The sequence below is a fragment of the Orbicella franksi genome, chromosome 8 (assembly GCF_964199315.1).
Source record: "Orbicella franksi chromosome 8, jaOrbFran1.1, whole genome shotgun sequence".
NCBI lineage: Eukaryota > Metazoa > Cnidaria > Anthozoa > Scleractinia > Merulinidae > Orbicella > Orbicella franksi.
This window is the reverse complement of record NC_138152.1, coordinates 6,922,146-7,052,145: the sequence shown is the minus strand read 5'-3', so window position 1 is coordinate 7,052,145 and position 130,000 is coordinate 6,922,146. Positions and strand designations below refer to the sequence as shown.

Here is a 130,000-nt window from a genome sequence, read left to right as displayed (position 1 = left end):
CGAAAAAGTGTTAATCTCTCTCCAAAATCCTTTTTTTTGGACGTGGAAACAACTTTTCGCCGTACATTCCCTTCTACCGACTCGCAATGTTTGCCCCGTGGCGATCCCAGAGTTCTTTCCGCATAACATGGGTATCTGATTACTGGCAACTCATTCATTGCTTTGTTCTCTCTCATTCTTTCAAGCCAATGATTTCAAGGGGGCGGTAGAGCATAAACAATGTTGTGACTACAGGCGGATTTTTCTCGCCTCGCGCTTCGCGCGCGCTCGTGTATCGCGCTAAAGCCCGCTAATCCGCCTGTACTGCAGGCTAATTTAACTTTGTCTCATCATGATTCAACTTTGTAGTTTGAAGTATTCAACATTCAAGCCCACGCAATTCAACATTCAACTTCATTGAACTTGAAAATGTGCATGTTTTCAATATTCAACAGCAAGCCAGTCTGGAGGTTACAGATCTATGGAGCGGAACTGAAATTCGTGGGAGGCAGTGAATGAGAGTAAACCAAAAGCGGGCCAACACTTATCACTCGGGCTCCGTCCACACTACGCCAGAGAAATTTAGAAACGACGTTTTCACTCCCAAAACGCAACAAATGTCTTCAATCCGTACTAAGCCAGAAAAAATTCAAAACGCACCAATCACCGGCGGCAGAAACGCTTGGGTGCACCCCTCCATTGAGGGTTAATCACATGATTATCTTAACGTCATCGTTTTCGAAAAGCCACGTTTTGAAAATGTTTTCCGTTCGCTCTAAAACGCAAAACTAGCATTGTCAAATTTCTCCGCTTTCAAACAGCGTTTTGGTAAAGCTCCGTTTTAGTGACAGATCGGTGTGGACGGAAGGGCTTACCATACTCACTCAATTTTAAAGTTAATTGTGTCTGTTTATAGACATAAGTCATAATAAACCATTTTAGAAAACAGTCCGCTGATTGGTTAAAAATCGTGTTTTCTATTTCTTAACCAATGGTCAAAAAGAAGTTAGACTTCAATTTGAATTGCAAAATCAGACACCACTTGACGACGGTTCATAACTATTCGTAAAAGCGAAAAAAGGAATTTTTTTCATGCATATGAGAGTGTCCATCTTTCTAGCAGACGCGAGAAGTTCCATACGGCCCTATCATAAATAAAGACAAGGCTGCAATGAAACACAGACATTTCTCGGCCTCGAATCGCTTTGCGTGGAAGCGAAGGTGTCAATTCGTCGTCCCATTGATTACCTTCAGTGGCATTCTTTTATGGACCTGTATCTACATGATTAACGAGAGCGAAGAAACTGCCCCGTCATTAAACATCGCTGACAAAGCAAAGAAAAATCGTGATAACGCTTCCATGGCAAATTCTAGTCCATCGATCACGCTGTTCGTGAGGATGGCGGGCAAACTAAAACTACACAGGACTCGTTTTTACTGTGATTTTTTCAGGACTGCTGTTCTCTTCTGGCCCGCATCGTTTGGGAAGACAGTCGTAGTTCTTGATGAAGAATCAGTTGCGGATCATGTTTACGCAAATAACCTAACAATTCAAATCAAACAACACTTTCCAGATCGCAAACTTGAGGTGGCCTTTGAGTCTTTACCCATAGACGCAAGTGTTTTAAAGTTCAAGGATTCTCGAAAATCTCCGGGTTACAACCGCCAACTCTGGAGCAGTTTCTTCATTGATCTATACACAAACGACCGCATTGTAGCATGGATGGATACCGATGTTGCATTTCTGGCACCCGTAACAAAAGCAACCATATTTAACGGCTCAAGGATACGCATCCTGGGTTCTGAGTGCACTATGAATATCGGCTGGGTGCAAAAGTGGGCGAAAACTACCGAAATCGCGCTTGGGTTACCGATGGTCGCAGATTTTATGACGTATTTTCCTGTCTACATTTACCGCGACACTTTTGCACACTGCAGAGAGTACATTCTACAGAGATTTAATACAAGTAACTTTGAAGAAGCCTTTCAGAAGATATATCATGGCGACAATTTGATATCACCTGTCAGTGTAGTGATTAGTTTCGCTTGGTTCTTCGAGAGAGATCGATACGACTGGAATCTAAAGATATGCAGTGAGCTGAAATTATACAATAGACGGCTCCCAATCGGCCACAAAATTACACCACAAGACACAGAAGATATTCTCTCCCAGCCCCAAACGGCTTTCCACGTGCCTTACGCAAAAGAGCCCCTTTTCCCAAACATCTTTAGCAGTTACTGTCTGTCACACGAGGCAGCGGGAAACCCACGGGCCATGTGCCCCAATCATTCCGTTTCACTAGCCGATAGCTTTGTTCTTTTTTACCACGATCTTCAAAGGATCACTCCAGGTAAAACACCGTGCACTGGTAACAAGAAAACTGACCACTGTCTAAAAGTTCTAGATCGTCATTACAACCAAGTTGGGTTGGACATCAGAAAAGGACGCAAAATACAATGGGAGGATTTTGAAACGGTCGAAACCCTTGCAAAAGAACTTGACATTATATGCACAATGAAGGCAAAGGAAAAAAGACAGACTGATTAGAATTGATAACTTAGAGTCACAAGTGTGATTATGAAAATATCAAGGGACCCCAGCCAGTATAAATCACATATAGTAAAATTTTAAGACGTTCTCGGCTAAAAATAATATATAGATTTAGGCCAGCCTGAAAGCGGAGCTCCTCAGTTATTTTTCGGAATGTTGTTACTAATGAAAATAATCCAACATGTATGTGAGGTAAATTGCGAATGTTTTAATAGTTTCAGCCGGAACTAGGATTACATCAGCAGATCGAGGTGAAATATGGTGTGATTATGATATAAAGAACCATGATTTCAAGGATTTCTGGAAAGCCACCAATAACAGAACTGTCTTCTGTGCTTTTTGGTGGCATTTCTTGTTCTTTCCTACTTTATGAAGAAAGACAAGGCATTGTTATTAATCATTATATTCTTCCTTAGTTAACATGGGGACTCTTACACAAAAGAAGTTTACACATTTTTTTGTTGTGGGGGCTGATTGAAATGCAGTGGTTACAATATACTTAGTCCCTAAATCTCTACCAAATGAAATCTTGCAAAAATACCAAAACAGTACACATATGTGAAAAGTTGGAAAGTTTTGTTTTCTAACTTGTTCCCAAAGATACATTTAACCATATTCACTATTGCATGGAGTCTCCTCCTGCTGGAAGGGTTTGCAATAAGCAAAATCACTCTGGCATGAACGGTAATTATGATATTTTTCTGCTGATCATGAATAATTGCATAAGCTTCTAATAATAGTTTTATTATTCAATTTCAATGTGATTTGTTCTTTTTCTTGACTGAGATTGTGGACTACAGGAGCTGTTATTGGGTTCCATTAATTAATTTTGTTATGATTAAATTATACCAAGAATTATAAGTAAGCTAAGAGTATGTACACGTATTTTGTCTGTACTACACAACCAAATGCACTCAAAGGTTATCAGGCATAGGTATATTTGTCAGAAGAGCTCAGCATATCCAAGGTATGTTTTGATTGACACATAAGATAATTTACAGCAAAATGGATAAACAATACATCAATATCCTACATGCACCAAAGCCAGACATGGGGTTATAAGGCAATCATTTAAACAACAGATTGAAATAATTTATAAATTAGAGAACACTATTTGTACAACAGTATGGAACAAATTAACCTTATTGGACATTGCGAATGGTGAGCCTGTCTGTAGAATGTCACAAATTTCTCAACCCTTTCTTTCTACAAAAGTGCTAATCCTGCAACTTTGCTTAAGAGTGCCTGCCTGTAAAAATCAGACAAATTCTTAATTTCGCGGCAAGGGTCGAAAATTCGATTTCGCTAATATTCTTATGGTAGATAGGCTAGGGCATGACAAAAACTACTGGATAGTTTTTTTGGCAAAATATCCTTTTATTTCAAAGAAATATGCAAATTACCAAATTCCGTTAAAATCGTCATGTGACGCACCATTTTATTAAGCAAGTTTGAGAGCCTCGCATGCAAAACCACATCATTCTTCCGTCTTTAAAACACTCAAATATTTTTGTGCAATGTTTAAATGTGTACTGGGTTGATTTTAGGGAATGCTGCGTTGTCTTTTTGGGTGCAAAATAATTAAATTTCGAAGACATGTATTTCATTCACTTAAAAGTACTTCGTGAATATAATTAATTTTCACTATGTGCGAAACCTTCAAATGGATCAAGCTTCTGGTGGTTGAATCGCAGAAGGATGGTCTACAGATTCCTGTAAAAATTTCTTTGGGCAAATGATTGTGAGCGACGCGAGAGCTTTTCAAAGTACGTCAAAAATGCAAATATTTGACCATCCGTCGTCAAATTTCAATTTATGGGTTAGACGTATATTTTAGCATGTGCCACACGACTTGACCTATAAAAAGTTGAAATAGACACAGAGCTGATAATTTCGAAATGTTCTAACCTTATTTGTTGTAAAAGGCAGGTCCAAAGCCGATTTGACGTGTTTCTAGTCGATCTCTCACCATTCGTCGCACATAAAGCAGAAGTTCGCTTTTGTTTACACAAGGTTAACGTCCGATGTACATCGCCTACTGTCAACCTATTTTTGGTCGAATACTATGAATCTGTGACCATCTTTCTGCGCTTATGAACATCACTGCATCTAAGTCTAAAACGGCTGAGTCATTTGTAGATAGTTGCTTGCTTTACGCTTCGCCAAAATATTGCGTTTGATCGATTGCTGACCATTGCTGATAAGCGTGTCGGCGCAGCACAATCTTACAGCCGTTATTTGTTCGTCACGCAATGCTGTCACGGCATATGCTGCACATTTTGATCTATTTTGTATAGAGTACTCTCGGGATAACTGAAACAATTTAATCATTGTTCATCTGTTCGTTCATATATATAATAATATGTGTATATTTATATAATCGCGTTCTATAGTGTACGTGGCGTCGGTCCACATCACGTTTGTTATACGTTCTGACGTTTCAGACAACAGCTGATAAAGCTAGTGCCTGTACTCACTAGAATTTTAAGAAAATCGCCATAAGCAAATTATAGATCAATGAAGCAAGAACTAGCTGAAATAAAAATAGGAAATCACAACGTGTCTAATTCGTGAGAAAAACAGACTAAATTTAATTAGTAATTACGTGAGTAAATAGCCCTGGCCATGCCATTTTATTTGGCGTATTTTGTTTGCTTAGTGGCGAGGCATTGGTATGTTGTTGTCAATACAGTCCAAAATTATCGTCAGTAAAATATTATAAATAAAACACCTATTGACCGGTTACCTCCGCGGCCACCATTTGGTCATTCCGATAAGGGTTTCATTATTGTCTTTACCCCTATTAAGCGGCCACCCAAAATTTAAGAACTTTGTTTTGGAAAGGGCGATGGCAGATAAGAGTCTGAAATTGAAGGTGCATGACGAGTGATAATTCAAACACATGTCTATCATGATTGTCTTGAATGTTCACCAAGACATTTATAGCCTGACAGTGAAAAATTAAATATTCAAGGTACACCAATCTCTATTTAAGCGGCTAGCCCCATTAAGCGGTCATCACCCATTTCCCCGAGGGTAGCCCACTGTATTACATGTAAACCAAAAATAATTGCGTAGCGCGAAAAGACCTAGGTATGAGTTTAGCCGGCGTTACAGTATTACGCAGGGCATGTAGGTAGCGGTGGTCGAGTAAAAGATAACAACAGGGGCAATGGTAAGCTATTCATTCTTTTCATTTCTTAATTCAATCTGTTCCCTACTCATCACGATTGTGTGCTCCCAGTGATTCCAAACCTTACAGAGCCTTACGTATTAGGATAGAAATTGTCCTACCCCTACCCCCTAAAATGGGATGACAGGCAAGGATTCAAGCCATCAAACCATGATGATCAAACGTAATATTTTGGTGTAGTGCAAAGCAAGCAAGTATCTACAAATGACTCAGCCGTTTTAGACTTAGATGCAGTGGTGATCATATGTGTCGAAAGAGGGTCACAGATTCATGGTATTCGACCGTTAAATAAGTTGACAGTTGGCGATGTACATCGGACGTTATGTAAACAAAAGCAAACTTCTGCTTTAAGGACCGTTCATTTTTATAAGGTAGGGGGGGCTGGTGGGATTTGGGGGGGGGCCATGCGAAAAAAAATGGCTTTCGAGGGGGGGCCATCCCAAAAAAATAAGGGAAAAAGGGGGGGTCACGTGAAATATTTTAGTATGACTTTAAAATGGGATAATGTTTGAATATCAAAAAATTGCTACAGAATAAACATAGAAGGCAGGATACAAATTTATTACAAACTTTCCTTCTGCTTTAAAAAAACGTTTGGCGACAAAAAGCATTTGTAGCTACTGAAAAGAAGTATTTAACACTGTTATTTTCGAATGCAACTTTCACTCGCACTCATCTTCATCTTCGCTGTCGTCGAGTTCTTCGTCGCCGCTTGTGCTGCTATGGGAGTCTCTTTCACCAATGCTACAAGAAGCAGCAATGCTTTCCGTCAGAGTGTGCTCTTCAGGGTACATGAAGGTGTAAACATAATCTCTGACTTCCTGCTCAAGGTTGGTGGTGATTCTGCTTCTTGCAGCATTGGTGAAATAATTCCCTTCCATTGGACTGAAAGAGTGTGGAATCGTGTTCCTTTACATCTTTCAATATGACATTCAACTTTTCCACCATTGCTCTGTGCTCTTTGATGGAGAAGTTCAGTTTTCTTCCATCACTGGGCTTCAACCGGTACCCTGGCATGGAAAACTCACTCGCCCTTTCTGAACAGCCATCCGCACTTAGAAAGATTGCTTCTTTTGCTTGTAAGATGTCAAACTGCCTGGATCGTTCAGCTGTAAACCTTTCTTAAACGACTCGTCGCTTTCGCCATTATTGCGCATTTTGGAATGAGCCTCTTTCATGATGCTCATGTAGTAATGCGCTCTTTTCCCGATTGGATTAACAATATAGCCAAGGCTTGTTTTCTGGAGACCCTGAGGTATGGTTGTATCATCAGCAGAGGAGGAACTAGTGACCTACCAGAAAAGGAAAGACGATTTTTTTATTTATTATATTGAACTGATATTATTGAATGATCATGGTTCGTGTAACCATTTAATGTTGTATTCGTGTAGTGAAATGTAGACCTAAGTCAAACGATATATTAAAAGACACATACTATTTTTAAAATGTTCAAACAGTTTTAGGTGCTATCTTTACAATAGGAAAATACAGAAGTTTCTCATTATAAAAGTGAAGCATACATGCGTTTTTAATGTCCAGATAAAAATAGGAACACTGACAAGAAATTAACACTTACCGGCTCATCTTCTTGTACTTCAACAGCTTTCTGTTTTACCTGCACAGGGCAACATTTATACATGCCTATCACTAGAGTAGAGGAAAAAACCTTCCAAATAAAGACATCTGTAAATTAAATGTAAGAATGTGTTTCACACAACACATCAACAGATTTCCAGTTTTTTCACAACACTTCTTACTTGGTTCAGTATCACAATGCAGGAGCAAGGAAAGACTCTGTTCCAGGCCACTGTTACTTCCGTAAGATTGAGAAGTTTATGAATGAGCACTATGAGGAGGGGGAGAACTACAGGGAGTTTCTAAAGTTGTCCTGTCAAGAAAAGGTAGGAGAAATTTGTTCTTTATGTTGTGAATGGACTGGACCACCCATAGAAAGATACCCTAAACCAGTTCCTGACCATTCCTGCCTACCGGAATACCACTACCTCTCCTACCAGAAGACCCCAAAAGAAGGGCGTGATCCAGATGACTGGCAGCCAAGGGTCCAAGCGAAGAAAGAGCACGGAAGTGGCAGTCTGGTTTTATCTGACCCAGACAGCGTTGCTCTATTTGCAGATAAGTTTATTGTCAAATCAAAGTTTGTGGTGGATTATCTTCAGCATCTTGAAGTGCTGGAATTTAAAAGGACAAAGAGAGCAGAAGAAAAGGCAAAGTTAAGTAGGGACGCAAAAGATAAATCATATGAGGATTATCCCTGGATTGAGTTGTTCGAAGATCTAACCAAGCTTAAAAAGCTACGTGTTCCAGAACTAAACAAGTACTTGAACCACCACGGGCTGAAGCAGCATTTGAAAAGCAGCAAGAGTGAGAAAGTAAAGGCAATTGTAAGACATTCATGCTTGCAGCAGAAGAGTCCTCTCAGAGCTGGCCAACCAACACTGAGAAATGCAAGGACATTGACACAAAATGACAACAGGGCAAGTGCTGACAGCAGTGAAACGGATGAAACTGACAATGATGAGTATGACAGTGATGCCATTGACTCTGGGGGAGAAGATGACTCAAGTGATGTCATTCTTGCATTCATCAATTCAGATGAGAAAGATGCCAATGAGAGGCCAAATGCCACACGCTCAGGGCAAGCCATAACTAGGAGATCCGAAATTGACTTCTCGATCTTTCTTTTGATTTGTTTTTTAAACAACAGCTCTCTGTAGTAGAGGGATTGTAAATATTGTCGTCATAGTGAGCACAATAACGTGAAGTAGGGGGATAATGGAGAAATATTAAAAAAGTTGAAATCTAAATATTGTTTGTTCAATTTTTTTTTGTGGGGGGGGGGTCATCCCAAAAAATGACCGCTGTAAGGGGGGGCCATGTGAAAAAATTGGTAAGCTGAGGGGGGGTCATGCGATTTTTAAATGGTGCTTCCCAAATCCCACCAGCCCCCCCTCCCTCATAAAAAATGAACGGTCCCTTATGTGCGACGAATGGCGAGAGAAACACGTCAAATCGGTTTTGCACCTGCCTTTTACAGCAAATGAGGTTAGAACATTTCGAAATTATCAGCTCTGTGTCTATTTCAATTTAACATAGGTCAAATCATGTGACGCATGCTAAAATATACGTCTAACCCGTAAATTGAAATTTGACGACGGATGGTCAAATATTTGCAATTTTGACGTACTTTGAAAAGCTCTCGCGTCGCTCACAATCATTTGCCCAAAGAAATTTTTACAGGAATCTGTAGACCATCCTTCTGCGATTCAACCACCAGAAGCTTGATCCATTTGAAGGTTTCGCACATAGTGAAAATTAATTATATTCACGAAGTACTTTTAAGTGAATGAAATACATGTCTTCGAAATTTAATTATTTTGCACCCAAAAAGACAACGCAGCATTCCCTAAAATCAACCCAGTACACATTTAAACATTGCACAAAAATATTTGAGTGTTTTAAAGACGGAAGAATGATGTGGTTTTGCATGCAAGGCTCTCAAACTTGTGTAATAAAATGGTGCGTTAAATGACGATTTTAACGGAATTTGGTAATTTGCATATTTCTTTGAAATAAAAGGATATTTTGCCAAAAAAACTATCCAGTAGTTTTTGTCATGCCCTAGCCTATCTAACATGAAAATATGAGCGAAATCGAATTTTTGACCCTTGCCGAGTTATTTTCCATTTTTATGGACAGGGACTCTTAAGACCCAGTTCTCCATTTCGTGTTGGCAAAATATCAATTTATGCCATGTCCAATGCGGATTATCACAAAATTGATTTAAAAGCTCAATAAATATCATTTTAAAGCCAAAAAGCCAATTATTTAAATAAAACATGAGTAAATTATCTCTAAGAAAAACGGATTAATTTAACAGGCACTTAAAATAATTAGTTAATGTATGTGTTTCTTAATAATGTAATGCAGTGTATCTGTCACAATGTTGCAGCTATGATATTACTACACACAGAATGGGTTGCAGACCTGAACCTCCAAGTCAGTTTATTCAATGAAATTGGTGCAGAATTTATAATCCCATCAAGTTTTCTGTAAATACAGAGAAACCAAACAAAGCATTAACGTCAACCGATAAGGTGTCTTCGTTCAAATAATGATCACCTGCGACTGCACATACCGGTGTTTAGGACAAAGACCTACGGGGGACGCGCTTTTTCATCTTGTGCGCCAGCACTGTGGAATAGCCTCCCACTTGATGTGAGAAGTGCCCCATCAGTGGATACGTTTAAAACTAAGCTTAAAACGTTTTTGTTTAATAATTATCTTTAGTATTTCTATAAAGAATTTTAGTATCTTATAATGAATTTTAGTATTTAATGAATTTTAGTATTTTATCATCCATTGTAAGTTAATATATTTTCCTTATATTGGTTTCGTTATCGTTTTTCTCATTTTTATTCTGTGAGAGCATTGAGATTTTTTAATGTAATGCGCTAGAAATAAATTATTATTATTATTATTATTATTATTAATCTTAAGTAATGAATTATTGGACTCTTTTACATGTATGTGCAGTGTATGTTCCATTAATATTGGGGATCTGTTAGAAGCTGCATCCATGATAAATTTATTTGTTACCGGGTGCATTTGTTTATAGAACTTTTCACAAATTTTAATTTGTGAAAAGTTCTATAAACAAATGCACCCGGTAACAAATAAATTTATCATGGATGCAGCTTCTAAAGAGATATTAAAATATCTTAAGAGATATTAAAATATCTCTGTCGTAACAGTGATCTCTGTGTTCCACAACAATTAGTACACAACAAAAATACACTCAGTAAGATATTGTTTACAATAAAAATCAATGCCTATAAGCAATCATAAGGACCTTAAATACCTAAAATGCCTAAAAGCTCTTTTTAGCGTAAGGAGATGCCGATGGTAAGAAGGAAAGTTCTTGCCTTCCATTCGTGGCTCAATCTGGCTATGTAAGATATATTTTTAGGCCGTTTATTCTTGTTTGTATCTGTTATTCCGCTGAGTAAACTGTGAAGCCTTGAACGAGTTCACGAACCCACGGGAGGGTGGGCTGAACAAAATGGCAGAGGGGAAAGAACACAAATTTCGAGGCTTCTTGTAGGCTTCCCTGTACGCTTCTTTCGTATACTTTATGGCCACAGCAAAAGAAATGGCAATGTGTAATTATATAAATTGCATCCGAGCCTGAATCCAGGTCTGCCCATTTGCGCAATGTTACGTTCGAAATTTCGCCGTCACGAGTAAACTATTAGACAACCCGTCAGTAACTGAAATATTTATTTCTTATTTCTATTATATTTTGGGGGGGGTGGTCCGTAGAGGGGGTCCGTAGGGGGAGTCCGTGGACCGGTTCATAGGTATGGTCGTCCATTTGTCTCAATATTCGCTAAATGTAATTCGCTGTCGCTAAACTTAATTCGCTGTCGCTAAACTTCAATTCGCTATCGCTAAAAATTAATTTGCATTCGCTAAATTTCACTCGCTGTCGCTTAACTTAATTCGCTGTCGCTAAATTTTATTCGCTGTCCCTAAACTTAATTCGCATTCGCTAAATTTCATTCGCTGTCGCTTAACTCAATTCGCTGTCGCTAAATTTTATTCCCTGTCGCTAAACTTAATTCGCTGTCGCTACACTTATCTCGCTGTCGCTAAAATTTTATTCGCCGTCGCTTAAGTTAACTCGCATTCGCTAAATTGTACTCTCTCTCGCTTGGAAACTGATTGGTATTCGCTAAATTTCACTCGCGGTTGCTAAAAACTAATTCGCATTCGAGTGATAAAAGTGTTGACAAGCCCGCACGACTCCTGCCGTTCGCAGATGAATAAGTTATGAAGCCTTCATAGCTGAGCTTTAACTAGGATGTCTTTTAGGGATTTTCCCTTGCGATACGAGATGATAGGGGGCTCCTTAAAGATTTCTCTCAGTTGCGGTTGATTATCTATAAGGTGCCCGATTTCTCCAAAAGTACGTCTTTTAGGTTAATCAACGCCGGGTGGTATTGCGTTACAAAGCGCAGTATTTTCTTTTGTGCGGTTTTGTTTTTCTGTGCTAGCGACATTTTTCTATCAGAGAATTTAATCTCTGAAAGGTGTTTTGCTACAATTCTAACTGGGTAACCTCTATTCTGCAGGCGTGTTTTAAAATTACTCATGTTTTCCTCAAAAGTAAGTTGAGAGGAATTTGTTCTGAGAAGCCTTAACGCTTCTCCTTTGATAAAGCCTTTCCTGACGCCTGGTGGGTGACACGAATAGAAATTCGTGTATTGAAAGGTCTCTGTAGGTTTGAAATGCGTTCGCACGTCAAGAATAGATTCCTTATTGAATCTGTCACCTTTGTACACTTTCGTATCCAAGAATGTAGTTTCTGTTTCTGAGATTTCAGCCGTGAATTTGATCGTTGGGTGAAAGCTGTTTGCCTTTAGAAGGAAGTCTTCTATTTTGTCCCTACCTGTGTTCTACATAGATATGACATCGATGAATCTTTTCCAAAAAATGGGTTTTGCGTTAGTTTGCCTGAATGTTTCTTTTTCTATTTTGGCCATAAATATGCTAGCAAAAGCTACGGCCATTTTCGTTCCCATAGCTGTTCCATGAGTTTGGAGGTAATCTTCTCCACTAAATTGGAACGAGTTTTCTTGTAGAATCAGACTTAGCATTTCTCTTACAAATTCTTCGTATGCTTCGCATACAGTGGTAATACCCTCCTGGGCACTACGGAAAAACCGCTGCTCATGCGCAGTAGATTCGGTTCGTCTTCCCGCCTTTCCATTTTCAAAATGGCGGACGACGAATCAAAAACGAACACGTCATTGTCATGGCTTTTGACAACATCTTGCTCGCTCAAGGCAGTTGCAAACAACTTGGCTACTTTGGGCAATGATCCGTGCTGATGTTTTGACTGTGATCGAGAGAATCGAAACGGTGTTGTCAGTTTTCTCTGGCGATAAAGACAGCTCTTCCGAAAGGAAACTTTCAGCTTTTCCAAATTCACCCGAGGTACCGTGTTTCCTTTTCTTAAGGTCGCGTCAAGTTCTTTAAGGTTTTGAACCGCAATATCTTGTAGCTTGTTTAATTTTACGGAACATATAAAATTACTTTTTTTTCGTGCTGATGAAAATTTTTAAATGCTATTTGTTCATGGACTTTTGTATCGTTGCCTGAAGAAAGAAAAGTGGAGGACGAATTCGTAAGTAGCACACACTAATGCCTAAATTTGTTTTGTGTTTCGCTTGTGTGCTATTCATTCGTGCCTTGTTTTGCCGCTTCAGTGGATGCCATGTACTGATTTGAGCTGAAAACTTGTGGTAAGCTTATAGAGGTTTAATACGGCATTGTAGAAAGTTGTATTGTATATGTAATACAGCTTGAAGGATAAAATAACTTGCTCTTTGTTTATGTCAGCCTGTGTTTGATATTATGGCTTATGCTACTTCTTACTACGATTCTTGTTCCTGGGCTACGCAGCTTTCCCCGCAGCCAGCTGCGGGCTTCGTTATTGCAAACATTTCTCCATTGTGTTAACGAAAAAAGCAATCCGCCAAAAGGGGTTCTTGTTCCACTTTATACTGGCGGAACATTCGTTTATGTGAAGGCTTGTAGTTACATCGAAATTCAGTCAGTGTAAAGCGCAGACTGTGCACTGCAAACTGCAGAGTAAGGAGGAAATACATACTGCAGACATTATTATAACTGAATCGTGTTTTATCGAGAGCTAACCTTAAACAGGCTAACTGGAGAAAATATTCAGGCTAACCCTGGGGCGGATACAGAGCAGGGGTTTTGAGATACGAACTGCCAAAAGGTGGTCCCTTGTGGGGGGGACCGGTGGCTTTCACGCCGGAAATTTTTGAAATTGTGGTCCTTGAATTGGAAATGGGATTTCTGTCATTCTGGAGCCAAGTTAGCATGTTATGTTTCATTTCTTTTTTTTAATCTAGGGGGTTCAACCGAACCAGCCAAAGCCCCCTAGATCCTTCCCAGCTGACCCAAGTGATATTTAGTCTAACCCTAGAACTAGTTAGACTAAACTCTCACTTCTTTTAGCTTGAATAAGGTTGGTCTGTTTACTATTAACAGACAGTAACACTTAAAAAGTCTACAGTCTGCATTTTAACACCTGACCTGCAGTCCAAAGTCTGTGTCTTATACTGACCACATTGGAAAGCATGCCTTTTTGCAAAAAGCACCATTTTGAGAAAATACATGAAAACTGTACCATCCCTCCTTCCCCAATAGTAAGTTTAAGTCTTGTTCCAAGCAAATACTGTATGCCATCTCTCCTAGATACTTTTAAGGAGAAGGTTCAGTAGCCTACACTGCAACAAAATTCTACTGATTCATATTGTGTTCCAGATAAATTCCATACCCTTGCAGACCATGCCACCAAATTTTGTTTACTCCCTCCCCCAACTTCCAACCATCTTAAGGGGTCACCACCTTACTGTGGAGGGATGGTTTTTGTATCCATGACCCAATGAGCTATGTCAGCTGGAGTCTTGTACTTCTGGTAGGTTGAAGGATAGGGACCAGACAAATTGTGATCACCCAGCTTTCTAGGTTTGGTGTTGGGCTGAGGGCTGATAACCCACTACTGCAGAAATTAAGACTGTAGCAGATACAGAAGATATTCAAATCTCTATCAACATCAGTGAAGCAACAAGGGCTTCCTTCCTCTGAACACCCCACTGAAAATGCCAGTTCATCTTCATACTTTCCTTTTCAAAATTTTAAGTTTCGAATTCTCTCCCCCCCCCCCGCCCCCCCCACCCCCCAACTCTTCAGAATTTCCATTGACCTCCCTTGAGGTGGATATGGTTATCTTCTGGCAACACAATTCACTTTTTGGTAAATTAATCAGATCAGGCAATGATGTCTCAGCAAAATGTTTATCTGATTAAAATGCAACTTAGAGATTTGCAATTCCAAAATAACTACATGTAAAAACTATTGTTATGTTAACCTCTCCCATTCTCAAACAAAGAGACCAAACAAGCATGACTTGAATTGTTTCATTAAAGACACCCCCCAAATATAGAAAACTAAACTGAAATAAAAATAAAATCCAACACAAACACACAAGCAATGAGCATCATTAAAAAACTGGATCATTGGATAATGCAATTTGAGAGTTTTCATTGTTTTAGCCATCAGGGGTTATGAGCCATTATACCATGCTCTAAAAAATAACATGGGAAGCGTATGCATGATTTTTTGAGCATTTTCATTGTTATTTAAGTCTAGTTTTCTATATTTTGGGGGCCTTTTTAATAAAACAATTATTCCACTCGTGCCTGTTGGATATGAGAAGATTAAAGCCAACTCAGCGCTACGCACCTTGTTGGCTATCTATTATCTCATATCCAACATGTTCTCAAGGAATAATTGATAATTATTCACTCCCTAACAAGTGAATGATGCGTGATCCAAACAATAACAAAATGGCCGGCGAAAACTTATGTTCCACCAGTGTTTCTGAAACTGAAATCCTGAGAATACAAGAAGATACTGTACCAGAAAATACAAAAAAGTCTTCAAAGTTTTGAATTTTCAATTTTCATTTCAAGTGAAAATGAAAACTTTGATAGAACAATGAAATTGTTTTGCAAACATACTTTTCATTTAGATTGCTGATTTGAACAGTGTTAAAAGACCATTTGGCTAGATTGTGATCAACAAGGACTTTATCGCAGGTTAACTAGACTTGCCATGTTAGAAGATTCTGTAAAGAATTGTGCACATCTTCATGCCACTTGCATGTTTTCCACGCATGAATTGAGAGGTCAATTAAACTATCTTTTAATGGTTTCCTTTTCATCTGTTGTTGAGATCACTTTGTACATATACTAAAGACTTGTCAATCTCAGTAAATAACAGCCACTATTCACCTCCATTGCAAAGAATAATTGTTAAATATCGCATAGACTTCCACACCAAAATATTATGATCTACAAATTTTTAAGAAGTCAAATCCCAACCAAGTTGTTTACCAAACTATAATTTTTCTGTCTTTAAACATTTTTCTTTATTCATTACTGGGGAATTCTGAAATACTTGTTCCATGCATTTGGTTCCTTAATTATCCTTTTTATTATTCCTTAACCTTTTTATGAAAGGGGACATATCATTTAGTATCCTCTCCAAGGAAGATGGCATTCATTTCATCCATGAAAAAAACTTCAATCTTCAAGTTGATGTACATGGCCACGTCACACTGTCTCCAGCCAGAGAATCAAGTCATTGAAAGAGAGGAGGAGAGCTGTGAAAATCTGAGGTCTAACTGTCTAAAAAAAGAGGAAAAAATGTAAAATTAAATTAAGCTATACTTTGGCTTCATCCTTTGAATACTTATTACATTGCAAGAAGAAATGTCATTAATTTAGTATCTGCACTATTCATACATTATACAATACTGCGTAGAGCATTGAAGACTACACAACTTCTTTCAACCTATAATTATTGTGAATACCTCAGTCATTTTGCTAGCTTTGTAACTGGGAAATTTAAATCATGAAGTACAACAAAAGGATTGTTACTTCTTGAGGTTTCACTCAATAAAAAATAAATAAATAAAAATATTTCATTAACCTCATCATCATCAGACTAATTAAACCCAAAAAAGTCTGCCTTCAGGTCAAAAAATAATTTTACAAGATAACTTTTAAAAACTCTTCCAAAACCACGCAATTAGTCCATTCAATAACAACAAAACAAAAAACTTAGTGTGCGTCTGTCATATTAGATTCTTGCACCGCTGCAAGAACTTTGAAATTGTAGACAACACAAGCCAGAGGATATATCCAAACGTAGAAAGAAATGTGTCACCTTGAATAGTATGCTGATATCCGGACTGAACATCAGTTGGCTACGCTTTTAAAACATTCATTGCATGTAAGATTTATATCCTTAAATCTAAAAAATTAAGCTCATTTACGGTACAGTGTCAACGGTTTTCGTCACTTATTTATATGAACATGGCAGACAAAAAGCCTAACGGGTCTCTTCCCAGAGGCAAGTCGAGGTATGACGGGTAATTCAAATGATAGCGAACAAAATATTCAACTTTTAAAATGCAGATTCATCGAGCCAAAAAGTTTCCGAAACCACACACGAACTAGAAAATGTTGCCACTTGCAAAAATCAACCATTTACAGAAGGAAAGGAAGGAAAACTTGGCTTACCTTTCAACATAGCTTTCCATTATGCTGCGTTCATTGTGTTAAGTCATCTGTACACCGATATCTGCAGCAGAAAAGTATTGTAAATAAACTAAGCAGGTGCTTCGATCTATTAGGCACAAAATGAACACGACACCAACGGAAAAAAGAAATCACAACACAAAGAAAGCGAAAAAACCAGGCTAACATTTGCAACATACTTACTTTTGCTTGAACCGCATTCTCTGCGACAAGTAGAAGTTCTAACTGGGTAAAAATCCACAATATTTCTTGCTGTTCGATGCTCCCGCTTGTAAAATGTTCAGGTTCAGACATTTTCGAAACTCGTTTGCAGCCGCAAATTGTCAGCGGCAAGCGCTTGAGGATGCTCCAAGACAACGGATTTTTCAGCCAATCAGCGGTTTTTCCGTCGTGCCACCTTCCTGTGGTATATGTTCGTCACGACACGAGCGTTTCATTCTTGGGCGGCCAGATCCACTTGAAGCCCGCGTTATAACTTTGCAGCGGTAGATTTTGAGATGAGTCCGCTGGTCGTAATTGCGTTTTGCGTTCCATCACGTGTAGACTAGTGAGAGCAAAGTTTTTCGATCTGTGGTTACGTGTCCGCTGTTTTTTTTCCATTTGTGATAAATTTCGACGGTATGTGTGGCGAATATGCTATAAAGGTCATCGTTGGAAACAGGTCGATATACTGGTAAGTTCTGTTTTTTTTGTTATTTTAGTGGAAACTTTAATAGTTAGCAGTTTCTTCTCGTCGTTTTACCAGAAGCTTGATTTCGCGCCTGACAGTCTTTGTCTACGTGTTGTTTGCGATCGCTCAAAAATGATAGGGTTGCCTCAGTCCAATTTTACATTGAAAAGTCTTATTGGTTTCAACAGAATGCGTTTGTCGGGTGCAAATGTTTATATTGGACCTTATTCACCAGTGAAATGACTCAGAAGTGGATGTACTGGAAGGTGACAAAGGATCCGTCAGAACGACACCCGTTTCTCATTCTCCTAGATTGGCTCATCGAGGATTGCTGTCCATTAAACCCTTACACTCAAAAGAAGATTACATACCGGGTTTTAGTTTGCACCAATCTCGATTGTATGAGAGTGGAATTTTTTTTCAGTATCTGCAAGACGATTTCGAGGTTTTACCGCGTTACGGTTTTGTATAACACCCTAGATACGGCGGTACTGATTGTTGGCGCTTTCCACCAACCTAGCGGAGAACTTTGACAGTTGCCTCAGGTTAGTTTTTATTTTTTTGTGTAGTTTATTTGTTTCATTGATGAAATATTATGATGATTATTTAACCACGGACCTATGAGTATTAAACGGTTAACTCAAAGGTCATGGTACTCTATTTACGGTATTAAACTTTTGACAGGACAACGTCAAGGGGTAGATTGTTCACTGTATACTGTCATATTTAAATGTGTCGAACTTCACTGTAAATTAAGTTGATCAGCAGATTCTCGAGCTGTCAATTGCGAATATTTCGATCAAGTGTTCTCTTTTGTCAGACATTTTCTTGACCACAAATTTCCCACTCTTTGCTTGATGCTGAGTCGGCCGGTCGCGTCCTCAAAAAGCGCGGGAATTTTGCCGCGCGTGTTGCAATTTTCCGGCTCAATGGTTACGACTTGTTTGGTTTCTTGCGGAATGCCAAAACAAAGGTAGTGCATTGAATTGTCGGGTTTTGCTTTGTTTTGCTTTTAATAAATGTTATTTTCAAGGCAATTGGCTTCAGCTGCTAGCTAAATATATTCGTTTTTCTATGTTTGAAGAAGCACAGTGGTTCGTCGGTCAAAACCGAGAGGTGTTGTATGGCCAGAAGTAGATGAGGAGGAAAAAAGTAGCTTGCTTTCGCCAATTCAGTTTTTCCTGATTTGGTTTCATCATTAAAAAAAGGAGACACTTAAGGAACTTTTGGTCTTAAAAAATTAATACATTTCAGAAGCCCAGAACAAAAAAGACACCAAGAGGAAGAAGAATTGAGAAGAAGGGAAGAGTTAAAGGAAAGAGTGGAAAGAGAAAGGCTAAAGAAATTAACCAAAAAAAGAAAATAAATTTGTGAAATTAAATTTGTCAAATGACAATAAATTTGTAAACAACTGATCCATACAGCTGTAACTGTGGCTTATTGTGTTGTGCAAGCCTCTCCCAAAATAATCGGCCCCTTACAAGCCATTTGACCATTCATAACTCAAAGCAATTACACTTAGCCAGTACAAAACTCTGGTTTTGGTTTTATCTCTGATTTGTTGAGAAAGTGGTGCAAGTTTTTTATGCCAATCTTTATAGTTTGACGCACTTAGTGTAGCTACCCAACAAACTTTTTTAACAAGTTAGTTAGCTCTGTATCGTGCGGCAAACACCGCAGCTTTGTTTACAAATGAGATCAACAGTTTTGTGGTGATGTTTTTAACATTGAAAGGAGGCTGTGTTACCGGTCAAAGAAATTCTCGCTCTCTGGTTGGCTATTAAACTTGTGAAAAAAGTTTGTTGGGTGGCTACACAAAGGCGCATCGCGCTGTAAGCAAATGAATGAAAAACTTAAGTAAATGCAAATTACTTTCCCCACTCAAGGGAACGTTACTTCACCGGGAATTGTGCAACTTGTTAAGATTATTTGTGCAATATTGATTAAAATGAAAAGTGCAATTTTATTCCCAGACAAAGATGTGCTATAAAGTCTCCAATGAAATCGCTTTAATACACATTTGCATGTCTGTAAATTTTTCCATATTTAGCAGTGTTTTGCACCATGATACAACCGTCCCTCAGGTTTTAATAAGACGACAACATGGAACTATTTATATGCTTATTTCAACTAACACTTTCATTTAATTGTCTATTTGTTGAGATCTCTTATTTAATGCCTTATATTAAGTATAATTTTGAAATAGCAGTAGCAACTGCAGTAAACAAGGAAACTAGCTTCGTAGATGTACATTTAATGTAAAAATCCTACAATTAGGTTAAATAATACTGTGGTATTCTGTGGTAATTGCAGTAGTTAAAGTGCTTATGTGCATTTATCATTTAAAATATTAACGTAATACCAATGATGAAGCACTGCATAACATTATTATACACCAGGGTGCTACTATGGTCCTGCGTAGACAACTACATTTTCTTATTTCTGTACATTGCGTACTGGCCATCAAAATAATCATGCCTTACATGTAAATGCCAATTCTCTAAAGAATAGTTAAATGCCCAACCAGTTAGTGGCAATTTCCCTAAATGAGAGAAATGTTTTGATTGTGTGATACTATACCCCTAGGCCCTAAGTGGTGTAAGGGAAATTGGTTTTCTATACTACTGCAGTTTTCTGTTGTTACAAGATGTGTTAACATTTATGACATACAAAAATTAAGCAAATTCATAATGGCACATATTGATGTGAATTATGTGAAAGCACTGAATGATGTGGATGGAACTTTTTGTGGAGCAGGCTAAACTAGGCTTCTTGGATATGATTCGTGATGTACTAATTTGAAGATAAATCCTCGGTAAAAGGTTTTCAGAAAAGTATATTATAGAACCAATGTAATATTGGTAAATAGTATTGGCAAATAGTATTGTATTGTATTCTTGTGTTTTCATGTTATTGTATTGTGTGACTTACATTGCACTTGTTGATTTACATGTATGATAAAGTTCTCCTCATGATCAGCTATAAATTGAGACTTAAAGTATATTGCTACTGCCTGCATCACTATAGCTACAGGAACAATTATTACCGTTTGAAAAAAAAAAAACCAGCATTTCTCCACATGTCAGCTGGTTACAGTTTATCTGAATCGTAGAATATTTTAGTGCAATATGCCTTAAGTCCCCATTTATTATGGAAGCTTGGCAACTTTTCGATTTTCAATATAGAAACTATTCTTCTGTTGTAATTACAATTGCATCTGATCTGTTTCTGTGTTTAGGTTTCCTGAAGTTTGTCAGAGTGGAGTTGCCTTTAAGCCACTGGCTCTTGACTACCAGTGCCAAGCGATCACATGTATTAATATTTTTCTGTAGTTGCATAAGTCCTTTCAAGCCTGTTGACCTCTGAGTGTATACTTTCTGAGCAGTGTTCAGCTTCCGTGCCCATGGTGGTCTTGGAAATGGCTTTCTCAGGGACATGGAAAGTCAACAGATGTAATTTTTGAAGCAAGTTGGTGTTTGGAAAGTTTATAGGAAACCAGTGACCAAAGCTAGCACACCGGACTGCAAGGAAGGCTACCTCATGGCGACAGAGAGGAGTACTGGGCATATGGGCTTTAAGCTACGCAACCTGAAAGAAGCTTATGTCAACTGTGATAATAATAAATTTCAGACAAACGGTGGGTTGAGCTTTTTTCCATTTTGATTTCAAAAATGTTACAGGCTGTTGTTTTTGTTATACTGTCTAGTACTAATACAGTGTAGATTTTAGGAAGGTAGGCAATCACTTTGTGTGAAATTATTTCTTTTTTATGTCTTTGGTAACCTGTATTAAATTTAAAAAATGTTTTGCAGAGCTGAGATAATGGCACACACTGGGCTAGCAGGATGAATTAAGTTCTTTTTTATCCATGCAGGCTTCACACTAGTTCATTATTTTGCTGCATTGTTTCAAAATGCACATGTAACAACTGAAAATTTTCAATTTTGTTTTCCAAATAAAACATCTTTGTAGTTGTTACTCATCTGCTTAAGTGTAAAAGACTTTATGATGTTCAGACCTCCCTCTGAAAATGACTTCAGAAACTGTTCCTTGTTTCTGTTAATCGATGTTGCAGTCTGATGTATGACATCATCTGCCATCTTTGTTGCTGACGCTACACTCTCTACAAATTTCTTAATGACTTGACTCCTTTTTTGCAATGTGCTAGAAGATGCAGATGAACTTCCAGTTTGTGGCTGGGAAACTGGCATTGACTTGATAGGCTTTCCTTTTGATTGGTTTGCATAGATGAAGCCTGAATTACTCTGCCCAGTCTTCTTGTTGATGAGACTCATAAATACCTGCGGGTAACATAAGCCTAAGGTTACTTACAGATATTTTCAGGAAGATACTATTATCAAGTTTTGCTAACAGAAGAATGAACTAAGTAACAGGATTATACCTGTTTATCAAATTATTCCAAGATATCACAATTGGAATGCAGATCAACATGGCAAAAACCTAAGATACCTCTCCCATCCTTGGAAGAGGTAAATGTTTTTGGAACTCCAGAATTCATAACTAAACCAGCAATGGTCAGACATTGAAAATTTTGAGTGGGAGGGGGTTTCACAGTAGAAAGGTAAACTGGAAATCTCATTAAACAAAGAAAAGAAACATCTGTGGGAGAGGTATATGTTTTTGGAACTACACATTTTTAGGTCCTTGCTTTTAAACAGGTGACAAAATTTCTTAATTTGCAGGCGCGGATTTAGGATAAATGGTGACCGATTTCCGCCGGAAACAACGAGCGCTGAAGGTGCAAACTACAGGGGTCTAAGGCCATGCTTCCCCAGGAAATGTTCTGGATTTGCAGTAACTCTCTTAAGTCCCCTTTCCTGGGTTTCTGAGTCATTCTGAAAACTCTGACCGATTTCCGTAAAACGGTGGAAACTGGTTTAAATCTGCGCCTGATTTGAATGTAAATGGTTACCAGTCACCTCACCACCAGGGAGTTTCTCCATCAACAAACATGCTGTTAGTTTGTGTGACTGTGTACATAGAACGGTTAATATATGGTATGGCTAGTATCTTGGCCAGTTTGGTTTGTGGTTGCGAGAGTCCCTGATGGCGAAGTGATCAGTTGCCTTGTTAATAGTCCATCCAAGGCAAGGATAAGAATATTAAAGAGATTTTAAAAGGTGGGTTTTAGGTAGTTTTTGTTTTTGATTTTTTCAAATCATGTCAAGATATTGGTCAGAAAAAAAATATTTCTCACTATCTTAACTCCCTCTCAAGCAACCAAAAGCTGAAAAAAAAATCAAATTTCGTGAACCATGCATTGTACTGGTTTAGTTATTTCTGTATTACTTCTTAGTTCTGTGCAAGTGTGGCCAAATAGTTCCAACAGAAATTTCGACAAATATAGTTAGACGGGCAAATTATGTTTAGATACTGGCACGACAGTCTCGAGTTACAAATATCTGCGATGCCAGCATATCTGAAAATATCCAACAGCACGACCTCCGGTAAACATAGCAGCAACCATATTGGGGTTGTTTTGGTTTCGGTGATATTTTTTACGGCAAGCCTCCGGTCCTGTTGAGCTGGGGTTATTCTGTTGACAAATGCCTTTCCTCGAGATTGGGCTTTTACAAAATATTTTTCTTTCTCTTTGTCGCAACTTCGTTGCCATGTCGTCAAATTTCTCCGACAAGAGGCACACAAACACGCATCATTGCACGATGTTTCCACATTAAAACAATTTTTCACGTCTTCCACAATATTCTCAACAATCCTATACAGCGCGACGACGATTTGCAACAACAGACGTGACAATTTCTTTGGGAAGCCATTGACAATTGAAACTTTTCAAGGGCTTTATTTTCTTTATTGAACTTCCCGCCACGAGCTGGAATGCGCACGCATATTTTTTTTTAATTCAGCTCTGACAGGTGAAAGCAGTGATCGTCATTAAGTTGCCCGGGAAAATATAACGCCCGGGCGGAGTATGGGGTTGGACGCCTGGATGTTGCTTATACAAGGTAGACGTGTTAATAAACCGCTGTACATGTTTACCTTGCTTGCTTGCAGTTAGCACGGTTAGCTTTGCTTGCGGTTAGTGTCACTCCATTTTGCTTGCGGTTAGCGTCACTCCATTTTGCTTGCGGTTAGCGTCACTCCATTTTGCTTGCGGTTAGTGTCACTCCATTTTGCTTGCGGTTAGCTTTCATTTGTATGTTAGGGTAACTCTACATTAATTTATATTACTGTTAATTATATGTAGTTTAAATTTTCGTCAGCCGGCAATTAGCAGCTCGGTGGTACAGTGGTAAGTAAGGGCACAGTGGCCCGGGTTCGACTCCCAGTGACGGCATATTCATGTAGTTCTTTTTCGTCATAAAATAGTTACAAGACTTAGAATTTTAAGTCGTATTTAGTTGACATACTGTTTCTTCGTTTAGGAACCCGAGAGGAAGTCACCCTCAATCTACGCCCGTGAGGTAGAAACACCCGCCTGAAACGCTCGTGTCGTGTAGAGATTGGTGACGTCCATTGAGACAAGAATGGCGTTCTTAGGCAGTTTAGTCTTCTCGATGAAGTTAAGAAAATCTGTTGTATCTTCAAGATACGAGGCTTGTTTTTGTGCTGTTGGCTGAATAAGGTGGTCAGCAAAAGCTGAGATCCTTTCTGTGGGGCCGTAAAGAGTTTATCAAAAGAGAAGCGTGAAGGCTTCTCAGAACAAATTCCTCTCAACTTACTTTTGAGGAAAACATGAGTAATTTTAAAACACGCCTGCAGAATAGAGGTTACCCAGTTAGAATTGTAGCAAAACACCTTTCAGAGATTAAATTCTCTGATAGAAAAATGTCGCTAGCACAGAAAAACAAAACCGCACAAAAGAAAATACTGCGTTTTGTAACGCAATACCACCCGGCGTTGACTAACCTAAAAGGCACACTTATGGAGAAATGGCACCTTATAGATAATCAACCGCAACTGAGAGAAATCTTTAAGGAGCCCCCTATCATCTCGTATCGCAAGGGAAAATCCCTAAAAGACATCCCAGTTAAAGCTAAGCAATGAAGGCTTTATAACTTATTCATCTGCGAACGGCAGGAGTCGTGCAGGCTTGTCAACACTTTTATCACTGGAATGCGAATTAGTTTTAAGAAACCGCGAGTGAAATTTAGCGAATACCAATCAGTTTCCAATAACAATTAGTTTTTAGCGAGAGAGAATACAATTTAGCGAATGCGAGTTAACTTAAGCGACGGCGAATAAAATTTAGCGACAGCGAGATAAGTTTAGCGACAGCGAATTAAGTTTAGCGACAGCGAACAAAATTTAGCGACAGCGAATGAAATTTAGCGAATACGAATTAAGTTTAGCGACAGCGAATAAAATTTAGCGACAGCGAATTAAGTTTAGCGACAGCGAGTGAAATTTAGCGAATGCAAATTAATTTTTAGCGACAGCGAATTGACGTTTAGCGACAGCGAATTAGATGTAGCGAATATTGAAACAAATGGACGACCATACATAGGTAGTCCGCGGACCCGGTCCGTATTGGGGGTCCGCGGACCGGGGGTCAGTGTTTTCGGGTTACCCCTGATGTCCTTGCTTACTGAATGTGCAGTTCCCCAAGATATTCACACCCAACACCCATTAATGGCCAGTCTTAAGAAATTCCAAATTAAAGTATCAGGGAGAGAGAGCTCTAATAGTGAAAAAACCTCCATGTGGGGTATGAATATTTTCTTGAAGAAAACAATGTCTGAGAAATCATTAATTACAAAATAATGTTTAAGAAACATCTTACCTTTCAGAAAATTTTGTAATCTAGGCTGTCTGGCCAGTTCATATATTTGACAAGTTGACACTGGGCATGTTTGTAAATTCGTGCAGTTCAACATCACATTACTATGTAGTAGCATTGGTCAACTAAAAACATCATAATTTGGTTAATTAAAATACACTGTACATTATTAGGTTGAAATATTCGTTTAGATTGTTGCACACCAACAGATACAGAAACTATTGGCACCTGAATCATAACAAGTGAAAAATCGTCCATGACACATTTACATGTACATGTAACAGCCCTCCACCTCATCACAGATATGATATGATACTTTTAAACTCTCTGAAATTTCAAATTATTCAAGATTAACATGCATATACATCATCTAGGGCTACCCTAAAACACTGAATCCGGAAACCGAAATCCAGAATCTGGAAGCCGTAATCCGGAACCGGAAACCGGAAACCAGAATCCGGAATCCAGATATTATGAATGATGATAGAAATAATTCGCTTCAGCAGTGTCTAATAAATAGATATGAGCAAAAATTATTTTGTTGTAATCTATTTTCTTGGCTTTACCTCAGCCACAAGCTGTAATTGCTAAAACATTATTGACTAGTTCTGAACAACCCTTAGCTATACATCTGGCCCGGTTGTTCAAAAGCTGGATAAAGCTATCCATTGGGTAAATCACTATCCAGTCAGGGTTAGTGATTTTTCGGCTGGATAGAGTTACTCATAGCCTACGAGCAGGCTCTAGTATCTGTCTCTAGTGTCTGAGTAGGCTAAATAGGTGTCTAGTGTTTTTCTGCATTGGCATGTGACCAAGTGCCTTCATGCGACTTTGCCGCTCATGCCCCCGGCCCAAACACGAGAGCCTGCTCATAGGCTAAGTTACCCATCTTTTGTTCAACCTGGCCCTGGTGAGAGCCCGGTTCTTGTCTAGATCAAATTGCTCTGAGAAGACTGGTGAGCAGCACAATAGCAACAAGCTATTACGGTGAGTTTCTGGCAGTCTTTTAGCATCTTTTAACAACATGTGGTCTGATCTGTTCGCAAGCGATAAGCAGACAGAAGTAAGTGTGCAACATTTCTACAAATTGTTTTAATATGATGGCCGCCAAGAATATGAAATGCTGATTTGTCACAATATCAGTGTGGAAATTGTGTTGATCTGGAATTGGTCTCGTATCTGTTGGAAAAATCAAATTTCATATTTAGACCAGCCAGGTTAGCCTTTGGACTTCGAAAGTGGGAGGCGTGACTGTCAATGTACAGGGGACTGCCACTGACAGACATACTGTTCTCTATGACATTTTCTATCTTGTTCAGTATCTACTAGGCATAAAGGATAAATTTATACCTGCGGTAAATTGGAGATCACTTATTAAACAAAATGGCAATTACCAGCAAGCTTATTTCAGACACTCTCAAGGTGTTTGGAATAAAATTAAGACGCACTTTACTGAGATTGTCATAATCATAGCCCTCACTAGAAATAACGGTTGCACATTTCAACAGATGGGGAATTTTTGTTTCAAAAAAGGTTAAGTTTGAGGCCCTTTTTACTTGGCAGCTTATATTTTACAAGCGAAAACCTAAGCAAAACAATTTTTGTGTATTTGAAGAGCTTGTTTTCTGTGATTTGCAGATTCCGGTTTCTGGTTTCTGGATTCCGGTTTTTGGTTCCGGATTCCGGTTTACTGGGTTTTAGGGTTGCCCCATCTTTAACAAAGTGTTTGCTTCACATTCAGTTTACACATGTCTGTTATTCAGCATAGGAAGACTTATAAGTTTTCCTTCAAAAATATATTGCAACAACTATTGCATCTTTCATTACTTATTCTTGTGATGAAATGACACAAAATCCAAGTACAAAAAGTCATAAGCATAAAACTAACTTATGTGGTAATGCTTACAGTTCCTCTTACTGTCTGCATATGCTGTCCATAAACTGGTACTGCCTAGACAATACACTCACTGTTTTTCTGATCACACCTTTTAAAACGTCACTGTTATATAACTTGTCCTGAAAAAGCAATACATGAAACGTTATGCCTTTGGTAATCACCCAATACCTTCACATGATGTACAATGTACACCATATCAACATTCACTCTTCTTTTTACTTTCATTGTAACTCTTTTGTGTCATTTTCCCTCACTTGAAGACAGGACTTCCACATTAGGTGATAATTTGCCTCTGGAATCTCAACGAATTCACAGGGAGTGATAACAATTAAATCGTGACTAGTTTTAGCAAAGGAGGCGTTCAAATGTCAGATTTTAATGTTAAGTTTATACAGTAACTTTACATTACTCTTCACATATATATATATATATATATATATATATATATATATATATATATATATATATATATAGGTTGAATAAACAGAGGAAGATGCGAACTTTTCTCGTAGGAGGTCTTTAATTCAAGTGGACGTTTCGCCCATTCGGGCTTCTTCAACACTAAGAATATCAATACTCGGAATAAAATTTACAAAAAGTGAAAAAGCCTTAAATAAGTTACAAAACAATAACTTACAAAGAAAACAAAGAAATAAAAAAATGTTTTCATATAAGATTACATAAGAATTACGTAATAATAAAAATAGCAAAACGCCCGCTAAAAAGCAAATAAAATCAAGTAAAATACAGCAGCAAGATGGTGTTAATTGTAGCGAATCCTATTCCTGGAATTAAACTCGCACCTTTTGTTGAGTCCATGAGGTGCGAGGGTGCATAATTGAGCACACCAAAAGCCCTCTCTTGTGAGCAAACGGTCATCAAGACTATTATTATTGACACTAAGATTACACAACTGTTCAATAATTCAAAATGCAAAATCTGCCAGAGCACGAGGCTCTTTCTTAAAATGAATAGCAACTTCACAAGTACGTTTTTTGGTGATCATAGAAGACTTGTGGTTGCGGAAACGAATTTTAAATTCGTTACTTGTGGAACCAACATATTGCACATTGCATTTCTTGCACGTAACCAAGTAGATGACATTTTTAGATTTACAATTAAGAATCTGCGTAATAGGATACGTCCTGCTAGTACTAGTGCTAGTAAAGCAATTAGATTCCTTTAAATAATTCGGCCTATTACATCGTGCTGTGGCACTGCCATTGAGAACCTTTCAGCATTTACAGAATTTTATCTTTAGCCTCTAGCCCAAAATTTGCCATCGTTTGTCCAGGATAAAGGGCCAAATTAATGAGGAAATTGCTAATTGGGTTATCAATGGTAATGCGAAACCTGCCAAGGCTTTTGGAACCATTAAAACCCACAAACAGGGGAATCCCCTTCAGCTTATTACATCGTGCTGTGGCACTGCCATTGAGAACCTTTCAGCATTTACAGAATTTTTTCTTAAGCCTCTAGCCCAAAATTTGCCATCGTTTGTCAAGGATACCACACATTTGTTGCAGAGAATCGAGGAACTTAACAAAACAGGCCCCTTTCCCAAGGACAGTCTTTTAGTTTCATGGGACGTGGTTGCTATGTTTCCCAACATTGACAACAATTTGGGAATTAATGCTGTTATAGAAGCCTTAGAGGCTAAGCCAGTCAAATTTCCATCTACTGATTGCATAGTTGAGGCCGTACAAATTTGTCTTAAGCACAATAATTCGTTTTTTGAAGATGACAACTTTCTTCAGATTCATGGTACGGCTATGGGTCCCAAAAACGCATGCAGTTACGCTGATCTAGCCGTGGGAATTATTGATAAAGCCAAATCAGGGGAAATTGAACCCAACCTGTGGTGGAGGTACAGAGATGACATTTTTGATCTTTGGACCCAAGGGCCTGCTAAACTCGATGAGTTTACGCATTATATTAATTCTTTGTACCCCACCATTAAATTTACTCTAGTTTCTTCTCCCAATTCACTTAACGTACTAGATCTTACTCTCAATCTGGTGGACGGTTTCATCCAGACTGATATCTACTCCAAACCTACGGATAACCATATTTACTTGCTACGGAATAGCGCACACCCTGCCCATGTTACCAGGGCCATTCCCTATGGAGTAGCTACCAGGATCCGAAGGAATTGTTCTACTGATGAGGCATTTAGTAAACGCTCTTCTGAGTATAAGGGTTATCTATATAACCGGGGTTATAACCCTAATTTGGTTTCACAACAGTTTGAGAAAGCCCAGTCTATTCCTAGACAAACATTGCTTCAACCCCAGCCTAAGGAGTCCAAACAAATTTTTCCACTTGTGCTTGATTTCAACCCTCGCTTACCCAGCATTGGTAGAATTGTTAGGAAATACAAGCACCTTATTTATAATTCACCATCTCTTAAAGAAATTTTTCCGGTAGGGTCCATCATTCCTGCTTTTCGTAGAACTAAAAACATCAAAGAAATCTTGAGCAGTAAGCCTCGTGAGCAACATCGCACGCCCGATAATCAGCGGGGTTGCTTTAAATGCACAGCCAAATGTGATCTATGTCGCAATTATTTAAAGGAATCTAATTGCTTTACAAGCACTAGTACTAGCAGGACGTATCCTATTACGCAGATTCTTAATTGTAAATCTAAAAATGTCATCTACTTGGTTACGTGCAAGAAATGCAATGTGCAATATGTTGGTTCCACAAGTAACGAATTTAAAATTCGTTTCCGCAACCACAAGTCTTCTATGATCACCAAAAAACGTACTTGTGAAGTTGCTATTCATTTTAAGAAAGAGCCTCGTGCTCTGGCAGATTTTGCATTTTGAATTATTGAACAGTTGTGTAATCTTAGTGTCAATAATAATAGTCTTGATGACCGTTTGCTCACAAGAGAGGGCTTTTGGTGTGCTCAATTATGCACCCTCGCACCTCATGGACTCAACAAAAGGTGCGAGTTTAATTCCAGGAATAGGATTCGCTACAATTAACACCATCTTGCTGCTGTATTTTACTTGATTTTATTTGCTTTTTAGCGGGCGTTTTGCTATTTTTATTATTACGTAATTCTTATGTAATCTTATGTGAAAACATTTTTTTTATTTCTTTGTTTTCTTTGTAAGTTATTGTTTTGTAACTTATTTAAGGCTTTTTCACTTTTTGTAAATTTTATTCCGAGTATTGATATTCTTAGTGTTGAAGAAGCCCGAATGGGCGAAACGTCCACTTGAATTAAAGACCTCCTACGAGAAAAGTTCGCATCTTCTTCTGTTTATTCAACCTATGATTATTTAAAGAAGAAGCGTTCTGTATCCACTGGATCCTTTTCTCCAAGGCATCATCGTTGGCAAACCAACATCGTTTACACATCTATATATGTGTGTGTGTGTGTGTGTGTGTGTGTGTGTGTGTGTGTGTGTATACGTATATATGTATATATGTATATATGTATATATGTATATATGTATATATGTATATGTATATATATAACTTCAGAGAAGTTCAGGTCTCACGAGTAATCATCGTTTTATAGTTGATGCTTCTCAATCGATTGAGTTGAGCGCTCTACGAAATACGTTCTACTCAAAAAAAGGAATTTATATATATATAATAATTGAATAGGATGAGCAGGGAAATAATAACAACTAACTTCTCGGTCCGAAGATATTTCTGAAAGCCGTTTGTTGATGGAATCCGGGATGTTTTTCAGGATAGATGGTGGATGATTGGATTACTTGTGCACGTACAATGGGACGTTACCTTCCTTAGTGTATGGATAGTGTTTGCCGCTCTGCAGGTCAGCGTGACGTCTAGGAAATTTACGATGGTTTTGTTGTAGACAAACAAACCATTGGTAAAAAATGTAACGAGCGAACGAGCAAGTAACTCAGATACTAGACAAAGAAAGATGTATTAAAGAACAGATTTATACCGAACTACTTTATGTTAGTTGCATTAAGTTCACCATTTAAGTTCTCTAACAGTATTTTTCCGGTGTGAAATTTCGTGCGAAGTTTGAAGTTCTACTGCAAAAACAATTTCTGTCAGTTGTTGTGAATCACTCAAAATCAGACTGTGGCAGATAGCGAGGAAATTCGTGAAGTGTATTCCACAGAAATTCTCTCAAACACGGCAACGATCGGAGAGGTAAACTTGACTAAAATTGACTTATTTTTTGCTTAAAATTGTACAGAGTGTTGCTGGGTTCCCTGTATTGTTCATGTATTTTTCCCGCCGTTTAGTTCCTGCGTTTAAGTCACGTGATCTTTTTGAGTGTGCATGTAATGGCAAACGTCGGTAAACGTTGTAGTTGTGTATGCGATTCACTCGAAGTAACGACGGATAAGACGGATAAAGACGCGGACGATTGATGGAATTATGTACAAGCAAACAGGAGCGTCTTATTGGAGTGTTAGTCGAATTAAAGTCAGTGAACTAGAGTGAATCTTGCCTATTGAAACCGAGGGAAAGGGAAATTGGCCCTTACAGTTACTTCGAGTCGCTGAATTACACAAGCTGTTTGTAATTTGTTTGGCTTCAAATCGTCGTTCTTCGACCATCGTTGCGTTTCTATGGTCGGTTTTGGTACCAGCATTATTTGGCGCTCAATTGTGGTTTCGAGTTCTCCTATTACTGATGGTGAAGGATTTCTTTGTCGAAACTGCAACTTGGAAATTGATTGTTTACGATGTCGATGTGGGATCTTACGAGCGACGATGGCCGAACCACTGCACATGAACACGCGGAAACTCCAAACTAATGAGAAGACGATGCGTTGGCCTCAGGCTTATTCTACAATGTTAGGAGCCCATGGAAAAGAGTCGGGCTATTCTACAAGAGAAAATGGAGGGATCGATTCTGTTATGGAAGCTGATGTGCGTGTTTCAGAGAAAATTTGGAATGGAGAAGGAAACTTGGAATTGGACCGGAATGTTATTGAAAGAAGACAACCAAGGCTAACCGAAAAAGGCAAAGCTTATTGGCTCAGTGAACGAAAAAGGGAAAGAAACAAGCTCAAAAGAGAAATACAGTCACGGATTGCCAACATTGGAACATTTATGGGACTTGATAAAAATTTGGAGCTAGTCAGTAAGGAATCTGTGAAATTAAAGGAGTGTTTTAAAGAGTTTGGTGATCTTCATGAGGAGATACAAGAACTTCTCATAGAAGAAGAACAAATACCTGACACTCAAGTGTATGACAACCTCTATACTGAAGTAGAGCTTATTCGTGAAACTGTCCAGAAATGGATGATTGATGCTGGTCGACGCAGTCATGAGGAACGGAAGTCTACTAAATCGAGCGCAAAAACAAAGAGCTGTAAAGCTTCACAAGCGTCAAGCACTTCCTCAAGAGCAAGGGCTCTCCAAGCTAAGGCAAGGCAAGCAGAGTTAGAAGTGAGGATTGCTCAACTTGACAGTGTTGAAGCTGCGAGGAAAAAAGCAGTAAGGGCAAGGTTCAGGGTAGATTTTGCTGCTGCCGCTACTATTGGCAAAGTCTATGAAGATGCGATTAAAGAAGATGAGGAGCAGTATTTGGGCTCCGATGACCCTAGCGATGACCGAGAGTGCTACCATCGCATGGACTACACCCACAGGAAACGTTTGTCAAGGAAGGGCACAGCAGCCCCAGAGCACATGATGAATTACTGAAGCATCCACATGCACCTGATCCAGCAGCAGGACAACCGAAAGTTACCTTAAATACAAAGGCACCAAAATTTACCTTGCCAACCACTCCCTTGCAGCAAGACATTGTTAATAGCAGTGGAGATACTGTGAACCAAGTTGCAGCTGAAGGAGACTCTTGCACTATTGCGAAGGCAACTATGAACCTCGAGCAGACTTCTGGGAAACGATGGAGCTCAGACTGATGCAGCCACCACCTGCACCCACTCCATTTGATGGTGATCCATCTCGGTACCTGCGGTCTAGAGCTAATTTCAGAGTTCAAGTAGAGAATAGAGCCTCACTAACTGACAATGAGGAAATGAACTATTTAATGACTTACACAACTGGGAAAGTGCGGAAAGTTATTGAGAACTACCAAGGCCTACCAAATGGTTGTCGTCTGGCTCTACAGGTGCTGAAGTAGAGGTTTGGACAAAATGCTATGATTGTTGAGGCACTTAAATCTTCTGTTATTAGTGGTCCCAAAATAAGAAATGGTGACAGTGTGGCTCTTTTAACTCCTTCCGACAAACTTCAGAACTGTTGCTGGGCAATGATCGATTTGCAGTCAAATGAGCTTGATTGTACTACCAATATGCGACAAATTTTTGACCGTCTACCAGACCCCTTGCAAGCTAAATGGAGAAGGTCAGCTAAGTTTTACCGTGAAAGGACAGGTGGCAAGGAGCCAACACTGAAAGAGCTTTCTGCATTCATTACTGGAGAGTCGCAAACCGAGAATGACCCGGTGTATGGAAGATCAAGCACTCTGACGGCAAGAGTTGGCAGTGGTAACAGATCCAAGAAACAACCCCTCATGTTGAAACCAGCGAGTGGGACACCAATTACCACCATGACAACGGAGGTTGCTGCTGCAGATGCTAGTATTAATCAAGGGACGAGAGAGGTCTTACCAGCGGAAGATGATCCAGTGGCTGAAGTGGCCGGAGCCGAGGTGAAGTTTGTAAGATTTGCAAGGGAAAGCATAGAATTTCGAGATGTTCAGTCTTTCTGACAAAGAGTTTAAGTTGGCGGCGACGGTTTGCAAGATCTAATGCACTGTGTTACCGTTGTCTATCTACTTCTCATGTGAGAAAGAGGTGCTCTGAAAAGAACGGTTGTATGGAAAGGACTGTGCTCACCCCTTAAGTCACCATTCACTGTTACATGCACCTGGGGTGATACCGCGTGAAGTCAGCGAAACTGAAAGGAATGTTGATCAGAGTATTCCTGCAAGGGCTGACCTGACTGTAAATAATGCAACTATGGAAAATGTAAAGCGAAGTTTTGTGCTGTTGAAAGTAGTACCCCTGTCTGTCGTTGTTGACAATGGAGCCATTGTTACTACTTATGGTCTGCTAGACACAGCTGCCGTTAGTTCCATGATTACGTCACAACTTGCAGGAAAACTGAAACTTCAAGGTGCTACCGAGAAAGTAAGCATCAATACTGTGACTCAGAATAATCATGACTGTGAATTAGCCAAAGTTATCTTCCTGGTCCGCCCAGCTGATCAAGATGGACCCTGTTTCCAAGTCCATCATGCTTTGACAGTAGAGAATTTAAATGTGTCAGACCGGTACTGCCCAGATAAGTTGGATCTGTCAGAATGGTCCCACCTTAAGGACTTGGAGTTTCCGAATGTTCCAGTGGACTTGAACGAAGTGTCAGTCCTCATTGGTCAGGACGTGCCACAGGCTCACATAGTGCTGCATTACTGCTGGGGAGACAATCCTCAGTCCGAGCCGTATGCATCGAAGACCCCATTTGGATGGTGTGTAGCTGGGCCAACAAACAGAAAGGAAGATGACAGCAAGCCAGTTGCACTTTCTGTTTTTGAATTTGACTGGGCTGAGGATGAGTCAACCATGCAACTCCACCAGCAAGTAGAGAAGTTTTGGGCTTCTGAGTCGTACGGATTTGGAAATGATGGTGACAGTGCCAACAGTGTTGAAGACAACAGGGCGCTGGAAATATTGGAAAGGACGACCAGGCTGAAGAATGGGAGATATGAAGTTGGCCTCCTGTGGCGGGATGACGACTGCCATCTGCCGCACAACCGACTCTTAGCAAAGAAGAAGCAGTTAAAGAAACGGTTTGATCGAGATCCAGAATTTGGTGAGCAATACAGAGCAGTGATGAATGACTATGTTGTCAAAGGGTATGCTGTCAAGTTGTCTAAAGAAGAAGCATCCCCCACCAGTAACCGCACATGGTATCTTCCGCACCATGGTGTGATCAACCCCAACAAGGCTAAAGTGCGAGTGGTGTATGATGCAGCTGCAGAGTATGGTGGAACCTCGCTTAATAAACAACTGCTCCAGGGCCCACAGCTGAACAACTCGCTCATTGGAGTGCTGTTTCGGTTTAGGAAGGATGAGGTAGCTGTGGCTTCTGACATTGAGAGTATGTTTCACAGAGTAGCTTGTGCAGAGGAGGATGCTGAAGCCTTACGATTCTTGTGGTGGAGTGAAGGAATGGATGAGCAGCCAAGTGACCACAGGATGACTGTCCATTTGTTTGGAAAGGCAGATTCTCCATGTATTGCTGCTTGGGCTCTACATCGGACAGCTATCGATAACCAAACTGAGTTTAGCAAGGAAGTGTGTGGTATCGTATCTATGTGGACGATTGCTTGTTTTCCGTGCCCACCACCGAACGAGCAATTAAGAGCCGCTCTACCTAACCACCGCGTGAGGGGCGCACAAGGTCCGAAAAATGGACCCCTTGATATTTCGTCCAGAGATAACCTATGGTATGCTAAGAATCGTGATATAAGTCTTAGGTTCTAGAGTTTTGACATTTTTGAGAAAATTACGAAAAACCGTCGACAACCCGTGAAGCCGAAAAATCACAGAATTGAGATCAAATTTTATGATCAGATAATCGAACTCGCGTGAGGGCGCATAGCAATTTATGGTTTTTCTTAGTTTATAATTTTATTTAGGAAATATTGCTAAGCTGCCTTAATGATATTTCAGACTTACAAATGTAATTCCGAATTCCTGGAGAGCAAGCGAAGAGAACCAAAATTTCTAGACTTTGAAAATCAAAAATTTCATACCGTTTTCAAACATCTCAAAACATACTCGGTATTATGTAGAATTCTTTCAAAATTCAATTCTAGCAGGTACAAGCGCTGTTTTTGAACGTGATATAATTTTTTCTTGGCAAAAGGTATTTTTGAGGCAAGCGGCCCCTGCAAGTTGACCCAATTTGGCCTTTCCGAGAGATTTTGTTTAACCAGGAAATGAAACCAATTCGACTAGCCTTGGCTCACCTTTCTCTGGCTTGTGCAATATTTTTGCGGGACCTGGGTTTACATCTTGCATATAAAGCATCCTCTGCATATCTATTGAGTTTTGCATTGAATATTTCTAATGAAAAGAGGCAAGAAGTGAAGGAACTAATTGAACTGAAAAATAGACCCAGATCGATGTCACGCAATCTTTACATCTAAGTGATCGCGTGCCGCAAATAAATCCGCGTTGCTATTTTTGTCTTGCTCTTGCTCATTTCTTCATTTTCTTCCTTACTGGTATACAATGTTTTCGTTTTGCTTTTTTGTAACTTTTTTATTTATAATCACAAGCCTATTTTGAAGGAGAGTTCTTTGTCTGCAATACTTTGAATTGGTGTATATACACGCAACACATTTACTTTTCCCATTTTCTAGTGACTGTGTAACAAACTAGAAATCCTATCTAGTTTTAGCTCCAAAAGTTAAATGCCTAGGCAGGTCCATTGCTAATAATTTCCTAAAGCTAGATAAAAGGGAATAGTAATATATATCTGAAAAAGGGCTAGTTACTGGCCGCAAAGCGAGTTTTTGTAATTTGTATTAATTGTATTTACCAATTTGCCGATAGGAGGTGAACACGCAAATAGATCCCCTTCGTGGCGCATCTAACTTTTCAGGAATTATCTTCAACAAGATACCTTTTGATGCAGAAGTAGACGCACTCTTTTATATGGTTCTCGAAAACTATCTCTTCGAAAACTGAAAATGATTTGCTTTTGGGTTCGCACAAGACATGTTTCTTTTCGTACGAGCAAAGAGCACGTAAAACTGTTTTGAGAGTTGCCATCGAGAGAGATCCAAGTTTAAAACAGATAATTACCAAACGCAAATAGATCTGTGACAAACGGTTTATTTACCTCTAAAAAAGTTCTTGATATAGAATTCTCTCGGCGTTCAAGCTGTTATCTTTTGAAATTGAACTTTTTGATCGCTCGCCCGATAAGCGAAGCCAGCACGTGCGAGGTTTCTAACTTTTTCTTAAATTCGGCGAACCTTATTACGCGGACAAACTCCACTAGAATTAAAATCTTTGCAGCTTTACAAAGATATATGCAGCAAAATAAGTTTAGGTCTTTTGAAGTGTATTGTATAATCTTGAGCGCTCACTTTGTCAAAAAAAAAAATCACTTTGAAATCAATCATTTACTATTCGGCATCCCGGGTTTTTTTAGGACGCATGTGTCTACTACCCAAATTGAGTCATTTGCTCTGCGTCATCGGTTGAAAAATTGGACGATGGAGAGAAATTGCTCGTTTCAGCGGCTAGTTGGTGGTCAATGCGGTCAAGACCCTCGAAGCACTAAAGTCCAAGATTTAGCTCCCTTGCTAACTTGTAACAAAGATATATCACACCACAATAGCTCTGTCTTATAGACTTTCTTCTTAGAATCCGTCTCACTAAGATACTGCAGCGGATTTATATTAGTTTGCGCTTTCCAGGAAATTTGTTTTCCGGCTTGCACCCGCGCAATTTTGTTTCAAAACCTTCCAGTCTCCAAATAGACCCTTTTTCCGTTTTTCTGGGAGCCATCTCTGATTGTAACGCGGGATTCCCGCAATGGTGCGCTCTGGCGCAAACACTGCAACATCAACAAGAAAAAGAAATTGTTTACATGGGAAAACTTCTTTCTCCCTCCCCCGTCAGAAAAAAAATTAATCACCTGGTACGGAAGTGACGAAGGAAAGATTGCGTTACGCTCACTAGACCGAGATTTACGTCTTCCGCTTAGGAATTTTTTTTATTATAGAAGAAACTAAATGAATATCAAGAGGTTGCTCACTAAGAGGTAGATATTGCAACATATGGATTGATTTTCCGGAAAAGTGTTACACAAGCTTAGCCTGGAACCGGCGTACAAGCTCGATGTCAAGATATGACCCTAAATTATAAAGCGCGGCAACAAGAAAGCAATGGAAAAATTAACTGAGAGCATCAAAATTATTTGCCTTCAAACATCCATTTGGAAGGAAAGCTGTCATCGAAGTATTATCTCAGGTTCACTGGGTAGTTTTAATAGGAAATGGCAGGGTTTTTCAATGGTTTGCTCAGAAAGCGAGCTAAGGCTAGTCGGATTGTTTACATTTCCTGGCTAAACAAAATCTCTTCGAAAGATCAAATTGGGTCAACTTGCATGGGGCCGCTTGCCTCAGAAATAACTTTTGCCAAGAAAAAAATAATATCACGTTCAAAAACAGTGCTTGTACTTGCTAGAATTGAATTTTGAAAGAATTCTACATAATACCGAGTATGTTTTGAGATGTTTGAAATCGGTATGGAATTTTTGATTTTCAAAGTCTAGAAATTTTGGTTCTCTTCGCTTGCTCTCCAGGAATTCGGAATTACATTTGTAAGTCTGAAATATCATTAAGGCAGCTTAGCAATATTTCCTAAATAAAATTATAAACTAAGAAAAACCATAAATTGCTATGCGCCCTCACGCGAGTTCGATTATCTGATCATAAAATTTGATCTCAATTCTGTGATTTTTCGGCTTCACGGGTTGTCGACGGTTTTTCGTAATTTTCTCAAAAATGTCAAAACTCTAGAACCTAAGACTTATATCACGATTCTTAGCATACCATAGGTTATCTCTGGACGAAATATCAAGGGGTCCATTTTTCCAACCCTGTGCCACATTTTTTTCAATCACACTCGGTCCCTATAGAGAGTCGCTCTTAGAGCCTCACTGCAATTGATACAGTTGTTGAAGAAAGACAACTTTCGCCTGACGAAATTCGTTTTCAACATCAAAGAGGTATTGGCTGCCATTCCAGCGGAGGAAAGAACTGTCAAGAATCTTGATCTTGATAAGCTCCCCATTGAAAGAGCACTTGGGCTGCAGTGGAACACTGAAACTGATTCATTTGAGGTAAAGGTATCGCTGCCACAGAAACAGTTGAATGAGGACACAAGGCGAGGATGTTTATCAACGATAAGCTCCACCTTTGATCCACTCGGCATGTTTGGGCCAGTCCTGCTTCCCGCTAAAAGAGTGATGTAGAAGACTTGGCAGCTGAAGCTCCCTTGAGACGACAAGTTACCAGAGGACTTGTTGAAAGGCTGAAAGAAGTGGAAGGAAGAGTTGGTATTCCTTAGTCGAGTAAGCATCCCTCGCTGTTACTTTCCTGGTGGCTGTTCAACCAGCGTGTCATTTCAACTCCACCATTTCAGTGATGCATCAGAATATGGGTACGGAACTGTCTCATATTTGAGAAAAGAAGCTGAGGACGGGACCATGAGTTGTTTCTTTATCATGGCCAAGAGCCGCACCGCTCCTCTACAGTATGTCTCCGTGCCAAGGCTAGAGCTGCAGGCTGCCACAATTGCAGTACGTGCTCATGCAATGATCCTAAAGGAGATTGATTTGAATATTTCCTTGATATTCTTTTGGACAGATTCCAAGATCACTTTACAGTACATCAACAATGAATTTCGTAGATTCAAGACATACGTTGCAAATCGAGTTTCTGAGATCAGGGATATGTCTAAGCCGAGTCAGTGGAGACACTGTCCAGGATCCCTTAACCCAGCAGATGGTGTATCTCGTGGGCTTTCGGCACACCAGCTTCTAAGCAGTGAGAGATGGTTTAGCGGTCCCGCATTTTTGTCAGAACCTGAGGAAGAATGGCCCCAGGCAGATTTTGGTGAACTACCAGAAGACGACTTGGAAGTCAAGAATGAGAAGGCCATATTCACCTTGACGGCTTTGGGCAAGTTCTATGAACTACTTGTGAGGTACTCTTCTTGGACAGTGCTGCAGAAGAAGGTAGCCTGGTTGTTGAAGTTCAAAGCATACCTGCAGCATCGTAGAGACAACAACGTGGACGACAGTGTCAAGTACCTAACAACAGAGGATTTGGAGAGAGCAACCAGTGCCATAGTGAAGCTCGTGCAAAACGAAGTTTATCAAGAGGAAATTGGAGAGTTGAAAAAACGAGGGAACGTCAAGAGCTCGAGTGAAATTGTTAGGCTGCGGCCAGTGTTGGTAAATGGTATTTTGAGAGTTGGAGGCCGCATTTCTGAAGCACCCATTGCATTGGAAGCCAAGTTCCCTATGATTGTTCCCACAAAACATCGTGTGACTCAATTGCTGATCCAAGCATTTCACCAGAAGCTAGCTCATGCTGATCAGGATCACATATTGGCACAGTTAAGGGAACAGTTTTGGATACCCAAAGGAAGGTCTGCCGTGCGCAAGGTTGTACGATCATGCCTTACGTGCAAGAAACAGAGGGCAGTTAGGATGGAGCAAATGATGGCCACCTTACCTGCATTTCGTATCACAGCCTATGAGCCATGCTTCACGTATACTGGAGTCGACTACTTTGGCCCACTAAATGTCAAGAGGGGAAGATCAGTGGTCAAGAGATGGGGCGCCATATTTACTTGTTTGAACTCTAGAGCAGTTTACCTGGAGGTGCTACTTCCCTGGAAACAGATTGCTTCATTGATGTTTTCAGAAGATTTATCAATCGAGGAGGTCCACCCAAGTATATTTACTCTGACAACGAGTCTAACTTCGTTGGTGCTGAAAAAGAGATCACAACAAATTAACCGCCATTGAAGACTGGAATCAGAAACAAATCCAAGACGAACTGCTCCAGAAGGGATGTCAGTAGATGTTCCAACCGCCAAGGGCTTCACGCGCCAGTGGGGTCTGGGAAAGACTGATACGCAGCACCCGTACAGCCCTGAAGACTATTCTTGGGAAAGGCTTCGTTGACGAAGAGATGTTAACAACGGTCCTTACCGAGGTTGAGTCGATTTTAAATTCCAGGCCGCTTGCTCCTGCTTCTGAAGATCCAAACGATTGTGAACCTTTAACCCCCAACCACCTGTTGCTGCAGAGACCTGTCCACACCTTGCCGCCGGGATCCTTTGTGAAAGAAGATATCTTTTTTAGAAAGAAGTGGCGACAGACGCAGATTTTGGCTGACCATTTCTGGAAGAGATGGTTGAAAGAGTATGTTCCAGCGTTACAGGAGAGACAGAAATGGCGCAGACCCCGCCGAAACGCAGAAGTTGGAGATCTTGTGCTTCTTGTAGATGAACCGTTGCCAAGAGGGCAGTGGCGCATGGGCCAAGTCGTCAAAGTAGTTCGCGGAAGAGGTGGGTTTGTGCGAACTGTGGAAGTCAAAACCGGAGCTTCGACATCATTGGTGCGACCCATACAGAAACTTTGCTTATTGAAAGAATCGAGAAATCCCAGCCGTGATTGAGAGACACCGTGAACAAGGACATTGACATTGATATTGACGCTTGTTATTTAAATATGTTGGATATGGGAACCCATGTTTAGTATTGTGATGCTCCACTAAAGTTGTGCATGGGGTGGGGTGTTGCTGGGTTCCCTGTATTTTTCATGTATTTTTCCCGCCGTTTAGTTCCCGCGTTTAAGTCACGTGATCTTTTCGAGTGTGCATGTAATGGCAAACGGTGGCAAACGTTGAAGTTGTGTATGCGATTCACTCGAAGTAACGACAGATAAGACGGATAAAGACGCGGACGATTGATGGAATTATGTACAAGCAAACAGGAGCTTCTTATTGGAGTGTTAGTCGAATTAAAGTCAGTGAACTGGAGTGAATCTTGCCTACTGAAATCGAGGGAAAGGGAAATTGGCCCTTACACAGATAGAGACAGAGGATTACGCGACACTTATTTCTCTTTCGATTTAGACAAAAGTCGAAGATTAATCCTTTAGAATTACATAGCAAAATTGTTAGACCCACAGAGTTTTTCGAAGGTTTGCAATCAGTAGTGCGACAAACATTCTGTGCAATAGTGTCGAAAATATGACCGAGTAGCATTATCTGCGGACCGCTTAGGGAACACATCCTTTTCGCTCATCTGACGAATTTTACTGCAGACTTTGAGAAAAATTTACACTGGTTATTTGGAGTTACGACTTAAAACGTGTGACAATGTAAAATCGGTAATTGTATCAAATGCTTCCTTCCGTATTGCTTCCCGCAACGTCAAAAATACAGGTCCAAACAATTCTACGGTTTTCAATAGATCGAAGCCAGTGTTTTGGAGGTCATCAAGTCTCGAAAACTGCAACACTTACGTCGCTCTTATAAACATGAACCATTCCAGAAAGTAAAACACAAACTGTATTTAATAGAACAACCATACCTTGACAAAATACTTTCTCGCTAAGGACGAATTAAACGGGCTATAAACACGCCTGGGAATCTTGTGATTACCATCCAAAGCAGTCCTTGAGTTTTCTTTCCTGCTTTTCGTTTGCCTGCTCCTCCACTTCGTATCTAAATTTCCAATCCTAATGTTCAAGCAGCTCGTCCGCAAGGAGGTCTTCCCGATCGTCGCTTGAAATATTGCAAATTGCTCTCAATTGCTCTTTTCTTTTTAATTCGATTTTAATATTTTAATATTTTCTTAATTTTACTAAATCTTAGGTGAATACATTTTACTTTATATTTTAGTTTCCCCAATTAGTAGAACACTTGTGTTCAGCCATTAAGACTGAGACTTAAATAAAGTTTTCATTCAGTCATTCATTCATTCATTCATTCATTCATTCATTCATTCAAGCTCTAAGCAGTGAGTTCACTGTTGTCGAAAGTCCTTGATCGAAGTTTATTTCGGAGTCTTGCGAATCGAAACTTAACTCTGACTCCAGTGACGAAAAAAAAGAGTTTTTTAAACAAAACTTGGACGTTTTAGTCCCAAAATATATTGGAACGATTAGTTTTGTTTTCCATTTTCTCGAACACACGCAGAGAGCTGACTGAAGCGCCATTGTGCTTCGTTCCTTGGTAGACGTCATCAGCAACCGCCGTCCCAGACTCCCTAAGACGCGGTCGCGCAACACTTCAAGTGCGACTTTGAAAGAGCATAGAAAATCGAGGATTCAACCGAATTCAAAATTTTTTTCGCCCAAATACTTCGAATAACAAATGGGTTCGTTTTAGCGAAAAAAATCTTTTAGGGTTAGGTGCACTTTAAGAGCCGTCGTTAGATGGTGTCTGCCGGGCCGCACTGGAGCCAGTTTGAGCCGACTTTGTTTGTATAAGTAATTAATCATAACAATTACAATTTCCTCAGATGTGATTGGTGCATAAACTGCTGTATTTTGCATTAATTAATCTGCTAAGTTGTAGTCGGACAGTGTAATCGGACAGCTGGCTGTAATCGGACACCAGTAATCGGACAGTTAAATAAACCAATCATTTTAAGTCCTGTCATCTACATCCACCAATCACCACATTGATTACAATCACTATAGCAACAAAAGCTTACCCTTCACGGCTGGGGCTTTTAAAAAATGGCGGAATTTGTACTTTAGATAATGTCTCACGGGAGATATTTTCCCCAATGTGAATTTTGAGATATTTTCACATTTTCTACAGTAAAGTGACGAAAGTTTATCATCAGGATTGCCACCTTCCACAGATGATATACAAGAAACACAGCCCACGGTGACCACGGCATCATTAATACCCTTGCAAATTCCACGAATGGAAACACTGCAAGTTGAGTTATCTGATAAACTACAACGGCAACGTTCAGTTCCAGATGAAAATGTTCTCTTGCCAACACCACTTGGACTTGAAGAGTCCCGTTTTCCAGTTGTGTCGAGCGAAGAAATAACGGAGATAAACGAGTCGGCTGCAAACAAAAACACAAAGCGAACCACGCAAACATGGCTGACAGTATGGATGAAATGGTGTAAAGCGCGAAATATTGACGACGAGATTGAGAGTTTCACCCCACAAGCTCTGGACGAGATTTTGACAAAATTTTACGCTGAAGTGAGGAAAAGAGACGGCTCCGAATACGAACCGGACTCGGTTCGGGTGATGCAAGCATCCATCGACAGGTATCTTCGTCAAAAGAATTATCCAGATAGTATCATCAGCGGACGGCAGTTCAAAAAGTCTCAAGAGACTCTAAATTTAAAAGCAAAATCGCTCCGGTATCAAGGCAAGGGAAAACGACCCAACAGAGCTCAGCCTTACAGTCGAGTGGACGAAGAAATTTTCTGGACCGAGAGTAAATTAGGAAATCACAATGGTGTTGCCCTCACAAACGCCAACTTCAAAAATCTGTCGGAACACATCGTGTTCAGAGGCCGTCAGGACCACTACAATGCGTACGCGGAAGACTTCACCATTTTGCAAATGGCAGATGGAGACAAAGTGGTTCAGTTCGAAGAAAATCCAACCAAAACCAGGCAAGGCAGCTTGCGAAATAAAACCCGAAGCTCTCCCCAATAAATGTGGTGTACAGACGGCGGTGAAAGGGACCCCGTAAGACTCTTTGAAGAATGGTTAAAACATCGACCCGTAGCCATGGAGAATTCTGGACCTCTGTATTTGGCGATAATACCAAGACCCACCACCATTGTTTGGTAGATAGGGTCTAAAAGTACTCACGAGTGACCACGAGTGACCACGAATGACCACGAGTGACGACGAGTGAGATTGCAACAAAAAACGTCAGTGATGTTATTATGACGTCATTAAGAAGTCATTGTGAGGTCATATCATTAAATAATGTCCTTAACTAGGCTATTTCCTGGTGTAGTAATCAAAGATTAGAGCAGTGGCCATGCTTCACAATTTGATTTTTTTTTTCCTTTTCAAATGTTAGCTGCTTTTTTTAATTTGTGCAAGGGAAGAAAAATTCGCCCGATTTTACTAAAAACTACGCGCGGACTTTTCATGCTTCGTTTGATCGAATAACAGATAAACCATTCTGGCCGGAAAATACGACCTTTGGGCAACCTACAAAACTAGGTGGAAAATCTCGAACAGACTGGACTAGGATTGCGTTACACCGCGTGAACGTAACTAGTGATCACTAGTGTAACTAGAACATGTCCGATAATTTTTAATGACGACTCAAGATAAAGGAGGTGTCTCCTCTATGTCCTTCCCTCCCCCTCCCCTTCCCCCCCCCCCCCCGAGATGTTTAAAATCGTGGTATGTGGACTATAGATTTCAGATTGCATGCCATAAAATGAAAGAGAAACCCAAAATTTGAAAATAAATTGAAAACAAATTGAAACATAAATTTTGCGAGTTGCAGCTAGGCAAATGGCCACGATTTGTTGTCAGAAAACTAACTTACCCCCGAATTGTACAGCTTACCAAAACGCCGTGATTTTTAGTCAGAATGGTTTATTCGACGCTCCAAGGTTAACATTTTTCAATTGTGAAAACAAGACGTAAACTCGTGCAATTTAAACAAATACAAACGCAGGGTAAAAATGTTTGGCGACGCGCTGTCTGGTGGGTCGGCTGGCCGAAATCGCAAAACTTGGGGCGTTTTCCATTTACAAAAAATTTTGGAAAATTTCTATTGGGAGTTTCCGTTTGGGAAAAGCGCGTTCCATTTGTCACAAGTCCCATTCGTTCACAGGCCCCTCTCTGTCGCTTCTCTGAATCCCCTGCGAATATTCAAAATGGAGGCCTTAGTAAACTGTTCTGTTATTTTCTCGAACACGTCTTTCTTCGTCGCTTTCCCGCCAAACAAATGCTTATTAACGGCATATGTGGTTATGAGAAGTCTGACATTTGCATCCTCCCATCTTTCTAGGTTTACAGTGGCAGAAACTTCACCTGTGAACGAAGAATTGCAAAAGAACTCCTCAGAGCTGTTCATGCAACATTTTACGCGGGAAACGTGCACCGGCAAAAAAAGCTTCGAACAAGCAGGAATTTCTACCTACCACTTTTATATGCAGTACCTTCGTGCTGCTATAAATTTTCTAGATCTGGCGCTAGAACGTGGCAGGCAGAGCACTCGTAGTAGCCCTGAAAGTTTGTTTGCAAAAAGCTTCGAGAAAACTGACCCTGATCAGCCGCCATTTTTGTCAAAACACGAGGGAGCCCAGGGAGGCCTAGCCGCCTAAAAGACCGCGAAAGGCATGGAACTGGTGATAAAGACGAGAAATCTGTAAATGGAACACAAATTTTCCATTGAGAAGTTTCCACCGGGAAAACGGGACTACCTTTTCAGGAATTCCGTTTGTTCCGGAAAATTTCTAGTGGAACGAACCATAAAGTCGTGTTCCATTTACATCCCAACCGGAATTTTCGGAATTTTTCGGTAAATGGAAAACGCTCTTTATTTTCTCAAGATATATTTATTATAAGTTTTGGCGTTCTTAAATTGAACGTTCACTTGCCGAAACAAATCTTAAAGAAATGCTTTTACTGAAAGTTTATAGTTCCCTACAAAGTTTATAGTTTGACAAGTTTAATTCATTCATTAGTAGTTCAACCACACGTGCAGATCGTTATCTGTTATTCGATCAAACAAAACTGACAAAGTCCGCGAGTGAAGTTTTGAGCCCTTATACTACGTTTAATAAGATCGCTCGGATTTTCTTACCTTTCACAACTGAAAAAAGATCACAAATGAAGCATGAAAAACCAGAAGGTCGACAGCCAATATTTGGAAAGAAAAAAAATCGAACTGTGAACGCACAGGCAGTGCTCTCGACACTATTAAATAGCGTAAGTTTGGTCATTGGTAAGGTCATTATTTGATGAAATGACCTCACAATGACTTCTTAATGACGTCATGATAATTTTTTGACTTAATCTAAACCGTGGTCACTCGTGGTCATTCCTGGTCACTCGTGGTCACTCGTAAGTACTTTTAGATCCTATCGTTTTAACTTGAACACAACTTCGCTTTGCCTCGATTTTTCCTTCGGCTGACTGTTTTACGCCTGGTTGATTATTTGATCGATTGACGTTTACTAAATATATCATTTGTTACTAAGTAACCGATTCGAATGAGTGATTTCTTCGTGGCTTATCTCCGGTGACAGTTTTCATAGAAACTCAAGCTATTTTCCGTATATTTTTCGGAAATTGTAATCATCATATTTTAAGAATTGCTATTAAAAGCTTTTTTCAAGTAAAACTTTTTGTTTTTCGGAAATTGTAATTGTTATCATTAATTGGTAACAGGACATCGTGTCGTCCAATTCTGTCTGTGATCATACTCGTGATTAGCAAATCGGACTCCCGCTTCGCGGTCGTCCGATTTTGTTAATCACTCGTATGATTACAGACCGAATTGGACTCCACTCAGTCCTATTACCATTAATATATAGATTTAGGCCAGCCTAAAAGCGTAGCTCCTGTTCCGGGTTGTTTAGAGCCCCACAAGCTAACCCAGGAAAAGGTAGAATTTTGATTTGAGTTTTCAACTTTGCAGTGAGGTTTTCTGTATATTGGTTGGCCTTCTCTTTTGAGTTTTAATAATCACCATATACACAAAACAAAGCAGAAAAAAACATTTGTATAGAAGAAAAAGTTATAATTCGGTTAACTTTTAATCCTTGGTTAGCGTTAACCACCTTCCGAACAATCCTGCCCTGTTTTCAACAAGTTAAGCTGACATGAGCCCGCAATCCAATCGAAAATTAGCACTTGGTCAGCGGTCAACTTCAAAAACCGCGTGACCTCGATGAGCTGTAAACTTGAGCCCGCGATATGGTCACATGATACCTGGATCCGGCTACCGGCATCAATTTAGTGGCGAAGAGATGGCGGCAAAACAATCTCCGTCCCTTGAAAGCATGGAAGCAAGACAGTCTCCTTCGCTCGCTTCGATTCCAAGTGTGGAAAGCAGAAAGTAGAAGCAACCTTGGACCTTTTTCAAGGCAGAAAGGCTAAATTTTAATGATTATTTGTTACTGTTTGGTCTCTTCAATTCCATTCCTCTCACATGGAAAAAGCTCATCAACTCCAAAGACGACACTTCAGCTGACACTTCAGCTGACACTTCAGCTGACACTTCAGCTAGCACTTCAGCTGACTCTCGAAATATCATGCTCAGCTACACTCTTTACTTAAAATACAGTACTCTTCCTCTTGATTCAATCACCTCCTCGAAATTGTATTGGAAACTTATAGAAATTATTCAGGTCTATCCTTCAGCACGGCGTAAATTTAGTACCTTGTTTCAGAATAGTGGTGATCTTAATTGGGAAGTGATCTATCAAATTCCTCATGTTGTCACGCTTGACACTAAAACAAGAGTTTTTCAGTATAAATTACTAAATCGAATAATTTATACCAACAAATCCTTATACAAAATGAAAATGATTGATTCACCCCTCTGCACTTTTTGCAAAATTTCAGATGAATCTCTCGAGCATCTTTTTTGTAGGTGTGATTTCATTGTAGTATTCTGGATGTCTGTTGTTCTTTGGCTTAAATCCTTGCACATTGCTATCGATTCTCTAAACGACTGTGACATAATTTTTGGATTGACGCAAAAAAGGTCTCATTGGTTGCTTTTAAATCATATTATCATTGCTGGAAAGCTAGTTATTTACCACAGTCGTCTGAAGAATATTTTACCATCATTGCGTCATCTTATGATAAAATTAGATCACATAGAATCCATTGAACGATCTATAGCCATAGAGAGCAACCGACTTAAAATCCACGAAGGAAAGTGGAAGCTTCTCATTAATTAGAGACACTTATTTGTATATTTTTTATTGAATATTTATTGTAGAGACACTTTTTTCTGTATTGTTAGAAAACTTATGTAGTGTTGTAAGCGTTGTAAACCTTATTGATTTATTTCCGTTTCGGGTGTTAAGTATAAGTAGTGTGAAGTAGTGTGAAGTAGTGTAGTATACAATGTGGATGTAAAAGTAGTATGTAGAGTAATTAAGTAAATTACTATGTAGTGTAGAAGTGTGTGGTAGTGTAATATACAATGTAGGTGTAACTTAAGGTCATTCCGCTGAAATAGAACCTGCACTGAGATTTTTGAGAAACTTTGCCTATCGATTGTTTACATTATAGGAACTTAAATTTTGTAATAAAAATGAGGGGTACCCGTGTTCGTTTAGGAGCAAAAGCACCTTGTTTATACCCATATAAATCCTTATAAGAGCACCATGATTGTAGTTACGATTGCTTGCTAAATTCACGTTTCCGACGATTGCTTTTTGTTCTTCACTGAGAATTGGTCCATATTTATTTACACAGAGAAATTTATTACTCAATTCAAAACAACAGAAAAAAATCATAGGTCACCATACTCGTTTGCGAGAAAATGACGATTTGCCTCTATGGCGAGGTCCAGCTGTAAAGAAAAACCGCCATTTTTTAATGCGCGCGCGCTAATCACGCGTGAAATTATGCGCAGGAGGGATGCGCAATGCAATACTGCGGAATGACCTTAATGAATGTAATATAATTATAAAAACAAATAAATTTAAAAAAAGGAAAAAAAAGGAAAGTAGAAGCAACAACGCAAATGACAACAAAGGAAAAAAGAAAGTAAAGTACGAGACTTGGTCCCAAGCAGAGCAACAACTGCTAGTCCAATTATGGGCCGAAAACCACGAATTGCTAGAAAGCAGAGAGAAGCCAGAACTGCATGGAGGAAAATCTCGGAGGAGTTGAACTCTCGTCTAAAGTCCAACAAGACCGTGGAAAAGTGTATGAAGAAAATTAAATGCCTAATTGAGAAATATAAAGAGGCAAAGGAGTGGAACCGGAAACAGACTGGGGGCACAAGGAGGCAAAGCATATCTTACAACGAGATCGACGCTATCTTAGCTTATCTTGGGGTATCGAGATATCGTTACATTACGAAACGTGTCCGAAGCAGGGGCCTGTTTCTCGAAAGACCCGGTAAATTATCGGGCCCCGTTAACCGGCCCGGTAAGTTATAGGGCCCGGTATTTATGGGAACTTTCGAGAACCAGGCCCCAGGGACCAGTGGAAGTTCAAGTCCACTGAACACATCAAACAGCAGCAGTGTTGACCCCCGATAGGAACCGATAGGAGGAAACAGTCTAAACAGTCGAGGAAAAGGAATCGTGCAGCCATCGAAGAGGGCGAAGAGGAGGAAATAAGAGAATTGCGTGAAAGTATGGACGCCTTCAAAAGATGCGGAGAAAATTTAAGTAACTCTATGGAAACCTTCTCAGAAACCCAAAACAACACATGGCCATGATGGGTCAATTCTCACCTGGGGCTATGACCCAGTTTATGAACAAGAACACTGAATCGTCTTCTTCCAAATGAACGGTTAAATACGTTTTACATTACCACATTTTTCTAGCCAGAAACTGACTGTGTTTGAAATGTTCCTGTTCGATAACATAACATTTATTTTAAGCAATTTTAGATAATTTTACGATGTATGTGTAATATTTCGTGACCTAGTGCATGTAACGCGATTTACAAGTTATGTCTATATTGTAGCACAATATGATAAAAGTTCAATTGACCGTGTTTGAAATGTTCCTGTTCGATAACATAACAGTTATTTTACGCAATTTCAGAAAATTTTACGACGTATATACAATACTGCGTGTCCCGCTGCATGTAACGCAATTCCAAGTTATGTTTATGTTGTAGCACAATGTGATAAAAGTTCAGCAAGCAAATTTAAATCATGATTACGATTTAACATTTGAAATCAAGAGATGTTAATGGTAAATGAAAAACTGAAACAATATAAGCATGGTAACGCGAAAGATATAATGTAGTCAAGATTATGTAAAATAAAGTTAGAGAAATTCTTTGAGGATGTCTCTTATCTCTTCTCCATCCCTAAGCAGTTGCGAATCTAGGGACGGGGTCGGGGGTCCCGGGCCCCCCTTATTTTTGGTAAAAAAAGAAGAAATCACAGAGGGAAGAAAAGTCGGCAGGGCAAGCAAAACAAAACCGTCCCTCCCCCTCCCCCTCCCCCCCCCCCCCCATCTCCCCCTTAGCTCAAGATCAGGATCAGCCACTGCTAACAACATCTTTGTTGTCGTCATCACGGCAGTAGTAATCTGGATTTCCATTATCATCCCAATCGTCCCCAGCAACAGCGATCGCGACAGAGAATTTAATGTCACTATCAAGGCGCTTTTGTAAAATTCTCCAGCGTGACTTAAGGCATCCAGAAGCGCACTGTCTTGACAGCTCATGTTTAATTGTATTTCGCTTCTGTCTCTCGGAACCTCTGGGAATGGCTCTTGTAGCCATGGAGATATCGGGTAAGCACTGTCACCTACTAAATATGGGCCAATCTCGTGGTGGTTGACATTGACGATGGGGCCAGTGAGAATGTCTCCTTGCTCAGCTTTTTGATATAAACTACTAATATGCGAGCGTCGTGCATACTTCCTGGATATCCAGCGGAAAAATCATCTAAAAAGAGAGCAAGTCCCCATCAGCTACTGCCTGAATGCCAAAGTCGTGATTTTCATAGCGACTAAAGTAATCGACTGCACTCTCTCGTGGTGCATTTATCGGTATATGGGTGCCATCGATCGCTCCAACAATATTTGGTAGTCGAGATAAGTCTTTAAATGTTCCTATAGAGGCTGTGGTTTCTGCCACTGTTTCTGGGAAATGAATATATTCATCTTTCAGTTCAAACAAAGCTGCCAGAACGTCTTGGACGGCCTTGATTACGGTGGATTTGCCAACATTAAATACAGGTCCAATGATGACGAATGAATTGCCACGTGTAAGCTTATATATTCTTAGGGCCAAAACCTTTTCCGGTGGAATACAGTCCCTCAACCACGGCGTTAGGATACCAACAAGGGCTTGAAAGGTCCCGCTCGTCATTCTCAGCTGGCGTCGAAAGTAATCTTCCGCAATGTTTCTATCGTAGAAATGTATTTCAAACCATGACTCTGCCGGACGCGGTAAAATCCACGACCAAGGACGGTTTCGTAAACGATGTCTATCCAAGCGAACCCTACGTCTTCTAATTGCAGACACTAACCGTTGAAAAGCCTGTTGACGGTGCACCAACAATACTAAAAACGTTGCGTTGTTTTGTTGAGAAAATAATCACATGTATATGACAATCCATTCTTGCTTGCACAATCAACGCGCAAGACGTTTTGTTGTCTGTATATCTTGTGACGTCTACGTCAATCAGCGAAGTTTTGGTTAAAACATGTTGGTCCAATGCGACCACCGCCAAAATTTGAAGCTTGCGAAATTTTTGCCAATTTTTTCCTCACCAAAAATTGGAAATATTTGAATTTGCTCTAGTGCGACCCGTTATAAGTATGAAATTCAATTTCAAGCCTAACTTTCTAAGTCTATTGTTTTCGACCATTGTAATCTTTGTGGCGGACAATTTTATCATGACCTACGTAGATAAACATACACAGTTAACTTTACAACTGAGTGATTTCCCAGTACGTAGCAAACCAAGCGTGTATAAAAACAAATAGTGTCCAACTAACACAGAGGGACCCCGTCTACAATATTTACATGGTCAGGCCTACCGTCCACACCAATCCGTCACAAAAACCTCCAAACCTTCCGATCCTCGAGTGAGTCTTGTTAGGTTCCTCAAAGAAGTTAGTGCTACTTCGCTCTTGTTAATCGTATTGAGACATGTACATAAATTAATGGCACTGTCACGGAATTTTGGAAATTAAGGAAGAATCTTGTAAGCATCGGAGTCTATCTGAGGAATAAAGAACATAGTGATACTCAATGTTTTGGTGCGGAGACGCGGAAATTAATTAAAAGAACTAGAAACGATCAAAATGTCAAGACAACATTCGATCGTCGCTAGCCCAAAGCTTAAGAAGAAAACTTGAGAGCGTTCGAACTATAGAGTAAAATAAAAAAATCGGTTCACGACCCTAAATAATCGTTGTTTCATTGTTTTGTTCCCTGTACTGAAAAGATATTTGAAATGTGACGCGCGTATGCAAAACCATAAAGATGAAGAAACTCATGAAAATTTACATTCTGTAAAATCATTATAAATATGTAAGAGGTGATCATGAATTGCATGAATTATCCGGGACTTTATTCTAACTTTTAAGACTACAGCGCATTGTAGAAATTGTTAAAATGTTTATTGTATGGAATATTGTCGAGCCTCCATTAAGCAGCCATCCTCTGTTGAGCAGCCAGTTATCAAAGTCTTAGAATTGCTGTGAGTAAAATACTGTAAATAAAATCCCTATTAAACGCTTACTTCTATCAAGCGGCCGCGGCAACCTTTTGGCCGTCCTGTTCAGCGCTTTTTCATGTCGTTACTGCTATTAACCCGGGTATTAAGCAGACGCCCACAATTTAATACACGTAGTTTGGCCAAGTCGCAAACCAATTCAAAATGGATTCAAGTCAAGAGTCATGGAAGAATATAGGAAATTTAAAGAATTTCGAATAAAATCGTAATAACTGGACTCTGAATTCGAACTAAAACCGAAATTTAAGGTTTAAAAAAACAACAAAGATAGGGCAAACTGAGACTTGGTAAATAGGAAACGCGCAAAATACTTGGTGTTGACAAAAAAAACTATTTTGTGAGAGATTTTTGATCACTTGATTACAAACGTTGATTGAGTGGATTTCCAGTTCACATGAGCTCCACTGTTTTATGACTCGTATTGCCTAGATGGAATATTTGCAGATAATGTCAGCCTCCTTCGCAAGCCTTTCCACAGTTTCAAGGTCCCGCCATTTTATTTCACGCCCCTACTTAATGTCAGTTCCAACTTGGTTATAATGGCGCTCTAGATTCTTTAGGCAGTGGTTTCTCTCGCTTCCAGTACACAGAGATTCATGGCCCCGTTTGAGTTTCATAAGATCGTGATTAAAAAGAACCAGGTTACAGTAGTATCCGCTGAAAATGACCAAGTGGAGCAAATCGCCTGTTGTTTATCGGCTACTCTTTGTGACGGACAGTAACTAACAAAAATGTTAGGAAAAAAAAATATTGTGTTTATCCGAAAAGTATGATCAATGCGCAAAGCTATTTGAGGCTAAAAGAGAATATCTTCTGTGTGTTGTGGTTTTAATTTTGTGGCCGACTGAGAAACGTGTATTGTATGACTTCAGTTCACTGCTAATCTTTAGATTCCAGTCGTATCGATCTCTCTCGAAGAACCAAGCGTAACTTATCACAACGTTGACTGGAGATATTAGAAAGGCGCTATGGTGGGACTTCTTAGTAAAGGCTTCTTCAAAGTTACTTGTATTAAATCTCTTTAGAATGTACTCTCTGCAGTGCGTGAAAGTGTCGCGGTAAATATAGACAGGAAAATTCGCCATGAAATCTGCCACCATCGGTAACCCAAGCGCCATTTTGGTAGTATGCGCCCATGTTCTCACACGGGGGATCTTCATGGAGCACTGAGAACCCAGGATGCGTATCCTTGAGCCGTTAAATATGGTTGCTTTTGTTACTAGTGTAGGAAATGTGACATCGCTATCCATCCATGCTATAATGGGATCGTTTGTGTATAGATCAATAAAGAAACTGCTCCAAAGTCGGCGGTTGTAACCCGGGGATTTTTTGAAGCCGTAAAATTCAAAATACTTGCGTCTTTGGGTAACGGCTCGAAGGCCACCTCAAGTTTGCGATCTGGAAAGTGCTGCTTGATTTGACTTGTTAAGTTTTTGGCAAAAATATGATCCTGCTCCGATTCTTCGTCAAGAACTACGACTGTCTTTCCAAACGATGCAGACCAGAAGAGAACAGCAGTCCTGAAAAAATCACAGTAAAAACGAGCCCTGTGTTGTTTTGGTTTGCCCGCCATCCTCGCGAACAGCGTGATCGATGGAGTAGAATTTTCCATGGAAGTGTCATCACGATTTTGTCTTGCTTTGTCAGCGATGTTATATGACGGGGCTGCTACTTCGCTCTTGTTATTCATGTTGATACAGTTCCATAAAATGCCACTGAAGGTCATCAATAGGGCGACGAATTGAAACCTTCGCGTCAATGCAAAGCGATTCAAGGCCCAGAAAAATCTGTATTTCATTGCAGCCTTGTCTTTAATTATGATGAAAGCCTATGAAACGTTTCGCGTCTGCTAGAAAGATGAAGACGCTCATTTAAATAAATAAAATTCCCTTTTCTGCTTGTATGAATAATTAAGAGCCGTCGTCAGATGGTCTCTGAGTTTCAAATTCAAATTCAAGCCTAACTTTTGAAGTCTATTCTTTTTGACCATTGTAATCTTTGTAGGGAACAGATTTATCATGGCGTACGTGCATAATCCTACACAGTTAACTTTACAACTGAGTGATTTCCCAATATAGGTAGCAAACCAAGGGTTTATAAAAACAAACAGTATCATGATCCAACTAACACAGAGGGACCCCGTCTACAATACGCCGGAGGAATTTGAAAACACAGCTTTATTTGTATAGTCAGGCCTACCGCCTACACAGTCCGTCACGAAAACCTCCAAACCTTCCGATCCTCGAGAATTTTGCTTGCATCTTTTGAGTGTTTCTTGTGAAAAAGAGATGAGAAGTTGATGTCAAGCAACCTGATCGGCACCGCTGGAACGAAGGTACTTAAATGCCCCAGCGGTGCCGATGAGGTTGCTTGACAACAACCTTTAAGCAATGTCGTAAATACTCTTTTTCTTTGGCCATCGTAGCTTGATAAGAAATAACAAGCAAACTGCGGTGATAAGCATTATTTCTTATCAACCTTTAAGCACTGCTTCACAACAAACGCTCAAAGATACAAGCAATAATTTTGAGGATCCGAAGGTTTTAATCGTTCTCATCAGCAATAATTTTTAGCATAAAATTTCTGTAGGAGAGCGACACCGTGCGTTGCCAAAGTAAATCAAAGATTTAGAAGACAGTCCAGGATAATTCATGCGTTTCTTGATCACCTTAATGATTTTACAGTATGCAAACAGTTTCATGAGTTTCTTCAACTTTATGGGGTTGCATACGCGCGTCAAGTTCAAGACTCGCGTTCTGAGATATAAATCTGCTTCTCTTCTTAATACCATTATATAACTTCCATCAAGTGTACTCCATGTATCAGGGAAAATGGGCCTAGTTACATTTTTAATTTCTTCGAGTATCGTGTCTCGCATTACAACTTAAGGAGTGGAGCTTGTAATCTTGTTCAACCTTCTTATGTAACAACCAGTACTACCTTAATTCTTTCACGTATAAGGTTACACATCTATGGAACCATCTTCTAATACTGAGGACTAGTTGTAAATGTAACTACTATCAATATTAAATTGATTTTCTTTCACAATAATTATTGTTTTATTGGCACTATTGGGATATGTCACATATACATACATACATATATACATATATACATATATATATATATATATATATATATATAGTAAACAATGGTAGCAAGACTTCAATTCATCGTTTTATTGCGACAACGCTGTTTCGTATGGTCAAAGGATGACCACACTCATCAGGCAATATCAACGAATGACCGTTAAATTTCACAAACTGGCGATTAAAAGCTAACTTTAGGTTGCTATGAGATATAAAAAGTTTGTGTACTTTGAACAAGCGAAACGAACTAGCAAGTGCGTGCCCCCACAGAAACAGATACCTACTCAAGAACTTTGTGAGCAAGTAACGCAATCTTTTAGCAACACGAGATTTCAGATTTTAAATCCCATAGCAACTGCTTCATTTTTTTTATTCTTATTTTACTTTTTATTATTATTCTTATTTTATTTTATTTTATTTTTTTTTATTTATTTATTTTTTTTATTGCCAGTTTTTCAATGTTATATAGCATCTGTTTTTCCATATCACAGCAACTGTTTTTATATCTCATAGCAACCTAAAGTTAGCTTTTAATCGCCAGTTTGTGAAATTTAACGGTCATTCGTTGATATTGCCTGATGAGTGTGGTCATCCTTTGACCATACGAAACAGCGTTGTCGCAATAAAACGATGAATTGAAGTCTTGCTACCATTGTTTACTATCTACACTGCTCCTCTCAGAGTCGAGCGCTCTATAAATTTATTCTGTTCAAGTTCAAGAAGTATATATATATATATATATATATATATATATATATATATATATATATATATATATATATATATATTCATTAAATGTAGTTCAGGACTTCAGGAGTGATTCATCGTTTTATTGCTACAGACCTGTTTCGTATGGTCAACAAGTCACCACACTCATCAGGCAACATCAACGAATGACCGGTTAATTTAAATGCTGGCGGTTAAATACAAATTCAAATAGTTGCTATGGTGCTGATTATTGCGTTACGTTATCTTAAGGTTTTTGAGTACATATCTGTTTCTGTGAGGGCACGAAGTTGCTAATTCATTACGTTTGTTGAGGCTACATAGGTCTTTCCTGCAGATTATTAGAAATTTTTCGTAAAGACATAAACTGCATTTTTTAGTTACGTTGTTGTAAGGCTTGGATTTACTGAGGACTTTCCATGCTATATTGAATGGTTTCTTGGCGTCTTTCAGTTTCCATACATGTTTTGACAGTTCGGTGCTGTTTCTTTTGTTGACGTGTCGGAAGGATGTTGTATGATTTCTGAAACGTTCTTTGAAGTTTGTTGCGAGTCCTACGTATGATTCTGTTTCTGTGTCGGTTGTTACGGTTGCTTGGTATACCACGTTCGTTTCAAGGCATTTACCTTGAAGGGGGCATTCGTCTTTTGTTCGGCAGTTGCACTGTTTGTTGGGTTGTTGTGTTGGGGCTGTGTTGTAATCGGAGAGGAGTGTTTTGTTGTGTGACGAGATAATGGATTTCATGTTGGGCATGCAGGAGTAGCTAAGCTTGAGCGTGTGTCTGTTGAAGATCTTGTTAAGTGGGTGGTTCTTTGGGAAGCATTTGTCGACTATGTGGAGGAACTTCTTTCCTAGGTTGATTTTGACGTTGGAGTTCCATGGGGGATTGTACCAGGTGATGTTTCTCTTGCGGTTTCTCCTCGGTGTTTGTATGGGCTGATGGTTGTATGTCAATTTGTAGGTGTATCCGCTTTCATTTAGAGCTTTTTGGTACGGGGGTATGGCTTCGTCGAAAACCTTTTGGCTTGATGAGATGCTTGTTAGCCTTTTGTTTATGTTTTCTGGGATGTTCTTTAGTAGTTGCGGGGGGTGGTTGCTCTGTCGATGGACGTATAGTAGTTTGTTGTTGGGTTTTGTAAATGGTTTGTAGGTTCCGCTTGTGAGGTCGAAGGTTACGTCTAAAAAGTTAACTGTTTTTTTGTTTGCTTCAATCGTGATTTTGAGGCCATTCGATTTGAATACATTGGTTACTTATGACGCGCCATCTGTAGCAAAATTACTTTTCGACGTATTACGACATATTACGACTCATATTACGACATATTACGACTCGTCATGTGTCGAAAAGACATGAAACAGGTCGAAATAGGTCGAAATAGGTCGAAATAAGTAATGTGATATCAGCATGTCATGTAATTCTATCTCGAAATAAGTTGGTTGTCATGGCTATACCATGTAATGCGAAGCTCGTAATGACTCATACCATGTAACGTGAAGCCGGTAGTGACGTTCGAACCCTTGGTTACCGCCTGTTGTTAAGGACGGAAACTGTTCTCCTACACGAAGCCTATTTACCCCAGTTCCTCTCGGCTCGATACAGTTCCGCCATATTTTGATCGTTTCGCTCTTTGCCCGATCGTCTTCTCGTGGAAGTGACCATTCAAACTCACAGTTCGCTCGATAGGATTATTGCCGCTATATATTTACATTTGGTTCTTTTGATTTTATTGCATTATTTATTTAGTGTTATCTCGTTGTTGTCTTCTGCACTTCCTCGATCTGTTCCTCTCGCACGTGCTTGATCGTTGCTGCCCTCAATCATTCTCTGTTCGATCCATCTTTCTTGTCTGTCTTTTCGCTCATTTTTGTTCGTAATTTTTAAGTCTTAACTGTCCGATAGAATCATGTCTGGATATTCTCCTGAATTGTTTGTGGAAAATGTGGACCAGGAGTTTCTCTGCAGTATCTGGTGAGTGAATGTTATTCCTGCATATTTTGCAGCAATTTAATAGTTCTCTGCCAACCCTGGAACGGTTTCAAAGACGTTACCATCCTTTGACAGGCCTAGTCTTACTTGTAGAGACCTCTTTCGCTTGGGCGGATTGTTGTCCCATTACAGACCACGTGATATTCCCGAGAGATTTGTCCTTTTATCCATCTAAAAATTATTTGTTCATATACACGCAGCTATTTAGAAAATTTGAAGGAAGAATTCTCAAGAGTATCATCACATGGTCTGAAATGGGGCAACAAACCGCCCAGTCGAAAAAGGCCTTTTCCAATTTATAAGTAATGCCATCAACTTTTCCATCGAAAATTGCGGAATTTTTCTTAGACGTATTTTTAGAATCAATTTTTAAGGCTGTGACAGCATCAATTTTGTGGCTACTGCCAAATTTTTTGGAATAAATTGTGAAATGTGTTTTTTGTTGTTGTTATTGTTGCAGTTATGGTGTGTTCAACAAGCCAGTCTCTTGTCAAGATGGGCATTCCTTCTGCCACCACTGCATCACCCAGTGGCAGTCAAATAACAATCATTGTCCAGTCAACAGGAGAGTTTTAAGTGGCACTTTGGTTAGAAATCTTGCAGTTGAAGGTGCTATTGGCAGGAGAGTAATGAAGTGTCCGTCAACGATCTCTCTTCCTGGTGGCTACAGCTGGACTGGGCCAACAGCTGGTCTGGAGAATCACCTTCCAAATTGCGATATGAAGATTGTGGAATGCAATTTTAAAGGTAGAGGATGCATTCTTCGTTCTTACCAACGTGAACTTGCCCAGCATCTGCTAATCTGCCCTCACAGGACAGAGAAGTGCCCTTCCTGTGGTGTGGACGTTCCACATAGTGATCAAACAGGTCATGATGAGCTTTGTGTTCGCAAATTGGTGCCATGTCCGAACAATTGTGGGATTCAGGTGGAAAGGTAGATTTTAGTTAATTATGTATTGTTATTGATGGGAGCTACTTGTGTTAGATAGTCTTCATTTGCTCTTTATCTAAAATGTTTCTTTCTCCTAAATCCTTTCCACTCATTTTTCTTTAGATGCAAGATGCTGTCCCATTTGGCTTTTGTGTGTTCAAAGGAAGGGCGACCCTGCCCCCTCTATGCTGTAGGATGTACTGAGGTGCACTCATTAGCTGATTCAGATTCCTCAAGCCACCTCAAGCTTCTCCTCGAAGCTCGTGTTTCTGGGGCATGTGGAGTAAGTCTTTATAGCAATGATTTAGTTAGTAAATATCCATCAATGAACATACCATTTAACAAATATTTGTCATTACACATGTCGTCATGTAAACCTACTACATTCAAAGCCCTAGTAAGCTGCCATTCTCGGGGAAATGGGAGGTGGGTGTTTAATAGTGGTTGTTCATTATTTTTTCGTCATCGGGCTAACTGCTTAGAACTGAATCATCATCAATGTGTGTTTGAGTGATTTTATTAGGCGTCCCTTTCTATTAAGGACTCTTGTATATATATCTATGCCTTTTCCAAAACAAACCTATGATAGACGTGTATTAAACTTCAGATGGCCATTTAATAGGGTTTTTGTTTGTAGTAGTTAGGGAAAATTATTTCTAGATAAATGGCTAGTTAATAAGGGGTGGCTGTTTAATAAGGGGGTGACAACTTAACAGGTGGCTGTTTAACATAGGTTCCCCCCAAAAAACTTTAGACAAGTAGCTGTGACTAAGGACTGGTACATTGGTAGTTAACATTTGTATATCTTGTTTTATGTGTTAAATGGCAATATTCGTTGTTCATGTAACTTATAAGAGGCAAGGAGAATATTCTTCTCTGAAATTTCTCCCCTTCCACAGTCTTTTACCTTGTTTAAATGGCAATCATTTCTGGTTGTTTTGAAGACAATTGAAAATCATGGCTAGAATTTGCCCAAAAGAAAAACATTTCATTGCCTATGTGAATGCTTTGTCTGTAGTCATACGGATTTTTCATGGATCTAACTTCCGCATTTTGTCCCTTAGATTCCTAGTCCAGGTCTAGATGGCATGTCTTTAGCTGGGTCATGGCGAATCGGTGGTGAAGTCACCTTGCCTATTTGTAGTCCATTGTACGAAGGTCATGCAGGCTTGGTGAGGCTGGAAATACGCAGTGGTATTTCTCTGAAGCTTTTTTTTGAATCAAAGTTGCAGTTGCCTTGTTATGGTATTGTTTTGAGGTTTGTATTTTTGAATTACATGGTTGTATTTTACTTAATTTCTCTTTACACCATATTGATTCCATTTCACACCTACTACCATCTAGCGTGTTCTTCTTAATAAGCATCCACCATAACTGTTTGTTCAATAAGTGCACCAATTTGAAACTGACATTGTTGATGGTGTTATCAGTATGACTCCTAATTTCTTCCTTTCCATTGGCAGAGAGCCCACCACCCGACCTGCTCACGCGTAGTGCCATGTAAACATGTTTTGCTGTAGACAATATTCTGCTATGCGTAAATTACTGATATCACGCTCTAGAATCCATCAGAGAGTGATGTAAATATGAGAACAATCATAGTTATTGAATGACAAAACAATCATTGAACTTGGTTATTGCAAAATATGATTTGTCAGTGTCATGCTGATCAATTGATGTGGTCGTCACCGACAAACCACAATATTTTGCTCAAAATGATCAACTCATTGCAGTTGCATCGATTGTCCAATGCACACATGTGTATATCTTCATGTGTGTGGATTTAGATGTACATTATACATCTCCTAGAGTTTGTTATGTAACCCGTCAATATAACTCTAAGGTCACCTTGATGTCACCTTGTCTATTTGCAGGTGTTGTTTCCGTTGTGGAGCGGACAAAGTTAAGTTCAGTGCCCCTCAAGAGTTAATGTGCCAAGCGTCTGTTGCATGCATTGAAATGCAGAATGTTTGCCCCGACAACAAATTTTATGAGATGGCTCGTAACAACGATCCAGTTTTTTTGGACTTTCTTCTTACCATGTGTGCTTGAAAAACTTTTCAATGTGTAATTTCAAATATTACCAAGGGATATGTGGGTCATGTTGGCTCCTGAATTTATGTGTTTGAGAGTGTCCTCTTCTCGCAGATAACTTCAGTTGAGTACCGCAGCATGCGCTATCCTAGGATTAAGGATAAGTACAAGATGCTGACTCCTGATGTACATGTTTGTACCTAACACCCAAAAAGCTGACAAAATCCAAGGAAGGGCCTTTGAACTGCCTTATGGCGCGAACGCTGAATTCAGCCAAACAATGGTTGCTTTAAATGTGAAAGAAATAGATGCGATCTCTGTCGAAATTTCTTTGTTGAATCTAAATCATTTCTAAGTTTTAAAACGGGCAGAAAATACACCATTCATTCAAGGCTTTCTTGTGATTCTAAAAACGTGATCTATTTAGTTTCCTGCAAGAAATGTCGTTTACAGTACATAGGATCAACTACCACCGATTTTCGGGTTAGGTTTCGTAACCACAAGTCTGCTATGCTCACAAACAAAACCACTTGTGAGGTAGCAGTACATTTCAATAAAATTCCACACTCCTTGGATGATTTTGAATTCCAATGCATTGATCAGGTGCAGGCCCCTAATGACTCAGACGAGATCGATAGGTTTTTAATTACGAAAGAGGCTTATTGGAGTGCTCAACTGTTCTCTTTGGCTCCCCATGGCTTAAATAAAAGAAAAGAATTTCACTCCAAAAACAGAATTTGTTATAATTAACTTTCTCTTGTGTAAATATGCGTTCGCGCCATAAGGCAGTTCAAAGGCCCTTCCTTGGATTTTGTCAGCTTTTTGGGTGTTAGGTATGCTCAAAGGCCCTGCCTGGGATCTTATTACAGCTTATTGTTTAAGGGCCCCTCCAGGGATTTTGTTGTTTGTCAACCCTTTAATGCTCCAAAGGCCTCGATTTGGGATTTTGTTATTAACCTTGTCCAGCGTAAACGTAGGTTTCTTCTTTTATACTTACCGCATTGCAAGAGTCCGTTTTATCTATTTTAACTCTTTTAGTTTTTAGGTTGAATTTAACCTAGTTCTGCAATTATCACGCTCTATAATGTAATTTATGCACAGTATTGTATTCTTTTCGTTTGGTCTATTAATTATCACCCTGTATGACGCAATTTATAGTACAGCATTGTATTTCTCGTTTTGCATTTTCTTCCTGTATTGTATTAATCACGATGTATTAATAGCACAATATTGTATTTTTCATTTCGTTACGTAATCTCCCACACTGTAACCGTATTTAAACTTAGTTTTTGTCCTTTTTCTCTTGTAACTGATGAAGGTCTAAGACCGAAACGTTTTTCTATTAAATTTTTAACTTTTTAACTTTTTTTACCGTCAGAAGTTGTCCGTCCTTGCTTTATCAAACGTTTTTAAATTCATTTTTGCGGTGAGGCTTGGACTGTGAATCTTCATTGATCCTCCTGACGCAGTGGCATTCTTTGTTGGCTTGAGGCATTTTATAACCGTTTTATATATATATATATATATATATATATATATATATATATATATATATATATATATATATATACATATATATATAACTTTGTGTTATTTCATATTTTATATTTTACTATTACGCTTTTATTTATAATTTTATCTGTATAAACAATGCCCTTCATTTGGCGCGGAAATATGCTCCGATATTTGTCCGCGGACATTATCTATGCCGAGGAGCGAACAGTTTTTCGAGAGTGTAGCTCGAGGAAAACTGTGAGCTTTGAGGAACAAATAATGTCCAAGGACAAATATCCCAGTACATTCTCACGCCACACGCCACATGGAGGCTATTGCGTTCATTATCCTTCAAATGTTTTTCGCAACTCGCGCGGTTTTGAAAATTGGGGAATACATATATCTTATCTGCCGGCTGGGAGGTCCGACCGTAAGCCGGCAAATAACATGTTTATGGTTTTTTTTTTTCCTGCAGTAAATTGGTTTTACAGATTACAAATTGTTTTTTTTTACGCAACTCTTGTCATTGAATCGGCTTGCGCGCCGTCTGCTAACGATTTGAAAAAGATCTTGGCAACGAGCGAGTGACTCAGATAGTAGACAAAGAAGATGTATTAAAAAACAGATTTTTTCGAACTACTTTGTGTTAGTTGCATTTATTTCACCAGTTAAGTTCTCCAAAGTTGTTTTTGCGGTGTGAAATTTCGTGCGAAGTTTGAAGTTTTACTACAAAAACAATTTCTGTCAGTCGTTGCTTTTAAAATCACTTCGTCACTTTTCTACCGTAAATTGAATAGAAGAAAGCGAGGAAATTCGTTAAGTGTATTCCACAGAAACTCTCCTAAATACAGCAACAATCAGAGAGGTAAACTCGACTGAAATTGAATCAAATTTTACGACGAGAGAAACATAGGATTACGCGCCATTACAGCGCCAAGCTACAAACAACCAAGCAAACTCTCACAACTCCAAAACACTCAATTGAATTTACTTACAGTGACTTTCCTTGCCATTTTAAAGTGAACAGAGATAAACTTGCGTTGACTAATCGCCGACGGACGAGTAAAGAAGGCAAAAGATTGACGATTACCGCCAACTTTTAGGAGCGAAATTTAGGCAGCGAAGAAAAAATCCGGCCCGTGGGCCGTATCGCAAAAAGCTGGACCGGTCACGTGCGTATGATTAGCCAATCAAATTCGAGGATTTAGGAATCCGGCCCGCTCAGATGCTTGAAAAAAAAATAACATTCGGATATTTATCAGTTTTAGCTGGGGAGTATTCAGTCACATGACGCGTTTAGACCAGTCGCGAGCAAAAATATTTCATGGATTATACTGACTGATATTTTTTTGTCATGCGTTTTATACATCAGCCCCTGACTCGGATACCGAGGGCAACCTTTTCCCACGCAAGGCATTAATAAACTGACTGATTCACTGATTGACTGATGTGAATTCGTTCCAGTCCTACGCGTTTACATCACCATGCGGGGGCATTTACAGTCATTCTACGTGTTACGAGTATCATTGTAGAGGAGGGTTGTTTCCAGACAAAACTGAGGATCGCTGGTAACAGCAACAAACTAATTTATTTCCGTAAGGTAACGAATTTACAGCACTAAGCTTCTCCAAATTTGAACCAATCTCCTTTACAGAAGAAACTCTCGCTCTAATATACATGAGGCTTAAAGTTCTAGAAACTTCTATTAGGAGCTAAACTAAGTAGTTTGACACAGTTTCTAATCTGAGTCATTACATAAGGATCAGAATGTTCTGGAATGTTCTTATACAAATTGGTCACGGCTGAATGACTTACGGTTCTAGATTGTTCTAGAACTTGACTTAAACAATTTTTCGTAACACTACGTCACGCGTCAACGGTCATCCGAATGTTCAATAAACGTGACAAGTCTTGTTTTCCATATTTGAGCATTGTCTTTTCTTTTTACTAATTTAAAGAGGAAACTGCAAAATTTGAATAGCGATTTGGAATTTTCGAACGGTCTTTTCGAGTTTTCAAAATGTTCCGACCAGCGGCCGTAAATTACTTAGGTCAGGAATATAAGCCACGCATCTCTAGATCAGCTCATGTAACAAAACGCGCAGTTTGAAAGATCATTTGAGCGTATGATTTTCGCCTCCCCAAATAATCACTTAACACATCACATGAATCCAGTTCGACATTGGTTTCGTTTGTTGTCATTGTACGAATACAGGCATTGAGTAGTAAGCCTTCCTCTTGTTTTCTGCACACGGTAAACGCACGTCGACAGAAATTATACTCCCGAGGCAGAAGCTCGCCTGCACTCCTTTTTTCATTCTATAAAAATATATTTTGTAAGAATATCGAAGCTGAAATTTGCAAAAGTTTAAGAATATTTTAAGAATAAACCCCAAAGCTGAGATTTTAAAAAGAATATAATTTTGTGTGTTGAAAATTTGTAAATACAAGACATTATATGTTTTTATCTAAACTTGATATATGAAATTCTTCCTTTTTCTGAATAGCAAAACTAGGAAAACAAGAAGATCTTTAAGATCTTACAACCGCGCTTTTAAAAGTTAACTGTTTTGGTAGCATGAGTGACCCGAAGAAAAAAAAACGAAAACAAAATATCGGTTTTGAACCTATTTCCAGGAAATTTGGCACACTGGAAGCTGAGAAAATTACTCTATTTCCGGCCATCATTTTTCAGCTCTTTTCGTCATATCCCCCCCTCGGGAGGGTTTTGTAAAGTTAGCGAATTAGTTCCAAGCCACCGTAATGGTGATTGCTGTCGGCGAAATGTTTATTTGCTAAAAAATTGCGGCCAAATCTTTCGGAGATGGAAGTCAGGACATTTGTAAGGATACAGAAAGTAATTTGGGACCAGTTGCTGACTTGTAAGGCTGAAATTATCCAGAAGTAAGGTTTTTTTAACTTGAACGTAACTAAGGCCGCGCGGTGAATAAATTATCGGCTCTTCTCACTGTCTCGTTCTGTTTTTTGTTTCGTTCTCTTTTGGAGTCCGCCGAGGTCATGTTTTCGTCTAAATAACTTGAGAAAAGTTCGAAAAAGATGTTCCTCTTGAATTTTCAGCTTTCAGGCAATAATCCTGGATTTTTTTGACCGAAACGTAGGTTCACTGGTTATGTTAATGTGTTTCGGTGGCTATGGGCAACCGTCGCTTCCTTTGTCGACTCAAGCAATGAAGCTAGGTTACAAAAAAATCTAATAATATTTAGTTCTGGTTTTGTTCGATTTCGTTGAAATTTTAATATGATGAAGCTGGATTGTTAACGAATAGATTTTAATACTGCCGATATGAGGTAGCTATTAACGCTAAAGTGATATATCGCTTCGATGTCAGGGTTTTGAAGAGATTTTTTTGCAACGTGTAGGTTCGGCGTGATTTTGTAATCTGAGATTTCTGTTGACCCTGAAGAAACAAGGTTTGGCGAGTAAACATTACAGATTGCGTAATTCAAAGTTGGCCGAGTGGAGATCTGCGTCTGGTCTCCGACAAAAAAAAAATTAAAAAAAATAAACCAAGGGTAGAACATGAACCGCGCTCGGCCCATGGCCGCGCGGTTAAAAACAGCACAAAAAGCACTAGCCGTATAACATTTCTGAAAAAATTTCTATGTGTCATATCAGGATTTATTGCCTGCAGTCCAACATTTGCTCCAAAATTACTTTAACACCATCAAGATCAATAAATCGGAAATGCCATAAGCTATAATCTAAGAATATTAACAAGGCTATTTGCAGCCTAAAATCGACAGAAAAATAAGACTATTCAGCCTAAGCCGGAAAAACATATATTTTTTTTTTTTACAAAAAAAAAAGACTACTGTCGAACCTCCCGTAAGCGACCACCCAAAATGTCAAGCCTAGGTGGTCGCTTACGGGAGGTGGTCGCTTACGAGAGCTCAGACCATTTTGCCGGTCAAAATTTTGCCTCATTAGCATATGGTAACTGCAGAGAAGTAACCATGTTTTAAATGTCTTATTTGTGTGAAAAGTCAATTTCGAGAAGAAAAAAAACCGGTACTTTTCGCTGAGAAAATTTCCATCTCTTGTACTACCCAGGAATGCAATGATGCAAAAACATCTTACATTGTGTCCACTTTTCGGTCTATAATCTGTTCAATGGTCCCTCACGGGAGGTTAAAAGCAAAAGAACATTTCAAACTTTTAGCTCTAAAAGTGGTCGCGGTCGCTTACGAGAGGTGTTCGCTCACAAGAGGTTCCAAATATAGTGATCTGACTTGGAAACTTTTGGTACTTTGGAAAACTGGTCGCTGAGGAGAGGTGGTCACTTACGAGAGGTGGTCGCAACCGGAGCTTCGACTGCATTTCTCCGGCTAGCACTTCTGGTACCAGAGAAGATAAGAGAAATGGACGAATGAATAAAACTACATAGCCTCTGTAAGGCACAAATGCTCTCCTTTCAAACTTGGAACCCCTAGAAATATGGTGTCCATGGTGGTCAATTTTGTCGCACAACAGATAGAACAGAGTCTCTTGTGTCACATGGATCTTCACAAAACGCCATACATTTTACATCTATGACTTTCCAATGTCATCTCCGTCACGTATCTGAACGTCGCGCGTGAATTGGTTGGTTTCCATCACATGTTCAAAACACTGTTCACACGTGACATAGAATGACTACAAGCACATTCCAGCGGTGACCATCAGGTTGCTTGACATCAACTTCTGATCACTTCCTCACAAGAAGCGCTCAAAGATGCAAGCAATATTTCTGAAGGTCGCAGACTTTGAATGGAGGCATGGATTTAAATTAATCGCTCTCATCTGCGTTATTTTTAGCATAAAAATGCTGTACGAGAGCAACAAATATGAGCATTTTGACACCGCTGCCAGAGTAAATCAAAATCGTATTCACGCTTGCGTGGGGAACTTTAGCATCCCGTCGATCACGCTGTTCGTGAGGATGGCTGGCAAACTAAAACAACACAGGACTCGTCTTTACTGTGATCTTTTCAGGACTGCTGTTCTCTTCTGGCCTGCATCGTTTGGAAAGACAGTGGTAGTTCTTGATGAAGAATCGGATCAGGATCATATTTTTGCCAATAACTTAACAAGTCAAATCAAGCAACACTTTCCACATCGCAAACTTGAGGTGGCCTTCGAGTCGTTACCCAGAGACGCAAGTATTTTGAACATTACGGCTTCAATAAAATCTCCGGGTTACAATCGCCAACTTTGGAGCAGTTTCTTTATTGATCTATACACAAACGATCCTATTGTAGCATGGATGGATAGCGATGTCACATTTCTTACACCAGTAACAAAAGCAACCATATTTAACGGCTCAAGGATGCGCATCCTGGGTTCTCAGTGCTCCATGAAGATCCCCCTTGTGAGAACATGGGCGCATACTACCAAAATGGCGCTTGGGTTACCGATGGTGGCGGATTTCATGACGTATTTTCCTGTCTATATTTACCGCGACACTTTCACGCACTGCAGAGAGTACATTCTAAAGAGATTTAATACAAGTAACTTTGAAGAAGCATTTAAGAAGTCCTACCATAGCGCCTTTCTAATATCTCCAGTCAACGTTGTGATAAGTTACGCTTGGTTCTTCGAGAGAGATCGATATGACTGGAATCTAAAGATATGCTGTAAACTGACGTTATACAATAGACGTTTCCCAGTCGGCCACAAAATTGAACCACAACACACAGAAGATATTCTCTCTCAACCTCAAACAGCTTTACATATTGATCATACTTTTCAGATAAACACAACATTTTTTCTTCCCAACATTTTTGTTAGTTACTGTCTGTCACAAAGAGCAGCCGATAAACAACAGGCGATTTGCTCCACTCGGTCATTTTCAGCGGACACTAACCTGGTTCTTTTTAATCACGATCTTATGAAACTCACACCGGGCCATGAAACACCATGTACTAGAAGCAAGAGAAACCACTGTCTAAAGAATCTAGAGCGCCATTATAACCAAGTTGGAACTGAAATTAAGCAGGGGCGTGAAATAAAATGGCGGGACCTTGAAACTGTGGAAAGGCTTGCGAAGGAGGCTGACATTATCTGCAAATATTCCGTCTAGGCAATACGAGTCATAAAACAGTGGAGCTCATGTGAACTGGAAATCCACTCAATCAACGTTTGTAATCGAGTGATCAACAATCTCTTACAAAATAGTTTTTTTTGTCAACACCAAGTATTTTGCGCGTTTCCTATTTACCAGGCCTCAGTTTGCCCTATCTTTGTTGTTTTTTTAAACCTTAAATTTCGGTTTTAGTTCGAATTCAGAGTTCAGTTATTACGATTTTATTCGAAATTCTTTAAATCTCCTATATTCTTCCATGACTCTTGATTTGAGCCCATTTTGAATTGGTTTGCACTTAGCCAAGCTACTTGTATTAAATTGTGGGCGTCTGCTTAATGCCCGGGTTATATAATTAATTGAGGTGAGGACATCAAAAAGCGCTCAGCAAGACGGCCAAAAGGTTGCCGCGACCGCTTAATAGAGGTGACCGTTTCATATGGATTTTATTTACAGTATTTTACTCACAGCAATTCTAAGACTTTGATAACTAGCCGCTTAACAGAGGGTGGCCGCTTAATGGCGGTTTGGCAGTATTCCATACAGTAAACGTTTTGACAAAATCTACAATGCGCTGTAGTCTCAGAATTTAGAAAAAAGTTCTGGATAATTCATTCAATTCATGATCACCTCGTACATATTTACGATGATTTTACAAAATGTAAATTTTCATGAATTTCTTCATCTTTATGGGTTTGCATATGCGCAAAGTTCAGAGTTCAGTTATTACGATTTTATTCGAAATTCTTTAAATCTCCTATATTCTTCCATGACTCTTGATTTGAGTCCATTTTGAATTGGTTTGCACTTAGCCAAGCTACTACATTTACTACTATTTACTACTATTTACTACTATTACTACTCACATTTCAAATATATTTTCAGTGTCGGGAACAAAACAACGAAAGAACAACGATTATTTAGGGTCCCGAACCGACTTTTTTTATTTAATCTATAGTTCGAGCGCTCTCAAGTTTTCTTCTTAAGTTCTGCGCTAGCGACGATCGCATGTTGTCTTGACATGTTGATCATTTCTAGTTCTTTTAATTAATTTCCGCGTCTACGCACCAAAACATTGAGTATCACTATACTGCTTATTCCTCAGATAGACTTCGATGCTTACAAGATTTTTCCTTAATTTCCAAAATTCCGTGACAGTGCCATTAATTTATGTACGTCTCAATACGATTAACAAGAGCAAAGTAGCACTAACTTCTTTGAGGTACCTAACAAGATTCACGTTCCCAAATAAAATCTGCCTCTCTTCTGAGTACCATTCTATGACTTCTAACACGTGGATTTCATTTGAATTCGATCCAGTCCTATGCATTTACATCACCCCGCGGTTAAGCACATTCCAGCGGTGCCGATCAGGTTGCTTGACATCAACTTCTCATCACTTCTTCACCAGACACGCTCAAAGATACAAGCAAAATTCATCACAGGCTACCAGTATTTGATAAAACTTCCTTAGTTAAAGCTCAGAAAAAAATAGAACAGAAGGATTTCGTATGTAAGACTTCACAAACAGAGATTTGTTAAAGCTCTCATGTTCAAGTTTTGTTTGTCGAAAGCATTAATTTAAACGGCTTTCAATGCCAGAAAAGTTTTACAATGAAAGGTTGAGCTGAATTTTATTGCCGTCAAATCGCTAGAAAATTCTCTGTAAAATTCCCACAATGCATTACTACCAGTTTGTTGTGTTTTTTTGGTCGATCTCCGAGTGCCGAGTGCCTTTGTTGAACCAGCTGATTCAACTCTTGCTCGTTTTAATTCGCAAATCTCTTAGGTGGAGACCCGGCAAAAAAATAAAGCTCGAAATTTGCTAGCTCACGGGAATAATATTCCCCATCTCCGGAAGAATCATTAGATTTTTCCATATTTTAAAGAAATATAGGAATTATGTTTTATAAAGTGTCAACATCGATGACAAAAATTGCCGAGACAAAGTACAAATAAACAAACTGACGTGAGCGTGCAAGGCACTGGCAAATGGTCGAGCGCGTTAGCCAATCAGAAAGCGCGCTTAGATAAGGCTGTTATAATACGCATTTACATCACCCTGCGGGGGCATTTAAAGGAGAACTGAAGTCAAAAACTGTCATGTTTTGTAACACTTTTTTTAGAAAGCCTAACATAAGTAAAGTCGAGATTAGATAGTTATTCCTGTCCGTTTCTTGGTTTTCGCGAGAAAATTAGGTTTGAAACTGCCTATTTCCCGCTTTTTGGGCCTTTTCATTGCGGGCCCGTAATGCGTGTCAGCGGTAGGCTGTAACGTACTAGTATGATATGGGGAACACTGATTTCGTAAACAAGAACAAAACAAGCGATATGAGCTGAAAGCTGTCGTTCTGTCGCGAATTTCCGTTGCTATTTTCAACATGAGTGGTGTACAGCCATTTCAGTTTGAGCCAACCTATCCTCCTGGTGAAGAACCAGTTGATTCGGAGGAAGAAGGAGACGAAGGGGACGGCGAATTAGCCAATTTTGATGTTAGAGTTGGAAACATCGAATGGTGCATTTGTGGGGGCAATTGTGTTCCAATGTCGAAGGCCGATGAATGTTTTTGCTGTCAAGAATTGGAGGCCCTCAATCAAAAGTTCGACGAGTCGGGGGTTGAATGCATAACCGACCACGCAAAGTTTAGAATTGTATGCCTGGATACGGACGTGCTAAATACTGCCCTTGTTGCAATTCACAACGCACGCTGTAATCCCTTTCCGGAACCCATCGAGAACAGGTTAGTAGTTTTGAAAATACAGCCGCAAAAATTATTTGTTCATTGTATAATCCGCATATTTTTAATCTCCTCTAGAACATGGCGTTTAGCAGCCTACCGTCAGTTTACTTGGTGGGTTCATGGCGTACTGGGAAAAAAAAACCGGCGAGTGATTCCAGCGTGTGTTGTGAAAGCAATTAGAAATGAATTTCCAGAGGAGAGTGGTGAATATGCCGGATTCAAACCGGCGGAAATCGATTTAAGTTAAATTTTCGAGACAAGCCATCGTGGATTTTAGCATGCTTTATTGATATTGATTTCTACAAATTTATCAATTGCAAAAACAGTACTCGTCTTTGGCTAATACTCTTATATTGATCTCTACAATTAACCAGTTTTATTTTCCAGTAGTATACTGGTTCTTGTAATTATTTTTTCGATTTTCAACAAGTTGTTCAATCCACCTTAGAAATATTTATAAGTAATAGTCATGATGAAACCCAATATGCATGGTTTGTTTTTATTAAATTTTGATTTGAAATTTGAAAGAAATGTATTGCCTGCTGTTGTTTTCAATGGATTGACAGGATGTCATGTGTTTAAGAAAAAATAATGTTAATCATCCATGATCACAGGTATTTCGATCATTTGATATATGACCTTACATCTTGCCTATTTGAAATAAGCACATGTTATTCAGTGTTTTGTTTGTTTGTTTTTTTAATTTTTTGCTATTGCTCTATGTAGTTACTAAGCAGTTTGCAAGCAACGCTTTTATGAAAGACTTTTTAGCGGTTTGGACAGTTTTTCTGTGTCAAATTATATGGAAGCTTACGGACACAGAGTAAATAGCTCTTAGAAGTGTATACCACATGTAGTCTCAATCCAAACAGGCCATTTCTATTCCAAAAAAATTTTAATAATAATGGCTGTAATAATTGTTGAAGGACTGACTGGGCAAGATGGCTTTTTATTATATTGTTCAGCACACCAACATCATTGCTTTAAATAACCTAAGCTTGGCAACAGTTTGATTTGAAAGTTAATTAAATGAAAGTAACTTTTCCCAGAGCAAACCACCAAAAAGGTAAGATTTTTTTGGTGTACATCTACAAAAAAATACCAAAGAATAAGTGAACACTTGCTCGAAGCCCTTCAATAACCATTGCATCAAATTAATTCAAGTATCTGAGAAAATCTAGATGTGTGCCTTGCAATAACGTTTGCTTTATCTGGTCGAGGAGTGCAAGCAATGTTGCGTGGAATATGTGGTGCTGTGAGAGTGGCACTTCTTTCAGCAACATCTTGACACTTCCTTTCAACTATTGCATCCAGCAATGGGCGTACATGATCCCTTGTTGTCTTCTCCATGATCGGCTTAGCAATCCACTCCTTACTTCTTTTGGGGAAGGCCACCTTGAAACAAAGCTCTGCCTTGGTTTGTCCCCTCGTAGCGGTGGCATGGTCTCGGCTGGTGTTGGCATTGTGGTCAAGGGCTGCTAGCTGTGTTCGAGCAACCATGCCCTTATACCAAAAGTGCTGCCGTTTGGGGAGGTATTTTGTCTGGACGCTGTGATACACCTCCAAAGATCCAGTGTGACAGCTGAGTGTCAACTGCTGGATGTCTTTCAGTAGATTTTTGTCAAATACTACTTCTTTTAATGCCTCATGTGCTGGTGAACCCGGCCTTAGCCATCTCTTGGTTCTGGCCACATTTCTTGGGATGGGTGGGTGGGGACATTCATGATAATGATCCGCACTGTCCCAGTGATGGATGTTGGCAGTGTGGTGGACAATTGATATCCACTTCTCTCGTAAGAGTTCCTTGTCCCCATTGCATGTGTCGGCACACCACCAGAGATGGTTGGAGACTGACTTGATCCAGGGAAAAAGATCACCACAGTCCTTCTTCTTTGCCTTTTCAGTTAGTTTTTTAGTGACACTTTTTGCTAAATGCCACACATCAAATTGGTGATCCACATCAGGGTAGATTCGTTTCATATCTGACTTAATGCTTACATGGCGATCAGTTGCCACAACCTTCACTTTAGCTCCTTTACCCTGGATATTTTCCATGCACCTTTTAAATCCTTCTCTCTCCATAGCATTACTGCTGGTCACTTCACTGACCTGAACAATTTGGAAGTCAACAATTTTGTCGCTGCTTTGATCAATCATGGTGTAGGTGCCATATTTGGCATTATGCCCTGGGCTGTCACAGCGACCATCTCCAGAAAGCCACAACTCTCTGTCTTTCAACTCATTAAAAACAGAATTTTGTTCTCCCTCCCAAACTTCATTAATTACTGGAAATAAATATGAGTCTTGAATGTTACAAAACGTTTTCTCACTGAAAAAGCATAATCTCAATATTTCAGCTAATGTAGCTATCTTGGTGTAGGTGGCTCCACTTAGAAGAATTGACGAGGACATCAACAGGTTTCCAGCAGCCATCCCTTTGATCATTGGCTGGCTGTTCCAGAAGTAGGTGTGGCCATTTATGCACTTAAGGGTAACAAGCAACAGAGAACCCTGGGTAGATTCATGCCTTTTTCTTATGCCTGCACCACACTCAGGGCATCTTTTAAAAAGCTTAACTAATTCTAGTTTGAACACAAGGTACTTAACATCATCTTGTGGGTTGACAGCTTTTGAGTCTTCAGTTTCTGACTGTGAATTGTTTGAGTGATCTGACATTTCATCATTTTCCAATGGCACGTAAGATGGATCCTTTTGAGGTGAGTTGTCTGGGGTGATTTTCTGTTCATGAGAAGGGCCTATTTCATCAGGAAAGATCACTTCCTCTCCGTAAAAGTTTTCATCAGTTTGAGTGCTTTGGTCACACAGGATCACATCAAATGAAGACTTGTATGTTTGGGACTCGGTCGATTTCATCATAAGTTGTGCTCCTCGTGTGTTAATTTGACACCCAACATCACTGGTAGACTTATGTGTCAGTACACTTGTTTGATTTGCTTTCGTCGGTTCTACATTAAGTTACACCAACGGCCCCTCCAATGCAACCTCATTATAATCTATGCCCTGGGTATTTAGACAGCCAACTTCCTGGTCACATTCACTTGAGGTACTAGCTACAGGTTCTGCATGTACACCCAGGGAATTTTGAGGGGCAGCTACTGAATTACATTCAGTGAAGGTACTAGGTTCCACGACATTAACAGGGGAAACATGCTGCGTCGTGGTGAGTGATGCAATATACTGCAAACCAAAGCAGACATTCCTTGACTTAGTGTTCAGCAATTGCGTGAACGTTTCCCCTACATATATGTAAGATTAGAAGGTACTTCGAGTTGCGTCTAGCTAAAATTAATTCAGATTCTTACCTCTTTCTTTGCCCTGTCATGCAAACGGTTTTCAGACGATAGTCGAGGCTTCTTCCTTGGCCGATGGACAAAAATTGTTGGTACAGCATCCGGCTTCAATGTACGTTTTGCTTTCAACCCAAGTAGTTCTGCTTTAAGATCACGTTCAAAGCAGTCAGGCTCGAAGTGATCGGAACACAACCGAGTATCTTTGGTAACCACAAAGTCAACTCGGGATATTTTTGCTAACCACTCTTGCAAGAGAGAACCTTCTGTAGGAAGACGGTGGAAACTTATTCCATGCTCCTTGCTAACAGACCGAGAATCATTCGAGCATCCAACAGCACAACAATACACCATTACGACGGAACAGAGGAAACGATCGATATGCACATAAAGTGAGTAGTGAGTCTTACGAAAAATGGACAGCTTTATTTAATACAAAAAGATTGACGCAAGACCGGAAAAAAATCTGCCTGAAATATTTGAAAAAGGTGCGATAAGACATGAACAGTTGCGAAAGGAAGGTGACGTGCATTGTAAATCGATCTCAGTAGTTTACGAAATTGCAATCATGGGATTTCCGTCGAGTGAAGCGCTGAACTAACTCGAAACGTAATTCAGTCAAACGCTAAAACTGTCGCAACGCTAACTATAGAAGCTTTTAGAAGCTGACAAGGAATAATTATCCAATTAACTAAAAAGACACAAGACCTGGCAAATTCAATGTTTATTTCAAGCTCAGAACATATTCACTCACTACAGCTGTCGAAAGCTGCTTTGAGTTCTCTCACTATACTAAGAACAATTTAAGTAAACAAATATTCAAAACCAGGTGAATTTCATAACAATGAAAAAGGAAAATAAGTAGGCTCAATTCAAATTACCGGAGTAAATGATCCTATGCAACATACTTCGTGCGGCGGGTGTTTCTATCGAACGCTCGCAAATCATTTCGGTTGCGGACGAAAACTCAAGCTTCCATGTCCAAGTTGAAACATTCCAGTGAAGATATCACGTAGAGGACTGCTTAAAGGCATCTTTCCATGCTAAATGTTGCAAATCTTTCTTACTACACTGACCAACAAGGTCACCATCACTCAAAATCCTTCTTCTGTTTTTAAGTCTCTCGCACATGTTCCCCACATCATACGTCATAAACTTTTAAAGTAACCGCTGACCCTACCGTTCTGAGCCGCAATGCCAATAGTCTAACATCACAGTAAAAACTATTTTTTTGAAGTCAAAAAAAGGCCGAAATGGCAAAAAAAAAGTTTGAAACATCAATATACTAGGTCTAAACTATAAGAAAAAAAATACTTGATTTTTGCCTTCAGTTCTCCTTTAAGCACATTCCAGTGGTGCCGATCAGGTTGCTTGACATCAACTTCACATCACTTCTTCACAAGAAACGCTCAAAGATGCAAGCAGAATTCTCGACGATCGGAAGGTTTGGATGGAGTAATGAATTCAAATTGATCGCTCTCACCTGCGTTATTTTCAGTATAAAAACGCTGTACGAGAGCGACAAAAATGGGTATTTCCATACCGCTGCCAAAGAAATTCGAAATCGCATTCATAATCGAGCTCCTCCAATCTCATCGATTACGCTGTTCGTAAGGATGGCGAGCAAACTAAAACAACACAGGACCCGTTTTTACTGTGATTTTTTCAGGACTGCTGTCCTCTTCTGGCCTGCATCGTTTGGGAAGACAGTCGTAGTTCTTGACGAAGAATCGGATCAGGATCATATTTTTGCCAATAATTTAACAAGTCAAATCAAGCAACACTTTCCACATCGCAAACTTGAGGTGGCCCCCGAAGACGTAAGTATTTTGAATTTTACGGCTTCAAAGAAATCTCCGGGTTACAATCGCCAACTCTGGAGCAGTTTCTTTATTGATCTATACACAAACGATCCCACTATAGCATGGATTGATAGCGATGTTGCATTTCTTACACCAGTAACAAAAAGCAACCATATTTGACGGCTCAAGGATACGCATCCTGGGTTCTCAGTGCTCCATGAAGATCCCCCGTGTGAGAACATGGGCGCACACTACCAAAATGGTTCCCGATGGTAGCAGATTTTACTACGTATTTTCCTGTCTATATTTACCGCGACACTTTCACGCACTGCAGAGAGTGCATTCTAACGAGGTTTAATACAAGTAACTTCGAAAAAGCCTTCAAGAAATCCCACCAAAGCCCCACCATTATTTTCAGAAAGGCAAAAAGACCGAAGATTTTTCGGGAAATTGACAAAAAAAGCCCTAATAAATATAAATTCGGGAAGTCTCACGTTTCCCTAGAATGACTGAACAGATAAACATCGTATAGCGCAGCCTAAAACTAACCTACACAGCATTAAACGCTTTTAAAGTATTTCTGGGAAAACCGTCGTTGGGTGCCGCTGAATAGCCAAGGCGACAACACAACAGAAATAAAGTGGGCAGGTCTGTTGTAAGTGAACATTTTTTTATTCAAATAGCGTAGCGTCAGGGTCGGCTTCCACTAAACAGAATTCCTCAAAGTAAATACCTTCCCCTACAACATTTTCTATTTCCGTCCAGCAACTTTTAGAACACGTGAAAACCATCACTGTTCCAAACTCGATTGTGACGTCACACTTTTGATTGACAGCCGCCATGAATGTTTTTCTTTGCTTTTGCTGTACAATGGTATCCTCTGTAAGAATTTCACCGGTCTCTGCGTGGAAACTGCAATTTAATCCCTGCAAATCGCATTTGTTGTTTTCTTGTGTAAATATTTCAATAACTGTCTCGTTTTCCTGTGCTATATCTTTGGGACGAAGATCTCTTGGGACTTTTAAATGACCAACCAATGCAGGCATAAATTGAACTTCAAACACTCTACTTGCCCCGCAATGGTTGCAGGGAGGGACTGTTCGACACAACTCTGATGGCTGAGTGGTAACCATAGAAACAGGCATTCCATTCCACTGATACCTGGTAGAAAATCAATGCATTCAAGAATTCATTAATTACAGATACCAAATAGTAAAGAAACTGGTAACCTATTCAACTGTAGTTTGGGCAACCACCGTTGCGTGACATTGATAAAAGCGGTCACGAAAGAAGCAAACCTTGTCACGCTCGAAATGTCAACTTTACAAACTCACCAGAGCGAGTTGATAAATAACCAAGTGTCTCGCGAAGGTAGGGTCAGCTGGCATTCAGACGAGAAAAGTGTCCGAAAATAAAACCATCCAAAATTTGTTAGCGTCAAAAATTTTAAGCGTCCGAAATAGGTACAGTACAGTACCGTATAAGACTTTTAAGTAGCTCCAAAGCTCTTAGTTCCTTTTACGGAGCGAAGTCTTGTTAAGACACTTGCTGAGATACGCAAGAAATGGTGTTATTTTCTCGTCTGTGTATCTGTAAAACCTTGAGGATACAATAACACTATCACTTCCACAGATGTTGTTTCAATATAATTCGCGTTTCGTTGGCGCAAATTTACTTAGGTTATGTTTCAGCAATTAAAGTGTCCGAAATTTTTTCCGCAATATGTAGGAAATGAGATAAAAGAGTGTCCGAAAATGAAACGTCCGAAATGTTAACGTTCGAATTTTTTTTTTCCCCACAGGAAAAAAACTTAAGTAGTTCTTATGTAGTTCTTTTTTTGTCTGTCCTTTTTAGAGTGGTTTCGATTTGAATGTCGAAAAGTAATTGATTTTGCACTTGCTAACCTATATGATGTCTTTTAAGACAAATAAAGTTTTTGCCTTTAGTATTTTATCCCTTGAGCTACATCCTACTGAGGACCTTCCAGGAGATTGAGGGAACGAGGGAATATATAAACAATAGCCTCCATTTGGCGTGAAAATATGCTCGCATATTTGTCCGCGGACATTATCTGTTACGAGAAGCGAACAGTTTTCCGAGGGCGTAGCTCGAGGAAAACTGTGAGCTTTGAGGAATGTTTTGAATTTTACTCTGAACTCACCCTTCTCGCCTTATTGCGAGTTTTTGTTCGCGCGCGTAATTTCAGGTGATTTTAATTAGCAAATCGTGGCCCAGAATGTGCTCAAGCGTACATTTGAACTTCGCTGTCGTAATTTTGCAGATTTTCATCTCTGTTGCATTTTTTTTACCATTTTTAGCCATTGTGATTCGCCGTTTGTCGTATGTTCCGGATTACGTGGCTGGTTCATTAAATAGTTCGTATATTTGGAGTCTGAGCCTACAACTCACTGAATGCAATTCCCAACAAGGAACAGATAATGTCCAAGGACAAATTTCCGAGCATATTTTCAAAGTCAAATGTAGGCTACTGTGTTTATTATCCTTCAAGTATTTTTCGCAGCACGCGCAGTTTTGAAAATTGGGGAATATTTAAGCAATAGCCGCCATTTGGCGCGAAAATATGCCAGGATATTTGTCCTTGGACATTATCTGTTCCGAGAAGCGAACAGTTTTCCAAGAGCGTAGCTCGAGGAAAACTGTGAGCTTCGAGGAACAGATAATGTCCAAGGACAAATATCCGAGCATATTTTCGCCCCAAAAGGAGGCTATTGTGTTTATTATTCTTCAAATATTTTTCGCTACGCGCGCAGTTTTGAAAATTGGGGAATATTCTCAGATATTCCCCAGTTTTAGCTGGGGAATATTCGGTCACGTGACGCGTTAAGATCAATCTCGCGCGAGCGAAAATATTTGATGCATTATAAGATTATTTATCTGAAGGAAACAAGGAATATCTCTGATATTAACGGGAACTTTGACGCAAAATTTAAGGAAACAACAAAATCTATTACTAGAAATGAAAGGAGAAAAAGCAGAGTTTAAGGGATTAGAACTGCTATTTTTATCCACCTTGGTGGTCTTTTCTAATATGCAAACCACTGTTAATTAAAGTGTTAAGATGAAATCCGACAGGAAATCGAGTAATTTCCGTTTTAAGTGGACAAAAACCTAGTACCAGAATAATTTTAGGTATTTTACAGACCTTTTTGTATTTTCTTAAAGCTAAAGACATAAATAGTTGCCTGAAATAACACCAAAAACAATTTCCCAGGGGAACTCGAGGAAATAAATTTCAAAGTTCAGAGAAATTGTGCAAACACAGGTAAAATTTAAACATCAGTTTCATTTCACCAGTACTTCCGAGTGTTTCAAGCGAACTTCAGAAATTGTTTTCGACGTTTGGTGTTGTTAGAAATGATTTCTTTTGAGAAGATATTTAAAACAGTCGCAAAGAAGTTTTCAATACGATGTAAATAATCTTGGTACAAAGTTTTTGTCCACTTGTTTCTCGAACTTCTGACGGATTCTTTCTTAATTGTTACCTCAGGCATTGTTGAGGACACGATTGTAATTGTTTGTGAAACTTGTGGAAAGCCTTGTCGCCATGTTTAACGGCTTCACTTTCATACTTCTCCCCTGCCCAGCCTTTGACATCACCACGAGAATCCACCGATTCCACAAATTGAAGTCCTTCTCGCCTCCCATATTCAGCTAACAATATCTTCTCGTGTTCTGTCATCTGTTTAGAGATTCCGCTGGTATTTGGAGCCTCAATTACACTGATGTAAAGAGGCGCAAAATTAGGGACATCGCTCAGGGACATTTCCTTGAGTTGCTCGCTCGTGCTAACTTGTACAACTTTGTTGTAATCTACCTTGTCTGGTTTGTCTTCGGCAAGTTTTAATTTTCCAGTGAGTTCTCCCAGTTCAGATGACATATCATCATGACTGCTAAAACAGACAAAAATATATAATTAAACCTTCTTCAAACCGACAATGACAACAAAATAATGCTTTTTGGGCAAAAATACAACGTTACAGCATAACAAAAAAGATGTGCATTACAAAAATTCCGCGGGGATACAAAATTGTCCAAGGAAGATCTTCAGAATTAATAAAAAAAAAGTACTAAAAACACCACGGAGAAGGGTTGAAGTTACTTCCATCCTGAAAAGACTTATTTCACTAGCGTATATGCCTAAGCATAAGCCGACATATGCAGATGCATTTTTGAAGATGTTGATGATAAGCACTCTTTGATGGAAATTTCCCAGACAAAAGGTGCTAATTATCAGCATGTCACTGCTAGTTTTACCCAGTGTGCCCAATCAATGAAAATTGATCACTGGAAGGCAATCAATATATTAATCAATTTTAATTAATCAATTGTTATCAATTGCCTCAATTAATCGATGAATATTGATACTCACAATAATTCCTCCTAATAACATTGCTATCGATTTTCATTGATCTTAATTGGCAAGTCTTGAAAGAGGATACTTTTTATTAATTTTCTCCTTTCGTGTCAAAATGGGTACATGCATAACTCTTGGAATAACTGAAAGAGGTTGATCTCTACATAATGCATGGATGTCATACTGATGGTGGGAGTCCCGGGGACCCACCCCCACCCCCCTACCCCTTATTTTGGGTAAGAAAAGAAGAAATAACAGAAGGAAGGAAACCCGGCAGGGCAAGCAAAACAAAATCACCCCCCCCCCCCCCCACCCCTCATCTCAAGGTCTGGATCTGTCCCTAATACTGATGGGGAGAAGTCAAAGGTTGCCAATGAGTGTGGATTTACTGGAACAACAGGAGAATCATTTATCCTGGAAAAGAAAATTGGTAGTCATAAAGAGGCACTTCACGTGGGATAACAACAGACGGTCGACCCAATAAAAAAATGAAATGTAGTTTAATGTGTAACATTCTTCTTTAGGAAGAAGTGGGCAAAATAAATACTAGAAGTAGTTGAATAAACTTGTTCGTAAGTGTATGTAAGTGAGTCAGTGTAAATTAGTTGTGTTAAACCGTAAGTCCTGTATATTATGTATAGTAAAGTAGTAAAGTATTGTAATGAAAAAAAAAAAATTTAATGTGTAACATGTGGCAACTTGTAGTCAGTCAAAGGCTGAAGATGGGCTCAAACAACTCAAATTTCCTTTGAATTCTTTTGCTTTCATCAAGAACAAAGCAAATTTCTTGTGCATTATGTTTTTTGGCTGCAATTGAAATAAACCTAGAAAAATTAAAAATAATCAATGTATATCTATAACAATAGATGGAAATCAATGAGAATCAATACTCACAACTCTCTTGATTATCAATTTTCATTGATTTGTGATATTAATTGATTAATTATTGTCGATTATATTGATTAGAATCGATAATATCAATTATCGGCTTTTATCAATTGGGCACGCTGGGAGTTATACGATGCTTTTGAGTGGTATACAATGAAATATCGAACATGAGTCCCTACACCAAGAAAATACAAGTGACAAATGGGATGTTCCATGGTATATAATAATCAAATCAATGTGCACGCTCTGATTGGTCAATCAGCTATGCTTTATTGTGCCAATAAACTCATGAAAATTTCGCGTGTCTCCTGAATTATTATATAAAAGCAATAGACCACAAGTTTCTATGGTCTATAGGTTGATAAACCACTTGGGATGTTGGGAGAACACACGAGTAATTCGTAAATCACTCACTTGCAGCTCATGATTTACGAATTCTTCTCGTGTTCTTCCAACATCCCGCGTGGGTTATCAGCCTATAAGCCATAGAAACTTGTGGTCTATTGCTTAAGTATACCACAAAAGCATAACTATTATATACCATGCCATAGAAAATATAGTGGCCAACACGATTAATGCAACATACACGCTTCATATGATGGGAAGGTTGGATGTAAAACCCACGAATATAAAACAGCTTTCCTGCATTCTGACTGGCTGTATTTTCTAGGGCATGGGATAAACATGTATAGCAAACTGGTCCAAGATGAAAAGGAAAATTCTGATTGGCTCCCTTAGTGTTCTGAATTTTGTTATATGGATGATACATTATAGGTGAGCCACAAGGAATCATTTTCTAAGGATGCATTTCTTTAAGAAACTCCAAGATTGGATTCTTAAATCCAAGAGAATCTGATTTAGTAAAGAAATGAACAATCCATTTTCAGATTCTTTCGGATTTAAGAATCCAATCTTAGATTTTCTTAAAGAAACACACCCTAAATTTATCTCATTTTCTCAAATTTCTTTTTTGCTGTATGACAATACATAACACTCCTTTAGCTACTTTAAATCTGTTAAATAACACTAAGCATCGATCTCCAGCTCTCTCTGCAAAGGAGAGACCCTGGGATCAAGGTTGAAGAGTACTCACTCTCCCCAGTCCTCTGCATCATCACACCAATCATCAACTTCAAATCTGCTGAAAGACTAGATCATAACACAAGCATAATAAACAAATTACAGCAGGACCTGGTTCAAATCTGACTATTCTTACTAATTTGTTTGTTATTCTTTTTTCTTAAGAATCACGTCTAGGAAAAGCAGGCACAGATCTAGGCTAATCAGTGACCAATTTCTGAAACAATAGGAGCCAAAGGTGCAAGGTTCTGGAGGGGTCAAGGAACATGCTCTACAGGAAATGCTTTGAATTTTAACTCTCTAAAGTGCCCTTTCCTGGGTTTCTGAGTCATTTTTAAAAATCTCGCTGATTTCCAAAAACGGTGGAAACTGGTATGGATCTGCGCCTGAAAAGTACTGTGCAGTGTGCACTCGAAACCCAAGTTTCAGGCTGTAAATTTGATGTAATAGCCCAGACATCACTCTCACTGCCCCCCACCCCCACCCCCCAAAAAAGAAATATATCTCTTATAGTACCTCACTTAGGGGTGGTGATTGGTAAATGCAAGACTTTGCGAGATGGCGAGACTAGCATTTTTCTTTACAAGCCCCAGACATTTTGACTTTTTAGATTGCAAGCCCGAGACTTCAAAGTATTTTGCGTGCAAGCATGAGACGTTCAGACACCTAAAATTCGAGCCCCAGATTTGGTTGAGAGCTATGAGAATGAGCTAGAATGAGCTTGTACAAAATTCCTACAAATGAGCCTTTTGTTGTAAACCCTTGTAGGAGACATCAGATCTAAAAAACAAACAAACAAATCGGGACTCCAAGACACCTTTGTGTAAAAATGAGACTGTGAGATGCACATAACCGCTAAAAAAATGAGACTACGAGACCCGTAAAATTCGACTAAAATTTTGCGCGACCCAGAGTTTTTGAAGGACCATTTGCCACCCCTGCACTTGCTATGTCAGGCAAGTGAAGGACAGAATCCACTATCTACTTGCCCCAGGCTATCAGACAAGACTTTCTATGCATGCTGAAACATATTGAAGCTGCACATGTACCTGATTTTCTGTAGTTTCCTTGACAACAAAATTGCTATCTTTGGCCTGAGCTCTTAAAACTTTCCAACTGAAAGAAAATGATGAAATCTAATATTAAGCATATTGCAGTCTGATCTCACCAAAATGTTTTTGTTTACAATAAAGAAAAATGATCACTGTAACCTAATACATACACCCTAACACGTATTATAATGTAGATAGGACCCTGCGCATGTTCTGATTGGTCAAAAACCCAGTTTTATCGGAGTATAAAACATAGAAAAAGCGTCTTTTATTGTTTTTTGCCACATAACATCTATATCACAAAGCAAATGAAGAAGCCTAAGCTGTGTATTACACTGTGATAAAACACTTCGCGCATTTGAGAACACTCGAGAAATGTAGAAAACACTCGCCTGCAGCTCGTGTTTTCTACATTTCCCTTGTGTTCTCAAATGCCCATCATGTTTTATCACAGTGTAATACACGGCTTAGGCTTCTTTATTTGTTAAACAAATGAATCAGATGGACTCCTCAGGATGAATGCATCATGGGTGCCCAGTAATGGCTCTATAACCCTCCCTCCTTCAAATAATTGGGGGTACAGAAGAGAGAGGCAGGAGTTTGGAATACTGGAGGAATTATTGGAAGGAGAGATATTTATCATACACATGAAGTTATTATTTTTGGTTTTAAATCACAGTTTTATTCACCCCTCCTCTTTTTATCTTCAATTCCCTCCTTAAGGAACCCTCCCCCAACTGGGAAGTCAGTGTTTTTATACATAATAGAATGAATTTACAAAAGTTAATATAATTGTTTTAAACAGTAAGCAGGCTGTATGGCACAACAGGGTGCAACATTGAACCTTAAAATTTACACACAGATTTTCCATTTGCACTTAAAATCTAAAAAATGTACATCACTGATTCAAGTGGCTTTAACCTGAAATAACATAAATAATGATATCCTTAAAAAAAATCATAATGTGAGAAAATTTTCATGGAGCATTCAAGCAAAATTATTAAGGTATTCCAGGCAGTGGCTCCCATATCTCTTACCTTTTGTTTTTATTCCAACAAGATGCATTTCCACAACCAAAGATGTACAGCACACGGTGAAACTCAGAGTTTGACAAAGGGCAGTAAATTTGACAAACCAGATATAATACATTGTTACACAAAGGGCAGATTGGATAATTTGATGGCGGTCCAAATAACCAGTTCTGTGTTAAAATGTAAAAAAAAGTATGATTACAGTAAGCTTAGTTTATTTTATTGTGGTTGAGATTGCCAACATAAATAAGTTTAACTTAAAGCTCTAACATTAAAAGTTGGATAATAAGGCCAAAAACAGTCGCAAACATCCTCCAGAACATTTGATATAATTGCCTTCTTTACCGAGTATGATAAATGGAATTTAAATTATCTGCCGCTGCTCTAAATTAACACCAAAGAAGAAGTCAAGAGTTTGTGGAGTCAAGTGAAAGAAAAACATGTGTTATATATAAAGGCTGAAGTATTTCTTCTTCAAATTTAAGATTTTTAACACATCAATGGTTATGAAGACTTACTGCTTACCGGAGTTCCTCCGATCTTATTTGTACTCCACCCGCATATCTTGTCGTCGTTGTGTTCCATGTTTCCATCGGGTAACCCCAAAAGTAAGGGTTCATCCGCCATCTTGAAATTGTTACCCACAAGGCATAGTGGGAATAGATGGGCCTCGTCCCCGAGAAGACCTTGGGGACGAGGCTAGGTGCTAAATTTACCGTATCATGGCGTATCATCTAAACTCTTGGTCTTCGGCCATCGTAGCAAGACTGACTACCATTGTAAGGCTAAGAAAACCTTATTTATTCAGGAGTTGCAGCCAGCATTGAATGCCGGTGTCAGCAGTGAAAAGCTTTTACTTTAATAGGAAAGCTTTTCCATTGTTCACTTTACAGACAGTTTCCGTTTGAAACGTCTTAAGGCGGGGGTTAACATGAAGGCCATATTTTTGCTGGGTATTATGGTTTGAATGCAAATATCTCGTTCACATTTCAAGCAGAGAAAAATCTCTCGGCTCATTTCACATAGCTACGTTTTGGGCTGTTTTGTAAATTTTTTGGTGATTTTTGGGTATATTTGGGGATAAACAGTTTTTCTCAAAGGGTTAGTAAAATTTATGGAAATAGGAAATTTTAAAGATTTGATGTTGTTTTAAAATTAGAATTTGAAGTTAGAAATTGGTAGACGTTACACCAAACAGTTGCCCACCAACCCGGGGTGCCCTTTTGTGGGCAATCAACTGTCTGGTGGTGTTCCAAACCCCTTTTTATCCTTTTAATCCCTCTTTAAACTTCCTAAAATTTCACTTAAATTCATGTATACCCCCTCCTTAAATTTCTACCGCAATGTTTTTCTGTCTAGGTTCCAGACCCCCATTGACACAGTATAAATAGCTTTCCAAAAAAAATTTAACGGCTATACTTTTGAAATGTATGTTGACTAGCATACGAAACGTCAAGGTCATAAAATGCACGTTTTTAAAAAGTTTGTCACCGCTGTTTGGCCTGTGAACAGGCTCTAGTCGAGGATGGGACGAAGAGAAAGCGGGAAGAAAGAGGAAAGCAGCGAGAGGAGGGAAGGGAGACCCAAAGTCTACCCCATTTCACCCTCGGCCACTTCATCCTCTGAGCCAGTTCCTTCTCGGCCCATGCAGCCGCGGTCAGACCCTTACTGAGCCGGAGCTGGTTGAGAATGTTCACAGGTTGATAAATACCTAAGTATTCAACTGAAACACAGATAAAGAATGTTGATAAATTGCCTCACATACATGTTGTAATGCAAAAACATGAGAAAAGTTGAGGGTGAAAAAGACTATGGTAAAGTCTGCATACGAGCCAAGTGGCGCATCCGGCTGAAGCGTATCTCCGGTTTCTGTAGCATGAAGTGACTAGGAGTATTTCTACTCCCCCCTGGATGGGATGCCAGTCCATCGCAGGGTTACCCCCAGCATTAAGTCTGCCGGTACCCATTTATACACCTAGGTGGAGAGAGGCACTGTGAGAGTAAAGTGTCTTGCCCTAGAACACAACACAATGTCCCCGGCCAGGGCTGGCGGACCTGGACCGCTCGATTCGGCGACGAGTGCACCAACCATGAGGTCACAACGCCTCCCACTGAAAAAGGCTACAGTGTCTGTCAATTTCTTTTTGCTATAAATATTTTACTGTGAATAGAAAATAAAATTAGGCTCGAACCAACGGAAAAAAACGTTGCATACTACTTGTATGGGAGGCGCGCAATGTTATATGTAAACCAAAAAAATTTGGAAACAGCTGTATTTATTATATATCCAGCATAACAAAATCAATGACTAATTTTGAGTGAGATTAAGTGAAGTATGGAGCGAATGAAGGAAGTTATAAATGCAACGATGCTGAATTGCTAAATCGTAATTGTAGTTTAAGGTAAATTACATTAAAGAGCTAATAAGGAAAGTTAAAAATGGTCTTGATAGTAGAAGACAAGTAAAAAATTTTAAGAAGACGACAAAACGTTTATGATTACAATACATGTTTCGACAAAAACTTCTGTCATCCTAAGTTAATACAAGCACAAAGCGATGGAAGCTGAATTTATAATAAGTAGAAAATGCTAATTGTGATAAATAGTAACAACAGAATGAAGCAAAGCGTTAAAGTGTGAGAATTAAAGAGATAATTTTAGATTAACATGGTGTGACTGTTGATTCAAGGAGGGTTGTTCTCTCTGAACATGAATAGCCTCTGTTATCGTAATAAGTTGAAAACTGGTGGAGGCGTGATCCAAAATTGCTTTTCATTCTCCAATTACTATATAATGTTGTAACAGTGATGTATGCAATAAAAGCTGTGGATAAACAATGGAAGTTACTTTTTGTTTATTTATTTTGGAACCATTATTCTCGATAGGGCGCAGTGGCCTCATAGTTAGTGCGCTCGTCTCCGGATCGAGCTGTCCGGGTTCGAGCCCTGGCCGGGGACATTGCGTTGTGTTCTTGGGCAAGACACTTTACTCTCACAGTGCCTCTCTCCACCCAGGTGTATAAATGGGTACCGGCGAACTTAATGCTGGGGGTAACCCTGCGATGGACCAGCATCCCATCCAGGGGGGAGTAGAAATACTCCTAGTCGCTTCATGCTACAGAAACCGGGATAAGCTCCGGCCTGATGGGCCACTTGGCTCGTACGGCAGACTTTACTTTACTTATTCTCGGTATTGGACTGGGTCTAGCTCGTCATGGAGGCTGGTGCGGGGGGAATATCATTAAAAAGAGATAAAATATCATTTGCATTTGAAAAGACTCCCCAAATTAGCCTCTGTTGCAAGCTAGTTTCAGTCCAATACCGAAAACGAATATGGCCTCTTGCGTGAGGCAATTTGTGTTCAGCTGAGACAATCTAAATTTTTCAAAAAATGTTGTGGCCCTGTTTCAATGGTAAATTAACTTCCGCTTGGTGAAGGGTTGGCATCGGATCGCTTTCTATGTCAGCGAAATGCTTCAAGAGTATCATTCATTACTCGGGCTTAGGAAAGCCCGAGTCATAGAATGCAAGCCGCGTTGTCTAGATCTTGGTCGCCAAAAGGGGATACCCTGATAGGGTTTAGGATTATGGATTATTAGGGGTTTTTAGAGAAGGGGTACGGTTTATTGACCATCAAATTTACAGATTACGGATTAGATGTGTCTCATTTTAAAATTATGGGTTATTATCGGCCATAATCGCATAGATTTATTTTTTACATAAAAGAGTTTGAAAGGTGTTGGAAATATCATTTATCTCCAGTTATCCCTCTAGTGCTCCTGGTCGAGATTCTGAGCTCGCATCGCGGAAGTAGTTCCCAGTCGCTAAGGACTTCCAGGTAATATTTCATTTTCAAGAAATTAAGAAGTTGTGACAGACCTACATTGTCGACTGCTGCTGTTCGTAAATGTATTTCCTTTTCCTTTAGAGAATACGTTTGAATCTCACGAGTGTGTTTTTGAGCGATTTTCCTCTTTTGTACGAGATAATGGGAGGCTCACTTTATATATCTTCCTCAGCTGAATCTGAATTATGTGCCTTTTATTCATCAAGGCTTTCTTTAAATTAGAGATACGTCCAGAAATGCATGCGGTATCGAAAATGGCAGATTTGACGAAATTTTGTTGACGATTTTGACGGATTTGACAAAAGTTGTCAATCTGTGGAAATTTTGGCGAAAGTAACGATTCTGACGAAATTTTGCCAAGGTTGCTGACAAAATTATACGAGATTCACACGACTGAATAGATATGACCTGGCTAGAAGGGCCCCAAAATCGTCGACAACATGGTAGGTCCATCTCTGATGCTGCAATTTGAATAAAAATCGCTAAAATCGTCACTGATTCGATCGCCAACATGTTGGGGCTGCCTCTGATGAGATAATTTGCATAGCTATGGCTGGCGAAAATTCGTCAAAATTGCCAATTTGCCAAGCTGAATTCGCTTTGACGAATTTGACTAAAATTTGTCAAAATCGTCAATTCCACCAAGCTGATTTATATTCCGCTTTGACAAATTTGACTAAAATTTGCCAAAATCGTCAAATCCATGAACATTCACTCGTTTGACGAAATTTCGCCAAATCTCCCATTTTTGTTACTGCGTGCATTTCTGGACACAAGTGTTAAATTAGGCATTGCTAGGCGGTATTGATTTGTGTGACAAAAGGTAGAATTTCTTGTGCGTTTTTCCCTACTGTTGAAGAATCGTGTCTCTCTCCCTTTGAATTTCACTACTAAGAGGACTTTCTGCAGTTTTTAACAGTTGGATAATGTCTGTTTGCCTGTTCAACGAATCAATTTTTTCCTCTTATGCTTATATATGTTCCACAAAGAGAACACTTATCTTATCTTTTCATATACTGTACCAGTGTTTTTTTGTGTGTGCTCTCACTTAAGATTCTGTCGCTACAGCTGCCTTAAAAAAGGTTGGCAGAAGGTCGCAAAAGATACTGCCATTTTAATTCCTCTATCAGGTCGATCCGTGTGTTTGGAAATAACTCTTTCCATTGAACTGGAAAGAATTCTCCTGTAACATAGGTCTTAGCACATCTCTGAGGAAATGGGTTGAAATTAAATAAAGAGACTTGTCAGGGAAAGGCTTGACTGGACGCATTGCACACGGTAGTAAAGCCTTTCTCCTGCATTCAGTATGTACAAGTTTCTGTACAAGTTTGTCACATCCATTGACACTAGGATGGCGTTTTTTTGGACTTCATATTATCTAGGTAGGAAGTTAATGAAGTCTGTTGTATCTTTGAAATTCGAGATTTGTTGCTTGGCTATAGGCTGAAGCAAACTATCTTAGGGGTATGGAAACGCAACCCATGACATGCCTGACACAGGCTTTTAGCCAGGATTTAACCGGAAAAGTGGGCATCCAAAATGTGCTACAGGATCTGCTCAAATGAACCATTTATAGAGCAACATGTGAAAAATGAAAGTAATTTTCTTTAAAAAGTGGACATCCACAGGATCTAGGGTCCCCCGACTTCCATTTGGCCTCTTTACTAAATAACTAATTGCCTGAAATTACCTCACATGTAGGATAGATTATATTGTAAAACCTGGTGATACATGGTGTGACGTCATAGGCCGTTCTGTACCGTAGATCCCCCAGCGGTATTTCTAAAGCAACAATCCAGAACCAAACCGCAAGGCTTTGCTAAAAAAATTTCGGCAATCAAAAGAGGAAGCTGCGCATCTGAAATAGTCTGATTATCATTGACGTATCTATTCAACTCGCGCACGCAATCGATAAAATAAGTTGCGCTCACAGATACTATCTGTTTATACTAATTTTCGACGATTTTCGCTGACATTTTTTGCGAAATATTTAATGTGCAGCCTGGATAGCGTTGAAAACGCGGAAATCTAGATATCGCTTGAAAACATCAGGTAAGTGGTTTGCAAAGGTCAGTATAATGTAATAATAGCTCGTTTGTAATGTTACGTACTTTCGTTTTTTGTCGTGGTCGCCAGTTCGCGTTCATTTGCGGAATGAAACGTTGGTCCGCTGTAAATGATCTCAAGTTTCATCATCAAGAATCAGATAATCGATTAAATAATAATTATTTTTAAAACTCAGATTGGTAAACTAATTTAGGTTAACATCGTCGAAATCCTAAGTACAGATAACCATGATAATTAAACAGTGTTTAATGCTGTTCGCGAAAACAAAACCAACAAAATCAGAAATCATCGAAGAAATAACTGTCTTGTAATGAAAAATGGATTGTGGTACTCATATACGTTATTTTGTGAAGAAATTCAAATTGATTTCACGATTTTTCAAACTGGGCCTACTGGATCAGTTTTTTTGAGGCTAACTTCGTGCTGCAGGCGGTACTATTGTAAATGATTACAAAAAGACGAGTGGCAACTTGAATATGCTTAAATTTAAACATTTTCTCTCCTCTATAAAACATAGATTATATACAGAATTAGAGTGCAATCGAGGGGTGATGTTTCTTTTTCTTCAGAGCTGAATTACAGAGCCTAGAAAATGAGGTGAACTATTCAGTTTTTTAAAGGAAACGATCAAAGATCATGTGTTTTTGAATAATGGTTTATAACAAAACACACCCTCTGTTCTTTTGATTACTGGGATAATTGATGTTTGTTTATCCCATCTCGCAAGCCAGAATTAAATCATCTTTAAGTTAAATTTTGCGCTCAATGTTCAGTTTCTGACTTCGAAAATCAAGCAGTGTGTGGCCAAGTTCATACTAGCGGCATAACGACATAATCGCTTATGTCAGTAATATGAACATCGACTTTAACACATAAGGAAAAGATCAGTTTTTTCTTTATGTCGTTATGTTCATGCTGTTATGTTGCTACAAGAGATTATAATATATGTTGGTATGTCAGGATGTTCAGTTCACAATATGTCGTTAGTGGGAACAAGGCCTGTGTCTTGTGGATGAAATTTAGATTTCTGTTTTTAACTATTGATTTGTGTTGTGTACATTTTGATTGTTTTCTGTTGTGCATAGTACATTGTTCGCTGTATGCATAAAGCGTTAGACACATTATTTCTAGTTCAAATAGATCTTTAATTGCTTATACTTTGTCGAATTTTGGGTGAATACAATTCTCGAAGGCCATTTAGGCGGCAAACTATTTGATATCAGCCGTGCACGCAATGGCATGGTGAGTTCAGATATTTTAGTGAGACTCTACGATTAATAACATCACAGAAAAATCAATAAACATCGGTCCAAATAAGTTAAGCATTGTTTAAATTATTCATTGTGAAAGACTCGGTTGAAAAATGGTCACAGACGACTTTACTAACTTGGTTTTCTGCGATAGATTTTGAGCTTTTCAGGCTGTAACCTTGATACAGTCAAATCCAGACAAAAGAATCTGAAAAAGATGAAAAGTGTCTGTCTGGTTAAAAAAGAGGGATGGATAATATATGTTGCTATGTCAGGATGTTATTCGACATAACATATATTATAATATAATATTTTTATCATTTTCAAAGTACACCGACAGCCAGGGGAGAGTTCGCTTGAAAAAGTCGGAGATAATCGGAACTCACTCGGGTTATCCGACTACTTCCGATGATTTAGGCGCGCAGAATGATTTGAAAAGATCAAACATGGCGACGACTTCAAAATCTCCTTTGCCTCCGCGGCCACAAAGCGTCCCTCTACTGCGGAAAACCATGTCTCCTGATCCGTCAAACGTGAAGGCTTCGCCTACTAGAGCTAAGACACCATTGGTATGACAATTCTTTAATTCTTAGTGTGATTTTAGCTTGCAGGACTTTCATGATTCATTTGTCGTTGTGGGCCGGCAGAGTGTGTTTATGCCAGCGGAACAATACATGCTTACATCGGTTTCAAAATGCTTTAAAATCATCCCGATAAATCAGGAGGACGATGCTTTGTCAGGATTTTGAAATTTCCTCTAACAGAACAGTAGTTTCAAGGACATATGCTTATCGCTAAAGTGCCTTTGTAACCAGCTTACCTTTTAACAACCGACGCACTTTCTCATAGTAACGTTCAGTTTAAGTTGTAAGCGTTATTTTTAAAATCTGTATGCATAATTACTGCCGTTGCACCTGTGCATTTTGAAATCGAATTAAATCGAGCAAGATAACCCATTCTGAAAAGCGCTTTTGTAAGCTTTGACTTTTAATACGAACGTCAACTCTGTAAGTTCGATCGATTGCAGTGAACTATCGATAAATGGGAGAAATCGACATGGTACATTGAAGAAAACATTCCTTTTGGCTTACGCATATCTTAATTGTCAGCTAGGATTACAGCTTCTAAAATATGAATAAGCGAAATAGAATATATATTGCGAATGTTGCCTTTTATTTTCTAAATTTTTGGAAGTCTGTACAATGTTGACATTTGTGCCCATGAAAAGATCGATGTTTTTGTTGTGAGTTCAGCACTAAACTTTCCTCATGATTAACGACTACGTGACATCCGGAAAGTTCAAGAATATTTTATTATTTATCTCTTTGTGCCTCACAGATGCAGTACACAGGAGAGAAACAGAACTTTCCTGTACTTCAACATTGGCCAGATTTTCAGAATTCACATAACCTTGGCATCTGAAGCCGCAAAGGCAAAATTTCTCATTTCAGTCCGGTTATTTTGTTTCTAGTTTTAGTTAATCGCTTTCGATTACACATGCAAATAAGATGACCTACCACTGAAAGCATATTTTTAGATTGTCCTGATCTAATACATGTATATAGTGGAAACATTACTTGTCCATATTGTGTATTGTACAAGCCTTTAAAATGTGTGTTCAATTTATTTCAAACTAGGGAACTGAAAGTTCTTGAAGGTCCTCATTATTGGCCATTTTCATAAATTTAGATCTAATTTTTCTGTTTTTTGTTAGAAAACACCGTGAGACTGTACATGTGCATGGTAAAAGCTTTTTTGTCTCTTCAAAAGGAAACATAGAACCTATGTGAGCTGTGTTGACTGGCAAATCAAAATAAGCAAGTGGTATTCAGTTCTTTTACTCAAAGTGTTTTCTAGCTCAAATTCAGAACTTTTTACGTTGCTAGAAATGATGCATGCGCGGACGTTTGGAAGAACATGGAAAAGCTGTGAAAACTAACCTATCGCTTGTGTTTCAACAGTATCACTCATTCTCCTAACATTCCATGCATGTTTCTATGGTGCAGTATAAATATCAACAGCTTTCTTTTTAAAATTTTCTTAATTTCAAGAAAAGAGTGTGATTGGATGGAGAGTTAAATTTGTGAGAGCACACCAGCAGCCATTTCTGCAGAGTACAGTGGAAATCAACATCAGGGCCATATTGAAATGGTCACGTGATCATTATGGCTTTGGTTGCGCATGGATCTTATTGCTTTAATGCCAAATTTAATCCTGATTTTTTTCTTAATTGTATTAAAATTTAACCTACGCTTGTACTACCTATTCAATGATTGAACTACAGTATGAACCCGAGTTTTCTGGGAGCGAATTCCCAATAAGGTATAACCAAGTTGACTGTTGTTCATAGAAAACGTGAGCCAGTAGTCTTGTAATGTTTTAGTAGATACTCTTAAGGATTACAGCACATAACTTTCAATTTTGTGTATTTTTAAGCTTTAAATTAATTCAGAATGATTTTCACTTTCAAGAGCAGGGTGCATGCAGTCATTATCTACCAGCTAAATCATCTAATTGATAGAAAATGATGAGAGAACCAAATTGAATATACGATTCGCAGATTTCTAATAGAACACAGCTGAGTGGCTACTAATCAGTTGTTTAGTAGGCTTTACACTGTAAGCTCTGACAAGACCTTTCGTCTCTTTTATCCCTGGAAAATATTTGTCAAATCTGTCTATGGTATGGTAGACTACCGTAGTTACTTAATTTACTAAAACATATCTTTGTATTTTTTTTCAGAATAAATTACTTGGCAAGTCGCTGAATTTGAAGTCAGGTCCTGTTGCAGGGTCATTCTTGTTTGGGACCCCATCTTATCCCTCCCCTCTTGATCGTATCAGACCAACCAAAAAGGACCGAGCTGCAGAGCTTGGCCTTAGCACTGCACTACAAGATTCCTTGGATCTGAATGCTACATTCCCTAAAGCATACAAGCCAAAAGCAAAGTTAGATGAACACAACATGGACGTTTTCAAACCTAACAGGAATCTGGATCAGATATCAAGTGAGTTCAAAAATAAATTCATTCATCAATGGATCTTTCAAATGTTCACTTTCAGTCAAAAGAACATTTTTCACGTCTTTGTGCTGTTCCAGAAAATAGCCTACATGTACCCCCTCACAGAAGGTGTCTTGGTTTGAACCTGACCCCACCCCTCTTCCAGTTCAGCTTTATACTTTCCTTTGAAAGTGTTGGCATGTAAGACCAGCTACCCCCTTGGAACTTCCAGTGGCCTTCCGTGGGCTAGGTTTGAATATTTTATGGAAAAGCACATTTCAGTTCCGACTGTTTGCTGTTTTTTTAAATTGTTAAATTTATTTTTATATATTGTTTTATTTCACAGGTGATTCATTGCACAGCTTCAGTTATTCCCCTGGCCATTGCCGAGGCTCCTTTCTGCCGACTCCCGCTGATCCACGATTGTCATCTTCGTGGCAGTTTTACAACTTTGTTGGTGGAGCTGGAACAGGAGCTGTCTTTCCGACCACTGTCAGAAATCCTGTATGTACCTTGATACCTCATTTGCTAGGTGAAACCTTCATGAGAGCGTGATATGAAAGTTGAAAAAAAATTGGACATTGTTGGTTTTTTTAATAGCCATCTGAAAACATAAAATATCACTTCTGGTTAGGTCAGAAACCGTGGAGGGTGAGGATGTAGACTTACATTCTTGTTTTGACGTCACAGCACGACTATTCCCAGATGCTAACCCCCCGTGGTTTCTGACCTAGCTGGAAGGATAATTTCACGCTTTCAGATGGCTAAAATGTGGTGAAAAAATGACGACATCCAATTTTTTTGCGATTACCATATCATGATCTCATGTAGATTACTGTACGTCAAGCAAATAAAAAAATATCTGTTATACATATTTTAAGGTGATGTTTCAATTCTAACCGCTGATGCTTGTGGTTGGCCGATATCAATGAAAGCAAAAAGTGCTCTCACAGTTCCTCTCTGGGACTATTTAAATGTTTACCAGCAAATTGTTGGGGCAATGTGACAGAATATCTCTCAGGGTGGGGGAGTACCCTATAATGGACTAGCATCACATCCAGGCGAGGGAGAAATACTCCTAGCTGTTTCATGCTACAGAAAGTGGGGTTGAACACTTATTAACTGCTACTGAAACAAAATTTTTGTATATGAGATTTTTGCTTAGTAATAAAGTTTCAACCTTGCCTGGAAACACTGCAGACTTTTTTTCACATACGGTAAGTGAAAACTGCTTTTTCAGCAGTTTGAAGTTGGCTGGTTAAGCCCAAAATTGGAGGCCATCTTGGCGCAGCCAAAACGGTGTAGTGACGTCATTGGTTGTATTCCTCTCATGCCGAGCTGAAAATTTAGAGTGATTATGGGAGAAGAGAATACTGTTCGAAGCCCCTCCAAAAACACATCTTAAGGACATCTCAGAGCTGTAAAGCAGATAATAACAGTAGCCTTAGACATGAAGAGGTGGAGAGTCGATCCTGGGGCTTTTCAGTCTGTTTAATTGGATATTTCCAGGATATTTTATGTAAGCAAGCAAATGAGTGCGAGTTCTTAAATCGCAAAATGGTCAGGACACTTGGTCAAATGGCCAGCACTCAATTAAACAATATCTACACTCATAAAGTAAAAAAGACATGAAAACAAGAGAAAGCGGCTTTTGAAAATATTTTCTGGAGTGCTGTGGCACAAATCACAGCAACAACGCTTTGAGTTTTTTAGTTGCTTCGCTTTGTCGAGGAAACCGTACGCTTTGTGAGTTTCACTGCAGAAGAGATTGTGCTACAGTGACCTTTAGTCGAGTTGTATCTGCTACATCCTACAAGGTATCACAACAGCAACAATTTAAGAAACCCTCTTCTTTTATATGGAGGGAGCAAATTTAAAACTACAAAGGTAAACTAAGCTGCCATGACCCTACAGGTATGTTTTCAGGAAATGAGAGAAAGCGTGACAATGTCTGCGGTGAAAGTTCATATATGCAAATTTAGTTCAGATTCTGTTTAATAAACCTTCGAAAGGACTGTAAACTAGTGACGTTTTAACGAATTGCTTTTAAATGAAGATCAGAGATATAAGTATGTGCTATAGAACTCAAAATAATCCATTGGCTGTGAAATAGTGCAATTGAGAGATACGTGTAAAAGAGACCGAAGCGAAATTCCCACTTTGTTTACACTGATACGTAAGCAGCGATAAAGCAAACCCTGCTGTGGATCATGATTTTCAAAGATATTCTTTGTCTACCACAACAACTCTCACTTATTAGTATCATAAAAAGATGCCATCTGTGTGCAAAGAAGTACCCAACTCAAAGCTTGAGGACCGTTAATAACTTCGTGATTGTGTGGATGGCTGATGCACTTAGCCGCTTACCGCTTTTAAGGCAGTAAAGTTGCCAAGGATATATTCGAACCTTGTCAATCGACCTGTGATAAACGTGAGAATCCAAATTTCAGAACCAGGCTGAAAACAGATGACGATATATCGTGTTTAGGCTTCAGGACGTGATATAAAAGTTGCCACACTCATCTTCGAAGTCTCCAATCGAGTACTCAAGATGCTCGAAAAGTATACTGAGCTGTTGAAATCTGTAGCATTCATTTTGGTGAATCTACACTCTTTGGCACCCTCCAACATTTATGATGTGTATTTCCTGTCAAGGCTGGACAGAAATTACAAGGTAGAAAACTGTTAGGTATCGACAATATGAATTATAAACTTGAATAAATCAAGAGAAAACAAGAGAGAATCTATAACGGTTCCTACGTGAATACAACCAGTGACGTCATGAGGTCCTTTACATGTAACTCGATTCCAGTGTCCGGACACAGTTTTGCTCCAAAAAGTCGATTTCGGCAGTTACCAAAAGCACTTTCCATTAGGATTTGACAGAAATAAAGTTCACCATTATTTTAAGCATGTTTGAAACTATAGATTGGGCTAATAAAAGAGAGTACGAAAATTTCGTTTCAGTAGTGCTTTAACTAATAAGCCAGTTGGACTTTTTTACTCTCACATAGAATAAAATTTAGATGATTTTAACAATGCTTGCATACTAAATCTGCCCTTGCCTATCTTCATTAGCCCTCTGAAATTACTCGTTTTAAAAGTGAGCTACTTGAAACCCTGAATGGGGCTGTCATTAAGTTTGTTTCATTTGTAGCCTTGATCTTCACATGTGTAACAAACTTGTTACTTTGTGGGCGAATTGTATCAACAACAGGCAAGTTAACCCGTAGTATCAAGGACCCATCATGCACACCCAGCCATAATAAGCCCTGCTAAATTTGAGAAGTAGTCATGTACAGTGTATTTACAGTGTAAATTAGAAGATGGTAGCAATATCATTTATTAAATTTTATTATAATCATTATGTTTCTATCCAACCCTCTATTATTCTTTACTTTTTCATAACACTAAGGTACAAACAGTTTGAAAGTAACAGCTTGTAAAGGTCCTCTTTTAAAACATGCATTTGCATTTTGTATTGTTTCAACCTATTTTTTTGTTTTACAGAACAAAGCAATTGTCGCAATCAATGCTAGAACATCAGAAATTTTGACAGCTAATGACATGGCAGCCGAACTGTTTGGCTACTCCACGCAACAGCTTATCGGTATCAAAATGTCGCAGCTTTTTGCCGACGTGCACAAAGAGAAACAAGAAGCCCTTGTTGAGCAGCATATTGAAGCTAGTGGCGCAGTAGTCATGGTCAATGGGAAAGTGGTAAGTGTTTGATGGAATGCAGTCTTTGATTATTTCATGATTTGATTTCAAAGTGATAATTTTCATCTTTGCCAGTTCAAGTCCAGTGGCATTTTATAAAGCTACATGTACCAGTATATTATTTATGCCATAGAGCACTTTTTCTGTGTTTACATAGCCTAATCTAAACACCAGGAGGGTCGGGAGAATTCGAGACAGTTATGCATAACTTTTGAGAATTCTCCCAGTGCCCCAAGTGTTTAGATGAGGCTATGTAAACATGGAAAAAATGCTCTATTGCTTTTATAAAATAATTCTCAAAACTACGTGTAAATCTGAAATGTCACAACCATGTTTACATACTCTCATCCAAACACACGTATCGACCAATGAGAGTGCACATAGTAGCTCAGTTATTTCATAAAACATTATATTATAAATAGCTACATGTACATGTAGAGTGACGATAGAATCAAAAAAGAAAAAGACGTTGGAATTGGAGTTTGAGTACATAATCTAATGATTGAAATATTTTTACTTTTATTCTTGAATACCAGTGAAGAAGTACATGTATTATAGTGATGGACCTGAAGATTTCCTTCCATAAGTTGTAAATCTGTTTTTGGTATTTCCCTTGACCTGTGTATAAGGCTTGGGCCTACACGTGACAGGTTCTTGCAAGTAGCTAAGAGAGAAGACGAAACCTGGCAGCTTTTGGCAGCCTTTAACTGAGAATGCTCAGGGTACTGAGAATCTGAAAAAGAGGAGCGGATCTTTCAGTTTTAGTGCTGTACAAGCTCTCTTAAACTAACACTGATTTGCTGCTGTCTTAATGTAAAAGGCATGCTTTTTAGTCAGTGTAGAGTTTCTTTCAACAAGCCATATGTTTTATTGCCTCATGTCAATGCTTCTAATTTTATTATGTTGTAGTTGGAAGCTGTTGATAGCTGTGGAATAGTCTTCCCTGTCTCTGTTTGGATGAAGAAACTGACTTGGGAAGAGGAGCCACGGTGCATTGCTGTCATGGAACCTGTAGAGAGGAAAACAGCCATGGTTCTTTTTGATGCAGAGGTATAATTATAGAAGGCAATGGCAACCATCATGTAAATTCACTCACAACAGTCATAAGGGCTGGTGGCAGATTTTGTAATCCATTAGTCCAGTATAAAAGTGTTTAAACTGTACAAGTTTAATGCTATTAATTGCTTGGATCATGTGTACTTAAGGCATCTCTGGTCGGGTGTCGATTGATACCCTTAATCAATACTCCATTGACAACTTAGTCGGCACTGGAATGACATCTTGATCAATACTTGATCAACACTTGACTGACATCTCAGTTGACATTCAGTCAAGAGTCGACTGATTTTCATAGACATGCCATAGAGTGTCGATGGATATGTATGAGTTGGTCTACACTCTGCAAACTGTTGAGCAAGTGTCGATTGAGATTGAGTGGCAGTCGATTGAGCGGCAGTCTAGTGTTGACCTGGTATCACTCTTAGAAAAATGTTGATGGAGATGTTGCTCGAGAGTTGATCAAGAGTCGATTGAGGGTGTTGATGAACACTTGACCATGGCTGCCTTTACATGTATATGCATGATCCAGTTACTTTACCTATGAATAATCTTTGATTGGTTCAAACAGTAATGTCTGTGGTTATCATTGGTAGATGTCAAATGTTAGTTTCTTTTTTTTTCAAGTTTCATTGACTGTAATTATTTAAAATTATAAAAAGATTGATGGTAGTGAAAAATTAAATTTAAGTTTTTAGTTTTAAGATTTTGAACTTCAGAGTTTGTATGCTATTGCAATGTGCAGTACATGCAAATCTACCACTTAAAGTCATTCAGAATAACTTCCTTCCAGGGGATCATAGTGGACTGTGACCAAGAACTTTCGTCTCTGTATGGTTACCATGTTCCTTCAGATGTGGTTGGAGTCAATGTAACAAAACTGATCCCTGCTCTACAGCTGCCATCAGGCACAAATATGAACAAGGTTTGTGGTAGATAATATAAGTCTGTGACTTGAAGTTGAGGCCAAAGCCTGGTTGTTGCCTTGTTGGATGAATTTTCAGTGGGAATATGGATCATGTGTACTAAAGGCATCTTCGGACAAGTCTAGATCGATACCCTTGATCAAACCTTGATCGAACCTTGATCGACACCTCTGTCAACACTTGATTGATACTCTGTCAACACTCTATCGACATCTTGATTGACAGTTGGTCGACAGTTGACTAATTTTCACAGCCACACCATCGAGTGTCGATCTATACATGTATATGAGTTGGTTGACACTCTGCCAACTATTGACCGACAGTCGATCAAGTTTTGATCGAGTGTCAATGGAGATGTCGATCAACTGTTAATCTAGCATCGACCGAGTATTGATTGAGATGTTGATTGAGTGTTGATTGTGGGCTGATCAAGGGTGTCAATCAACACTTGACTAGGATGCCTTTAATACATATGATCCAGACTATGTTTACTGAGAAAGTCGCCAATTCTAAAGCTATGTACAAAGTGATAGCTACTACTGTTTGGTGTACAATTATGATATTAGTAGTAATAATCAATCAAATATTTTTGCACCCACATGATTGGACTAGATGCATCACATGACTAAATATGCCCCAGCTAAACCTGGGGAATATCTGAGGATATTCTCCAAATTTTAAGATTCCATGTGTTACAAAAAATATATGAAGGATAATAGACATAATAGCTTCCATGTTACAAATATGCTCAGATATTTGTTCCTGGGCATTACATGTATCTGTTCCTCAAACCTCACAGTTTTCCTCAAGCTTTGCTCTCAGAAAACTTTTTGCTTCTTGGAACAAATAATTTCTGCAAACAATATATCTGGAGATAATTTATTTAAAAGTCAAATGGAGAATATTGTTTATATAATGTACTTGTTTTCATTTATGTTATTTGAGGCCTGTTAAAAATGGTCTTGTTATTAACAGTAGGTTTTTGTAGGTTCATGAATGAATTTTTTTCTCCATTTTTTTTCTTAAAGCATGTCAAGAAACAAAGAGCTACAGGGAGAACAAAAGATGGTGCAACATTTCCTCTTAGCATCACACTAAAACCCAAGTACGGAAAGGATCTGAAGAAGCTTGATCGTGACAAAGACTTTGCTGATGATCAACTGTTCTACAAGGGAATGGTATGGGTGTTTGCCAACATCAGTGGACTGGTAACATTCACAGCTGATGGCATCATCCATTCCTGTAATCATAATTTCTCACTGATGCTCTTTGGCTATCATGAGAACGAGCTTGTTGGAAAGGTAAAATTTAAAAATTTAGTTTTGGTTTCCAACTCCTTAAACCAGTTTCATTCCTATTTCCTAGTGTTTCACAGTGAAAAGTAAAATCAAATTAAACCATTTCACTTTATATATTGAAGATTTGAGACTGCCAATATTCAGCCACTGGGCTATACAAAATAAGCACTGTTATCATTTGATTTATTTTTTCTTCCTTTTCATTGGCTGAGAGCCCACCAAATGACCTGCAAATAACTGCCGACAAATAATGTTCTGCTCATGTGTAGTGCCAGTAAAATGTGTTTTGCTGTAAATAATATTCTGCTCATACATAATTGTGACAATGCTCCTGGGTGAAATAATAATTATTATAGTAGATCGCTTCCCTGAGCTGTCAGAGTGATTTGCATCTGAAAATAAACTTGATGATTAAATGATAAAACAATAATTGAACTAGGTTATTGCAAAATATAATGATTTGTCATTGTGTCCCAGATCAATGATTTGCCTCAACCTTTGGCTTTAGCAAATAATTGATCTCCTTGTCACTGACAAATCAGAAACTTGTCCAATAATTGTTAATTAAATATTACGAGTCATATTTTGAATAATTCCAAAATTCCAATATTATTGCTTCCTATGCAGCTAACAAATTAGGTTGTTTACTTTGACACTCACTCATATTTCCATCTCAGCATATGACTGATCTCATTCCAAACTTCTACGACGACATGGACGACATAGATGATAACAGTATGCCTCTTCCACCATTTGACGATGAGGATGATGAGTTTGATGATGACTATGACGATGGCTTGCTGGACAATGATCGGAAGAGCACTGTAATCTACTCACGTGAACTGGATTCAAAATCAAGTAGCTACAGTGGAGGAAGTTCAGGTAAATTAGTTTCGAACATTAGATTATTTTCATCGGTAGCCTGGGCCAGTGACTTTTGCCTTTTAACTATTCTATGTCTTTTAAGTTCTTACTTGGTTAAATGGGATAATACAACGACGACAACAATGGAATAATCAAAGTGAAACCTTATAACTCTGTACGTCTCTGCAACTTTAGCATGAAGTGAGGTTAAGTCTGCATTGGGCCAAGTGGTCCATACAACCAAAGGTTATCCTGGTTTCCATAGCATTAAGCATCTAAGAGTATTTCTACTCCCCTCAGTTGGGATGCTAGTCCATTGTAGGGTTACTCCTGACCATCCCTCCCATTGGTACACCTGGGTGAAGAGAGGGACTGTGAGGATATAGTGTCTTGCCCAAGAACACAACCAGGGCTTGAACCTAGACTGCTTGATCCAGAGTCCAATGCACTAGCTTTTAGGCAACTGGACCTCCACAGCTTTAACTTTCAAAGGACTTATTCTCCAGCTCTTGAAAAGGAGCAAAAAGGAGCTTCCAGCCCTTCTGAATGTCCTTCACAGGCACAAACGCATTGTTGCAGTTGCCCATTTATGTGTATGTACGTGGATGGAGGAGGAGGGCACAGGAGACTTATAGATTTTGTTGACCTTTAGTTCTTCGAGCTTGAGGTCTAGTGTTTTAACATGCAAATCTAAGATTGTGGATCTGTCGGTAGAAATTTACAATCACGTTGTATGCTCAGCGGAACACAGATAATTATCTTTTTAAAAGGTAGTAATGATGTAATTTGAATCCCTTTTCCCCAGATGGGAAAAATCTGGATGACTCCATTACAAGTTCTCTCAGCACCAGTATGGGTCTAAGCAGCTCCCATTCCACAGTAGAGAGTATCACATGTAAAACAAACAGACCTGGTTCCAGAGATGTACAGTCGCCACCGATGAACAGCACATTTCTTGACAAAGAAAGTATGGTCGCAAACTTTGGTGACAGCAAAGTACATGTAGGTAACAGTCTTGATGAATCCAGATTTCCATCCCTCGAGTCTGGTTCATTTACTTTAGTAACAAATGCTGAGGACAGTGGGATTGATGACAGGAGTGCAAGCCTGGAAAAGGTGCGGTTAGAGATTGAAGAAGAAAGACATGTTCAACATGTTGGACCTGTTGCTGTATCATCACCAGCTGATGGCGCATCTACGCCACTAACAGAATGTCAAGTTCAAGACAAAGAATCTTTAGCAGGCTCCTTCTCAAGTTGTCAAAATGAAAAGGAAATTTGCAATAAGGAAAATGAAATAGATGATGAGCTGAAACCACCTGAAAACAATAGTGAAGGTATTTATAGCCTCTAGTCATGGATTGAGCTTGCATAAAGTAACCTCTTCAAAAGCAATTCCAGTCTAAAGTTCATCTCACTACTGGGTTTTCTTTAATTTTCTCTTAAATTTTCCCCTATGGATTTAAACAAATTATATTAAACAAATAATGTTAGGTGCCTAATGAGATTGCATGGCTACCAAGTCCAAAGGCATTGGCACTACTATTTTGTGAGTGTTAACTGAAGGTAAAATCTCAAAAACTGACATGATTTGTATATATTTATTAACATGTAGAAAGAGGTTGCTGGAAAGCGAGCAATAAGCCATTTCTGAGTTGCCTTTTACATCTGTGTCCAAACAAGTCTTGGTGCGAAACCATTCATATAAAAATAAGTTCCGCCTACTGATTCATTTTCATGAAAATCAAACTCATTTTCGTATGAAAGGTTTTGCATGAAGACTCGTTTTGAAACAGGGTCACAAGGTAACTCAGAAATGGCCTATTGAAATCTTCAATAACATTCATATGGTACCCTCTACTTTTGTTTCAACTACTGTTGAAAGCACAAGGTCTGTCCTGGTTGACTGGCAAAAGCAATAGAGTTACACTGTTGGAGAAGTTTGCCATAGAGTATAAAGTTATCTGTTCAGTACATTTGTTAATTGCGCACAATATGTACATGTGCATGTAGTGACATTTTGTTATTTTACAGTACAACAGTCTTCAAGTCCTCAGTCATCAGCAAACACGAGTGAAACATATTCACTTCCGAGTACTAATGAAAACCGCTCATCTGTCGATACATCACTGGCAGAGTCACATAGCCAAAATGACTCACCAAAGAGATTGCCGACTCCACCAGATGATGGTGAGTTCAAACTAGAAGGTTTGACATCGACGCCAAACATGGTGACAAGCTTACAGTGCACAGATGTTCCATCACCCTTTCAACCTGTGTGTGAAGGAAGCTTTGTTGGTAGAGCTAAGCACAAAGATGGATCACCTCTGGGAATTATCTTTCAGGTTCAATGAACAGTTTTATTAAATAAAATAAATTATACATAATTTATATGCAGTGGAACCCTGTTAATCTGGCTCCCAGTGGGCCACAAAAATCTGGCTGTATCAATGGGGTGGTCATATTAAAAGGCTGGGGTTCTTTAAATGCAAAAATGACGGACCGAGCTTCTGTTCAGGCCAGAATAAAGTGGCTGTAATAACAAGGTGGCTGTATCATCAGGTTGGCTGTAAGGTGGGGTTCCACGGTACATCCAATTGGCTAGCTGGAAAACACTTGATTTTAAACCTAATTTTACGGTTGTGTATTGTGATTCAGTTATATTATGGTTAAGTAGTTGTAATAATTATGTTTAAAAGCAAAGTTGAGAAGTTTATTTCAAATTAAGTTTGTTTTGAATTTATTTATGAGTCAAAGTGTTTGTGAAAACTCTTTTCATTTAGTAAGCTATGAATTAATTATCAAGAAATCCCAGAATTGTTTGGTTGCTAATATTGGAGTTATTCACACATTTTGTTCACAAGTTAATTACCCTCAGAGCTAAATCAGCAATCTAGCACCTTTTTTGTGCATAAGAATTTGATTAGGAACCATTGTTGGTGCTCTTTTTGATTCTTGTCAACAGATTAAGAAAATAGAATTAAATGATGGGCGTGTCCTATATTGTGCGTGGATATCACGTGACCCTGAGGAGGAAGCAGAAGGTGGACGATCAACAAGCAGTTTTGCTTTAGCAGCAAGCTTTAACAGCACAGAGTTCTCAGTGGCCAGTATAGCAGAGGTAAGTGGACAGGCAACCTCCTATAGCAAACAAAAGCTGGATCATGTGTTCTAAAGGCATCTGTGGTCAAGTGTCATTCAACCCTTGATCACTACTTGATCAATACTAGATCGACACCTCGGTTGACATGCGATCGACACTCGATCAACATCTCAGTTGGCAGTGTTGAAAGTTGACTAATTTTTGCAGATGTGCTATTGAGTGTTGATCGATACATATGTGTATGAGTTGGTCGGCACGGCTGACTGTCGGCTGACTTTCGATTGAGTGTCAATCGAGATGTTGATAGAGTGTTGATTGAGTGTCAACTGAGTGTCAATCGACACATAACTGCGGATGCCTTTACAGGGCAGGAAAAAAACAGGTCAGATTGCCCAGGGCAAGTAAATTTTGCTCCTGGGTCAGTGAAAATGGAAGTTTGGTGGTCTGGTTGGCAAGTGAAATTAGCCACAGTAGTCTTGTTGGTTCATTTTTTTCTGATCAAAAACTTAAGACTGAAAGATGAACAAATCAATGAATTGAAAGCATGGACTAATTTAAAATCCAAGCATACAGTTTTGATTGCATTTGTCCTCTGGTGTAGTCTATCTCTGACTTAGCTAGTTAATGATGTAGTTGATAAGGTATGAACATTGCATGCCTATTGGGCAAGTAATATTTTAGTGGGGAAAACTGAAAACTGAAATGTACTGGCCTACTGGGCAAATGAATTTCAAATTTTTTTTCCCTGCCTTGCTTTACTACACATGATCCCAAAAGCCTATAATTGAAATTTGAGAACACAAGAAAAAGGAAGAAAACAAGAGTTGCAAGAAAATGTTTTCTGCATTTCTCAAGTGTTTTTATTAGCATTACCAGCTTGTTTAATGGTGTAACTGTAATACATGTTTTAAACTCCTTTTTGCATTACAAAAACATATGTACATGTAGCTGTCAATAGCTACATGAAACTGAGCATTCTTAAGAGCATTTGTTCAATGAAAATGAAGGATGCAATCTTTACTCACAGCTCAGCCATCATTTGAATGAGAGTAGTGTTAGAGAAGAACCATCACCTGGGCGTGGCCGGTATGACGAGAGGTACATCACCCTGCAGTCTATAGGAAAAGGTGCATTTGGATTTGTTAAAGTGGGTCAGAGGAGATCGGATGGAGTTAAGGTAACATTCTGTTTTGTTGCTATTGTTGTTATGTTAATTTGTATTTCATGAAATTCAAAATACTATTGTTGGAGGTGAAACTGTCACTTGTTAGTATGCTTTACATAGATCTACATGTGATGCGGACACCTCACTATTACATGTACATCATCTTTGTATCACTGGAATAGACAATTAAAACAAACTGATCAAATACTGGGTGAATGTTCTTAAACAAACTTTACGTATTTTTTGCACTACTTAACTGAATAGTTACATGATTCTACAGTGTCCGTTATTATTGGGTAAATCTTGTATCCATAACAGAAACCAAAATTACCTCAACAGGGTCCGAAACTGCGCTTTCCTGGTCGCCAATGCGACTGAAAATTTTGCACTGGCAACCAGAATTTCACAACTGGTCGCCACGATAATTACACTAACAATAACTTTGATTTTCAGCCAAATCGATTAAAATAAAATTCAAAGCCGCCCGCCAATTGGTCCCTTCCTTTTTACCTTTCCGCTGCTTTTGAAGTATAAAACCGATTTTCCTGTTATTATAAATCTACCACAACATCTCACAGTGACGACCAGTGCGAAGCTTCATTGCCATATTTTTTCAGCGGTTTCCCATAACATACATATTGCGGGTGCAAGACACCATGTGCGTTCTTTCGCCATGAATATTTATCCAGGCGATGTGGTGTCCAAAGATATTCTGAAATCTTTCCGCAATTTATTACAAGGTGGAGACGGAACATTGCGAAGAAATTAGATGAAGATTTAGATATTCTCTGGGTGTCAAAAGGTGGAAATGTAGATCTGTCAAAGTGGTCAAAAGATGATTTCAGCACTGGTTTGATTCCTGATTACATCGATTGCAAATGTTTTGCCGGCAAGCCCGTGGCGACCAAAAATTTTGGTTTGTGTTTCGCTGCAAAGTAAAAATTTTATTGCCACTTTTCGGCGACCACATTTCTCCATTTGGCGACTGGAAAAAAAATTTCAGTCGCCAGTTGGCGCCTGCCGAAAAAAGTTAATTTCGGACCCTGCTCAAGTGTTGGACAGTTCAATGCAAAGATCTGATTTGCAGAGGAAGGGACTGATTTATGCAAGCCTCCTTTCTTTTACTTTTATTTCCAGGTTATTGTCAAGTTCATTAGAAAAGCAAAAATACTGGCTGACTGTTGGATTGATGATCCTGTGTTGGGCTCAATTCCTTTGGAGATTGCTCTGCTGGCAAAGCTCAAACACCCAAATATTGTCAAGGTAAATCTCATCTTTACATTCTCCCTATGTCAAATCAATGGATGGCGCAGAAGAGAAACTTAATATGAGATTAAGATGGTTTCCAGTCAACATTTGAGCAGTAGTGGCAAAAATAAAGTTACCCAAAAACCTTATAGTATGATAACATTTTGAATACAGTCAAGAAGAGCTTATCAAGACTTAGGTTTAGGCTCAATACCCTTGATCGACATCTCCATCAGTACTCGATCGTCATCCTGATCGATACTCGGTGGACAATCTATCGACACTTGATCAACAGTTGGTTGATAGTCGACCGAGTGTCGACCGAGTGTCGACTGAGATGTCGATGGAGTGTTGATTGAGTGTCAACTGAGGTGTCTATGGAGTATTGATTGAGTATCGATCAAGGGTCAATCAAGGGTATCGATCAACACTTGACCGCAGATGCCTTTAGTACACAAGATCCGCTTGTAGAAATTTACAGATCAATTTGATCCATTTGTTGTTTGTCTTTATCATAGATGGTAGAGGCTTTTGAAAATGAAGAGTTCTTCCAAATGGTTATGGAGAAGCATGGAAGTGGGATGGATCTGTTTGAATTTATTGACAGGCAGCCAGCAACAGATGAAGCTCTCTGTAGTTACTTATTTAGACAGGTGAAGCAACTTTTTTTTTTCCTGAACACATGTATTTGTGCAGTGTGAAAGGTACAATTTGTTATCAATCAATCCTCATCATTCACGATTGTGCATACTTTTTAAGGTTGCCACCAAAGAATGCCACAGGCAGCTGTCTTTCACCAACTGTGTTACTCCAACCCTGCTCTGTCATGTCCTGTTTCACTGCACATCTCCATGTCTCCTTCGGTCAGCCCCTTCACCTCTTGACTTACCAGTTCCAAGGAGTCCATCAAATTACAACTCTTCAAACATTAAATGTCAATAAAACTAATATTGTTTTTGTCTCATGGATATCCCCTCCCTCTTGTACTTGATACACTTGATGTACATTTTAACTTGTTGCTAAACATGTTTTAAATCTAAATTAAGCTACAATGGGTGACAAAAAGAGTTGAGACACTTTTAGAAAATTACACTTTTCGATAGGTAACAGGTGTTATTCTATTTCATTTGCACCTAGCATTAATTCTCTGATACCCCCCGGCCCTCCAATTCAATGCTGTGTAGGTGCTGTGGTCTGTGCAGTCTTTAGGGGAAAAGTGGGAGAGGAAAATGTTTCCAAGATGCTCAAAAATGGAATTTTACTGTGAAGTGAACAATACTTCTGTTGCTCATTGTAGTTTCAGCTGGGTCAATAAAAAAAAATTGTCATGTCAGACCGTCAGGAGTTAAAATTTTGATATTATTTTGTTCTGTCATAGGTTGTTTCTGCTGTATCTTTCCTTCATAGCAGAAGCATTGTTCATCGTGACGTGAAGGTGAGAGAGAAACAGACAAAGTGATAAATAACTGGCATCTTGTCAACATTACATTTGACGTAGGGAATTTTGAGTGGCAATGTGTTTGATCTTTATTAGCAATAGGCCGTTCTATGTCACATGCCAGAGTTTTGAACAGTGTCATGCTGTCAGTTGTCAAAAGAATAGTCATGTGTAGTCTGCATTCATGGTTCAAGTAAAACAGTACCTGTACTGGTGAAAATCTTCTTACAGTAGTCACCTCTTTACAGTTGTCCACTTTTTGGAACCAGGGCAGTCATCAAATTTTGAGTCACCTGTGGCCTTGTTCTCCACACCAGTAGCAAACTTGTTACTTTGTGGGTGAATTCTATCAACAACAGACAATTTCACCTGCAGCATCAGAGTAAAATCAAGCATACTCAGCTGTAACAGGTGTGACAGGTTACAGCCCTCAATGAAAGCCTTAACAACTACTAGGATATTTTATTGCAACCTTATGCTGGTTTCTGGAGGTACGGTGACCTGATGGCTAGTGCACTTGACTCCGGATCTAGCGGTCTGGATACAAGCCCTGTCCTGGTAGGGGATTGTGTTTGTGGGTATGTTACTCTCCCAGGTGTACGGGTACAGGCAAATTTAATGCTGGGTGTAACCCTGTGATGGACTAGCATCCCATCCGGGGGGAGTAGAAATACTCCTAGTCACTTCATGCTGCAGAAACCGGGATAAGCTCTGGCCTGATGGGCCACTTGGCTTGTATGCAGACTTCAACATTACCTTACCTTTCCTATGTGTATCTGTACTGTCTTGTTACTGTGAACCTTGGTACAATGGTGACCACTGAACAATGACCAGTTAATTGTACCTCTAGTCTTGGAAGCCACCGTACAGAGCTTCAGGACAACTGCAGTTATGTGATGTACATCATGTCATTCTGATATATGTGGCATGATTGACATTACAGGATGAGAATATCATTTTGAATGACAAATTTCACATCAAGCTGATTGACTTTGGATCAGCGGCATACATGGAGGAAGGAAAAAAGTTTTCTACATTCTGTGGTACAATGGAGTACTGTTCACCAGAAGTCTTGATGGGAAATAAGTGAGTTTAACTTACTGAAATCTGTGTTTAGCAGTTTAGCCTTGATTTCTCTGCAGGTTTTTTCACTCTTGGTTTCATCTTTAATCATCTTTTCGTCTTTCATCTTTTTTTATTGTGATACATGGCAGCAAAAAACGCAGTCATTAGTTAGGTTTTGAACTTCAGGTCGCGTGTTATTGAAAAGCATGGCTTAATTAGAATGTCTTAGACTTTTTCTGTATTTTGCAGATATGCGGGGCCACAGTTAGAACTGTGGTCAATGGGTGTCACGTTGTATACTCTCGTGTTTGGTGAGAATCCATTCTATGATGTCGAGGAGACCATCAGAGCTGAACTCCACCCCCCGTTTGGTGTTTCACATGGTAAGAATTGTTTGAGGATACACTGAACCACACCTTCCTCACTGATCTCTGATTAAGGATTCTGCGCAAAATTACGGAATAAAATGATGCTTAATTTTGATATGGAGTTGACTTTGAAACAGAAATCTAATAACTTTAAGTGTGATTGGGTGCTTTTTTGCCCTCAGCCTCTTTCCTTTAATGTATACTTTTTGATCTTTTTGTTTTAAAAAAGTGTTTATTAGAAAATAAATATTGTGTGAAAGAATTCTGGGATTATGCATACTTATAAATTTTTTTCACATTTTACTATCAGTGAAATAGTTATTAGCATGCAACCCAGACTTACTTTGGCCATGTAAGACATTTGCAGACTGCAGACTGCATTTAGGCCTAAATAGTGCTCAGGTTAGCATGAATATCACTCAGGTAACTACTGTAGCCTGAATAGCACTCAGGTTAATGTGTTTATGGTTACATGTAGCTCTCACTAATGGAAATGTAGTCTGTAGTCTGGGGTCTGCAAATGTCATACATGTACACCATTACTTTGGGCACAACACACTTCTCTGATATGAACACTTACAAGTGGAAGAGAAACAAGTGCTTGACAGGCTCAGCAACAAAATATTATAAATAAATGTTACTAGAGTCCTGTTTAAATGACTCCTGTTGGCCGAGCTCTTTATTTTTATTGTCAAACTAATAGTTGTGCATAATAATATTAAGCTCCATAGAGCTGTTTTGACTTGAATGTTGAAAGTAATTTACATTTGCTCAGGGTTTGCATTACTATGCTACATGATTGGCTTAGAAAAAAACTCATGCCATTTTGTCATTCAGTCAGAAGTAAAACCAAAACCAATCCTGACTTGCTCGCAGGCATTTTCCCACACTTTGCATTTGTTTCATGTACTTGCTTGGAGTTTTGATTGGTTCACTGGAGTGTCCATGTCCTTTGTGATTGACTATTCAAGAGTGGTTTTGGTTTTACAAATTGAAAACTGCTCTAAGCTACATCATTGTCAGGTGATTCAACTGTTGTTGTTTTTATTAGACCTCATGTTTATTATCTGTTGGCTGTTGCACCCTGATCCTCGGTGGCGAGCCACCATCACAGACGTTGAAGAAAACGACTGGATTAACCAGCCTGTGGACATCACCAAGTACTCGTTTGATGCTGTGTTGGGTCAGTTTTAGTTATTTTTGGTAATCTAAAATCTGGTTTCTTTTAATAAGTTATAAATATTTATTATTATCTGTTCAGGCAAGTGATGAGTGAAAAGATTGTGTGTGTTCGTACGTGAGCCTTGAGACTTCTACTAATTCTCTTTGTGGGATGTCTGCATTTGTTAGCAGGTCATATTTTAACAGTAACAGTAACTTTATTAATACATATTTGGATTGCAAGCCTTAGTAGCTCACAGCTAGCAAAGCTATTCTGGGCAAGCTTCTATTACTTTAACAGTTTATCTATTGGATGTAACTGTAACACCTTAAGGACACATTTTATTAACTTTTATGTGGAACTGCATTTTTCAGGTGACCAACTAGATGGCTCACAGCACCATTTACAAGTTTCTGCAGGTGAATTGAACAACAGCCAGAGCGATGCAGACATCACTCAAGATGAAGTCATAGATCATGGTCACCAAGATGACCTTCAGTTATCAGCACTACAGGAGTATCTCAGCATGATTGACAATGACAGCAGTGAGGGTGAAACGTAACATAATCAATATGCTCAATTAAATGAGAACGTCATTGATCAGTGCGATTAATAATGACAGCGATGTGTCAGCTCTTTCTTGTACAGAGTCAGAAAAACTAGTCACTAATAATCACAGATATCAGCTGAAACGTGTGTGAGTCTCTTTCAGGCTGTTTCACTCATCCTTGGTTTTAGTTGCAGATTCAAAAAAAATGGAGCATGTGACGATAAATTTGATGATCAAAATCTTAAGGAATTTCCTTGTGGTGTACTCTTTCCTGCAAATTCTTTTCAGAGAAGTTGTTGAGTAGTACCAATTTTTTGTAGTTGCAGTTATCTCCATTTATAGTTCACAGGTCAAATTTATGCACCAAAGAATATGAAACTGCCAAATCGCTAAAATGTAATATTTATTAAAACCAATGGTTCCTGAAACAACAGAAAAAAAATAACAAGTCATGAAAAGAGAAATCTGTGATCAATATTAATTTTTGTTGGACATGACTACTAATTTTATGCAATGCCATCAAACAGTGGTTACTGCTCTTAACACAGAATTATTCTGTTTAATTGTCACCAACTGATTTCATTATTATTTGGCAACAAGAAGGTTTTTTTTTAATTATTATCATTATTAAGTAATCTTAAACATCAAAATTTTCAGTCCAATAAATTTCCAGGGTGCTTAAGACTGTATAGAGAATATAATATTGTACAAAATGTTTAATTTTCTGTTGTATGGTATATTTTTACTTTTTGAAGTTTTTTAAAGAAATGTTCAATACTACTTAAAATTTCAGTCAACTGTTACTTCAATTTTTGTTAAATTTTAAACTTTCTCAATTTTAATGCATGTACTTCTGACTGGTTTTTGGTACTTTTAAGTTGGTATTGCCAATGATAATGTTCATGGCTCTAGGTAATTCGTTTTTTTTTTCTGTTGTGACATTGTTTCACTTACAAGTTTCTGTATTTAAGACATTTTAGCTGCGTTAGTTAAAATGTTATTTAAATTATTTGATGTGGTAACCAAGTTGCAACACATCATGGTCCAATGGGCTAATAACCCTGAGTGGATTGTTATACTCATAAAATGTACAATTTTTGTCTTTTCATAAAATTTTAGACCAGTTACTTCTGCTTACTTGTACAGTTATGCTCTTGGTGTGTAAGCAACAACCAATGACAAGCTTGGTAAAATTACATGAAACATATCAGTTATTGATGAATAATACTCTCTAGAGTGGGTAGAGTCAAACCAGGATCAATTCCACCCATCCCACATGGGATCCCAGTGTGGGATGCATGAGAGCTTTGGCATGGGAGTAAAAGACAGTCCCACACGGAACTCTCCCTCCCCCCCCCCCCCAACTGTGGGAATGGCACATTCTGCCGCAGACCAGGTGCGGAAACCGTTCACCCCACATGGGATCACAAGCGGAATTCACACACCATATGGAATTAGAGGTGGAATAAGTGGGATTTCATTATTTTTTTTTCTGTGCTATTTCTTTCTTTTTTTCCCACATAGCTAGCCAATAAACCAAAAGAAACATTTGGTCTATTGCACAAAATAAAAACTCTTTCACCATACTATTTTAGAGGTGGTGTTAATTAAGAAGTCACTAAATTGTCTATTTCCTTTGTTTGATAAGAATCTTTACATGTATGTCATTTTATCATACCCAATTCCATATGGGTTTCTTTTGTTTTACTTTGAGCAACAAATTTGTGCTCCCAATGGTTTCATAACTATAAACAGACATACTTTCACTTGTCTCTCAAAATTGACAATAGGTTTACTTCAGGTAGCTTAAAATATCTCAGTTTTGTTCTGTGCAAAGGCTAAACCCTGGCTAAAGACTTACCTGGGCCTAAGACAACTGACTACTGGCTGTACTTTAGTGTTATAAATATATGAGACAAGACAGTCAGTGTGAGGTCTGTTTATAATAATATTATTATATTAAATAGTTCTCCCAATGTATGGTTCTATAAAAATGTAGATAAGGTCAGACTGCATATATGTACAGGAGTTCCTGCAGTGTTGGAGTATAACATAATTGAGACAAGAGTGATCTGTGTGTATGTTACTCTACTTTTAAGCTGAATGTGAAATGTCACCAAAAAATATAATTAAAAACCAACAAGCAATGCTTGAGTAGCTTGCAAAGTTGTCTTTTGAATGGTAACGTGATGAGGTTACATTTCTGTTTGAACCACCTTGCACGGCCTAACAAGCAGTACAAAAATGAATGTGCTGCTTTCTATCTTTCAAATGGTAACACGCTACACTGTTGGGTGTTATTGCAAACTTTTATTAAGGATGCAATGTGTTTCAATAAATGTTAGCTGGGACTCTCGCTGTATACTCAAGGGCACATTTCATCAGAAAACCAAGAGAACAACTTTTCCTTCATGGTGTAATGTATTTTAATGTTTAGTAAATTATTTTAGGATCCTAACATAATTCCAACTTTATGTGATGATCAAGGTCACAAAATAATTTATTGACAAAAATAAAAATAATGCATACAGACTTGTCTATGTGTGGTAGTCTTTTTAGCACTGACCAAAAAGAATACTTTAAAACATACAATGGCATTTAAATCTCTGGTGTTATAATTTCACTTTCCCTGACTTTTCCCTCCTGACTTTTCCCTGACCTTGAAAACTTTTTTTCCTTTGCCCATTTCCTGACCCATGGCAACCCTGCTATTATTGAAGATCTTCTCCCTTCAGGGACAGTAAAGGTGAAAATTATGTTTTATGTTAGTCTACGTACTAAACAATATAATATATATATATATATATATATATATATATATATTTTTTTTTTTTTCTATTAAATTTTTAACGTTTTAACTTTTTTTACCGTCAGAAGTTGTCCGTCCTTGCTTTATCAAACGTTTTTATATCTATCTATCTATCTATCTATCTATCTATCTATCTATCTATCTATCTATCTATCTATCTATCTATGTATGTATGTATGTATGTATGTATATATATATATAGGCAATTGTGGAAAACGAGGACGGACAACTTCGAGCAAAAAAAATATATATATACAGTAAAAAATCTAAGAAATCTAAAAAAAGGTTTAAAAATTTAATAAAAATATTAAATTTTTAAACCTTTTTTTAGATTTCTTAGATTTTTTACTGTATATATATATATTTTTTTCGCTCGAAGTTGTCCGTCCTCGTTTTCCACAATTGCCTACAAATTTCATTACTCGAGGTTTGGACTACGAATCCTTTTGGATCCTTCTGGCGCGTGGCATCCCTGTTGGCTCGAAGCATCTTAACTTTTTATTATATATATATATATATATATATATATATATATATATATATATATATATACTTCTTGAACTTGAACAGAATAAATTTATAGAGCGCTCGACTCTGAGAGGAGCAGTGTAGATAATAAACAATGGTAGCAAGACTTCAATTCATCGTTTTATTGCGACAACGCTGTTTCGTATGGTCAAAGGATGAGTGTGGTCATCCTTTGACCATACGAAACAGCGTTGTCGCAATAAAACGATGAATTGAAGTCTTGCTACCATTGTTTATTATCTACATATATATATATATATATATATATATATATATATATATATATATATCTATATATATATCTCTATATATATATATATATCTATATCTATCTATCTAGCAACAAAACCTATGTATCAGTTGCTTCATACAGGAAGTCTCCCTTGGCTTCACCATAATGAACAACATAAGATGGAAGAATGTGATGAGAGTTAAAAATAACAAGCTCTTTCCCATCAGGGGAGGTGTGAGAGTCATGCCCCATCTCCAGGGGCTCTCCATGAATCAAATTGGTGCATCGGTAAACCTTTCCTGGCAACACCTGGCACAGAAGGAGCTTTGATGCACCTCGGATGTAGGTCATTGAATACGAGGGATACTCGCTGAAGTACACTCCTCTGCCATAATATCCTAGCAATGGAATATTACAAAAAATCTTGGTCAATAAATATATCTTATAAGTTGTTTTGGTGTGTAGTATCGCTGCATATTTTTACGAGTTGTGCCATATTTTGACAAGCCCATAGGGCGAGTCAAAACACAAACAACAAGTAAAAATATAAAGCGATACTACACCCCAAAACACCTAATAAGAGATTTAATATCCAACTGCTGTAGTCAATAAATTTATCAGTGAAAGAGGGAGAGTGTGACAGTTTTGCGTGCGCACGCTGACCTGTCCAGCAAACAGATTTTCAACTGTTCAAATAACTGTACAATATCGCTGTATACTTGTACTGTTATTTGGACGGTATTTCCTGCAGGTGGATAATAATTCAAAACAACCTGAATCAACAATGATGTGTCTCGAGTTTTATGCATTTTAAGAATTTGCATTTCAAAGCTTTCCTTTTTTTTAATTTTTAATTATACATGGCCCCACTAGATGTTAATTAAATTTTACCATGTCTAAATAAAGCTGATTGATTGATTGTTCTGTCATGATAATGAACACAGTGTTAAAAAAGAGTGATAGCAAAGTTCATTTTAAACCAAAATTCAAGATGTTTTTTCATCTGTGTCTTTTCATATTCTGTGACTCTTCTGTAGGAAACTTATAGTCTTACCTGTATCTGTGGCATGTTCAAAATTTTCTTCACCAGGAACTCTAAACCCTGTGTTACAAATAGAATGAATGTTGTTCTCTTTTGTTCCATGGAATGCCAATACTGGATATGACATCTTTTCTCCTCGCACTTTCTTAAGCTTCTGCCGCGCTTTCTGGAATCTTCTCATCAACACTGGATTGACAACATATTCAACCTTGGTGATGCGATACTTATCAGTTGTATCAACAAGCCTGTAGAATTGGGACTCTACAAAATAAATCAAAATAAGTTAAAAGACAAAAACTAACTGTAAATCTGAGATCACAAATTATGTTATTGGAACATAGAGAATACCTTACATTCTATCACAATGAAGAAAATTGAAGGTAATCTTGTCACATGCATTTGTGATTTACAAGTTCACTGAGTCGCCAAAAAAAAAAAAGATTTTGTATTTCTATATTTTCCAAGCATACATTTGTAACCTCAAGAAAGAGAGGAAGTGTATCCAGAGGTGCAAAAGGAGGAGGGGAGAGGGGGGGGGGGGGGTAAAGTGAAAATGAACCCTTCAGGGTGCAAGCAGCTTGAGTGAAACATTTCCAGCCCTTTTGGCCCCATAAATTTTAGCAACAAATTCTACCTCACCATGTAAGAATACTCATCAGCTGAAGACAGTATAGTGCCTTATATTTTTAGAAATAACTCCAACAAGGGGAAAGAAGATTACACTGAGTTTAAGTGATGACTTCTGTGGGGTTGGCACACACCACTTGTGACTTCCACTGAGGGGAAACCCACCCACTCCTCATGAGAGGCTTTCTCCAAATGACAAGGGAGGCAGAGGAGAGAGAGTCTGGCAACGAGGTTGAGTCGCCTCCCAAAAGGGGACAATGCATCGGGGTTAGCACATTTCTAACCTCCCAAATACAGCTGTTGAGGGGGAAATTATTGAGACAAGGTCAGTAGACCATAATAAAAGAACACATCTAAACATTTACCTGCAAGGCGAAAATGCATCTGAGCTGCTGACCCTTCTTTAAATTCTCTCTCGGCAAAAAGAGGAAAATAACACAAGTCATCCTTATCCAAAGCTTCTTTTTCTCCATCAACCATCAGCTGACCTCTTTCCAACTGTGAGTGAACTCGTCTGAGTTCTTTGTTCTTTTCTTCAATGATGCCTAAAGTTTTATCGAGTTCCTTCTTTAAAAGATCTTTCATTTCAAAGGCCCTTCTGATGAGCTCCCGACGCTCAGCTTCTGACAAAAGAGAATAGCATTTCACAATGCTGGGGCCGCGGCTCAGGACCGTGTCATCTCGTGACAGTCTGCAAGACAGGTTATTAAATTTGCTCTCAATATCTAGATTCTCATTTATTTATTTATTACAATTTAATGGCAATTAAAATCTAAGTCTAAAGGCATACACAAACAAGCAAAGCCATAAGGATAATCTGTAAAAGAGTGGAACACTCCATGCAAGACAGATCACCATGTAGCTAATCTAAATAAGTTATCATGTAATAAAAGTCAAGAGAAAAAAATAAAAGAATATTAATAAATATGAATATGAATATTAATTAAAAAATCTAGCAGACAGGTTGCGAGAAGTTAGGATCTGATCATCTCAGGAAATACTCTAAGGATGATAAAATGCATGAAAAGCTAAAAGAAATTTGAATGGAGACCTAATCACAATGGAATTATGACCATCTGTTCTAGGCAATGCAAGGGGAGCGGAATTGTTAAAAAATACTCTTAGCGCTAATGCGCGTCACTAATCAGTTGCGTGACGCCGCGTCACGATTTTAATAAATGGTATCTTGGTAGTTCAGTTAATAAGTTAAGTGCCTAACTATTGTGATGCAAAATTGATATTAAAAACAGATGCACTAGTCGACAAGGGTATTTGTTTTTCATCAATCAATGATATGAATTTTCAACTGCGGCGAAAAACAAAATCAAAAGGTCTCTTTCTCAAGGAATATTACTATTTATAGACTTCTTTTTTAAAAAATGTTCCTTGCCTGAATAAATAACAAATCGCGTGTTACTGCAGACGGCTAACTCGTGTGAAAATCACATTACGAATTTTCCGCTCTATTTAACACAAAAGCATGCTTGCTTTTTATTTGATTTGCACGTTGATCAAAACAGCGGTACTTACTGAGATCCCAAACTATCGCTGGCAAGTCGGTCTTCATGCGTTTTTGCTGTGACGGATCCCTTATCTTCGCCATCTTCCGATTCGCTGTCACAGTAGTCATCGAAAACAGGTTGTGTGCTTTCCACGTCAAAGTACGGTAATTCCACAACTTCGCATTCATTTTCTTCGCAGCTTTCTCCCTCTTTGTTGTTATTTTCATCTCCATCGCCCTTTGCAGTCGGGTGCCAGAATTCTGCGAAGTGAATCAAATCTGTCTGACTGCACTTTTCACCATGTTTACACACCGGAAGTTGCTCATTTCCCGCGTGGAGCGCGGGTTCTGTTTTCACGACGTGTTTATCGCTGCATTTTTCCCCATTGTGCAGATATTCCCTAGAAATTGCAGATTTCTCATCGGAAGTGCTATTTTCTTTAGTATCGTTGTCCGTTTTAAAACGTTTTAGTTCTGGTTCCATTCTGAACTACAGTCGAACAAACAAAGAACACCTGGGGTGCTGAGCGCATTAAGACTAAGCACTAGTTTGACTCCAGGTTTCAGACTTACCCGACAACCTCACGGACAACATGGCGATCAAGGTGAAGCGCGAAAGTTAAATTTTAAGTCTTACGGTTTTACAATGTCGTTTCCGACCCCTTCGTTTTCTCACTTAAACCAAGAAGATTACCAAAATGTTTATGAGCCGGCCGAGGATACATTTCTCATGATGGATGCCGTAGAGAAAGATGCAGAGTCTTTGAAAGAAAGAAGGTGAGCTTACAAAAATTTCATCGACACCTTGCAGGACAGAATGAAGTTTTAGCCTTTGATCCGTTTTGTACGCAGGCCACTTTTGTGCGTGGAGGTAGGCAGTGGATCTGGTGCTGTGATAACATTTTTGGCTTCTATTTTGGGACCATTTTGCTATTACATGTGAGTCAATTTAATGTGTCCACTTCCGTAGTTTCTTCAGGACGTAACATGTCGATTATTTCGATAGTTGATAAAAATCGATCATTGTCGATCGTTGTCGATGCTAATTAATCGACAAATATCGGAAGTAGATAAAAGTCCATCACACAATTTATTGTGATTATCGACTTTGTTCGATTATGATCGATTTTGATCGATTTCAATCAACAAGTATCGGAAATACAAAAAACGATGTATGGCGTAGGCATACGTAGGTTGTGGAGTGGTGCAACAGTCACAGATGCAAGGAGAAGCAAGGGGCATACAAACCCGACGAATACACCTAGCGGGGAGGGAGGAGAGTTGTAGCAGCTTGTATTTGTCAAATGTTGAACTGAATAAAAACACTGATGAAATAAAATGCCAATTTACTTTACGTTACCTCTTAATTACTTTGCTGGCCTCGATTTTTCCCCGCATCTAGTCTAAACTTTGGCCCATTCTGCCCCCCGAAGAAACACGACTTCGAGTTCCCAGGATCTCTCATCTCCCCTGCCTAGAGAGACTCTGGGAACTAGGTTGGTTCGAGTTATGTTATAGATTGTGATTTAGTTCAGCTGAAACTGTTAATCGATCATTTCTCAAGGTAATTTAAACATTCTATTCTGTAATGAATAACAGACCACTTGGTTGTTCAGGTTTTTATTTAAGTTTATTGTCATACAGATTTACTTTAGAGCTGTTTACACTCGGTGTAAAAAAAGTCATTGGAGCTATTATTGGTTTGGTTGAATTTTGTAGCTGATTGAAACATTTGTCTGCATTTTTGTCAATAAAATCGATAATCAGTTGAAAACCTTGTGATTATCGACTTTTATCGACAAACTTAACTTGTCGAGTGACATTTATCGACAAATATCGAGTACTATTGACTTATCAACTACGTTTTCGATGATCGACTTTGATCGACATGTTACGTCCTGTTTCTTAATTAAGCCTATGAGTTATCCTCAATTTCTTGTCGCCATTATAGCCATGCATAAAGCTGTAATGCATTCATTTGATGTAAATGCTCCATGTAATAGAAATTATGCATATTGGAAAGAAGGGGAAATGGTAAACTCCCTCTTTGAGATGCACCAGCAGGGAGTCATGGTAGTTGAATTCATCACCTTGGACATTCTTGTCCCCAGAGGCTGCACTCCTTTTGGTGAGCACCAAGAATCGTGACCTTTGGCCTAGTCCAACACTGGAAGTCCGTGATTCATGGACTTCCCGTTACTCTGTACATGCTCAGAGTCAAGTCTGACAAATCTGATTGGCTCAAAAAATTGGACCTTCCCTGAGGTCTTGACTCTTGGTGCTGACCAAAAGGAGCACAGCCTCTGGAGACGAGAATGCACCTTGGACTGAATACAACTACCATGATTCCCTGCAGGCACGTCTCATAGAGGGAATTGACCATTGCAATTTTCTGTATGATTCTTTTCATGGCCAACGCACTGGCAGTGGGAAGGAAGTTGTGGAGGGGGGGGGGGGGGAGGGAGGGAGGGGGAGAAGGTGATTTTGTCACAAAACTTAATTTTGACAATTTTGCATTTCATGAACCAGATCTTAGAAATACACACTCCACAGACCATACCTCAACTTCGATTCATATCTAAGTCATCCCACTGCCATATTCTTATAACTCAACTTATCAGTTTCTTTTTGTTTATTTTAAGTAATTTCTATAAAGGTAAACGTTCAAAACATAGTTAACAGAGGGGAATGGTTGTGAAACTCAACAAAGTTCTTTGTTGTATGTTTTTGTGCTCTTTTTTGGCCTTGACCGTACACAAAACACAACAGTTGTTCACTACTGACCAAGGAACTAACCAATAGAAATGTTTTGATTGTAACGTAACTCATACATATTGTATGAACGCAAAACAAAAGAAAAGATTGTGCACACTTGGGGACCTTCCAACATAAATCTTGCGATCTTTGTTTGGTCCTTTGAGGTTAATGCCTGGTTTCATAACCATTCCCCTATTTTCAAAAGGGGTGATATTGAAGTTAATATTTTTTTACTGTCTCAATTCTCCCAGAGCTACAGATATAAACCCCATTGCTGCCCAGTGTACATCACAAACAGCAAAGCAAAATGGAGTGAATGTTTCCTGTGTTGTGACAGACCTGGTGAGTGGTAGTTTATCAAGACTAGTGCTATCCTGGAAAAAAATCTGATAGTGAAAATAGTCTTTTTATAAGAAACATAAAGACCCCTTTCATTCTAGCTTTCAAACACTAAAACATTGTCGATGTAAGTTGAATCATAATCTTAAAGTTTCGATATATTCTGTCCATATTGTTGTAGAACTTCTGAATTGCATATTACGGGTATTGTGACATTGTTAATTTCATGCTTTGTGTTATTTATGATGGTCTCAGCCAGACATAAAGACATCTTCACTCAATCATTTAATATCTAATACTGATATTTGAAAAACTCAAAATCTAGAAATCTGACCAATCGCTTTATGATGGAATTGTATAGCAAATAGATCTTGAGTACATGTATTATTTAGACAAATCTCCTAGAAATTCTTTAGGCAAGATATTTGCAGGGCTCTTGAGACTTGGAGAAAAGGTCTATAGATACAGAAAATATATTCAAGACTTAACCTACACACAATGGCGATACTGAAAATAATCGGGACTATTTAATTTTCCAGGTTGAATGCATTGTGCCTCACATTTTGGGAAAAGTTGATGTTTTGATTTTCAACCCACCGTATGTTGTTACGGAGTCTGAAGAGGTAAGAACAGAATATCTTCTCATGAAATTTTTCTCGATTTCTTAAATTTATATTCAGTATTTTCTGGTTTGTCAGGTTGGCAGTCACAACATCGAGGCATCATGGGCAGGAGGAAAGCAAGGAAGGGAGGTATGGATAAAATATTATTTTATGTCTTGTTATATTCCAGTTGTTTTGTTTCACTGTTTGCCTGAAATTCTGACTGGATTTTAGATTATAATTTCATTTTCTTCTGCTGCTTATGGTTTTTCAACAGCTTACAACAACAACAACATCAAGAACAACCATTAATTTGCCTAGAACAAAATAAAAGAATATTAAATATAATTCACACAAGGCAAGGAATAAAATTTACTTTAAGTAATAGTTAGCCAAAAAACGAACCAGAATAGTTATCTTAATAGCATTAGTTTTATGTCAGTCACATGTATGAAAAAATACGAGTCAGTCACCAACAGGATTCAAACCCATAACCTGTCACACACCAGGCAGGTGCTCTATCCACCAAGCTGCAGAGAGACTCTTGGGGGTCTAGGCCATTAACTAGGTCATAATAATTTTATTATAAACACGCATCCTGCATTAACAATTTTGGAATTACGCAGGGGAATGCGGTGAGTTTCAAGTTTTAACTAATTTATAAAGTGACACCGCCACATGAAAGATCACAGTGAGATTGGTCAAGTGACCAAGTTTGATGCTCTCAGGGTAAACAGAGACAAGTTAGCCACCTTGAGACATGGTTGAAAATCTATACAAATGTGTCTAATTTTGAGACAGCGTCCCTCCAAATCATTTAAATTCTGCCTTCCTTGTCTGCAGGTTTGTTTGCGAAAACTAAATTTGGTTTTAATTAATGTGTAGGTGATGGATCGTCTGTTTCCTCTTGTTTCCAGTCTTCTATCCAGCTCAGGGTGTTTTTACCTTGTGACTGTAGCAGAAAATAAACCAGGTATGGTTTTTTTTAAGCTCTTTTTTTCTGAGGATGAATATCCCACACAGTGAAACTTATTTTCTGGACTGGGTGTGATTGGTGTTACAAATCAATGAGCTTGCTCATTTACTACCACAGGGAACCCACACTAACAACAGGACAACCAACAGGGCGTAATCACTTACACAACCATTGTAGTAATATATGTCACAACCAACCAAGTTTCTTGTAGGATGTGGCCCTCTTTGTATTGATGCCGTTTGCTATGGTCTCAGGTATTCCTCCTCAATTAGCCTGTCTAAGAATATTTTTGTTTATTTCCCTCTTTTGTTTAATGATTCCCTATTAAAGATCTTTTGCACTTTCTTGCTTACTATTCTGTTCACCTCTAAATACCTCCATGTCACCTGACGTCTTTTCTTTGAATTTTCTAACCCTGGTACCAAGTGAGTTATATAATTACCATTTTCTTTAATTTCCTTCAGATGAGATCATTAGTTTGTTAGACTCGTTTGGATTGTGCGGTGATGTTATACTGTCAAGAAGAGCCGGCAGGGAGAGACTTTCTATTCTCAAGTTTATCAAAAGATCAGAAGTGAATAACTCTAACAGATAACAAGTAGGTCAGATTTTGTTACGAGAAACCATTGCATACTTCCCTTATACCTTAATCCACTGTCTTGTCAGACTTTCAACACTGGTGGAAATGACCAAACAACTTGTGGGATGCGCTAAACAGCTAAGCTCGCCCATTTCAACGTACTGAAGAACTGTCAAGTCTAAAACATCTGTCCTTGATGCAGTTTTTGACAGTTTTAAGAGCTTTTTCAGCCTTGTACTATTTTTTCCACACTGTTTTGGTAACAGCCATATTCTTGTCTCAGGTAGAAGAACCTGTCGGCAGAGGCTGCCTTTTTTTTTCAAGTGTTTGTGTTTGCTTCTGGGTTGTTTCACAATGGGACGTTCCATTTTTTATCCATACCCCCCCCCCCTCCTTATGGGGGGCATATTTTAGTATGGTCCTATTGGGCCCTGTCGGAATCTGCATTTTTCCCCATAACTGGGGGATTCGGAAACAGCATTTAGAGGTAAACGATCCCATCGGAATCGCTAAAGTATTAAGCCTGAATCATTAAGCTTTTTCCTGTATAAATTGAGGGGCCCTGTCGGAATCAGCATTTTTTATATCGGGATGAAACAGCATTGGGCCCCTAGGAAAAATGGGAATTATATAAAGCAGCCCTATAGGAATCGTTGAAATTGAATTTAGGACCTGTCGGAATAAGCATTTACCGAATTCGAGTCCTGTCGGAATCTGCCCCTCCACCGGGAGATGCGGAAAATTTTTTTGGAACGTTCCAATATTAAAGCAAAGAAAAATGTCGCCTTTGTTGACATTGCTAGACAAGACCGTAAATGAAAAGAATAACCATGTCTGAATGACCTTGTTTAATTGACCAATGAGAATACTGAAAGCTAGTGACGTCAAAGGCGAATCGTGGGCGCACGCTAAACCAATCATATTGCGTACTTCTAATTCATTTTCAAAGTCATACAAAAATCGCTCTCTGGAGAATTATTTGTAAAGGAGAATTTATCTCAAACTTTCTCGAGTGCCATCAGCACTGTGTAAACAGGAAGTGGTGACTGTGTTAACAAGCTGTGTTTACAAAGCCTTTAGATATAATGACTTCACAATTAGAAGCCGTGTTATGTCCCCGATCAACAAATCTTTATGAGAGGAAGTTTCACTTATGCTTTCGGAAGTACGATAATTATGTTTGTTCCAGTTTTGCGGTATCTCATCTTGAACTTGTCAAACACCAACGACGTATTTTTGTTTCTTTTCTAAAGACAGCGGAAATTTGAATCAAATTTCGAAACAGCTAAAACGGAACGTCAAGCTGTCGAGAGCTCGATAATCAGTGGAAGCGGACTGCAAACAAAGAACTGCAAAGAGTACAATTTTGTAGTCATCTTCTATAACTTTAGGAAACGTCAGAATATATTGTCCGACAGTGTTATGTCGCGTAGTAAGGAGAAGATAACATTCTTGTTTTCCCCTTCTTAGCCCTGTAGAAAAACCAGTGAATAGACACTTCTGGTTTACCAAGTGTCGATAATAGGAAAATTTGAAAACGCATCTTTACTTCTACGGTTCGGCCTACCGTGCACACTAATCCGTCACGAAAACGGAACTTTTCCGAAACGCTCTTCAAACGGAAGGAATCTGAAAACGCCCGGTTTTCGTTTTCGCGTGGACGGAAAACATTTTGAAAACGGAGCTTCTCGAAAACGATGTGACGTCACGATTATCATTTAATTTCCCTGTTCGAGTTTTCCTTAAACATAAATCCAAAATAAGCGATGATTATAGCGTTTTAAAATTTTTCCGGCGTAGCGTGGACGAAAAAAAAAAATTTGATGCGTTTTCGGAGCGAAACCTTTGTTTTCAAATTCCTCCGGTGTTGTGTGAACGGGGCTTAGACGCGTTCAGAATTGAAGGGGTACTGAAATATATTACAGCTCAAAGTTATAAACCCACGTTTTTTTTTTTTTTACCAACACTACAATGCTTTACAGAAGTGTGTAAAGGTTTGACATTTTTAGAAGAAAGAACACTAAGAAAAGGACACTAAAATATAGAAAAAGTGAAGAAATAGAAATCATTGATATTATATTTTAGGATAAAAACTAGCGCTTAAAAGCGACGTCTCGAGCTCTGTGAGATCATTTTATTTTAATTTTGCGTATTTACATTTTATTTTAATCGCTTTTCAAATTCTCATCTCTTCATTTTACTCTTATACGCAAAATTTTATTACTTTTTAAACTAGAAAATTATCTCAGAGGGATCGAGTCGTCGTTTTTTATCACTATTTTTCATCCTAAAATGTAGTTCGAAGAAACTGCTTATTAGAATTGTTATTATAGTACTGAATATGCCTTTTTGCTTTTCCTAGATCAGCTTAAGTCGTGCTTTGAACAGCGCTAACATCTGATGCTGTATGAAGTCTACGAGAACGATTAATACAGCACTCTTCCGAGAACGACGGTTCCTGTTTCGTTTAGAAAATAACCTACAGAAAATATTTCTCACGCTTTTTATAAACTTACAGAAACCTCGTCAGCGTACTTACGGATCTTGTGGATCCTTCGGTTGTAATGTTCGTGAACCGCCCGAAAAGTTTCCGATTTGTGTCTGTACCAATCAAGATCAACACGACAACACTCCGACAGTTGTCACGTAGACTGTTTTTTGGTTTAGCAAAGTGGTGCTTCACTGACCGACAAGTAAGCAATTGCGGGCTCGGGAGATTTTCAGCCCTAAGCCAAGAATAAGACTTGGTCTTTTTTATATTTTTTATCGATTTAGTTCTTGCACTTTCGTAACCGTTAATTTCCAAACAACGATCGAGTTTTGTAGAAACTGGATTTTTCTGCGTTCAAGTTCGATTTATTGAATTCATTTGCGGGAAACGATATCACAAAGTAAGAAACTGCCAGAGGTCGTTGCTGCTAAAATTTCCCACCCGAACATGAGTTTTAATGAGGAATAAAAGGAAAAGATTTTCGCGCCTGCCAAAATAGTTATAACAAAAGAACATATGTTTTCTTGCTTTCTATAAATGAAGTAAATTGAACATTTTTGATTTATTTGCAGCGGCTTAAAAACAAAAAGGTTTATATAGAAACACCCCATGAGGTATCTTTCAGCAAAATTAAATCGAACGTGACTTAACTTCAAATTAGCTTTGGGAGGCCAACGACCTTCTTAATGCAAATTTAGAATTTTAATGGCTAGTTGGATAAAATGTTGCATGTTTGGTTTTTTTTTTGGCGGGCAAGATAAATATTAATCTTCAATCAAGTCTTGTTTGGTGAAATATTGTTCGAATTACCGAATTTGGATGATGTAGGAAGTATTAGATTAATGTGTATTTCGCAGCCGTTAAAATATTGTTTACATTTCCTTGTGTTGCAAATGTCGGTTTAATAGAACTGCGTTGCTAGTTTACATAAAAAGTGTCCTTTTATCACGTTCTGTCAGTCGGTGATTTTCCAGTGAATGTCAAATCGTCACGTCCTCGATATAGCACTTGCAACCACAAGCCTCGCGTTTCGCGTTTTTGTTGTCAAATGGCTTCTTTGGTTAACCATTTCTGTTTTATTTACTGATTTTGCGGCCGTTTGTGTAATTTTACGCGACTTGAGGGAACGAATTTCTGAAAAGTGGGCAGAAAAATTAACTGGCTGTATTAATCTGTCTTTTAACGCTAACTCGACGAAATAATTGTGATCGGCCGGCTTCAACCCAACGGTAGGTTTTAGTTTTTTTCTCTTCCTTTCTCAATAAGAATGTAATTTTGAAGAAGAAACGTTGCCTCGCGTCGAATTTAACAGTTTTCTTTTTCCATTTTACAAACATACGACTAACTTGAACCCTAAATGATGTACGTTTTGCTGAAACCATTTTTACCCGGTTTATTAATTCTTTCGCGTTTGCGGAGATGTAAATTGAATTTGAACTGAAAATCTGGCTCTAACACAGTGTTCAAAGTTCAAATCCCAGAAAATGAGGAATATTGGACCTTGAGGCATGTAGTTGAAGATAAAACGCGAAGTGTTTTCATTTCTCAGTTTTGATTTGTGGTGTACGCTATTTTTCCC

The 130,000-nt window shown here is 38.8% G+C and overlaps 13 protein-coding genes and 3 long non-coding RNA genes across 21 annotated transcripts in view; 11 read left to right on the top strand and 5 right to left on the bottom strand.

Annotated features, from left to right (window-relative positions):
* Window positions 1-6,402: 6,402 nt before the first annotated feature.
* LOC145495301 (uncharacterized) lies at window positions 6,403-7,953 on the bottom strand. Its single transcript, XR_014050395.1, has 2 exons — window positions 7,300-7,953; window positions 6,403-7,015 (listed from the first exon to the last, which is right to left on the bottom strand). It is a non-coding gene; the product is annotated as an uncharacterized LOC145495301 (long non-coding RNA).
* A 6,553-nt stretch (window positions 7,954-14,506) lies between these two features.
* Window positions 14,507-17,207, bottom strand: LOC145494879 (uncharacterized). Its single transcript, XR_014050338.1, has 3 exons — window positions 17,123-17,207; window positions 16,922-16,982; window positions 14,507-16,024 (listed from the first exon to the last, which is right to left on the bottom strand). It is a non-coding gene; the product is annotated as an uncharacterized LOC145494879 (long non-coding RNA).
* Window positions 17,208-17,492: 285 nt separating this feature from the next.
* LOC145494878 (uncharacterized) lies at window positions 17,493-26,775 on the top strand. 2 transcript variants are annotated; one of them, XR_014050336.1, is made up of 3 exons: window positions 17,493-17,612; window positions 17,798-18,154; window positions 18,864-26,775. It is a non-coding gene; the product is annotated as an uncharacterized LOC145494878 (long non-coding RNA). The 2 variants fall into 2 exon arrangements; XR_014050337.1 differs by having other exon boundaries at window positions 17,798-25,873; window positions 26,067-26,775.
* A 1,247-nt stretch (window positions 26,776-28,022) lies between these two features.
* LOC145494135 (uncharacterized) lies at window positions 28,023-30,093 on the top strand. Its single transcript, XM_081473598.1, has 2 exons — window positions 28,023-28,087; window positions 28,560-30,093. Exons 1-2 carry the CDS (start codon window positions 28,023-28,025, stop codon window positions 30,091-30,093), a joined length of 1,599 nt encoding a protein of 532 aa, XP_081329724.1.
* A 4,106-nt stretch (window positions 30,094-34,199) lies between these two features.
* Window positions 34,200-39,237, top strand: LOC145494134 (uncharacterized). Its single transcript, XM_081473597.1, has 2 exons — window positions 34,200-35,627; window positions 38,902-39,237. Exons 1-2 carry the CDS (start codon window positions 34,200-34,202, stop codon window positions 39,235-39,237), a joined length of 1,764 nt encoding a protein of 587 aa, XP_081329723.1.
* Window positions 39,238-39,489: 252 nt separating this feature from the next.
* On the top strand, window positions 39,490-40,800 carry LOC145494133 (uncharacterized). The gene has a single exon (XM_081473596.1). The coding sequence runs from the start codon at window positions 39,490-39,492 to the stop codon at window positions 40,798-40,800; it is 1,311 nt and encodes a 436-aa protein (XP_081329722.1).
* Window positions 40,801-40,855: 55 nt separating this feature from the next.
* Window positions 40,856-41,455, top strand: LOC145494131 (uncharacterized). Its single transcript, XM_081473595.1, has one exon. The coding sequence runs from the start codon at window positions 40,856-40,858 to the stop codon at window positions 41,453-41,455; it is 600 nt and encodes a 199-aa protein (XP_081329721.1).
* A 2,265-nt stretch (window positions 41,456-43,720) lies between these two features.
* LOC145494130 (uncharacterized protein KIAA1958-like) lies at window positions 43,721-44,479 on the top strand. Its single transcript, XM_081473594.1, has one exon. It carries the CDS (start codon window positions 43,721-43,723, stop codon window positions 44,477-44,479), a length of 759 nt encoding a protein of 252 aa, XP_081329720.1.
* Window positions 44,480-57,425: 12,946 nt separating this feature from the next.
* On the top strand, window positions 57,426-62,393 carry LOC145495086 (TNF receptor-associated factor 5-like). The gene is made up of 5 exons (XM_081474657.1): window positions 57,426-58,979; window positions 59,458-59,931; window positions 60,052-60,211; window positions 60,993-61,186; window positions 61,803-62,393. The coding sequence occupies exons 1-5, from the start codon at window positions 58,915-58,917 to the stop codon at window positions 61,978-61,980; spliced, it is 1,071 nt and encodes a 356-aa protein (XP_081330783.1). The 5' UTR covers window positions 57,426-58,914; the 3' UTR covers window positions 61,981-62,393.
* A 4,872-nt stretch (window positions 62,394-67,265) lies between these two features.
* On the top strand, window positions 67,266-70,225 carry LOC145495498 (uncharacterized). Its single transcript, XM_081475133.1, has one exon. The coding sequence runs from the start codon at window positions 68,189-68,191 to the stop codon at window positions 69,533-69,535; it is 1,347 nt and encodes a 448-aa protein (XP_081331259.1). The 5' UTR covers window positions 67,266-68,188; the 3' UTR covers window positions 69,536-70,225.
* Window positions 70,226-70,429: 204 nt separating this feature from the next.
* Window positions 70,430-72,771, top strand: LOC145494882 (P2X purinoceptor 7-like). Its single transcript, XM_081474436.1, has 2 exons — window positions 70,430-72,275; window positions 72,351-72,771. The coding sequence occupies exons 1-2, from the start codon at window positions 71,917-71,919 to the stop codon at window positions 72,520-72,522; spliced, it is 531 nt and encodes a 176-aa protein (XP_081330562.1). The 5' UTR covers window positions 70,430-71,916; the 3' UTR covers window positions 72,523-72,771.
* Window positions 72,772-72,857: 86 nt separating this feature from the next.
* Window positions 72,858-77,040, bottom strand: LOC145494129 (uncharacterized). The gene is made up of 2 exons (XM_081473593.1): window positions 75,599-77,040; window positions 72,858-75,248 (listed from the first exon to the last, which is right to left on the bottom strand). Exons 1-2 carry the CDS (start codon window positions 75,935-75,937, stop codon window positions 73,425-73,427), a joined length of 2,163 nt encoding a protein of 720 aa, XP_081329719.1. The 5' UTR covers window positions 75,938-77,040; the 3' UTR covers window positions 72,858-73,424.
* An 85-nt stretch (window positions 77,041-77,125) lies between these two features.
* On the bottom strand, window positions 77,126-86,565 carry LOC145494880 (uS5 assembly chaperone PDCD2L-like). 2 transcript variants are annotated; one of them, XM_081474435.1, is made up of 6 exons: window positions 86,337-86,565; window positions 85,818-85,981; window positions 84,778-84,844; window positions 83,742-83,797; window positions 80,889-81,293; window positions 77,126-78,546 (listed from the first exon to the last, which is right to left on the bottom strand). In XM_081474435.1, exons 1-6 carry the CDS (start codon window positions 86,436-86,438, stop codon window positions 78,057-78,059), a joined length of 1,284 nt encoding a protein of 427 aa, XP_081330561.1. In that variant the 5' UTR covers window positions 86,439-86,565; the 3' UTR covers window positions 77,126-78,056. The 2 variants fall into 2 exon arrangements, with proteins under 2 accessions (XP_081330561.1, XP_081330560.1); XM_081474434.1 differs by having other exon boundaries at window positions 77,127-78,546; window positions 80,889-81,296.
* Window positions 86,566-93,047: 6,482 nt separating this feature from the next.
* Window positions 93,048-116,741, top strand: LOC145494443 (PAS domain-containing serine/threonine-protein kinase-like). The gene is made up of 19 exons (XM_081473917.1): window positions 93,048-93,543; window positions 95,717-95,981; window positions 96,322-96,479; window positions 99,486-99,695; window positions 100,605-100,745; window positions 101,545-101,676; window positions 102,706-102,978; window positions 103,653-103,857; window positions 104,645-105,175; window positions 105,873-106,183; window positions 106,804-106,959; window positions 107,969-108,118; window positions 109,244-109,369; window positions 109,873-110,007; window positions 110,733-110,789; window positions 111,736-111,878; window positions 112,107-112,240; window positions 113,277-113,408; window positions 113,762-116,741. Exons 1-19 carry the CDS (start codon window positions 93,235-93,237, stop codon window positions 113,947-113,949), a joined length of 3,756 nt encoding a protein of 1,251 aa, XP_081330043.1. The 5' UTR covers window positions 93,048-93,234; the 3' UTR covers window positions 113,950-116,741.
* Window positions 116,742-117,596: 855 nt separating this feature from the next.
* On the bottom strand, window positions 117,597-121,160 carry LOC145494494 (uncharacterized). Its single transcript, XM_081473960.1, has 4 exons — window positions 120,706-121,160; window positions 119,541-119,866; window positions 118,561-118,809; window positions 117,597-117,904 (listed from the first exon to the last, which is right to left on the bottom strand). Exons 1-4 carry the CDS (start codon window positions 121,158-121,160, stop codon window positions 117,624-117,626), a joined length of 1,311 nt encoding a protein of 436 aa, XP_081330086.1. The 3' UTR covers window positions 117,597-117,623.
* Window positions 121,161-121,306: 146 nt separating this feature from the next.
* LOC145494495 (methyltransferase HEMK2-like) overlaps window positions 121,307-130,000 on the top strand; it is a 14,693-nt gene continuing 5,999 nt past the window's right edge. Inside the window, exons 1-7 of one of the 4 annotated variants that reach the window (XM_081473965.1) lie at window positions 121,307-121,453; window positions 121,529-121,615; window positions 123,685-123,775; window positions 124,312-124,395; window positions 124,471-124,524; window positions 125,260-125,347; window positions 125,815-125,948. In XM_081473965.1, the coding sequence (XP_081330091.1) occupies window positions 121,323-121,453; window positions 121,529-121,615; window positions 123,685-123,775; window positions 124,312-124,395; window positions 124,471-124,524; window positions 125,260-125,347; window positions 125,815-125,945 (666 nt within the window). In that variant the 5' untranslated portion in view covers window positions 121,307-121,322 and the 3' untranslated portion in view covers window positions 125,946-125,948. Of the gene's footprint in view, window positions 121,454-121,528; window positions 121,616-123,684; window positions 123,776-124,311; window positions 124,396-124,470; window positions 124,525-125,259; window positions 125,348-125,814; window positions 129,651-130,000 lie in introns of those variants that run through there. The other 3 variants (XM_081473963.1, XM_081473966.1, XM_081473961.1) reach the window with 3 other exon arrangements.

What these genes read in the sequence shown, in the direction of transcription:
- LOC145494135 (XM_081473598.1), top strand. Translation starts at nt 28,023, where the DNA reads ATGGTGTTAATTGTAGCGAATCCTATTCCTGGAATTAAACTCGCACCT. An exon ending in CCTTTTGTTGAGTCCATGAG is followed by an intron (nt 28,088 to 28,559) that starts GTGCGAGGGTGC and finishes TCGTTTGTCCAG; the next exon opens with GATAAAGGGCCAAATTAATG.
- LOC145494134 (XM_081473597.1), top strand. Translation starts at nt 34,200, where the DNA reads ATGGAAAATGTAAAGCGAAGTTTTGTGCTGTTGAAAGTAGTACCCCTG. An exon ending in CCGCTCTACCTAACCACCGC is followed by an intron (nt 35,628 to 38,901) that starts GTGAGGGGCGCA and finishes CGGTCCCTATAG; the next exon opens with AGAGTCGCTCTTAGAGCCTC.
- LOC145494133 (XM_081473596.1), top strand. Translation starts at nt 39,490, where the DNA reads ATGGCCAAGAGCCGCACCGCTCCTCTACAGTATGTCTCCGTGCCAAGG.
- LOC145494131 (XM_081473595.1), top strand. Translation starts at nt 40,856, where the DNA reads ATGTTCCAACCGCCAAGGGCTTCACGCGCCAGTGGGGTCTGGGAAAGA.
- LOC145494130 (XM_081473594.1), top strand. Translation starts at nt 43,721, where the DNA reads ATGGAAACACTGCAAGTTGAGTTATCTGATAAACTACAACGGCAACGT.
- LOC145495086 (XM_081474657.1), top strand. Translation starts at nt 58,915, where the DNA reads ATGTCTGGATATTCTCCTGAATTGTTTGTGGAAAATGTGGACCAGGAG. An exon ending in GTGTTTCTGGGGCATGTGGA is followed by an intron (nt 60,212 to 60,992) that starts GTAAGTCTTTAT and finishes TTTGTCCCTTAG; the next exon opens with ATTCCTAGTCCAGGTCTAGA. An exon ending in TGTTATGGTATTGTTTTGAG is followed by an intron (nt 61,187 to 61,802) that starts GTTTGTATTTTT and finishes GTCTATTTGCAG; the next exon opens with GTGTTGTTTCCGTTGTGGAG.
- LOC145495498 (XM_081475133.1), top strand. Translation starts at nt 68,189, where the DNA reads ATGCAAGCAATATTTCTGAAGGTCGCAGACTTTGAATGGAGGCATGGA.
- LOC145494882 (XM_081474436.1), top strand. Translation starts at nt 71,917, where the DNA reads ATGAGTGGTGTACAGCCATTTCAGTTTGAGCCAACCTATCCTCCTGGT. An exon ending in CCGGAACCCATCGAGAACAG is followed by an intron (nt 72,276 to 72,350) that starts GTTAGTAGTTTT and finishes AATCTCCTCTAG; the next exon opens with AACATGGCGTTTAGCAGCCT.
- LOC145494129 (XM_081473593.1), bottom strand. Translation starts at nt 75,937, where the DNA reads ATGGTGTATTGTTGTGCTGTTGGATGCTCGAATGATTCTCGGTCTGTT. An exon ending in ATGACAGGGCAAAGAAAGAG is followed by an intron (nt 75,249 to 75,598) that starts GTAAGAATCTGA and finishes TTGGTGTAACTT; the next exon opens with AATGTAGAACCGACGAAAGC.
- LOC145494880 (XM_081474434.1), bottom strand. Translation starts at nt 86,438, where the DNA reads ATGGCGGATGAACCCTTACTTTTGGGGTTACCCGATGGAAACATGGAA. An exon ending in AGGAAACTACAGAAAATCAG is followed by an intron (nt 83,798 to 84,777) that starts GTACATGTGCAG and finishes GTTATGATCTAG; the next exon opens with TCTTTCAGCAGATTTGAAGT. An exon ending in GATGCAGAGGACTGGGGAGA is followed by an intron (nt 81,297 to 83,741) that starts GTGAGTACTCTT and finishes TGTCTGTTTTAG; the next exon opens with CAGTCATGATGATATGTCAT.
- LOC145494443 (XM_081473917.1), top strand. Translation starts at nt 93,235, where the DNA reads ATGTTGCTATGTCAGGATGTTATTCGACATAACATATATTATAATATA. An exon ending in GAATCTGGATCAGATATCAA is followed by an intron (nt 95,982 to 96,321) that starts GTGAGTTCAAAA and finishes TTTATTTCACAG; the next exon opens with GTGATTCATTGCACAGCTTC. An exon ending in CAGTGGCCAGTATAGCAGAG is followed by an intron (nt 106,960 to 107,968) that starts GTAAGTGGACAG and finishes CTTTACTCACAG; the next exon opens with CTCAGCCATCATTTGAATGA.
- LOC145494494 (XM_081473960.1), bottom strand. Translation starts at nt 121,160, where the DNA reads ATGGAACCAGAACTAAAACGTTTTAAAACGGACAACGATACTAAAGAA. An exon ending in AGCGATAGTTTGGGATCTCA is followed by an intron (nt 119,867 to 120,705) that starts GTAAGTACCGCT and finishes CCTGTCTTGCAG; the next exon opens with ACTGTCACGAGATGACACGG. An exon ending in GATGCATTTTCGCCTTGCAG is followed by an intron (nt 118,810 to 119,540) that starts GTAAATGTTTAG and finishes TTTATTTTGTAG; the next exon opens with AGTCCCAATTCTACAGGCTT.